Source organism: Penicillium bovifimosum (genome assembly GCF_028826915.1).
Source record: "Penicillium bovifimosum strain IBT 22155 chromosome Unknown utg000003l_segment0_segment0, whole genome shotgun sequence".
Lineage (NCBI taxonomy): Eukaryota > Fungi > Ascomycota > Eurotiomycetes > Eurotiales > Aspergillaceae > Penicillium > Penicillium bovifimosum.
Window position 1 is genome coordinate 2288898 of NW_026622712.1, and position 134690 is coordinate 2423587.

At 49.2% G+C, this 134690-nt stretch overlaps 49 protein-coding genes across 49 annotated transcripts; 24 read left to right on the forward strand and 25 right to left on the reverse strand.

The window, feature by feature from the left end:
* Positions 1-4965: 4965 nt before the first annotated feature.
* Positions 4966-5283, reverse strand: N7515_003912 (uncharacterized protein; the record flags this gene model as incomplete). Its single annotated transcript, XM_056664656.1, has 1 exon — positions 4966-5283. The coding sequence occupies one exon, from the start codon at positions 5281-5283 to the stop codon at positions 4966-4968; it is 318 nt and encodes a 105-aa protein (XP_056523713.1).
* A 4559-nt stretch (positions 5284-9842) lies between these two features.
* Positions 9843-11222, forward strand: N7515_003913 (phosphotransferase family protein; the record flags this gene model as incomplete). Its single annotated transcript, XM_056664657.1, has 1 exon — positions 9843-11222. One exon carries the CDS (start codon positions 9843-9845, stop codon positions 11220-11222), a length of 1380 nt encoding a protein of 459 aa, XP_056523714.1.
* A 2073-nt stretch (positions 11223-13295) lies between these two features.
* fdh (formate dehydrogenase (NAD+) FDH1) lies at positions 13296-14650 on the forward strand (the record flags this gene model as incomplete). The annotated part of the gene is made up of 3 exons (XM_056664658.1): positions 13296-13481; positions 13533-13708; positions 13765-14650. The coding sequence occupies 3 exons, from the start codon at positions 13296-13298 to the stop codon at positions 14648-14650; spliced, it is 1248 nt and encodes a 415-aa protein (XP_056523715.1).
* Positions 14651-15027: 377 nt separating this feature from the next.
* On the reverse strand, positions 15028-15581 carry N7515_003915 (uncharacterized protein; the record flags this gene model as incomplete). Its single annotated transcript, XM_056664659.1, has 2 exons — positions 15028-15465; positions 15555-15581. The coding sequence occupies 2 exons, from the start codon at positions 15579-15581 to the stop codon at positions 15028-15030; spliced, it is 465 nt and encodes a 154-aa protein (XP_056523716.1).
* Positions 15582-17243: 1662 nt separating this feature from the next.
* On the forward strand, positions 17244-22733 carry N7515_003916 (formin sepA; the record flags this gene model as incomplete). The annotated part of the gene is made up of 3 exons (XM_056664660.1): positions 17244-17667; positions 17727-18411; positions 18467-22733. 3 exons carry the CDS (start codon positions 17244-17246, stop codon positions 22731-22733), a joined length of 5376 nt encoding a protein of 1791 aa, XP_056523717.1.
* Positions 22734-23580: 847 nt separating this feature from the next.
* On the forward strand, positions 23581-25487 carry N7515_003917 (tRNA modification GTPase; the record flags this gene model as incomplete). Its single annotated transcript, XM_056664661.1, has 3 exons — positions 23581-23859; positions 23926-25421; positions 25469-25487. The coding sequence occupies 3 exons, from the start codon at positions 23581-23583 to the stop codon at positions 25485-25487; spliced, it is 1794 nt and encodes a 597-aa protein (XP_056523718.1).
* Positions 25488-27081: 1594 nt separating this feature from the next.
* N7515_003918 (uncharacterized protein) lies at positions 27082-27501 on the reverse strand (the record flags this gene model as incomplete). Its single annotated transcript, XM_056664662.1, has 1 exon — positions 27082-27501. One exon carries the CDS (start codon positions 27499-27501, stop codon positions 27082-27084), a length of 420 nt encoding a protein of 139 aa, XP_056523719.1.
* Positions 27502-28505: 1004 nt separating this feature from the next.
* Positions 28506-29909, forward strand: N7515_003919 (O-phospho-L-serine:2-oxoglutarate transaminase; the record flags this gene model as incomplete). Its single annotated transcript, XM_056664663.1, has 2 exons — positions 28506-29270; positions 29340-29909. The coding sequence occupies 2 exons, from the start codon at positions 28506-28508 to the stop codon at positions 29907-29909; spliced, it is 1335 nt and encodes a 444-aa protein (XP_056523720.1).
* Positions 29910-30080: 171 nt separating this feature from the next.
* On the reverse strand, positions 30081-31193 carry N7515_003920 (cytochrome b5 reductase family protein; the record flags this gene model as incomplete). The annotated part of the gene is made up of 1 exon (XM_056664664.1): positions 30081-31193. The coding sequence occupies one exon, from the start codon at positions 31191-31193 to the stop codon at positions 30081-30083; it is 1113 nt and encodes a 370-aa protein (XP_056523721.1).
* Positions 31194-31472: 279 nt separating this feature from the next.
* Positions 31473-33355, forward strand: N7515_003921 (putative amino acid transporter; the record flags this gene model as incomplete). Its single annotated transcript, XM_056664665.1, has 2 exons — positions 31473-32495; positions 32546-33355. The coding sequence occupies 2 exons, from the start codon at positions 31473-31475 to the stop codon at positions 33353-33355; spliced, it is 1833 nt and encodes a 610-aa protein (XP_056523722.1).
* A 271-nt stretch (positions 33356-33626) lies between these two features.
* N7515_003922 (glycoside hydrolase family 32 protein) lies at positions 33627-35518 on the reverse strand (the record flags this gene model as incomplete). The annotated part of the gene is made up of 2 exons (XM_056664666.1): positions 33627-33985; positions 34066-35518. The coding sequence occupies 2 exons, from the start codon at positions 35516-35518 to the stop codon at positions 33627-33629; spliced, it is 1812 nt and encodes a 603-aa protein (XP_056523723.1).
* A 486-nt stretch (positions 35519-36004) lies between these two features.
* N7515_003923 (uncharacterized protein) lies at positions 36005-37626 on the forward strand (the record flags this gene model as incomplete). The annotated part of the gene is made up of 3 exons (XM_056664667.1): positions 36005-36181; positions 36230-36526; positions 36574-37626. The coding sequence occupies 3 exons, from the start codon at positions 36005-36007 to the stop codon at positions 37624-37626; spliced, it is 1527 nt and encodes a 508-aa protein (XP_056523724.1).
* A 254-nt stretch (positions 37627-37880) lies between these two features.
* On the reverse strand, positions 37881-40114 carry N7515_003924 (CeGAL family transcription factor; the record flags this gene model as incomplete). Its single annotated transcript, XM_056664668.1, has 5 exons — positions 37881-38111; positions 38183-38780; positions 38829-39809; positions 39858-39944; positions 39969-40114. 5 exons carry the CDS (start codon positions 40112-40114, stop codon positions 37881-37883), a joined length of 2043 nt encoding a protein of 680 aa, XP_056523725.1.
* A 258-nt stretch (positions 40115-40372) lies between these two features.
* Positions 40373-41640, reverse strand: N7515_003925 (replication factor C subunit 4; the record flags this gene model as incomplete). Its single annotated transcript, XM_056664669.1, has 5 exons — positions 40373-40598; positions 40656-41078; positions 41132-41231; positions 41285-41505; positions 41555-41640. The coding sequence occupies 5 exons, from the start codon at positions 41638-41640 to the stop codon at positions 40373-40375; spliced, it is 1056 nt and encodes a 351-aa protein (XP_056523726.1).
* A 469-nt stretch (positions 41641-42109) lies between these two features.
* On the forward strand, positions 42110-42721 carry N7515_003926 (uncharacterized protein; the record flags this gene model as incomplete). The annotated part of the gene is made up of 3 exons (XM_056664670.1): positions 42110-42443; positions 42504-42569; positions 42621-42721. The coding sequence occupies 3 exons, from the start codon at positions 42110-42112 to the stop codon at positions 42719-42721; spliced, it is 501 nt and encodes a 166-aa protein (XP_056523727.1).
* A 68-nt stretch (positions 42722-42789) lies between these two features.
* Positions 42790-44025, reverse strand: N7515_003927 (protein GET4; the record flags this gene model as incomplete). Its single annotated transcript, XM_056664671.1, has 4 exons — positions 42790-43352; positions 43406-43558; positions 43677-43930; positions 43982-44025. 4 exons carry the CDS (start codon positions 44023-44025, stop codon positions 42790-42792), a joined length of 1014 nt encoding a protein of 337 aa, XP_056523728.1.
* A 396-nt stretch (positions 44026-44421) lies between these two features.
* On the forward strand, positions 44422-45956 carry N7515_003928 (DXO/RAI1 family decapping nuclease; the record flags this gene model as incomplete). The annotated part of the gene is made up of 9 exons (XM_056664672.1): positions 44422-44496; positions 44554-44796; positions 44854-44885; positions 44939-44966; positions 45018-45025; positions 45079-45182; positions 45230-45400; positions 45448-45747; positions 45796-45956. 9 exons carry the CDS (start codon positions 44422-44424, stop codon positions 45954-45956), a joined length of 1122 nt encoding a protein of 373 aa, XP_056523729.1.
* Positions 45957-46089: 133 nt separating this feature from the next.
* Positions 46090-47642, reverse strand: N7515_003929 (tRNA dimethylallyltransferase; the record flags this gene model as incomplete). Its single annotated transcript, XM_056664673.1, has 2 exons — positions 46090-47496; positions 47550-47642. 2 exons carry the CDS (start codon positions 47640-47642, stop codon positions 46090-46092), a joined length of 1500 nt encoding a protein of 499 aa, XP_056523730.1.
* A 233-nt stretch (positions 47643-47875) lies between these two features.
* N7515_003930 (putative ABC transporter) lies at positions 47876-48763 on the forward strand (the record flags this gene model as incomplete). Its single annotated transcript, XM_056664674.1, has 2 exons — positions 47876-48002; positions 48054-48763. The coding sequence occupies 2 exons, from the start codon at positions 47876-47878 to the stop codon at positions 48761-48763; spliced, it is 837 nt and encodes a 278-aa protein (XP_056523731.1).
* Positions 48764-49004: 241 nt separating this feature from the next.
* N7515_003931 (Elongator subunit ELP2) lies at positions 49005-51472 on the reverse strand (the record flags this gene model as incomplete). Its single annotated transcript, XM_056664675.1, has 2 exons — positions 49005-51290; positions 51344-51472. 2 exons carry the CDS (start codon positions 51470-51472, stop codon positions 49005-49007), a joined length of 2415 nt encoding a protein of 804 aa, XP_056523732.1.
* Positions 51473-51684: 212 nt separating this feature from the next.
* N7515_003932 (ubiquitin-related modifier 1) lies at positions 51685-52140 on the forward strand (the record flags this gene model as incomplete). Its single annotated transcript, XM_056664676.1, has 3 exons — positions 51685-51746; positions 51804-51968; positions 52023-52140. The coding sequence occupies 3 exons, from the start codon at positions 51685-51687 to the stop codon at positions 52138-52140; spliced, it is 345 nt and encodes a 114-aa protein (XP_056523733.1).
* A 157-nt stretch (positions 52141-52297) lies between these two features.
* N7515_003933 (bifunctional fructose-2,6-bisphosphate 2-phosphatase/6-phosphofructo-2-kinase) lies at positions 52298-54597 on the reverse strand (the record flags this gene model as incomplete). Its single annotated transcript, XM_056664677.1, has 11 exons — positions 52298-52549; positions 52604-52780; positions 52835-53209; positions 53273-53392; positions 53441-53548; positions 53622-53702; positions 53755-53924; positions 53977-54074; positions 54131-54166; positions 54233-54421; positions 54584-54597. 11 exons carry the CDS (start codon positions 54595-54597, stop codon positions 52298-52300), a joined length of 1620 nt encoding a protein of 539 aa, XP_056523734.1.
* A 712-nt stretch (positions 54598-55309) lies between these two features.
* tom40 (TOM complex pore protein TOM40) lies at positions 55310-56520 on the forward strand (the record flags this gene model as incomplete). Its single annotated transcript, XM_056664678.1, has 3 exons — positions 55310-55621; positions 55696-56343; positions 56413-56520. 3 exons carry the CDS (start codon positions 55310-55312, stop codon positions 56518-56520), a joined length of 1068 nt encoding a protein of 355 aa, XP_056523735.1.
* Positions 56521-58263: 1743 nt separating this feature from the next.
* On the reverse strand, positions 58264-58527 carry N7515_003935 (uncharacterized protein; the record flags this gene model as incomplete). The annotated part of the gene is made up of 1 exon (XM_056664679.1): positions 58264-58527. The coding sequence occupies one exon, from the start codon at positions 58525-58527 to the stop codon at positions 58264-58266; it is 264 nt and encodes an 87-aa protein (XP_056523736.1).
* Positions 58528-61354: 2827 nt separating this feature from the next.
* On the forward strand, positions 61355-62903 carry N7515_003936 (GSK family serine/threonine-protein kinase; the record flags this gene model as incomplete). The annotated part of the gene is made up of 7 exons (XM_056664680.1): positions 61355-61400; positions 61451-61623; positions 61690-61773; positions 61866-62214; positions 62283-62476; positions 62527-62731; positions 62788-62903. The coding sequence occupies 7 exons, from the start codon at positions 61355-61357 to the stop codon at positions 62901-62903; spliced, it is 1167 nt and encodes a 388-aa protein (XP_056523737.1).
* Positions 62904-64112: 1209 nt separating this feature from the next.
* N7515_003937 (NCBP1 family protein) lies at positions 64113-66962 on the forward strand (the record flags this gene model as incomplete). Its single annotated transcript, XM_056664681.1, has 7 exons — positions 64113-64173; positions 64235-64329; positions 64423-64529; positions 64585-64852; positions 64907-65802; positions 65861-66042; positions 66097-66962. 7 exons carry the CDS (start codon positions 64113-64115, stop codon positions 66960-66962), a joined length of 2475 nt encoding a protein of 824 aa, XP_056523738.1.
* A 709-nt stretch (positions 66963-67671) lies between these two features.
* N7515_003938 (C2H2-type zinc finger protein) lies at positions 67672-69348 on the reverse strand (the record flags this gene model as incomplete). Its single annotated transcript, XM_056664682.1, has 4 exons — positions 67672-68127; positions 68214-68387; positions 68474-68527; positions 68605-69348. 4 exons carry the CDS (start codon positions 69346-69348, stop codon positions 67672-67674), a joined length of 1428 nt encoding a protein of 475 aa, XP_056523739.1.
* Positions 69349-71582: 2234 nt separating this feature from the next.
* On the reverse strand, positions 71583-73930 carry rcoA (uncharacterized protein; the record flags this gene model as incomplete). The annotated part of the gene is made up of 8 exons (XM_056664683.1): positions 71583-71607; positions 71666-71741; positions 71811-71943; positions 72006-72476; positions 72541-73076; positions 73143-73468; positions 73536-73617; positions 73810-73930. 8 exons carry the CDS (start codon positions 73928-73930, stop codon positions 71583-71585), a joined length of 1770 nt encoding a protein of 589 aa, XP_056523740.1.
* Positions 73931-75214: 1284 nt separating this feature from the next.
* On the forward strand, positions 75215-76338 carry N7515_003940 (sterol desaturase family protein; the record flags this gene model as incomplete). The annotated part of the gene is made up of 2 exons (XM_056664684.1): positions 75215-75486; positions 75555-76338. The coding sequence occupies 2 exons, from the start codon at positions 75215-75217 to the stop codon at positions 76336-76338; spliced, it is 1056 nt and encodes a 351-aa protein (XP_056523741.1).
* Positions 76339-76822: 484 nt separating this feature from the next.
* On the reverse strand, positions 76823-77563 carry N7515_003941 (uncharacterized protein; the record flags this gene model as incomplete). Its single annotated transcript, XM_056664685.1, has 1 exon — positions 76823-77563. The coding sequence occupies one exon, from the start codon at positions 77561-77563 to the stop codon at positions 76823-76825; it is 741 nt and encodes a 246-aa protein (XP_056523742.1).
* Positions 77564-78248: 685 nt separating this feature from the next.
* On the reverse strand, positions 78249-81478 carry N7515_003942 (Ribosomal protein S10; the record flags this gene model as incomplete). The annotated part of the gene is made up of 8 exons (XM_056664686.1): positions 78249-79186; positions 79249-79567; positions 79650-79813; positions 80523-80528; positions 80582-81022; positions 81080-81198; positions 81251-81366; positions 81419-81478. 8 exons carry the CDS (start codon positions 81476-81478, stop codon positions 78249-78251), a joined length of 2163 nt encoding a protein of 720 aa, XP_056523743.1.
* Positions 81479-82399: 921 nt separating this feature from the next.
* N7515_003943 (mitochondrial 37S ribosomal protein uS10m) lies at positions 82400-83491 on the reverse strand (the record flags this gene model as incomplete). The annotated part of the gene is made up of 4 exons (XM_056664687.1): positions 82400-83048; positions 83118-83162; positions 83221-83393; positions 83444-83491. 4 exons carry the CDS (start codon positions 83489-83491, stop codon positions 82400-82402), a joined length of 915 nt encoding a protein of 304 aa, XP_056523744.1.
* Positions 83492-84077: 586 nt separating this feature from the next.
* On the forward strand, positions 84078-85350 carry N7515_003944 (purine-nucleoside phosphorylase; the record flags this gene model as incomplete). The annotated part of the gene is made up of 6 exons (XM_056664688.1): positions 84078-84279; positions 84332-84410; positions 84463-84542; positions 84603-84924; positions 84974-85253; positions 85306-85350. 6 exons carry the CDS (start codon positions 84078-84080, stop codon positions 85348-85350), a joined length of 1008 nt encoding a protein of 335 aa, XP_056523745.1.
* Positions 85351-85526: 176 nt separating this feature from the next.
* N7515_003945 (Fcf2 domain-containing protein) lies at positions 85527-86461 on the reverse strand (the record flags this gene model as incomplete). Its single annotated transcript, XM_056664689.1, has 3 exons — positions 85527-85901; positions 86128-86278; positions 86328-86461. The coding sequence occupies 3 exons, from the start codon at positions 86459-86461 to the stop codon at positions 85527-85529; spliced, it is 660 nt and encodes a 219-aa protein (XP_056523746.1).
* Positions 86462-87244: 783 nt separating this feature from the next.
* hapE (CCAAT-binding factor complex subunit HapE) lies at positions 87245-88335 on the forward strand (the record flags this gene model as incomplete). Its single annotated transcript, XM_056664690.1, has 4 exons — positions 87245-87329; positions 87464-87477; positions 87572-87628; positions 87685-88335. The coding sequence occupies 4 exons, from the start codon at positions 87245-87247 to the stop codon at positions 88333-88335; spliced, it is 807 nt and encodes a 268-aa protein (XP_056523747.1).
* Positions 88336-88877: 542 nt separating this feature from the next.
* On the reverse strand, positions 88878-91682 carry N7515_003947 (Rab GTPase-binding exocyst subunit SEC15; the record flags this gene model as incomplete). The annotated part of the gene is made up of 8 exons (XM_056664691.1): positions 88878-88956; positions 89019-89269; positions 89326-89775; positions 89844-89979; positions 90045-90154; positions 90204-90305; positions 90362-91567; positions 91635-91682. The coding sequence occupies 8 exons, from the start codon at positions 91680-91682 to the stop codon at positions 88878-88880; spliced, it is 2382 nt and encodes a 793-aa protein (XP_056523748.1).
* Positions 91683-93650: 1968 nt separating this feature from the next.
* Positions 93651-93942, reverse strand: N7515_003948 (uncharacterized protein; the record flags this gene model as incomplete). The annotated part of the gene is made up of 2 exons (XM_056664692.1): positions 93651-93743; positions 93790-93942. The coding sequence occupies 2 exons, from the start codon at positions 93940-93942 to the stop codon at positions 93651-93653; spliced, it is 246 nt and encodes an 81-aa protein (XP_056523749.1).
* Positions 93943-94092: 150 nt separating this feature from the next.
* N7515_003949 (putative meiosis protein MEI2) lies at positions 94093-97111 on the forward strand (the record flags this gene model as incomplete). The annotated part of the gene is made up of 13 exons (XM_056664693.1): positions 94093-94241; positions 94302-94728; positions 94783-95103; positions 95258-95461; positions 95520-95555; positions 95615-95645; positions 95736-95754; positions 95803-95833; positions 95971-95988; positions 96049-96077; positions 96130-96176; positions 96231-96310; positions 96368-97111. 13 exons carry the CDS (start codon positions 94093-94095, stop codon positions 97109-97111), a joined length of 2136 nt encoding a protein of 711 aa, XP_056523750.1.
* Positions 97112-97506: 395 nt separating this feature from the next.
* On the forward strand, positions 97507-98050 carry N7515_003950 (uncharacterized protein; the record flags this gene model as incomplete). Its single annotated transcript, XM_056664694.1, has 2 exons — positions 97507-97688; positions 97738-98050. The coding sequence occupies 2 exons, from the start codon at positions 97507-97509 to the stop codon at positions 98048-98050; spliced, it is 495 nt and encodes a 164-aa protein (XP_056523751.1).
* A 120-nt stretch (positions 98051-98170) lies between these two features.
* On the reverse strand, positions 98171-101031 carry las21 (mannose-ethanolamine phosphotransferase LAS21; the record flags this gene model as incomplete). The annotated part of the gene is made up of 7 exons (XM_056664695.1): positions 98171-98703; positions 98755-99717; positions 99779-100146; positions 100197-100324; positions 100393-100681; positions 100736-100780; positions 100838-101031. 7 exons carry the CDS (start codon positions 101029-101031, stop codon positions 98171-98173), a joined length of 2520 nt encoding a protein of 839 aa, XP_056523752.1.
* Positions 101032-101583: 552 nt separating this feature from the next.
* N7515_003952 (DUF2423 domain-containing protein) lies at positions 101584-102064 on the reverse strand (the record flags this gene model as incomplete). Its single annotated transcript, XM_056664696.1, has 3 exons — positions 101584-101717; positions 101786-101818; positions 101881-102064. 3 exons carry the CDS (start codon positions 102062-102064, stop codon positions 101584-101586), a joined length of 351 nt encoding a protein of 116 aa, XP_056523753.1.
* Positions 102065-102404: 340 nt separating this feature from the next.
* On the forward strand, positions 102405-104344 carry N7515_003953 (transcriptional regulator family: Zinc finger MIZ-type; the record flags this gene model as incomplete). Its single annotated transcript, XM_056664697.1, has 6 exons — positions 102405-102552; positions 102667-102987; positions 103046-103362; positions 103440-103545; positions 103602-103827; positions 103888-104344. The coding sequence occupies 6 exons, from the start codon at positions 102405-102407 to the stop codon at positions 104342-104344; spliced, it is 1575 nt and encodes a 524-aa protein (XP_056523754.1).
* Positions 104345-104805: 461 nt separating this feature from the next.
* Positions 104806-105580, forward strand: N7515_003954 (trafficking protein particle complex subunit; the record flags this gene model as incomplete). The annotated part of the gene is made up of 3 exons (XM_056664698.1): positions 104806-105035; positions 105104-105221; positions 105302-105580. 3 exons carry the CDS (start codon positions 104806-104808, stop codon positions 105578-105580), a joined length of 627 nt encoding a protein of 208 aa, XP_056523755.1.
* A 425-nt stretch (positions 105581-106005) lies between these two features.
* N7515_003955 (malate dehydrogenase) lies at positions 106006-107386 on the reverse strand (the record flags this gene model as incomplete). The annotated part of the gene is made up of 8 exons (XM_056664699.1): positions 106006-106146; positions 106208-106352; positions 106405-106489; positions 106545-106922; positions 106985-107072; positions 107128-107238; positions 107295-107326; positions 107374-107386. The coding sequence occupies 8 exons, from the start codon at positions 107384-107386 to the stop codon at positions 106006-106008; spliced, it is 993 nt and encodes a 330-aa protein (XP_056523756.1).
* Positions 107387-108173: 787 nt separating this feature from the next.
* N7515_003956 (uncharacterized protein) lies at positions 108174-109021 on the reverse strand (the record flags this gene model as incomplete). Its single annotated transcript, XM_056664700.1, has 5 exons — positions 108174-108348; positions 108430-108551; positions 108668-108691; positions 108778-108914; positions 108979-109021. The coding sequence occupies 5 exons, from the start codon at positions 109019-109021 to the stop codon at positions 108174-108176; spliced, it is 501 nt and encodes a 166-aa protein (XP_056523757.1).
* Positions 109022-109530: 509 nt separating this feature from the next.
* Positions 109531-109982, forward strand: N7515_003957 (DUF2015 domain-containing protein; the record flags this gene model as incomplete). Its single annotated transcript, XM_056664701.1, has 2 exons — positions 109531-109585; positions 109663-109982. 2 exons carry the CDS (start codon positions 109531-109533, stop codon positions 109980-109982), a joined length of 375 nt encoding a protein of 124 aa, XP_056523758.1.
* Positions 109983-110476: 494 nt separating this feature from the next.
* On the reverse strand, positions 110477-111650 carry N7515_003958 (U2 snRNP complex subunit HSH49; the record flags this gene model as incomplete). Its single annotated transcript, XM_056664702.1, has 3 exons — positions 110477-111136; positions 111205-111580; positions 111631-111650. 3 exons carry the CDS (start codon positions 111648-111650, stop codon positions 110477-110479), a joined length of 1056 nt encoding a protein of 351 aa, XP_056523759.1.
* Positions 111651-111988: 338 nt separating this feature from the next.
* On the forward strand, positions 111989-113884 carry N7515_003959 (uncharacterized protein; the record flags this gene model as incomplete). Its single annotated transcript, XM_056664703.1, has 6 exons — positions 111989-112015; positions 112080-112126; positions 112179-112207; positions 112263-112319; positions 113006-113245; positions 113310-113884. 6 exons carry the CDS (start codon positions 111989-111991, stop codon positions 113882-113884), a joined length of 975 nt encoding a protein of 324 aa, XP_056523760.1.
* Positions 113885-117141: 3257 nt separating this feature from the next.
* N7515_003960 (uncharacterized protein) lies at positions 117142-117657 on the forward strand (the record flags this gene model as incomplete). Its single annotated transcript, XM_056664704.1, has 1 exon — positions 117142-117657. The coding sequence occupies one exon, from the start codon at positions 117142-117144 to the stop codon at positions 117655-117657; it is 516 nt and encodes a 171-aa protein (XP_056523761.1).
* Positions 117658-134690: the final 17033 nt, after the last annotated feature.

Sequence of the window (134690 nt, forward strand, 5' to 3'; positions counted from 1 at the left end):
TTGACAGATAGATAGCCATTATCGATGATCTCATCGACTTCGGTGCTTTTGCATACGCATACTCAATTCCTGCTACCGATGCAAGAATTTCGGAGATAGCGACCAAGATATATGCAGGAGCCTGGAAGAAAACAGATACCTTGTTAGGCAGCTTTCCATCCATACAATCTAGTGCTCGCGGATGATCATAGCAAGGAGGGGCTGCGTAGATCATTTCTTGGATCAAGGCAGCATATAGCATGGAAAGACCACAGATAATGAACCCCCCTGTAATCCTATGGATATGGGAAACGGGAAATCCAAGCCTTCGTAGGAGGGGGAAGACAATGCGATCCAGAATCGGTAGCAGTATGAGGGTTGTGACAGGATCTATGTATGTCATTATATCGTTCGGGATCCCATGAGTCTCCATTGTACCCCCTTGGGAAACGAAGTTTGTGAGGAATTGTGAAAACGCAGCCCAGTAAAACGGATATAGTAAAAATACCCTGCACGCAGACAATGCCATTTTGAGATCATCAATGAATGCATCATCCCACGGAAGTCTTTGAGGTGAGTCTTGTTCCGCTTGAAAGGCCGGTCGTGCATAGTTGATATTGCCTTTCTTCTTGATAATAATCCACAGAGCTCGGCAAACGTTCAATATTATCGATCCATCGGGCGGGTTGCTGAGGTAATGGTCTTGAGTTGCCCAAATTATTGCGAAACCAACGAGAAAAATCGCCGTTGGTAGAGCAAATGCCGCTGAAAATCCATAATTTTGTTCGAGCGCGCTTGAGGCCAAAGCAGCAAAAGAGCCTATATTGATAAACAAAAAGAAAGTGGTGAATATTCTTATACCCATGTCAGTTCTTGCATACTCTTTTTTATTGGAAGCGTCGAACCTTTGGATTGTCAGGTCTTTATCGATGACAACTTTCTCCCCATTCTTAAGCACACGTATGACTCCATTGGGCCCCTTGTATTGCTCTGCGATCAACGAGCTAACGTTTGCCTTGATTCCACCGGTACCAATACCTATCATGAACAAAGATGACAGCAAAGCTAGCAGTGAGAAACCCCTGTCTTGAGCAAAAGGCAGGGAGGATATGAACAACGTCACCAATCCGCAGCTGTAAATGAAGGATGAATATATTATGGTTTTCACGCGTCCAATATATTGTTCAGCAACAATCGCACCCATTATCGGGGTAATGAAACACCAAAGCATGAAGCTCTGGTTGAACAATGTAGCATAAGCTTGCCCAAGCCCTACTTGCGTCAGAATATATAGCAAATGGAAACCTTCGCTTACGTACCAATTCCACCGGGGCGCAAGGGATCACTCCTGGGGATCTGAATGTAATTTTGCATCGGCCCGACAATTCCAAAGTAGGCAAATCTTTCGCAAAGCTCGATTGTAGCGATGTACCAGATAGAGATTGGGAAAGAGTCTGAGACTTTTCTCAGATTATCATGATCACTTGTGATCAGTGGCGATGCAGAGGTCCCATCTGACCTGGCAGACAGGAGTGGAGTGCTAGCGGTCGCAACTCTTGCATCTGTAGGGACCCTACTGGACATCATGCGCAAGTAAACCCTTGAAAGAAATCGATTCTCAGCGGTAAAGCTCTGATGAACCCGGCTGTATGGAGTAGTGCAAGAATGATTGTAGAGAATGTGTCTAGCTCTACCGAAAGAAAAGTCGCTCCCAAAATCATGTGATTTTGCCGCTAGACTAAAAGGATGCACACAACCTTCTTAGAAATAACTATTTCTGTCTGATTAGTTAACTAACTAGAAAGTTTCCGGTCTTATATAAGCGGACCTACAAGGGATCACAGGTGGGGCAATGGGACGAGCCGAGGGGACGAGCCGAGTGAAGGTTTTCCACGAGTCAGTGGGCCTGTGAATTGTACGGTAGTAACACTCGTATACGAGTTCCGAGCAAATTTAAAGAAGCTAGGTTGGGGGCCTTCCTACTGTGACCACTCGTGATTTGATTGTTAAGGTCTGTTCATGCTACGGGACACATATATATATATATATATGTATATATCCATATATACCAATGTGCGTATACGTACTGTTACCGCTTCCACCATCTTGGCACGCGAGTAATGAACAAGTCCAACTCTCCCGCCATCGAGCGTGTCGCCCACCTTCTCCCGGGGCTCTCGTCACGGTTCCCTTTTCTCATGATTCCTCTCTCTCATCAACTTACTCAAACAAAGTTCCGCCAGTTCGTTGTGCTTTAAAACTCGCCCGCGTGTTTATAAGCTGGTGCCGAAGGTGTGTATTTGGAGACAAGATTCCAAGGGAAATGCCAATTTCGAGTAAAGAAATAGATTTCTCAATGAGGTGCTCCCCTTGGCTGCACAGCTGTATTCTTTGGCCTTGAATGATTGCGTGTGATTGTTGGAGTCCCTCGACATCCAGCTTGAAAGATACGATTAGCTCATAATATAGAAGAGTATAGGGGGTATTTCCGTACATGTTCGAAGGTCTTTGAGCAACTATCGGAGTTGTTTCTGCCTGTAGATGCAAAATGCTCGTCGTGTTCTTTTTCTCCACTGAATGACGCATCCTGGTTGGAAACCATTTCACCTTCAACTTGAATCGGAGAAAATGTATTGTCATTTGCCAAAGCACTCAAGTCCTTCGAAAGACAACTTCAATTTTTCTCCTCCTTGTAATTTGGATTGACAACTAACCGGAAACCCAATGATTTCTGCTGTTCTATTCCTCTGCAGCTGCGAACGGCGCGTTTCTGGTACCAATACTTCATTGGGCGGCGTGTCGTGTTCACACTGCAGAAGCCCGGCTTCAGATAATTGATGCAGCTGAATTTGGGGCGCTTGTACTGTCGGCATATAAGAGGGCAATTCGAGCCGTGACTCATCAGATCCGCACCACGCCGTGGGTGGACATTCCCCATTCTGTGATATGTGGGTGAACGATACTGATGCCGAACGAGATCGGTACTCTCTGTCGTCCCCGTTTGTTGCCATTGGGCTTTCCTGTTGCGAGCTGCTGGTCACTTGTTTCCGCCTTTTCGCCCTCTCACCTAATTCGAGTCAAACGGAAGTTATCAAGGCGTGTATTTGCACTTACGAAATTTTCGTTGCGCAACCCGGTTTTGGGACTTCCTTCGCTGAGCATATTCTAGCTCGCTTTCAAGGCTGTTGCATTTCGAACTCGCAAATTCTTCCATGAGGTAAGGTAAACTTGAATCATGCTTCTGTCAAGGACAGGATTGCAGTTGTGTTGCGTTGCTATGACTGGTCGAAGTATGGCTATTCAAGATGTAGGGCGGGTGGATTTCAGTTTGTTCAAGTAAGTGCACAAAATCCCAATTTCCGGCTCCCCAAACAAAGCAAGTCAGGGATCTACTGATGTACTAGTGACGACAGGGCGCAAAACGCAGAGAAATGTTATCAAGCGCCCAGGGTGTGATGCAGGAAATTGCGGCGGAGACATGACCCTTTCCCAACATGGTGTCTACGTGGGTCGGGCTGACGTTGACATGAAATTATCCATGTCCTACGTTACACTATTTTAGCCGAAAGTGTTCTTACTACTTCACCTACCGTATGTAGAGCGCGATGTGTGCTGATTGGGGCCAGTTGAGCCTTTTCGTGTGCACTTTTGATATGGATAATAGTTCTCGTGCCTCGGCTGCCTATGATTTTTCGAACTGGTTGGTTTGTATATTGTCTGCCTCTGTGACTAAAAGACGCATGAAACCAATGGATTATGATTGGCTCGTGTGTCTAGTCTGTTTCCCATGTTCATGGGTTGTAGGGGCTGAAAGTGATTCCTGAATCCCAACGGGTGCGCCTCATGGACAATACGCTAAGATCCCTGCAGCCGCCAACGAGTCATGAGTCGCGACATCACATCCCAAAACTTACCCCACACCCAACTAAAAGTTGGGAGAAGAGGGAGTATTTGTCTTAGGTACGGCGGAGAGTCAGTGCACATGCTACTATACGTGCCGAATTCAGGCAAGTTCATTTACCCTTTGACCGTCGGCGACATCATTTCTCAAATGTGAAAGTTACTTTACGCTTGTCCTCATCTTATACAGCGTATGCGGCATACAAGAGTCTAGAGCATCTCGGGGGACTAGCCCTAGCTGACGACTTAACGCTCGCGATAGCTCGGTTCAACATCGGAGTTCACTGCGCCACGACTGAGCTCTCCAATGAGCAGTGGGGCAAATAGACCAATCCGTAAATCATTGCGTTTCCTGCTCGCTCCATTATATGACGTGCCACTGTCGGTTATTAGGTGGGCAATGTAACGTGAGACAGGGATATTTTTGTCGATCGGGCCACGGATAAAGCCACTTGACCGTTAGAAAGGATGTTTCATAAGGCGAGTTACAGGTGTCCACCGGGTTCCTGAGCTGCGATTTTCGCGTGTTGATTCACAATTTCATTTCCGATTACTCCTTGATGGGCAGGGACCCACCTGAATTATGTTGGGATGCCTCTGTCTGCCGGCCGCCGAATCAGGTCGATACAGCCTACCAGGTAGAGCTGCCCGACGGCATCCGCGGCCGACTGAGTGCTTTAAGTGCCGCTTGACTGCATATGAAGACAATCACTCCGTTCTTCGCTTGCCCAGCCCATGGCCAGTGCCATATCAAAGGCTCGAAGCTCGGCTGCATACATGGTAGCCGTACTATTGTCACCCATCCGTCTATGACCGCGCGTTGGTCCTCTAGGTTCGGTGTTGGTGAGCACAAATCTGGCGCACTTTCGTGTTGGCACGCATAGAAATTCACCTGAGAGAGACCTGCTTGTATTGTTCCTGAAAGAAAAGGTTCTGCGAATGCCGGTAGTCAGAACGCCTTTTCAATGAAGATGCTGACGTAATAACTTTGATCGGCTGCGTTTATGCTGCTTTGTCCCTCCCAATCACTAGTTCGCAAAGACGACATTGTGCCAAATCGCAAGAATTGGGACGAAAAATAGGATATTACTTTACTAGGCTATAGTCGTCTAGGACCACCTTTTCCAACTCGATCAACACGGAACCGCGACTCCGCCCAAAAGCCCACCTTGTTCGCGCTGAGTTTGGCGAGCGCGCAATCATACGCCTGGGGGAGGCGTTAGATGCGTATATCCCGACGCCAGTCGATGTGAAGTCTCGCCCATTCTTTATGCCGGTGGAAGATGGGTTCTCGATCGCAGGTCGTGGCACAGTAGCCACGGGCCGTGTGGAGCGTGGCACGATCCGGGTCGGCGACACAGTCGAGGTCGTGGGTATGGGCTCAACGGCCCAGACGATATGCATTGGCGTGGAGATGTTCAAGAAGCAGCTAGACCTGGCCTGGGCAGGCGAAAACGTAGGTATCCTGCTGCGTGGGCTCAAGCGTGGGGACGTGGGGCGCGGTCATGTGCTGGCGATGCCAGGCACTACCTATTGGCATACGGATTTCAGAGCAGAGGTGTACGTCCTCTGTACTTGATCTCAGTTTATGAAGTCCCGCATCAATTCAAATTGTTTGAAGAGATACCAAGTTACAAAGTCTTTCGCGCCGTCCAGAGGTTCCTTTCGATTCTGAACTGGCGTTGGAAAGTAGGGACCCTATTCAAAATCTAGAATCAGCACGCTTTCGGTGCATACAAGTTGAGGACGAAGAAAGGACCAAAAATTTCCCATCTCTACTTTGTTTGCCGCGGGGGAGATCATTGTGGCGGAAGTCTCGCGACACCCTTTTGGTTTTCGCTGTTGCGATTGAGGGTCCCTTTAGTCATCTTCCTGGAAGCCAATCAACAACCTAATGTAACGAGCCTCACCTAACTAGTTAGTCTGACTATTCAGGAAGCTGACTAAATACACAGGTACCTCCAGATTCGGGAATTGATCTGAGAATTATGTTTAGCCCAATTGCCATCCTATCATTCCTTAAACGTTTTCGCTTGACCACCATAGGTCATTACTTATTTTGTGACCTGCTAAGGGAGAGATAATAGGTGAAGGCTAAATTCATTGCATAACTGGGAAGCGATGTACGATCTATTGAGACGTCCTGGATTGCACTCGAATATACAGACATAAATAGACCGAGTCCACGAATCACAGGGCTCGTAATCGCTTTGACCGACGTAGTGTAGGTTTGATCATGGAAGATTTCAATTCGCCCGACAGCCCCTTTCCCCTCAGTTCTCCCCAAGGCAGCTCTTCTGGGGGGCGCCCGCGTTTTCGAGGTGAGCGCGTCCCATGCAGTGATGAAGACCCCAGCTTAGGATCAGGTTCTCGATTTGCCGCTTTTGCTGCTCCCCTCGTCACTCGCCCGCTAAGAATCTCCGCCAAGTTTGAACCGGTGCTCGTCATTGGACATCCAGCAGAGGCGAGAAATTCATTGCTAGGAGGGCAGGTTGATGGCTTCATGGCGGTGATAGGACCCGGTTCCATCAATCGAGGGTCTATATTTGCCATATCAAAATCAAGAGAGGAGGCGGGAGTTTCGGTGCCCTGCCGAGTCTCCGGCTCCGTAGACGCGTCTCTGGAGGAACCGTCGCTAGGGTTAAACTGTGGCATTCTGGGGAGGTGACACAATTTGATCTTGATATCGTACATGTGCTCAATGTTGGCGTGGGCCAAAAATTCGGTGATTTTGGCAAACGTCGGAAGATTGCGACAGGCCTCCCAGGTGCAGCTGATTCCGTCGTGAGCATCAACACGGTTGCCTCGCCTGCTGGGCTCGCAAAGCCTCAGGAGCGCGACCATGTCCTTGGTTACCTGGATGCGACGCGCGAGCAGCTTGTCCTCGTCATAATTCTCCGCTTCAGGTCCGTAAAAGTTCTCCACGAGGCGAGCCCATTCAAGGAAAACGTACGTCGGGGTAGGCAACTCCCAGTCCTCATCGTCAGAACTGCCCGCATCGCATGATTCAGTATCAGGATCGCCAAGAAGCTGTTTGATCTGTCGGTCGACTTCGAGTACAGGTGCGTTACGGAAATAATCCTTTCTGGCGGTCTCTCGAGTATCGGTTGCCAAAGTCTTGCGAAGCTTGGTCATTTCTCTGTCGACAGCTTTGTGATGTTGATAAAGGTGTGGAAAGGGCTTTTCGGCATTCTTCACAGTGCCAGCCAGAGATCGCATCTCCGCCATAAGCTGTCTCTTTTCTCGTTTCAACTCAAGCATTTCCGGATGTCGGCGAATAGCACGTTTATGTGTGTCGGTAAGCTCGGACGGCGCTCACGGGTCCCTCTTCCTAAGCATACTGCCAGCGACGCGCAATAAACCCTCCTGAGGCGGCCGGAGGAGAACAACATGTTGGAGATCACGTGCAATGAACTGTGACTGGTAGTGTCTTTCGAAGACCGCGTCACCCGACTGGCCAAGCACTCTCTGCCGCTCCTGGCTAGCGAAATTCCCTGTCCGCGACTAGTCAGACCTATTACGAACTCTGTAGAATGATGGTAAAGTTCCGGAGATTTGGCACGGGAGTGACTCACGATTGACTTCATTTGCGACCCAACGGCGAAAATTGTAATGTCCAATATCGTTTTCGAATCGAGCATATCGACCTAACTCTTGAAGCGCCCGTCGACTAGACTCATAAGTCATCGGCAACGACGGGTGAAGCCCATAGCCACACGTCGTGCGATTAAACCGCCGAAGGAGAGGCATGTTAAGAACCTCTGGCTTCCAATGGAGCGGGAGGGAGGAACTACGTTTTGGGACTCGGAGCCGCCAAATGAGCTCCGGTGTGAGTTCGGCATTAACAAATGCTCCATCTCGAAAAGCGAAAGAAATGATTTGAGTGATCGGACAATATGCCAGTTGTTAATCGCCATGTATGAAAAATTTGGTTCTGGCGGTGACTGTCAGTAGTGAATCCGATGCTCCAGCATTTGAGACTATAACCACGCTTACTCATCAGCACCTTCCGGCCGACCTTTCAGGTTACGAAACTCTATGACCGCACAGAGAACGTCACGTTTGCTCTGGGGGTCGCGTAGATAAAAGAGCTCAATGTCGCGATAGCAGACCGAGTCTGGAAGGTCTGTCACGGGGATATGTTTCGGAAGATCACTCTGAAAAGTGGGATATTGTTTGCGCTTGCTCAGGGAGGAGTCGCCGGGTAGAGAGGTGTTCTGTGGAAGCAAGACGCCAGGTCGGGCCCCGGTAATGGCGGACCAGAGTTGGATGGTAGCGAATTGGACGATCATACTTCCGTGACGAAAAAACCGCGAATTGACCAGTGATGCCGATAGATCACACAAAAGACATCCACATCTAGAGTATTCTTGCCCTTTGTTCGTCTGGAAATTTTGCGCTCAGCCGGAAATACGCCATTAAGAAACTATACTCTAGTTAGCCCAATCCCCTTCAGAACAGAAGAAGCAACCGTACGCGTCGCATCTGCGTATGAACATCATCATTAACACTACGACGGGCGAATAGTTGGAAGTATTGACAAAGGCGGCGCCAGTATTCGTCGTACGATTGAAGTGCTTTCTCTCGTGATGTTTTGAACATCCAGTCGAAAAAGTTCATGTAAATAGCTTGATCTTCCAGCAGAAGGTAGTTCATGTAGTCCTGGTTCGATTGAATGCAAAATCTATTTCAGTGTTATTCCCCAGCCGCAAGGTTTATTTCATCAGGGTCAACTCACTTCGGCCAGTACCGTTCGACCGTGGCGATTCCTATCAGCGTTCTTGGCTTGAAGTTTGGAGGAAGCCATCCAAGGCTCCGGAAATGTTTCAGTCTGGCTCGAGTTTCCTCGCAAAAGATGGGGTCGGTCCAGTACTGGTGCTCATCAACTTGAGCTGGAGGTATGGACACAGGCGCCATGAGGAGAAGTGGGATAAATGGCCAGGGATCGGGTTGTGCGATAGGAGTTTTGGGAGTCAAATATGTCAAGGTCGATCAAGGCAACGGAGTTGAGACGAGAGGAGGGCGTTGAAAGACCCCCCAGAAGAGAGGGCGGACGAAGCATCTTATGAGCGCTCGACCAGGCTGGGCAAAATGGAGGGGGCATTTGGTTTGGAGGCAGAAGGGAGCCATTTTCGGCATCGTTTGGTCGCCAGTGGAAACGAGGGGAACAATCGTTGAAGTCAAGCGCCAACAACAGGACGAGAGGAGGATGACTAACAGTCCTGGTTGGGTGCAGAATAGGGAGCTGTACAGGGCAGCGGGCGGTCAAGCGGCAGCTGGCCGTCCAAAGTTACGGATGGAAAGGCGGCCGTTTCTGGCGCCAGAGGCTGTCATTGTAGGCGTCGATTTCACAGGTCCCTATATTCTAGGTGTAATTTGTAGGCTTAGGTACTGTGGGCCGTGGGGAGTAGGTTGGGCCCCATGACAATAGAGATGGAAATACCCCGCACGAACTGAGGCTGAGAATGACCGTCTTTCATTTACTTGCAAAACAAACGGTTGACAAGATAATAGAATGAGGGAAATACGATATTTCTGGGGGCCGAACTGGTGTTCGGGTCGGCCTTTGCGGTGATTTCCACCAGAGTGTGAGACTGATGGGACATGGTCGAGATAGTATGTAGACCTGTCGCGTCTATTTAAAGCTCTTGCATTCATTTTTTCATTGACAGTTGCGAATCTCCAATCTCCACCTAGCCCCACTGATCAGCGACGTCATTGGCTCGTTGCATGCCTCATTGATGACCTGCTGAACAGGTGCAGAGCCCCTGTACTGTGATACTGTGGTATCTATCCATGGCAATGAGATTATTGGAAGGAGCTCACGATGCAAGAAGGAACGACTGGGCTTAACAGGTGTAGACCTCGAAACCAATAAATGGCGGTGGCATGCGGCTCCCCCTGGCCATCCTCTCAAACCAGCCTGTTTTCCCCTTATCCCCCATCACCTCTCAATTGCTCAGATGCCTCAGCAGAAGATATCCCCGCTCAAGACCTATTTTGACGAGTTAGAAGAGACCAACGGCGATGACGAATGCAGGGCCTGGTTAGATAAACTTTTTGACTCCAAAGCTGAACTGGCGGTTTTTGTCGCTGGACGAAAAGGAGGGGGAACTGGGGCATACGTTGGTTTTCTCAAGGGTTCCTTCAACATCAGCTTCCGCTTCAGCTTCGACGATGGACGCCCGGATGTCATTATCCGGTTTCCGAAGCCCGGACATACCGCTACGGCTTATAGGGACGAAAAAGTTGTGAATGAGGTCCGGATCATGGAATACCTCCAGCAGAGCACTGATATCCCGATTCCTCGTGTTCACAGCTGGGGCTTAACTTCCGAGAGTCCATTACACCTTGGTCCATTCATCATCATGGATTATGTCAACGGTACACTTCTATCGACTATCTTGAAACAACCCGATCAAGTAATGGTTCTGAACCCGAACATCGACAACACAGCGTTAGACAAGATCTATCATCAAATCGCCTATTATATGTTCCAGCTTTCTCAACTTAAGTTTGCTCGTATTGGGGCCATCTCGAGGGACCATGCTTCAGGTGCATGGCACGTTACCGGGAGACCCCTGACGTACAATATGAACGAGTTAGCCACTGTCGCCGGCTACCCAGATGATCAATTTCCAACCGCGCCGTTTGACCGTGCAAGCGATTATCTGAGGTCGGTCGCGAACGAGCACTTGACTCACCTTTGGACCCAGCGCAACCTTGCCGACGATGCGGAAATCGCCCGGGAGCGCTTCATTGCCCGTCATCGGTTCGCACAGCTGGTTTCAAAGTACTATCCTGAGGACACCGGGCTATCTATACCCTTCTGCGACGACATGCGTCCCTCGAATATGCTTATAGACCCAGAAACACTCCAGATCACTGCCATTCTCGACCTCGAGTTCACGAATGCCATGCCAGCTGAGTTCACGTATGACCCGCCCTGGTGGCTCTTGCTATCTGGACCGGAAATGTGGCTTGAACGCTGCGCGATGGATGAATTTCTGACTCTCTATGAGCCTAGAATGGAGCAATTTTTGCGAGCTTTAGGGCGAGTGGAAACTGAAATGGCATTGGAGGGCAAACGATCCGATGGGCCGTCTCTCTCCACCCGAATGCGCGATTCATGGAGGACTGGGCGATTTTGGTTCGACTATGCGGCAAGAAAGAGCTTTGATGTAGACACCGTCTATTGGGCTGCATTACATAACGACGGTCCGGGTGTTGAGTTGCTTGATGAGAAGGCACGCGCAGAGATGGAGCCATTCACGCAGGTTAAGATGGAGCAGTTGAAGGCATATAAAGAGGAGTGTACTACTCGGTTTTCTTCAGAGGTATAGATGGAAGATACGGAGCGTCTTGTCTAATTTTCCATCCATCGATGCCCATTTTTCTCCTACATCCATCAAAAATCATGTATGGTGATGTGGTCCCAGGGCTAGGATCACAACTTCCAGGGCGACTGCCAGATCCAGACCACTAGGGATATTTTCATCGTCGAGCACCGCTCCCCATAAGTAACCCATTCTGCGGTTTCATTGACAATGTTGGAGCAGTGACGAATCGCATCGATCGGCTATACAGTTGGTCATACGACATCACTAATATGCACCGAAGCCCCAAATCTCATGTTTATGGCCAGCGCATCATAAATGTAACTTCTGGCGGAGCTTCAGAGGACTGTTCTGGTGGCTGGTCCATTGGATGTCTCGAGATCCGGGTAGGGAGATCTGGGATCGACGGATCGACGGTGGTCAGGAAAGAGAAAGCGGCGAAAAATGAATCAGGTCCAAAAACCGGCCTATTTCCCAGTTTCAGTGCAGTGTCAGATCAGGGTTCAGTCAGTGCTGAGGTCGATAGATCTCTTCCCTTCGTCATTGTTCATGTCGTTTGTCGATATTTCAGTTGGAGTTATTAATTGTGCGCGACCCCGCCTGATCAAATATGCACTGGCAATGATGTCAACCATAAACATGCATGATGGTTATCCCAATTGATGTGCAGCAAACGATTGCGCAGTTAGAAAAAAACAAACATGCTGAAAGTAGAAAATCCGTGTACACCAAGGTCAGTCCAAAGAAAAGAAAAATTCAGCCGAGGGCAATCTGGACATGCTCTGGATAACCTGTCTGATTCTGTCAATAGAACCTGCATCGGGTCAGTGGACCCGATCCGGACCGTTCTCCAAGCTCTCCTCATCAGTGAGGGCAATGTCCGGTATGGGCAGCGGTAGCAGGGAGTTGGAGAAGGTAGCACAAGGGCCGACTTCGGCAGAATAGACGGAGATTGTTCGGCCTGGTCTCGGAGGAGGGTGATGGGATGGGGGGAGGGATTGGGGACCCTGGAGTGTTTTAGTACTTTGGGAGATATGTTCCCGATGATTCAGCTATTTGGAGATGACGATCTAGATAGCTCCAGGTGGATTTGATGGTATAGTTGTAGGATTTCCAATTGTCGCGAACGGGCATTACCCCTCATTATGTCAGCGGATGAGACTACCCCGCTGCGGAGAAGACCCCTGCTTCTGTCCTGGTGGGCTGATGTGATGCTACGCTTTTTTGCAGGGGTGATTCGAGGGTGAATATATTATTAGAATTCATGAGGTGTTGCATTACGAATACAAATCTGGGGAGATATTCAGGTAATATGTCATGTTAAGTTGAATTTAGCTATCTTTTATGACTTACTAGCATTGAAAAGTATCCCCGCACGTTCCTCCGATTGATCCGTCAACCTAATTTCTAAGCTTCAGCTTTACTCCATACTTTGGAGCGAACCCATTTCTTATGCCAAACAATATATCCATGTAGGTACAAGTGGGTACATTGCAAGGTTTATGCTTTATGCAAGAAATCCAAAATGATAGGCCACCAAACCTACGTCGAAACAATGCGTACTTTCCCCCTCCCCCTCTGTCCCTCGTGCGGAGAGAGCATGATCCCCGAGTGGATGCGCCGATCCATCCGGCTTTGCTCTCGCCGGCTCTATGCGTCCCACATCCCAGTCACTCTGAGGGGTGCACAATGTCCTGTTCCCAGTGTTTGTTAAAGATATTGAGAGGGGCTGGTTCAGGTTGGTCGTCTATATAATGAGCTCCATTTGCTGCTGAAATCTCATTATTTTTCTACTTCCATCCCATCGCCTTCATCACTCTACCACCACACTTCACTGTAAGTAAATGACTTCACCTATTATCTCCTTCTTATACTTGCCCTCTATACCCTGTCAGGTATCAAGCCTGGCCCTTGGCCTGCAAGAGTCTCCACTCTCTCCGCTTCTCATCCGGTTTTTCTCCAACGCCGTTTTGGGACATTGACTTCATCACCTTCGTATAAAATGAAGCTAATCCCTCCTCTCTAGTTTGAAATATTTCCTTCAAGACATCTTGAATAATATTCTAAAAATCATTCACAATGGTATTTATTCGCTCCCTATCCCGTCAACTGAGACGGCCTTTTCTCTCAACTGGCTGCCTTAAGCCCTCTGTGGCCCCTGGTTCTTTCGCTTGGGCTTCACCTTTGGCTGGCTCCATTTCCGGTGCACGCATGCTAACCACATCTGCCAATCTACAGGGCAAAGTTCTTTTGGTTCTCTACGATGTAAGTCAATTCCAGCTGTCTTGCATGTTTCAATCGCTAATATAGCAATAGGGTGGTGAGCACTCCAAGCAGCAGCCTAAGCTGCTCGGTACCACTGAGAACGAGCTCGGCATTCGCAAGTGGCTCGAGGAGCAAGGTCACACCCTGGTGACCACCTCCGACAAGGAGGGCGAGAACTCCACTTTCGACAAGGAGCTCGTTGATGCCGAAGTTATCATCACCACTCCGTTCGTTCTATCTAGTACCACCAGTGTTGCTAGAACCCCAGCTAATCGCAATACAGCTTCCACCCCGGTTACCTCACCGCTGAGCGCCTGGCCAAGGCCAAGAAGCTCAAGCTCGCCGTCACTGCCGGTATCGGTTCTGACCACGTTGACCTGAACGCCGCCAACACCACCAACGGCGGTATCACCGTCGCCGAGGTCACTGGCTCCAACGTCGTCTCCGTCGCTGAGCACGTCGTCATGACCATCCTCCTTCTCGTCCGCAACTTCGTCCCTGCCCACGAGCAGATCAAGAACGGTGACTGGAACGTCGCCGCCGTTGCCAAGAACGAGTACGACCTCGAGGGCAAGGTCGTCGGTACCGTCGCCGTCGGCCGTATCGGTGAGCGTGTCCTCCGCCGCCTCAAGCCCTTCGACTGCAAGGAGCTCCTCTACTACGATTACCAGCCCCTCTCCCCCGAGACCGAGAAGGAGATCGGTTGCCGTCGTGTCGATGACCTTGAGGAGATGCTCGCCCAGTGTGACGTTGTCACCATCAACTGCCCCTTGCACGAGAAGACCCGCGGTCTCTTCAACAAGGACCTCATCTCCAAGATGAAGCCCGGTGCTTGGCTCGTCAACACTGCCCGTGGCGCCATCGTCGTCAAGGAGGATGTCGCCGAGGCCCTCAAGTCTGGCCACCTCCGTGGCTACGGTGGTGATGTCTGGTTCCCCCAGCCCGCTCCTAAGGACCACCCTCTCCGCTACGCCGAGCACCCCTGGGGTGGCGGTAACGGTATGGTTCCCCACATGTCCGGTACCTCCATCGATGCTCAGGTCCGCTATGCCAATGGCACCAAGAACATCCTTGAGAGCTACTTCTCTGGCCGTGAGGACTACCGCCCTGAGGACTTGATTGTCCACAAGGGTAAGTATGCTACCAAGGCCTACGGTCAGCGCAAGTAGATTGTCCTGATGTGACGGTGAAAAAGTCTCTTGGCTGTGACTCGTCTTTTTCTTGATTTTCCATGTTTATAGTCTGAGTAGCATCTCTTACGATACCAATGAATAATTTCTCTATTTCGATTTTTCCCACCTTGACTATTTCCCACATTGACTACAATGTAGAAGCAGTTCTGCAACATAGAGTGGCTTCTCCAAGTCGATGGGCGGAGCAAATATGATTTTGTACCTTTATTCAACATCCTCATGGACATATAACAATGAAAGCAAAACGCAACGCTATGTTGTATTGACAGTAATCAAGTCTGCAATCCAGAGACAGACCTTCTATCCCAAACACCAAACCCCAAGAAATGCAGATGTAGACAAAATGCCCTAGCTCAATGCAATACCCTCTCATCACCCCCACGCCCTCCATCCCTACGCCCCCCGCTCTCCTCGTCACTATCATCCATAAATCCCTCTTCCAACTCCCGACTCAATCGAATCTCCGCTTCAGCCAGGGAATCCCGTCTCCGCTCTAGCGCACCTCGCCTCGCTGAATCCGCGTTCATCCCGGTCAGGACCTCCCCTTCTTCGTCGTCAATGCTGACGTTGTCGTGGTCATTAATCCGTGCACCCCATCGCCACCGTGATGGAAGGAAGAAATACATCACTTGGTCAGCTATGCGATCGCGTAAAGACCGTGTGTGTGCGGAGATAGAGTGTAGTGGGAGGTACTGCGAGTAGCGCTGGTGGTAGCGGCGGAAGATGGGAATTAAGATGCATGAGAGGAGGATGTAGATTGATAGGGCGATCGCAGCGGGGATGAGGATTGTCTGTGAGGTTTGATCAGATTGGTTTCACTTTGGTCGGATCTAAGGAATGAGGGTTGCATGTCAGACAGAATAGGGGGTTATGCGCGCACCTTGGCAAAGACACCCGATGACCCCATTCTGGATATATTTTTGAAGCCCAAGATAGAAATGGGTAGAGAGTATGTGTTGAGTGTTGACTCTTGAGAGTCTAGGTTAAGGAAGATTGCGGAGGACGGAGGTCGGAGGCCGATCGGCAAATGTCTGGGGGAAACAACACGCGGTAGGATCGGCAGATCGACAACGAACTGATTGCTTTATCGCACGTGTTATCACTTTGTCTTGGATTTTATTCTACAGGTATGATTTAAACATTGCGTAGAGAGGTTTTATCAAAATATTCTACCGGCTATTCTACTGGCTATTCTACCGGCTAGGTGCAGGTGGTTTACAGCCTGGCAACTTTAAGATATATAGCCCCGCCATCGACAGAGCCTTACACAGTATTGATGTGAGACTTGTCACCGGTAGAGTGCAGCTCTGAAAACAACAGTCACCAGGGCCGTAAACTGTTCGATACTTTGATCTGCACCTAGGCGCTGGCATCTAATATGTCAGGATATAATCTACTGAGTATGCCAACCCAGACATGCATCAGTTCAGGACGGCAGGGTACATAGACTCAGTATTGTCTTCTTGATTATGTCTGACTGGACCCTGACATTGCCCGGGCACTACAACCTAAGCCCATGGAAGAATACCTACTCCGTAAAGAATCGGACTATTCATAGAGCTTTCTGGTTCTTTCATTTTGCGTATCCGGTCCATAACCGTATGACCAAAGACAGCGGACAGCCACGCTATCACTGGCACTTGAGCCCCCCGTAATAGTCTTTGTCTCTGCATTGTAGGGTAGGTAGGTCTGAGGTTCTTCTTCCCGAATCAGCTTCGGTGTAAACTCATTCTGATCATCTATAGGAGACCAAGCCGTGACGGATATATTTCCTCACTCACCTGAGTCACCTCCATCGGATGTCATTCCCGACTTGCCAATACAGCTCACCATAAACCTTGGAATCATGCCATTCATATCGTGTTATGGATTCCCTTTCATCATAATTCCGTGACCTGAATGTCCAAGAAAGTCCACGTAGTACGAATATGGGCCATGTTGTACTCAGTTTCTCCTTATGACCTCTTCATGGACCACACGATGAGTGAGGCAGATATGTAGTCATTCATTGATTCAATGCATGTAGCAGTCTAGACTGATCTGACTGGACCACGAGATCAAGCCAGTTCATATCGATTCATTGTTGTCATAAAGACCGCTCATTCGAAGTGCATGGGTCGTCTTAAAATACAGACACGTGATCACCATCACGTGCACGGTCGGGGAGTTTCTCCGGACCCAAAGCCCCCTAATAATATCAATAGACCCGATTAGAAGACGCTCGGGCTTTGATCCTGGCGTCAAACTGGACTTGACATCTGCAAACAGGTTGCAGGTTAATTTCCTGTTCTCTCATTTAATCTCTGTGGGGTGAGTGTCCTGACCCCTTACCCCTCGTCCCCTCGTCCCCTCGTGTCGCGACACTCCGCTGGAGCGGGTATACTAACTAGCCAGGGAGGGACAACAGATGCCACTTTCGCCCATTTTGAATGTTAATTGTTTTCGCCCACACCTTTGCGATCCACGGCGCTTTACCGCGAAACAAACGCTTCCATATTTAAATACCGTCTGAGAGTGCTGAACGGGCCCATATGCTGCGCCCTGCCTCATCTCAGTGACGCTCGCCAAAATGCCAGCCAGTTCACAAAACGACAAGTCTAGACAAGCATCGACTGGGAAATCCTTCTTCGGACGCAAGTTGTACAAAGAGAAGCCGGCAGAAGATCGACACGATAACTATGCTGGTTCCTACGACAGCTTGGCACCTCCGGGGAGCGCTGCCGGTTCACGCTCGTCCCGCTATTCGAAGCGCTCTTCGATCCAGTCTGTGGACCTGACCCATGATTTGGACCCAAGCAGTATCGCATCTACTGCGGGAGTTATCACATCTATCCCATTCGAAAGCCTTCCTTCCGATACCAGAACCCCGATTCCGATCGATAGCATGTCCCGCCCAAGTTCGTCGCGCCACGAGGCTTCGCCCAACCACCTCGGCAAGACAGGGGGGACTATCATCAGTATCCGACGTGGACCTCTACATCTGCGCCGAATGGGTCCCCCTCACATCCCTCTGGTCCTCGACCGCCTCCGCATACCTCACACAACAACATAGCTAATAGCAATTCCGTTGATCGAGGAGCCAGACAACAATGGGCACGCCCAGGCAGCTCCGCAGCGAACAATGGACCCAACTACAATGGCTCCTCTATCGATTCATCCTCCAACTCCCGCATCTCCCTCGACCAAACCAGCATCTACTCTTCCGTTTCTTCTAACACGCGCGGTTCGAGCTACTTCTCCTCGGACAACTCCTCTCGCACTCTTACAACCTCACATTCTGGTGATCGCAATACCATGTTTCCCAGCTCCAGTTCAGGCCGCTTGTCAAATTCAGGGTCTAATCACCAAATCTCCGCACCGGCCGCTGTCCCCCGGCCGCAAGATACCTATCTCACTCGACCGAGAGATGACCGCATAGTCGACCAGCTCTTTCTGGAACTGATGCAAAAGCGAGGGTGGCAAAATCTGCCCGAACAGGCCAAGCGGCAGATGCTGTCCTATCCGGCGTCAAAGAAGTGGACCTTGGTACACCAGGATCGTCTGACAGAGCTACAAGGAGAGCATAAGAGACGGCAAAATGCGCGACAAACGCATGGCCACGATGGCCTGTCCGGGCTGCTTGAACGTGCCGATGAAGAGGGTAGCCCTGAGTGGTATGTGAAGAAGGTGATGGATGACACCATCACATCCAAGCAGCTCGCGAGTTTGAGTGTCAGTTTGCGGACACAGCCCATCAGGTATGATTCTCTATTTCAGATTGGTATATTTCATTTCACTAATCACGGCACACAGCTGGGTGAAAGCCTTTGTTGAAGCGCAGGGTCAAATAGCTTTGACCAATGTCCTCTTGAAGATCAACCGAAGAAAAGCCTCTGGTCCTGTTCCGGCTCCGCCAACGGGGGATAGGGATCTAGACCGGGAATATGACATTGCCAAATGTCTGAAAGGCCTGATCAATAACAAGTACGGTGCAGACGATGCCCTCGAGCATCAAAACGTGCTAGTTGCGCTTGTCAGCTCGTTGTCATCCCCACGTCTGAATACCCGGAAACTAGTCAGCGAGATTCTCACTTTCCTCTGTCACTGGGGCGATGGCCAGGGTCACCAAAAGGTGCTGCAAGCCATGGATAAGGTCAAGCATGATCACAACGAAACTGGTCGCTTCGATGCTTGGATGCGCATTGTTGAGGTTACCATCGATGGCCGCGGAAAGATGGGAAGTCTGGTCGGTGCCAGCGACGAGTACCGCAGCGGAGGCATCGGCATGGAGAACACACTCATGGAGTACGCGGTTTCTACCATGATCCTCGTGAACATGTTGGTGGATGGCGCGGAAACAGATCTGCAGCTGCGTTGCCACATTCGCGCGCAATTCACATCATGTGGCATCAAGCGGTTGTTAACGAAGATGGAGGGATTCCAGTATGATGTTATCGACAAGCAAATCGAGCGATTCCGAGAAAATGAGGCCATTGATTATGAGGATCTTCTCCAGCGGGAGAGTAGCAGCATGAAGGACAGCGTCGAGGGCGATGTCAAGGACATGAACGATCCCATGCAAATTGTGGATGCAATCTCGTCCAAGATTGATGGAAGCCGGTCCCACGATTACTTCCTCTCGGCTATGCAGCATATGCTGCTAATCCGGGAGAACTCTGGCGAGGAAAGCCTGCGTATGTTCCAGCTGGTCGATGCCATGCTGAGTTACGTCGCCATGGATCGGAGGCTACCCGATCTGGATCTCCGTCAAGGTCTGACCTTCACTGTGCAGAGCTTGCTAGACCGACTGCACACTGATGCTGAGGCAAGGCGGGTTTACGATGAGTCTCTCGAGGCCCGACAGATTGCCGAGGCAGCCATTGCGGAGCGCGATGAGATGAAAGCGCAGATCGAGCTTGGCGCAGAGGGCTTAGTCTTGAAGCTGCAAAAGCAAATTGACGAGCAGGCTGGTATCATTGAGTTACAGCAACGGCAGAATGAATCTTTCAAGGCTGAAATTGCCGAAGTACAACGACTGCGAGCTCAGGAGTTACAGCGCAATGAGCTGGAAACTCGCGAACTATACCTCATGCTCCGAGATGCCCAGGATATTGCTGCGGCCAATGCTCGCAAGGCCAATAATCCTGAGACCGCGGAGGGCGCAGATCCAGCTCAGATGCCTGGGATTATGGACAGGGAACGACTTATGGAACGTTTGGAGCGTCAGCTCGAGCGAACCAAGACCCAGTTCAAGCTGGAAGGTAAGGTCTGGGGCCAGCATGGACCCTCTGATCGCCTCCGCGAGCTCCGCGAGAAGATGGATGGTGAAGCAGATGACAGCGAAGAGTTTGCCGAGAAGACCCGTCGAACCCTGGATCCTAGTTCTTTGGGATCTGTCTACCGGAAGCGCAGCCATCACCCTGGAATGGACTCGTCCTTGGAAGAGGAAGTCCAAACATCAGTGGATGAGAATGGCGAGCCAATCTATGAGCAGCCTCGCTTGGTGGAGATGCATCGTCCTCGTTTGGATCCTGCCCAGGCTTCTGGTTTACTAGGGGAGCTTGCTTCTAAGGTTCCTAAGTTTGATGCTGAAGATCTGGATGCAATTGAAGAAGACCCGGTGCTCGATCCAGTAGATGCAGACGCCGATGCAAAGGCCATGCCTCCTCCTCCCCCTCCACCCCCCCCAGGGGGCGCCATCACTCCTCCCCCTCCACCCCCACCCGGCGGTATGGCTGTTCCCCCACCACCACCCCCTCCAGGAGGGAAGATCCTTCCACCTCCTCCTCCCCCGGGTGGAAAGGTTGGTTTGCCCCCTCCACCGCCGCCTGGAGGAATGGCTTTACCGCCGCCTCCTCCGCCCGGTGGTGCCAAGGGCATTCCTGGGCTGCCGCCCCCACCTCCGCCTCCCGGTGGGAGAGTTGGACTGCCTCCGCCGCCACCTCCAGGTGGTGGTGGAATTGCTCCTCCGCCCCCTCCCCCTATGGCTGGCGCCAGGGGACTAATGATTCCGCCGCCGCCGCCGCCCAGCGCTCCTTTGGGCGCAGGGTGGAGACCGGCATACATGGTTGGGGATGTTTCACCGTCTACAATTCACATGCCGTCCATCCGACCTAAGAAGAAGCTCAAGGCCCTGCACTGGGACAAGGTCGACACTCCTCAAGTGACTGTTTGGGCTGGTCATGCACCGACCGCTGAACAGAAGGAAGAGAAATACACCGAGCTTGCTAAGAAGGGTGTATTAGATGAAGTTGAGCGACTGTTCCTGGCCAAGGAAACGAAGATCTTCGGAGCTAGTACTGCTGCAAAGCAGCGCACAGCGAAGAAACAGATCATCTCGAACGATTTGTCCAAGAATTTCCAAATTGCTCTGTCTAAATTCTCCCAATACCCGGCCGAGGAAGTGACCCGAATGATCATTCAGTGCGACAAGGACATCCTGGACAACGTCGTTGTCATGGACTTTTTGCAAAGAGAAGAAATGTGCAATATACCAGAGAATGTCGTCAAACTTATGGCGCCTTATAGCAAGGATTGGACGGGGCCTGGCGCTGCCAATTCCGAGCGTGAACAGGATCCATCTGAGCTCACTCGCGAAGATCAGATCTATCTCTACACTGCCTTCGAGCTCAATCACTACTGGAAAGCAAGGAACAGAGCTCTTGCACTGACGCGCTCCTACGAACCGGAGTACGAGCACATATCCGCGAAGCTGAAAGAAGTTGCGAAAGTCAGCGACTCCTTGCGGGACTCTGTTTCATTGATGAACGTGCTGGGTCTAATTCTTGACATTGGAAATTTCATGAACGATGCCAACAAGCAAGCTCAAGGCTTCAAGCTGAGCTCCTTGGCCCGTCTAGGCATGGTCAAAGACGACAAGAATGAGACTACCTTTGCCGATCTGGTCGAGCGTATCGTGCGCAACCAGTACCCGGAGTGGGAGGGCTTCCTCGATGAGATCAGCGGTGTCATCGGCCTGCAGAAGGTCAATGTCGATCAGCTTCGCACTGACGCCATGAAGTACATCAGCAACATTAAGAATGTGCAGTCGAGCTTGGACGCTGGTAACCTGAGTGATCCCAAGAGGTTCCACCCTCAGGATCGTGTCAGCCAGATCGTCCAGCGGTCCATGAAGGACGCCAGACGGAAGGCTGAGCAATTGCAGCTCTACCTTGAGGAGATGGTCAAAGCTTATGATGATATCATGGTCTTCTACGGCGAAGATAACGCAGACGAGAATGCCAGACGCGACTTCTTCGCTAAGTTGAGCTCATTCCTGGTCGAATGGAAGAAATCCAGAGAGAAGAACATAGCTCTCGAAGAGTCAAGGAAGCGCACAGAAGCATCTCTCGCCCGCAAGCGACTCAACGTCAATCCCGCAAACCCCGCCCAGGCCACAGACGCCGCCCAATCGCCCGCCACGAGTGGTGCCATGGACTCGCTGCTCGAGAAATTGCGTGCTGCAGCTCCCCAAGCCAAGGACCAACGGGACCGCCGCCGCCGTGCTCGCTTGAAGGAGCGACACAACGTCCGCGTGGCTTCAGGCTCGAAGCCGCCTGAGGATGCGGCTGAAGAAGGCGAGGCTGGAGCCGACAAGCCGTCCAATGGCGTAGCCGATGACGAGCACGGCCTTCTCAGCCCTCCGGACGCTGATGATGAGGGTAAGGAGGGTAACAAAGAGGAAGGCCGAGTGTCCGAAGGCGAAGACGTCGCCGAGCGTGCTGCGAATCTGCTCCTCGGTCTGAGGAGTAATTCCGATGCAGGGGGCGGCGAGCGCCAAAGACGCAGAAGAGAGAGTGCGGATGAAGAGCGTCGAAGTCGCCGCATGAGACGCCGCAATCCCGCGACAAACGGAAGCAAGGATAGTGCCGATGGCTCTGGTGGTCTTGCTACCGTTCAAGAGCCTGGTTCTCCTTCGCAAAGAGACTCCTCCCTCACCGATGAGCACCAACTTCCCAGTCCACCCGATGATAGTCAACCTCCGCCTTCTATAGTTGTGTCAGAGCAAGACGACTCATTCTCACAGGACCACTCAATTGAGGGATCACCTCCACCCAAAGCGACCGACCCGTCGGATTGAGTCCGTCCCAAACATCGATTCTCACGATGACGCTATGGTTTCAGACCTGATATCCATCGCCATCACCACTACTCCTTACTTTTACAACCTTGATTGTATAATACCCATTTCCTACTTACACTACCTTTTCCGCTGCCTTGATTTGACGAGCCGAGCATGGTGTGACGATACCATTTCTATATTTCTCTGTTTCTTTGGACTGTATCGATTCATGTGCAATCTTTCTCATTTCCTTTTTCGTCCCATCTCGCATACCCTGACAACAACACCCTGTCCCTGTCTCTCCTTGTACATAATCTCTTTTTACCCTCTTCATCTCACGCTATCTGCCATGGAAATGCTGCCATGACTGGAGGGCGTGTCGAATTGCATCTTGAGCCCTGTTCCCTGTTGCCTCTACAGTGTGTTTATATGCTGCTTCGCAGCGCAGGCGTGGTGAAGTCATATGTATGCTGTGTATCCCCAAATAGAGATGCATTAGATGCTCTGATTTGTTTCTTGGATGAGGATCCAATCCCTGTAGGACATCCCATATTGTCGGTTTGTAGTTGTAGAAGTCTCGAATATGGCGTCGCAAAGACGTACACTTGAAAAGTTGGAAGTTGGGGATGTTCTGATGCATCTTCTAATAGTCTACGCCACGTCACTCTGAGCTTAGCTTGTCTTCCTTTACCACTTGAGCTTGACGTATTTCCTCCACTCTCATACAAATGGTCTGATCTCAAGGTCTTATCGGTATAGTTCTTATCAGTCACGTGTCGACCTTATCGCCCGATCTCCGTAAATAAGGTTGAGCCCCGATTCAGACATTCTCGACAACCAATTTACCTTTGGTCAACTGTTGCGCATGCGAGCTTCTCGCCGAGTATTGCGCTGGGTTCCTCCCTCCAGCCTCGCAGCTAGTCGGACATGGCAAGCGATACCGAATAGATTCTGCACAGGCCGTCATGACCTTCCCTCTAAATCGCCAGTCCTGCAAAGGACGGCCGGACAAGCTAGACCGTTCTCCTCGACTAGCCCGGTCAAATTCATGCTATATGGAGACTCCACGATATACGCGCTCTCGACTGCAACGGGACGAGCAGCCATTGCAGTTGTGCGCATATCCGGTCCAGCCTGTACTTCAGTACGTTATTGAAGCCAACCACTTTACTCCGTACAAGCCAGACTAATAAACTAATAATGAATACAGATATACAAAAAGCTTTGTCCAAATACTCCCCTCCCAAAACCCCGCTACGCAGCCCTCCGCACCCTCTACGACCCAACCCACCCACCAACCAAAAACACAATCCTCGACGCCGGCGCCTTAGTCCTCTACTTCCCCGCACCACGAACAGCAACAGGCGAAGACATCCTCGAACTACACATCCACGGCGGGCCAGCAATAACAAAAGCCGTTCTGTCCGCAATCTCCCAAACAAACACCCAGACGCATACAGTTCGCTACGCCGAACCAGGCGAATTCACCCGTCGCGCCTTCATGAACGACCGTCTCAGCCTCCCGCAAATCGAAGCTCTAGGTGACACCCTCTCCGCGGACACAGAACAGCAGCGTCGACTAGCGGTGCGCGGCTCAAGCGACGCGCTGATAAAGCGGTATGAAAGCTGGCGACAGGATCTACTGTATGCGCGCGGCGAGCTGGAAGCGCTGATTGATTTTGCCGAGGACCAGCATTTCGACGAGTCGACGACGGAGCTGGTTGAGTCTGTTGCCGGGCAGGTGAGGGCGCTGTGTGTGCAGATTGGGTTTCATGTTGCTAATGCGTCGCGTGGGGAGTTGTTGAGGAATGGGATAAGGGTTGCGCTGCTGGGTGCTCCGAATGCGGGGAAGAGCTCGTTGCTTAATCGGGTTGTTGGGAAGGAGGCGGCGATTGTTAGTACTGAGCGGGGGACGACGAGGGATATTGTTGATGTTGGGGTGGATTTGGGGGGTTGGTTTTGTAAGCTGGGGGATATGGCGGGGATAAGGGCGGAGGGGGTTATTGGGGCTGTTGAGATGGAGGGGATTAGGAGGGCTAGGGCTAGGGCTTTGGAGTCGGATGTTGTTATTGTGGTTGTTTCGTTGGAGGATACTGCGGATGGAGTGAGGTTGGCTGTTGAGCCGGAGGTTCTGGATGCAGTTAATGACTGTGTGGAGGCGGGGAATTGTCTCGTTGTTGCGATTAACAAGTGCGACAAGCTGCCTGCTGGTTTGGGAAGTGGTGTGCCGAAGTCATTGTCTGATACGATTCAGGATATCTTCCCAGCGGTTCCTGCAGACCGTGTATTTGCCATTTCCTGTGAAGAAGCTCAGGGAGCGTTGTCGGAGACCACTGCAGACCCGGGGCATTTGCAGGCCTTTCTACGTGGTCTGATATCGACCTTTGAACAGATTGCCTCGCCTTTAGGGGACGGAGTGGAGGGTCAATATGATCTTTCATATTGGGAAGATTCTCTAGGTGTCACGCACCGCCAAAGCTCTAATTTACAAAAATGTCTCGATCATCTCGGTGATTTCCTGTCCCAGGCTGCGCCTGCATCCCCCGAGTCCACGCAGGAAGAGCGCGGTTCTCTTGCCGATGAGTGTGAAGTCGACATCGTCACTGCTGCAGAACACCTGCGCTTTGCGGCAGATATGTTGGCCAAGATCACAGGAAAGGGCGAGAGCGGTGATGTTGAGGATGTGTTGGGTGTTGTCTTTGAGAAGTGAGTATTGGTCTTTTCTGATTTGGATGGTAGACTGACTGTCGCAGGTTCTGTGTTGGCAAGTAGCACATGTGGATGAGACTATCTGCTCTCCCCTTGATCGGTGGGAGTCGTGTTCCAGCCATGCAATTGCTTGCTGAGAGTGTATTGCTTGTCATGCGCAATGCTGGACATCCTAATCCCGGCCGCGCAATAGACGATTCGGGCGATTAGCAGGGGCATTGTATCCCCCTCGACCCATTACAGGATGCGTCTTGAATAGATATGAGCGAAAAATTGGTGTGAAGTGTATGAAGTGTCGGTAATAAACGATGCAATTGTATGAATAGCAGCTCGATAGACCATAGACTAATAATGTACTGATCAACCCTCCTTGTCGGTCCATACTTATAAGGAACCCTCCAACCCTAAGTCAAAAGTCTGCCTCGCCCCCATTCAACCTCACCAAAATCTGACGAACCACCTCCGAAACAAAGTATAGTCTGAAATTAGCCCTCTCATTGTCCATGTCCAACCTGTCAAACATGAACAATAAATCTGAGTCAGGGTACGCTCTTCAAAGTACCCTCAACTGAGTCCACTCCTAGGCTTTCCGCGTGTTTCAGGCGGATGTACCGATTACCGAGACCCTGGCTCTGAGCTACAATGCAGAAGGAGGGTATTTCTGTTCTCATGGACGAATGGATGTTACGGTGGTATAGATGGGGATATCAGCAGCTGAGCCCCAGTTTGTGCAAAGATGAGTTTGAGGTTGAAACATGCTGGGGGAACTGGGATGGACTGGGACTGGGACTGGGATTTGAAGGTGATAGTACTACATTTAGATAGGATTATTCTTCTGACTTCTTCTATTGAATTGTGTATTTATTAATGGACTAAGATATTGTCGGCTTTGTATGCTAAACCTCATGTCAGATCTAAGAATAGCGGATAGATGCATGGAATGTCTGTTTCCTTCTAGAAGCATTGAAAGAGAGAAGAAAGTATTAGAAAAAGAAAATAAGAAACTCACGTTTACAACCTGTAGAACTCATTCTATCGGGGCTGACAAGTACCTTGCAGGCTTGCAGGCTTGGATGGAATTAAAACTGGACCCTGGTGACCCTGATGGAGGAAATAGAAGCGAAAGGTCACTATTGTCCGATATATTACAGAAGATAGTAGGGCATACTGCGTGAAGAATACCTAACCACCGATATTGGTAGCGCAGGCTGTGCTATGAATAGCTTCGTCCCTGTCCCATGACTCCCATCCCTGTTTCTCCATGTGGCTGCGTCCTGTATCTATTCGACTTCATTCTTCCAATCACCCGTGAGGCTTTGAACTTGTTTTGTCTTTTGCCATATTTCTTTGAGCTTCACCTCGATGCATTACATCTCCTGAGAATACAGGGAGTAATAGACTACAGAAAGAAGTCCAATAGAATGTCTCATTTGGGGCTAAGTAGACCTATCCTACCCAGATTGCAGATCAAAACAAGCCACAATGCCTCCCCTCACCACATCGTAGCCCAATTCCTCTCCACAAGCACGAATAATGAATAGTGTTACCTTCGGATAGTCATTCTCCATCCTCTGATAACCATAATCCCCGAATCTCCCTCACTGCACCAAGCCACCCACAATCATGTTGGCAAGCGGGTAAGGTCATATCAAAGACTCTAAGACTGAGTAAAGTCCATGCCAGGACAATCGTAGTAATTGATGTAGAAAGCACGCAGCCTACCCAGACATTCATCCGCGTTGAGCAGGTGCGAGCAGGCCGGGACTTTCTCGGCATGTTGGAAGAGCCAAGAGACCTCTGGGAAGTGATTCCCACAGTTAAAGCAGAAGAATGCATTTGTGTGTCTGGGCTTGGTGCCGTAGAGGCCGCGTTGCGGACCCTCGAAGGCGAGCGTGCGGATGCGGTAGCGCTTCACGCAGAAGCCTTGCTCTAGGTGGTAGAGAAGAGCTGAGAAGCCGAGACATTTCAATGGGCAGAACCAGCATTCGTAGGTTTGGAGGCCCACGGGATTCTCTGCTGTTACGAGCTCGTCGGATCGCCAGGTGGTAGGCTGCGTCGAGGCTGCCGAGGAAGGCATGATGGGTTGAGGGGGGTTTGATGGAACCTTGATGGATGATGAGGGGAGAGTAGGATAAAGAGAAGGGTTTAGAATAAGGAGAAGTGAGAGTGTTTGCTTTCTTATATCTCAACATACGAGGGAGGTTCCTTCTCTGTTTGGGAGTAGGGTTATGGCCTATGGGCACCTTCCAAGTTGGGTATTTCAAACTGTATACTATACACATGTGACATGAGCTCTTACCTTGGTAATATTAGGTACCTGGACCCTGGTACCACTTACCAGGCATGTTATGATGTTCATGCCCAGTGTCTATTTGTTGTCCCTTATCATTTATGAAGGTCTTCTCTACATCTCATCGATCTATATACTTCACAAACATTGCAAACACAGGCCGATCACGTCATTAGCACGTGACTTATTTCAATCTGGCCGATGTCGGCTCATTCTTCTCACCTTTGCTTTTTTGCTTCTTCTCTGCATACCATACGGCGTACAGACTGCAGTATCAGACAGAGCAGTTGGATCACCAGCCATAGAGAAGAAAGACGACTTCTAGCTTGAACTGGCTATGTCAATCGAGGTTATCAAGATTGCATCTACACCAACTCGTTGACCCCACCAGATAAGATGATCACTAGTTACGGAGTTGTCATGACCATAGATATTCTATGTACGACCACAGAAGTATGTGGTAGATCTCCATTACATCGGGTTATCAATCATTATATAAGAAGTACAGTCTTTCCAAGTACTGTAGTCAATGGACGTCAGTGACTCACTCAAGATAGCCATATGAATTGACTCTTACCCCGCCATTGCTACAAGTACAATCGATTGTCAATGGGATATACGTAGACCCAATTGAACACGGGCAGTCAGAAAAATATTCCAAATTCATAATCGACTCTAAACCCTCTTCACAAACGTGGTATAGATCCACTGCGGTCCACACTTGACTCGGAGCTTTTTCTCTCCCGCTTCACTTTTTCTTCCCTACTCCATACATCACCCACCTCACCAAAATGCCCTCCCGTCAAGAAGTCTCCTACTTCGGAGCCGGCCCAGCTCCCCTCCCGACCCCCGTCGTCGAAGCCGGCGCAAAAGCCTTCGTCAACTTCAACGAGGCTGGACTCGGCCTCGGCGAGATTTCGCACCGCTCCCCGACAGCCAACAAGATCCTCGACGACGCCAAAGCCAACCTCTCCGCTCTCCTCGATATCCCCGATAACTATGAAATCCTCTTCATGCAGGCCGGTGGCAGTGGCGAGTTCAGCGCCGTCGTGCAGAACCTTGTCCCCGTTTGGATCGAGCGTCGGCGTCGCAGGGCTGAGGCCGATATTAAGAAATCCCAGCCTGATGCTGAACAGGCCCAGGTGGATGAATTGGTCTTTCAGAGACTTCAGAAGGAGGTTGACGAAGAGCTGAAGCTGGATTACCTCGTGACTGGATCTTGGTCGCTCAAGGCTTCCCAGGAAGCGAGTAGACTGATTGGTTCGAAATATGTGAATGTGGCTGTCGATGCTCGCAAGGCAAATGGTGGGAAGTTTGGGAAGATTCCTGCTGAGGAGACCTGGTCGTTGACTCCTACTAAGAAGGAGGGCGGAAAGGGCTCTGCTTTCGTCTATTTCTGTGATAATGAGACTGTTGATGGTGTGGAGTTCCCGCAGTTCCCCAAGTCTTTGGAGGCTCAGGGTCAGGATGCTGAGGATGAGCGCCTGGTTGTGGCTGATATGAGTTCCAACTTCATCAGCCGGAAGGTCGATGTTAGCAAATACGCTGTTATCTTCGTGAGTAGCTCATATCTGCGTGGTAGCTTCATATCTGCGGTGAGAGCAATGCGCTAACGTTATATACAGGGTGGCGCACAGAAGAATATCGGTGTTACCGGTATCACCATTGCCATCGTTCGCAAGGACCTCCTCCCTCCCCAGACCGCCACTCCTCCCCCTGCTCTCCTCCACCGATTGAACATCGGCGGTCTTCCGGGCCCTATCGTCCTCGACTACGCAACCATCGCAAAGAACAACTCCCTCTATAACACTCTCCCCATCTTCAACCTCTGGATCGCCGGTCAGGTCATGGCCGATCTGATGGCCGAGTTCAGCACGCAGAAGGTCAGCGGGCAAGAGGAAGTCGCCAACAAGAAGGCGCAGCTCATCTACGGGGCTCTGGACAAGTACCCGGCAGTGTACCAGGTTGTTCCCGACGTCAGCGTCCGCAGCCGCATGAACATCTGCTTCCGCGTTTGCGGCGGTGATGATGCAAAGGAGAAGGCGTTCATCGCCGGCGCTGAGAAGCGTCTTCTCCAGGGTCTTAAGGGCCACCGCAGTGTAGGCGGCATGCGTGCCAGTAACTACAATGCGGTTCCGCTGGAGAATGTGCAGAAGCTGGTGAAGTACCTCGAGGACTTTGCTGTTGGGTTGTAGATTGCATTTCATGTTTGAGCGAATTCAAGGAGCTTTGGGCCAGGAACGTGTGATGGGTCACGAAAAAGGACCAGGACAGCGATTTTATTCAACATAACTCCCAGTATATCCATGCTATATGCTATAATGACAAAAGGTTTTGGTACAAAGTACAAGTTGTTAGGAGAAAGCTCATAGCTTCCATACACCCCATCCCTTGAGATCGAGTTGCTTGATAACTCCATTCAAAGGGCCTTGGAGCTCCTGTCCTTGTGCCCACAGTTTAGGCCCGGCCATGTAACTGATGAATCCCTCCGGACCGGAAACCAGAATCAACTTGTTGGCTTCTTCTGAGGCTGGCTCAATAGCCTTTCGAATAGCCTCCTTGGTAATGAACGTGTTCTCCTCGTCCACGTAGTAATCCACAGTGACTTGTCCCGGATACTGAGACTTTAGCGCCTCCAGCTCGCGCACAATGACAGAAGAGGGTTCTTGCTCCACGGCCGGCGCATCCCAGACAGTATCCCGACTCGGAGACGAGCCAAACCACCCAGAGAACCAGCCCCGACGTGGTTGCGGCTTCAACGAGTCACTGTGACCACCCGCGCAGTCATCCTTCAATCGGTTCGCCCACAGGATATGGATCTTCGGCCGATGATCCGCGCTCGTGCGGGACAGAAGAGAATACCCAGCCTGCAGAGCAGGCGCAATACCAGTCCCACCGGCAATAAAGAGAATATCCTTCGTGTCTTTCGGTATCGTGCACTCGATCTTGGGTCCGCGCATCTCGACTTCAGCGCCTACGGCGATGGTATGCAGGTAGCGCGAGACTTCCCCGAAAGGGTCCTTTCGAATGAAGAATCGCAAGCAGCCTTCGTTCTCGTCGTCGACGCTTAGGGTTGTTGCCGCCGTTGTCGGCAAGGGGGTGTAGTCTCGTCCGATCTGGAGTTGTGGCTGCTTGAACATTACACTCCAGACGCCGGTCTGCCATGCTTCCTCGTAGACATCGTAGTTGCTGTCGCTGGGCTGGCGGGGTCGCAGTGTGAATAGGCTGCTGGTTGCTGATACGGGTTCGCGGGATACGAGGCTGTATTTGGTGAATGTGTCTGGGTTCAGGGTTGCGGAGGAGGTGTTTTGGGATCGGATGTAGGCGCCTGCGCCGGCTGCTGTTGCGCCGACGAAGGCGATGCTTAGCCAGCGGCGGGAGTTGGATTTAGGTGACGGGGTGGAGGTTGAGGCATAGCGCACAGGCTGAGCTGCAGCTCTTAGGCTGCTTCTACAGCGTATAGAAGAAAAGGTGTTCATGAGGGCAGTTGGAGAAGAAATCGCGGGGGAAGATGGAAGGTTGAGCGAACCCACGAGAGCCGATTGGGTGTGATCGACACTCTAACAACCCCTTGGCGGTCACTTTCTTTTCCACTTCACAACGGACGTTCACCTGCAAATATCTAGGGGAAGATTCTTCCTACGATCTCGACATTCTCGTTCTTACGGAAAATGGAGAGTCTTGGCCACTGACGACATCTACGACATACCTCTCCCTCTAATAACCACACAGTCCGTACGGAGTAGACACAAAGAATCATGTCGCATTCATACTCCCAAACCAGAAATGACAGTCTCACCGCACCCCGAGACTCACTAGAACTCGCCTCCCTCGCCTCCTCCTCCCCCGTCTCCATAGCCGGGTCCACACGCTCCTCCTCCGACGGCATCTCCTCATCCCGCAAGCTCTCCCTCGAAGACGAAGACCCGCTCGGCGAGTCGCACGGAGACGGCGAGCTCGAGACCGGCCGTCGCCACAGAGCCCTCAGCACATATTCCATATCCTCCGCTTTCGATTTCGGGCGCACTCTTTTCCCGCTGTCGCAAACACAAGGTGGCTATGCGCCCCTAGGCACCCCGTCCGCAGAGACACCGGGCTTGGATGGATCGCTGGAGCGGAATAAGACATTGACGTACCTCAATGGGCTGTCGCTTATCGTTGGCTTGATTATTGGTTCTGGGATCTTCTCGTCGCCGAGTCAGGTCAATGCTAACGCGGGGTCACCGGGGGCTTCGCTCATTGTTTGGGCGGTGGCTGGTCTGCTTGCCTGGACGGGTGCGGCGAGCTATGCGGAGTTGGGAGGTGCGATTCCGTTGAATGGGGGCTCGCAGGTGTATCTGTCTAAGATCTTTGGAGAGTTGACGGGGTTTCTCTTTGCTTGGTGTGCTGTGTTGGTGTTGAAGCCTGGGTCTGCTGCGATTATCTCGCTCATCTTCGGCGAGTATCTCGTTCGGGCGTTTGTGGGTGCGGACGTGGGTGATCTAAGCCCGTGGATTAACAAGGGCGTTGCGCTTGGAGGGCTACTGGCCGTGACTCTGCTCAATTGCATATCGACCAAGTTCGCTACCCGCATTGGGGACTTTTTCTTGTTCTTCAAGTTCATTGCTCTGCTGGGAGTTACCGTTATAGGTATCATTGTTGCTGTGACTGGCTTTTCGTCGAAAGGAAGCGCAAATGAAGAATGGAAGAATACCGGCTGGTTCGAGGGAACCAACACCGAGATCTCGGATTTCGCAGTGGCATTGTATGCCGGTCTCTGGGCATTTGACGGCTGGGACAATGTGAGTTGAACCCTACTGCTTCTAAACATACCTCCTACTCACACATCCAGACCAACTACGTGACAGGCGAGTTCAAGAACCCGAATCGCGATCTGCCGCGGGTGATTCACACAGCAATGCCCCTGGTCATCTTGTCCTATCTGCTCGCCAATGTCTCATACTTCCTCGTCCTGCCTCACTCCGTCATTGAGGCCAGCAACACTGTCGCCGTGCAGTTCGGCGCAAAGGTATTCGGCCCCGTCGGAGCTCTAGTCCTAGCCCTAGTCGTTTCAGCCAGTTGCTTCGGCGCTCTCAACGCAACCACCTTTACAAGCGGCCGACTGGTCTACGCCGCCGGCAAGGAAGGATATCTCCCTTCTATCTTCGGCCGCATCGGCCTCCACGCCTCTGCCACAGGTCCTCCCCCAGGTAGCCGACTCCGCCACCGCTCCTGGGCGCGCAAATCCCTCTCTCGTCTGGTCGGCGATGAATCCAGACTCGGCTTCACGCCTATATATGCCATGGCCTTCCACAGCGCTCTGACAGTTATCTACATTGTTGTTGGCGAGTTCGGCACCCTCGTCACTTTCTACGGTGTCGCCGGTTACACCTTCTACTTCCTCACCGTTCTCGGTCTGATTGTTCTCCGGATCCGTGAACCACACTTGGAACGACCATATCGCACTTGGGTTACTACGCCGATTATCTTCTGCTGTGTTAGTCTGTTCCTCCTCAGTCGGGCTGTCATCTCTGAGCCTTTGCAGACTCTCATTGTCGTCGCTTTCATCATTACTGGTGTGCCGGTCTACTACTGGCGTATTCACCAGCGAGATGGACACATTGATCTTCCTAATTGGAAGTTCTGGAAGCGTAACCCATAAGACTGGTGCTCTTTCTTTTGGTCTGTTTTGCTTATGATTTTTATACCCGTGCATATATAGCTGGTATGGTTACAGTGAGATCTGGGTGTGGATGCCTTTGGGCGACGATGTGATGATATAGGTGCATTTTAATAGTTGCTGGATTCTCCAGGTCTGATTCTACCTTGTTTTATTACTGAAATCTAGTGATATAAAGCAGATTACACATAATCTTCATAATTGCTCTGCAGTCTCTGTTTCTATATGCCTAGTAGTTTATTCCACAGGGACCTTATGTAGACATATTCACACCCAATCCATCCCAAATATCAGCCCTCACAAGAACAGCCGCTGGCCCATCGTCCGTCTTTACATCCTCAGCAAAGAACAACGGTCCAAAACAACGGTCTGTGTCGTAAATCCGGGTCGAGATCACCGTCCTCTCATTAACGAATACCTCCAACACACTCGAATCAAAGAAAGCGTGTACTCGGAGCATCTCTTCTTCCTCGCCGCCCTCGTTCAAGGATGTAAACAGCGTATGCGGAGCACTTTCATAGCCGTGATTGATTTCGTCGTCGACTGCTGGTCGATGGATGGTGAAGGTCTCGCTTTGTGGATTCCAGGCGAGAATTGTGCAGCTTTGGCCATCTACAAGATTCAAGAATGACTATTAGTATATTGTTTTCATAGGGGTATAATTGGAATTGGTATAATGGACTTGGTCTTACCAGCTGTGTGTGGTATCTTAATACCCACGCTTGTGCAAGTCTGGCTGACAGAGAATTCGGCATATAGCTCCCATCTTGTCGTCAACGGCACAGCAGTCTCCAGCGGTGAAGACAGTGGTATATTTGCGAGACGGGTCTCTCGGGCGTTGCATCGTAACCGTGTGAGTCGGCTATCCGGTGTGATTCTCATCGTGTGGATAGTGAAGGTTCCGCCAGAGGGAATGATCTCGATTGAAGTGATCGAGTTCAATGGCGAGTGACGAGCCTTCTTCACGTTCTCAATGGTCAATAGTCCCACCACACGAGGCAGCGAGATCACACCGCTGAACCCTTGACGATGGCGCAGAGAATCAGATAGGTCCTCGTCCGTGATCCAGCCGTATACGATGTTCTGCGAGGTTTGAGGATCGTAGAAGGAATTGGCTGCATAGAAGCAGCCGTGGTCGAAGATACCAGAGAAGGAATATGAAGCCAGAGGGCTATCTGTGGAAGTGGTGTCTGTTCTTTTGGATTTGATACACATCCAGAGTTGGCCTCGGGGTACTCGTCTCTGGCGTGCGTGAGCTTCGTCTTGCTTTGGGCTTGCACAGCCCTCAGCTCCCATGATGATGAAATCTCGAGTTGTGCTTCCATTGCTCAGAGTCAGAAGACTAGCCACTTCCCAGTTGACGCCGTGGTCTCCAGACCAGCGAGATGGTTGGAGGTTCAGGCCTACATCAACCAATGGGCCGATGAATTCCCACTTCCGAAGGTCCGTTGCTTGGACAGTGTATACAAAGACCGTTGGAGTTTGTTTGGGGATTCCTCCGGAGATAAAGCCATATAATGTTGACGCATCTTTGGAAAGAGGACCCTCAGCCCAGGTTGTGACGAAAGGATCTCGCCAGCCCGTCACATTGAGATGTGAAGGGGGACCGGGGAGGATTGGATTGCAGTCCTGGCGTGTCCAGTTCTTGCCGCCGTCTTTGGAAACAGCTAGACTGAGAGTCTCGCTTCCGTACGTGTAGGGTAGTGTATGATGAATGGGAAGATGGCTGACAGACGTGTACAGGATTGTAAGAGCACCTGGATGTCCCTGAACGTCGGTTGGTCGTAGACATCCTGTGAATATACCGTGACGGTCGTACTCAGCTGAAGGTGTCAGGATCGGAGTGTTGGATGTCGTCCATGATACTAGATCGGGGGATGTTGCATGGCCCCAGGACATATTGCCCCAGTCATTCCCGTGGGGATTCCATTGGAAGCAGAGATGATATAGCCCTGTTGTAGGGTCGTAGCCCAGGCCACATGGGTCATTCAACCATCCTGGAGCAGTGATATGGAATGAAGGTCTCCATGATTTCTTCTCTTCGCGAGACGAGTCTATCACTCGGGATTCGACGGAATGTCCGGACTTGTGTAGTGTCTGGAAGGCTGGGATGTCCAGACCAGGTGCAGGGGTGATTATAGACATTGTGTTGAAGAAGGGTGAAAGCACTCGGGACGAGCAGGTTGAGATATACTCTTGGGCCACTTTCTCATTTTCCCCGAACCAAGTCCAGTCCAGTCCAATAACTAATCAGAGGTTGAATTATCCTGATCTAGGTTCTTCATTGATTTCCCCGAATCTCCGAAGTTGATCGGAATTCCACTGCAGTTCAGTTCTAACGTCTGACGGAGGATCCTCGGCGAATCTTCTCTCAACGGTGGAGATCACCAAAAGTCTATGTTTAAACGCGAATCCTCCTCCTTTCTCCAAGATCGGCATCCGAACCGACAAACTGGGAAATCTCGGAGAAATTCACAGTCCGGGGATAGCAGGATCCAAGGACCAAGGTTGGAGAGATCTGGGGAAACGGGGGCTCAGTCTCCTTTTACAACATGTCTGACTCTGCGTCTATATAATATCCCCATGGAATGCTGTCGGGTGGACTCACTTCTCCACTGGAAGATCCGCACCATGTCTTCCGAGAAGTGTGACCCGACTGAGATTCACCATGTCGACTACTCGAACACGCCTCGAAAGGCTGTTATCAATGCCCAATTGATATTCGCCTGTACAGTCTTCGGAGCCGCCTCATTCTTATTTGGGTTCGATGACAAGATCATCTCCCCTGTCGCTGCTTTGGTGCCCTTTGTAAGTGCTACCACATTGTTTAAACAACGGCAAGCTGACTTCAAATAGGTCAAGAAGTTCCAGGGACCAAACCCGGTCACTGGCAAGTTCGTCCTGACAGCTCGCAACCAGAATCTGGTCTTCTCCCTTCCATTAGTAGGCTCCGTGATCGGTGGTCTGGTTGCTTCACCGATGAATTATCACCTCGGACGTAAATGGCCGCTCATGGCTGCATATGTTATCTCCGTGGGTGGCGGATTGCTGCAGGTCTTTGCGCCCAATCTGGGGGCGTTTGTGGGAGGGCGTTCGATCAATGGAATTGCATTGGGAATTGCGAACGCAACTGCACCCTTGTATATCTCCGAGGTAAGTAAGGATTCAACTCATTATTTGACCTAAGCTGAGACAAATAGGTCGTTCCCGCCTCTATTCGCGGCCGATGTGTGGCTTCCATGAACATCTTGAACCTGATAGCCGGAGTGGTATCCACTGTGGTGGTTTTCAGAACTGAAAAGATGGACGGGATCCAGTCGTATCAGATTCCGTTAGCTGTTCAGTGTGCCTTGCCCGTTCTTCTTCTCTTCCTCACAATACCCATTCCAGAGAGTCCGCAATGGCTAGCTGGGAAAGGCAAGCTGAAGAAAGCCCGAGACAACCTGCGGAAACTACGTGGTTTTAGCGACGCAGAAGTCGAAGATGAACTTCGTCTGGTGGTACTGTCCGAGCAGAATTCATGTGAGCTACGGGCTCAGACGAAGTTCTGGGATATATTCCAACGTCACCATCTCAAGCGAACCCTAACTGCAGCCTCCTTCTTCTCCTTGAATCAGATCTCAGGCGTCATCCTGTCAACCACCTACACGACTGTCTTCCTAACAGAACTGGGCATTGCAGATCCATTCTCGCTGACAATTATCGCATCCTGTTGTACACTGGCCGGTACAATTGCCGCCCCCTTCGTCGTCGACCGTGCTGGTCGACGTCCCACGGCATTCGTCGGGATGTCCATTCTATTCGTGATTGACGCCGTGGCCGGTGGTCTAGCCTTCAGCAGAGACAAGCAGTCCACTTTGGCCATCGCCATCTTATCCTTTGTGTTCAACTTCTTCTGGGCTTCTTCCTTCTACTCGTTGTCGAGTCTCATGCCATCCGAGATGGCGACTCCCAAACTCCGCCACCACACCATGTCCTATACAATTGCTTGTGCCCAAACCACGGCCGTTATTACCACACTTGTCGTTCCGCAGTTGACCTCGGCGGATGCGGCCAATCTTGGCGCAAAGACCTATCTCATCTTCGCTGGCTGCATGGCTGTCATTCTTGTATGCTTCTACTTCTTGCTGCCGGAGACTCGTGGCCGAACTTTTGCGGAGATTGATGAGATGTATGCGGCCAAGGTCCCTATGTGGAAGTGGAGGTCTTATGAGACCTCATTGGAGGTAAGGCCGAGTGAGGCAAAGGGGTGACCTGGCATTGACCAGCATTGCAGCCGGAGGTATCGATATATGGCAGAGTGCTCAGGTCTTCACATTTAGTGCAAATAACAAATCTCTTTCCTCCATGACTTGAGAACAAGCGATTCGTACTCAAACACGTTCCTGTACAGACAGCCTTCATCATAGTAAACAATAGTAGAAGTCGTACACAAAATTGCTCTTTGGTCCCTCGCCAACACGAAGTCTGTGCCCATCTGCCTCAATTGCTGCGGCCACTGCCTCGGCTACATGATCTGGAGCGAGCGCAGGTGATCTCGATACTTTTCCAAGTAAGGATGATTGCCCCCACGGAAACTGGTCATCAGTAACAAGAAATCTTCTGCAAGACTTTGAGGCGTGGAGGTTGAACTTCCGCGTATCACCTCGTGGTCGAGCCAACAAGCATCCCCATAGGGTGGTCTCATGTTGCATAGTATGTTTGTTGCACAAGTTGCGATATCGTACAATTTCTCGGCCTATATAAGTTGTTAGCATATAGAACCAAATGAGTGCACTGATCTGCAGATAGCTGTGCCGAGGTACATACCAGGCCGATGCCATGAGCTTCCATAGAGCTAAGCCGTAAGGACTTGCACAGCTGTAGAGTAGATTCGGCGATGGTCACAGCATATCGAAAGTTCAGCTCAGCGGGTTCCGCATCGGTCTTTATAATCTCGTGAGATGAACAGAGGAGCCAGACACGGTTCTGCAGCCATTTCTGAGTGATGAAGACGTCCGCTGCCTGGGTTTCTCGCAGACCCATGGCGGGTGTTACATGGCTGGTTTCACTGCCTCCTTTGGCACGTTCAAACCAGTCGTAGCCCCGGTAGCGTTCGGCCTGATCAACTCGACTGAGATTTTGGTGGATGGATAGGGCCTTTTCTTTCGTAAGCCTCTTGCAGCTATCGTCGCTATTGAGAGGGCATCGAAGGTTCCAGCAGTCGATGACTTCCTCGTCGATGGCGTCGAATAACTCCATCATCCGTGCGAGACCCATCATGCCCTCGGCATCTTTCTCATTATGGACTATAATCCCAGAGATGACGCTGTGCGTGGCACTGTGGATGAAGTCATGCACAGAACGTATGCTGAATCCCGGCTTGCCCCAAAAGGTAATTGGGTGACGCCGTTGCAGAGCATAGGCTCTGTATTTCTGTCAGTGACTCGTCCTTGACTCAGTCAAGTTGACTTACCTTTCTGTGATAGAAAGCACCAGATACGTTCGTAGTCGTTGACCTTTTTCTTCCCCAGACAGATGGCGATATGATTCGGGATCATTCAATCGCAGCGTGGCGGCAAGGTCCAGCGCCTCCCGTAGTCGGAGCCATGCCGCATTATGCTGGTTAGTTCCAAACAAACAGCCAAAGAGAAAGAAACTGGTCAGCACCGCTTCAATGGTTGGGTTCTCGCCAAAGTCCGAACAGCTGCGCATTTTGGTGGCTTCCTGCATCATAGCCCGCGCCTGGCTAGCTCGAGATGAGGTTGTCGGTCGTTCATCGATCTCAATTGGCTGTGTGAGCGAGAATGCACATAAGGACAAGAGCATCGCCCCGAACTGGGGGTTCCTGCGATGTTCTTGGGTGAGCATTGAAGTGTACAGGGCCGACCGGTTGAGGACGGGGATAGTTGGATGTAAGCGATCAAAGTAGACGTCAATCCAAGGGATCATATTTGCTTCGTTAATCGCGACTGGCCAAACTATTGGAGTCCCTTGGGTCTCTGAGTGGGAGCCCACGGGTGAAAATGGCATATTTTGAGCATGTTGGGGCATTCCCATCGATATATCAGGAACTGGTTGAATGATAGAGGGAAGAGACGGCTTGAGATAGAAATTGCTGCCTGGGAATCCAAAGACCGGGACTTGCGAGTCCAGATTATCTGGAAGCCAGTACTCGACCTCATGTCGGTCATCCAGACCCATGGGGAAATTGGGCGGAACGTAAATAGATTCGGTGTATGCACCCCAGGCTGCTGGCATTGCAGGTGGTGGACCTGTATTTGGTAGTTCTTCAGGTTCATGAGACATTGTAGAGTCACGAGTTGGTGTCCAAGGGGCTCCAGGCAGAGAAGCTACTTGGCCGGACTCCATCGTTGGAGGCTGGAATTGGAAGGCATCTGGACTGGATGCCTGGGGAGTTGCCAGAGTTTGCTGCTGTCGAATCTGTGACACGCGACTTGGCGCTGGTCAGGGATATCGTTGGTATGCATATTCGAGTACTCACTGTCCAGTTGGTCCGCGCTTCTTTTGCGGTTGGATAAAAGTACATTCAAAGCCCATCGACTGACAAGATTTGCATGGTTGTGACAGACTACACTATTAGCTAGTCAGTGACCAATATCTCTTGGTGTGGGGGGAGTATCTTACCTTGATCTTGCGGAATTTGCATTGATCACAGGCGCGCTTAGCAATGGAGATTCTATCCCGCGTATCTCTGCGAATTACACTGGAGCTACCAGTTGATGTATTTTCGGGATCCATTATGTACAGGAGTTGATGGTTGAGCTCAAGATGAAGAGCAAAGCGCATAAATTATGGGGAAGGTTTGACCCACATGATCTTCCCCTCCCTTCCTGCCCCAGTGCCCCTGGGATGCGCTCAAATTTGATCTATCGTGAAATACTCTAACTAGTTACTGGTGAACATGATTGAACTAGCTTCGTATGCAGCCTGGCATCTGCTTCCAGAGTCACTTGACAAAACGCCGTGAAATATGCAACAAAATCAATCCTTTTTTCCTCAAGCCTTGGGAGGCTCGAACAGCTCCGGCTTCATGTTAATCTTGCACAGCTTCGCCACACAGCCACTGAGTTGTAGCAATGACTGCACACCATCCAGGATACGCATATGCGTGAATCCAATCTCTCGAATGAACTCCAGCTTAGAATGTTCGGACAAAGTGGGTATCGTTTTGGTGACTCGGAACATAGTACTGATGATATCGTGAGAGGAGTATCCCAGGGTCCTGTATAGACTGGTTAGAAAACACCGAAGAGCCCAATACCAACACATGTCAACATACCATAGTTCGTTCAAACCTTCCAACGCCACATCAACCTTGCCTTCCCAGCAAGCCTTGATCATGGCCTGGACTTTGACTGGGTGTGGACTGTCGACTACTCGGAAGACATTGTCTCCGTTGACGAAACCGAAGCCGGACCAGGTACTCTGCAAGTTGTTGATGGCTTGACGCATATCACCCTCTGCACTGAAAACCAGTGCAGCGATTCCATCCTCTGAGTGCTTGACCTTCTCTGCCTCGATAATCTGCATCAACCGCTTCACAACTTGGGCATCGGTCAACCGGGCATAACGAAGAATAGCACAGCGGGATTGAAGAGGTTCGATGATCTTGTTCGACTGGTTGCAAGCAAAGGCGAAGCGGGTGGTGGACGAATAGATTTCCATGGTACGTCGCAGGGCTTGTTGGGCACCGGCGGTCATGCTGCAGGAAGATATGAGTCCAATGGCCGAATCAAGACATGGAAGAGTACGGACCTGTCTGCTTCATCGAGGATGACCAGCTTATGGCGTCCTGGAGGCAAAGTAACCTTCTTTTGGGCAAAGCCCTTGATGCGATTGCGCACCACATCGATACCTATATCAGTTAGCTTTTGACGGCGCCAGCCATAAGATCCGTTCAGAACTAACCTCTCTCGTCACTAGCATTCAGCTCCAAAACTGCCTCCTTGTATGCATCTCCTAGCATTTGACGCGCCAAACATAGAACTGAGGTGGTCTTTCCAATACCCGGCATGCCGGAGATGATAACGTGGGGCATATTGCCATCTTTGGCAATGATCTTTAATCGTTCCACTGTTTCTGTGTTGCCGACAACATCATCGAGGAAGACTGGGCGATATTTCTCGACCCTATGGCAAGGTTAGCTCCGCCTGATATTGTTCGAGAAGCAAAACCCACCAAGGAAGCTCATAGTCAGCAGGGGCACCGGCGGTGTTCACCTTGGCATGGCGAGAAGCACTTGAGGAGGATTCACCTTGAACCATTGTGAGCTTGAGTTTACGTAGATGAAGAGAGTTGAAGGAAGACGCGAAAGAACGCGTGGGAGACGATAACGGGCTTATCAGCTGGCCTGTGCACTTAAGTGGAAGTCTTCAATTGGACTATCGAAGTAGAAGATACTACTATTCCAAAACAATTAGGGGAATTACATGCTGATGATGCTGTAACCTGTTGGCTATAGATTTGTTGATTCCTACATTCGTGGTAGTCAAGCTCATCCCACCTACCACCCACTCCATTCCGCGCCCATTCTTTGTTTTTACCGCCAACACTTATTCTTACTATTCTTAATACCTAAGATCTTTCTGGAATGACTTCGCTTTTCCCACTGTACAGACCCTGACATACTCAGCTGGATAATCCATTCCTCGATACACCTGCGCTTGCGAATCGCACAGCTCCAACATCTCAACCTCAGACCAACCGCTTGTGCGCGCGCGCAAAAGATCCAAAATGAATCAGAACTCCGTTCGCCGCAACCTCTTCCACGGAAATCTCAGTCGCCGACCTGCCTCCGCTGGACCTCCCAATGGCAACGTCCCTCAGAACACCAACGGCCTGTCCAACCGTCCCTCGCACCGATTGAAAACTACGGCCTCGGATTCAGCGGCACCTCGAGCATTCAAGAGTCTGGAGAATAGAGATATTGTGGTCCGGGACAAAAGTGGCAGCTACAAGCTTGAAATTCCAACCTTACCAAGTGCTCTGATTGGGGAGGATGGGGAGGAGTTGGAACAGGCTGAGGATGGGGGGTTCCATGCTGAACTCACTGGGACTGACAAGGAGAGTATGTGACATGTCTTTGATATCGCTTGGGTTTGTGGATTGTATGTTGATATGGGTACAGAGTTCGAGGCGGCTGTTGTTGAGATGATGATTCGACACCGGAACAGACAAACAAATGGTGAAGATGGTGAGTCTTTTACTTGGTTAGATCGCTGTGAGCATCGCTGACTGGACGCAGAGATTCTGGGAATGGTGCATGAGAGTCTACGCAGAAAAGCCGCGTCATTGGATGATGACAATTGGATGTTTGAGCCTGAGAAGGACACGTTCACTGACTAATTGTACTCGCTGCATGCTTCTTGACTTCATTACACTATGAGTTGATTATTCACTGCCAAAAGCCTCCCTTAATCGAGCTCCATGCTTGACGGAGGTGCCTCGACCTTCTTAGCAGGTTTTTGTGCCTTGTTCTGACCTCCAAACAACATACCGCTCATCATATCCATCAAAGGGTTTCCTTGCCGCGGGATCTTGATGGCGAAGTACTGCTCGCCAATTTGGGCCAGAGCATCATCCCAAATACCAACTTCTTTGATTTGTGCTGCATAGTGTGCCGTGAGCTGCCGGAACAGATCCGCACTCCCGCGCTGGATCGTCAACAGCAGCAAGCTGATGAAATTCAGCAGAGGCAGAGCGGGGAATACTCGGGCGTCCGCACTGGCGCTGCTGATATCCTGCACACCGAGCTGGGGATTGGCGGCCGAAAGGCGCGAAGTGAAGATGAGCAGAGCTTTGTTGGCGCTGCGGAGATTTCCGGTGAGGAGGTAGGGGAAGACTGCGCGCGACGCATAGATCGCTGCAGTGTGCGGCTCGTCGCTAGTGTACCACTCATACTCGAGCTTTGCGAGGGTCTCGGCCGATTCAGATGTTCCAAGAATGAGATGTTTCTCGGCCTCGTATGGCTCGTTATCTGAGACGTTAGATTAGAATGCGATTGTGAAATTGCGCGCCGGCATCACCAACCTTCAGCGTATACTGAGCCCACGGCATGGTGTAGTTCCGCATCTCCTCTTTCCAGTGGTCCGAACTTCGCACTCCACCCGATAATTTCTTGAATGTAACGCTTTCTCGTAGGTTCGTCCGATGGGAATTCCCGCAGCAGCTCGATCAAACGCTCTAATTGAAAGTACGCGTTAGCCTGTAACTCTGTGGCAATGCGAGCTCTTTTCGCATCTGGAGTTGACCACTGCAGCAGCTATGATCGACTCCAGGAGAGAACACTTTATAGACTCACTTTTCCGAGCCCGACCCTCAGCATCATCACCACCCGAGATCTCCCACTCAGCTTTGTTGTACACCTCCATAACCAACATGATGGCCAAATCTCCACCACTTGCCGACGCACCCTGCTGAGATCCAGCCTTCAATAGCTCCTTCGCGCCACCAGCCAGAATCTCCGCCGCAGCATCATAGTTGGATTGCTTGATATACCGGGCAGCAATGACTCGTAGTTGTTGGTGAGCCTCGTAGTAGGCACCATCGGCGATCCTATTTGTGACAGTCAGAATCGAGTCGTATGTGTCGGCCTGGGATTCTCACTTTTCTCGCTGGCGAGCGATGACCTTATCAATACGGGATGACATTGCTGGATAAAAGCAGCCCGCTGGTAATAGAAGAAAGAAATAGATTCAAGGTATAGCAGTGAAGTGGTAGCAGTGCAAGACTGTCGCGGGGAGTTGGTTGAGGTTTGGTGGGGACGCGGGAGTTCGTCCGAGAACATCTTCTCCGTCATCTCCCCAGTACCTTGCTTCGTACTTAGTTCTTGCGACTTATTCTCTCGCCTTCACAGTTCCTGTTGATGCCATTCATTATTTCACGTCCGTCTCTGGCGATAATACAATAATACGACAGCCATTGCGCGCGCCCTAGCGACTAGTATACAGCTTAAAACTAAGTCGCGGCGATCTATATCGGGTGCATTGAGCTCTATATCTCTCCCTCGATCATGCGCATACACATAATAGCGTGACAAACCCATCATGAACCGATCTACTTTCAATATCCAGCCCTTGAACCGCTTCGGCGGCGCGAATACCTCCATCCGGAGGCCAAGGGTATGCTGAACTCCTGGCGCAATGTCAAGAACTGAAGAATCGCTCACCTCTTATTAGGAAATTGCTTGCTTTTCCTATGATGAGCAGCGTCGCTTCTCCCTTGGAGATTCATCCATGGCTTACTATTACACGCCAGCTCTGCCTGCGGACCTGAACAAGGGTTACGACACATTCCAGAAGCTGGATGATGTCCCAGATGAGCACTTGGATGCTTTACTTGATACCCTTATTGCACATGAGAGAGAAACAGAGAAGAAGTGTGAAGTAGACATCGTCACATGGAGAGGAATGATGACCAAGGTGTGTGTATTGGCATCTGGGGCTACCTGCCACTAACTAATCTGCGCGTCTTGGTAGATTCTAACAGCTCCTTTTGATAATATGAATGGGTTCGTCGCTCTTACTCTGGTCCAAGTATGGTATCTCTAACTCCTATATCTAGCTTCGAGATGAATGCAACGTTTTACCAGGTACGATATGAGTGGAAAACTTCCCGGATATGATCTAACACTTTCTACTAGGGCACAATGTGTGTAGACTCAGGTTATAAAGCTCGTCAACTCAAAGGCTGACGTGTTCCAGATTCATCGAGGAAAACAATGACTACAAGAACCAACAGAAAGAGATCCAACGGAAGCGAGGATCACCACCTGGGATGGCTCCACAGGAGCTCATGATGTATTGGGGTATGACAAAAGACCCATGCGCCATAGGTCCCAGCTAACAATCATAGGCTACAAATTCGAGAAGCTCGCTGTACTCTCGAAGACATGGGACGAATCAACCCGTGAGGAGATCGAAGGCCGCGAGAATGAAGTGGTCAATAATGCAGCACAGTACTGTTCGGTTGTCCGTACCGGAATCGGCAACGTGCGTATGATTCTGGGCGGAGAGGTCGATGCTAGTAGGTTCATTCCATCTCAAGACTTTAACCAATGCTAACTTCACTAGTCTGGGATAGCAAGCCATCACGGAAAGAAAGCCCCATAAACTGGGTTGAGTTGAAGACATCGGCTCAGATTCGCAACGAGCGTGATATGCTCAAGTATGAGCGGAAGTTGCTCAAGTTCTGGGCGCAGTCATTCCTCCTCGGTGTGCCGAAGATCATCGTGGGATTCCGCGATGAAAATGGGATTTGTCATAGTCTGGAAGAGCTGGAGACAGCCAGTATTCCTGGGAAAGTGATGACCGTTGGCCGCCGTTCGTGGGATGGAAACGTTTGCATCAACTTTACTGGTGCATTCTTGGGGTGTAAGTGTACTTCTCGGTGCTTGAAGTCAGCTCTGACACTTCTTCTAGGGCTCAAAGAGACTATCAATCGGGAGGGAGTATGGAGAATCCGGAGGAAGGACAAGTCTCCGGTCATTGAGGTGTACCAGGTCGAGGAACAAGGCCATGGCGATATAATTTCCCCGGCTTTTAAAGCCTGGCGATCGTCCACAGCCTGTGCGGAGCCATGAATGGAAAGGGTATAATCGACACTCTTGAGATGGTCTTTCTTGTCTCTTCCTATTATTCCGTGGAGCCGGAATTTCCACGTGATAGATTCTCTCTCATGCAACACGGTCTTGGGTATCCTCTATCTAATGTAATCTAATTTGATGCTGTACCAATGGATGAGTCTGGTTCTGACCTAGGAGTTGGTTCAGGCCCAGGAGTTGCTTCAATCTCAGGAGCTGGTTCAGTAGTCTGGCTTTTCTGCGCTTCCAGTTCCTTCTTCCGGAAATATTCATCGCGCTGTGTCCTCTTGAGCGCAGACTTGAGTCCCCTTTTATGCTGATGACTGTTCAGATGAATATGCCACTGGTCCTCGGTTGCCATAGTTTTCTGGCAAACGTCACAGGTATAACACTTCCCAATGGGATCTGTCTGTAGACGCTTTTTGGCCTGGGCCTCCTTCGCGCCAAACTCCGTCTCCGCCAATTTAGAAAGCGACTTGGGGTCCGGAGTCGGCTCGTTCTTCAGCATCTGCTGTACAATGCTTTCAGACGGCTCGGTGACGCACTTGTTCCAGTCGCTGACATTGGAGCTATCCAGAAGGTAGAGACGACGTGTCTCCCCGGCTTCTGAGAGTGCGCGCCACAGTTTATTGCGAATCCATTTGACCTGTGATGTTCCGTACTGCCGTGTTGCAATTCGGATCAATTCAAGAGAATGTACTTTGAGATCTTCGATCTCTTTCTCGCTTGCTGTCCCTTCCCGGAGAGCCTGGAAGTATGGTGCTAGTTCCTTGAATCCGATTGACACCCAGACGCCCCGTGTTTGGTCCACTTCAACCCCTTGCGCAGCTTTTTCCTGCAAATAATCGGACATCTTGTGCGCCTCGGCCAACAGGCCCTGTTTGACCATGTCGTCCACGCGTGCATCCAGGCGCGCGTTGAGAACCTCCTTATCGGCATGTACCCAAAATACCAACGTATTTTCGAACCGCAGTAATCCTTCCTCCTCGTCCATTGCCTTTCTCTTTTGGGAGAATTGCTCTTTATAGATTTCTGACGCCGGCCGCCCGGTCTGAAAGTAGATTTCCAAAGACCGCCGAATTTTCCGCCCATCCCTTGGATGCCATCGTGCAGCCATGAGAGGATCTACCTCGCGCAGTTTCTCCAAAAGTACTTCTGGCGATGAGTCCAGGATCGGCCATTTCTTAGAACTTGAGCTGAACTCTGTGAGTTGTTCACGCTCTGCTTCATCGTCCACTCCCTCGCCCACAAGCTGGTCTTTGAACAGCACCGCTTGAGTATAGTAGTGTGTACCTCCGACCATAATTGGGGTCTTCCCACGCGAGCGAATCTCATCGATGATGCGCAGGGCTTCTCGCTTGAACAACCCTATGCGCCATGCTTCGGTGTCGAGGTCGATACAACTGAGAAGGTGGTGGGGGATGCCGTTTCGTTCTTCGATTGGGATTTGGTTTGTTATAATTGGCAGGCCGCGATACATTTGCATTGCATCGCCATTGATGATTTCACCATTGAATCGAGAGGCTAAATCCACTGCAAGCTGTCTACAGCTATCAGTCATTGCGATCGAGGGCAGTGAGGGGGGTTCATTACCTTTGATTTGCCTGTGCCTGTGGCACCCACGACGGCGATGAGAGGGTTCATAATACTTTGTCGATGCCAGATAGAACGAAGAGCAGAGAGCATAGCCTCAGCATGCAAAGTTCATCGTCACGGAGGAAGAAAAAGATGTTATCGTTATCGCGGGGAACGGGAATCGGGTCCGATAACGCCGATTTACCTCAAGTGGCACTTTGTGTTGTCTTCAACGTCATCTAGATGAATCTCGACTTGATTGTTCTGATTCTTTAACTTGTACTTCTATTTCCTCAAGGCTCAATCCTCTTTAACCAGTTGTTGTCGGTCTACTTCCCACCGTCATGGAACCGGTCACAACCCCATCCATTGAGGTGCAAAACCTCACGTACAAGTTCCAAGATGGCACCAATGGTCTGGAAGACGTAAATATAAAACTGCCCTCTGGCAGCCGGACCCTGCTAATTGGCGGTAAGTCACTATCATATTCCAAAGCCCTGATGTCCCACTAATTGCAAACAGCAAATGGAGCGGGGAAAACCACTCTCCTCCGCCTGCTCTCAGGCAAACGTCTTGCCCCCAATAACACCATTTCAGTGGGTGGCAAGGACCCCTTCAAGGACAGCTTAGATGGCGTGACCTACCTAGGAGTTGAGTGGGTGCTGAACAGCATCGTCCGCACAGACATCGATGTACCCACCCTGCTCGCTTCCGTAGGCGGAAACGCCTACCCAGAACGTCGGGATGAGCTGATCGACATCCTCGATATCGATCTCCGCTGGCGCATGCATGCTGTCTCTGACGGTGAACGTCGCCGCGTGCAGCTGGCAATGGGCTTGGTACGGCCTTGGCAGGTTCTGCTTCTCGACGAAATCACTGTCGACTTGGATCTTCTGTCCAGGAGTAATTTCCTGGCTTTCCTCAAGCGGGAGACAGAGACTCGGGCGTGCACTATCGTTTATGCTACGCATATCCTGGATAATCTTGCTCAGTGGCCTACTCATCTGGTTCACATGCACTTGGGTCAGGTTAAGGCGCTGGGGTCGACCGAGTCGTTCCATGCACAGGTCCCGGAGTGGACTTCGGAGAACAGCCGTTTGGGAGAGCTGGTTCTCAAGTGGCTCAAGGAGGATATGCAGGCCAGAGGTCCTCGAAATGGTCGTGGTAATGAGGCGAAGACTTACCAGTCGCTTGAAGGCATTGGGGGTTATGGACTGGAAAAGCACGACTAGAATCTTGCACGTCTGATATCGCTCGTTTATCTGTTTTTATTCTTGTATTTTCTGCATGTGCGCATCGATGCCAGGGGCATTTCAATGTGCCATTCAACATTTTATTCAACCAAAGGCATTGATGGGGCGGGTTCGGAATCTGCATTTAGGGGGGCCATATTCAACACTTGGGAGTTTTCAACCATCATGACTCATAAAGGCGGGAGCCCTGAAACTAGCTACTTTATCGTTTAAGTACAAATCAGAACATGTTTGAGATAGCATATATACGTGTGGACGTATCTTCGCTTGCCACGGCCAATTCAAACCGATCCCGGACACCTGCCTCAGCAGCCGACACTGGTCGCCACGCCAATCGAGTAATTGTCTTGGAGGGCGAGACCGCTTTGTCGACGGTCACAATGTGCTGTGCTTCGAGGGTGCTCACAGATACTCGGTGAATAGAAATGACACCGTTGTCCTCGCCAACAGCGAGAATGTAGGAGTCTTTGTATGTGGTGGGTAAAAAGCCAATGGCTGAGACCGCAGAGGTTAGCGCCACGGTCGTTTTGCAGACGAACGTGTCTTCGGATTTCTGCCAGATCTTCACAGATTTGTCACGACCTGCCGTGGCAAAGATATAGTCTGCTGTGGCTGGGGCCCAGGCTGCGCCAAGGATCATCCGAGAGTGACCCTTGGGGTTCGAGGCGAAGTTGGTGAATGTAGTTGAGTCCGCCTCACTGCGCTGGAAGACAGCCCACTGGCGATCTCGTCCAACGCTGAGAATATAGCGATCATCACTCGAGAATGAAAGGTCCGTAATTGTCAAAGAATGAGCAGTCAATGAAGGTTTGATCTCATGCCAATCCGATGTATCATAGAGCCGAATGACCGCATGGTCAATCGAGCTGGCTTTACAGGCAGTGGCAATGAGCTTGCGATCATGGCTCACTGCCGCTGCTGAGATCTCATAGCCATGACCATAGAGCTTCTCATGCTCTGGCCACAATGTGTAACGCGACAACTGGTCCTCCAATGGCGGGTGATCGGCAGCCAGTGAGATCGAAGGGTTTACGGTTTCAGTTGGGGCTTTCTCCTCCCCCTCTTCCACTGGTGCCTCGTCACCAAGTGCCTTATTTGATAGACCCAGCACCGGAATTTCAGCTGTATCTGGAAGTTCTTGCTCATTCGATTGCTTGAACCCAGTCAGTCTCTCGAGCAACTGAGCAATCTGTTTGGGCTCGTTAAACACACGCAAGAGCTTTTCCTCTGCGCCAGTCACAAATTGTAGAGGACCCAGAGTATCGACACAGTTCAGATCGTAACCATGAATCTGAGGGCGAGAGAATTCATGCCATGAGCTTGTGTTGTCCCGCAACCAATTTGCATGAAGCCGGGTGGTCTGGTCTGAACTGGTAGATAGCAGGTAGCCTCCAGTAGGCTCCCATTGCACGCCATTCGCCGAGCGTACATGACCAGATACACCGAACTTCTGTACCCAAAGATCCATGTCTGAATTGTGTTGCCAGACTCTCCAGCTACCGGTCCGGCCGAGGCACACCACCTGCTTCCCATCTGGTGACCAGAGTCCGATCCAGAAGCCACCTGCACTGCCGGTTGCAGTGGTAGATCCTTTCTGCACACTGATCTCTCCCATTCTCTCTACAGACATCCAGACACCTGATGCCTGGTCTTGTTCCCAAATCGTGATGGTATTATCGGCAGATGCCGATAGGAGCTGCTGCCGCTTGGGATCGGGATTCCACACCGTCGTATAAATCCAGTCTTCATGTCCAAATAGAAGTGCTTCAAACGTAATGGAGTACTTCGAACCCGCAGCCTCCAACTCGTGGGCTTTATTCGATAGTGTAGGTTCCATGCCTCCAAGCAGAGGATCTGAGTCATCTATCGGAGCGGGCACACTTGCTTCGCCCCGACTCAATCGCCAAAGACGGATGTACTTGTCTTGACTTGCAGATGCTAACAAGATATCACCTCCCTTGCTCTGCTTGTCCTGGGTGAACGAGAGTGCCCTGATCCAGGCTTCATGACCCGAGAGCACAGCGCAGCGCTTGAATTCCGGTTTGGCGATTGATGTCTCTGAGACGTATATGTGAACCTTGGTCGTCGTACCCGCAACGGCCAATACCAGCGGCTTATCCGAGTCCGCTTCGAGTCCCTGCAACGACAAACACAGAGGGAAGAACCGAGGCGTCATGGTTATCGTTTCGAGCAGCTCACACTTAGACTCGTTTTGTGCATTCATTCTCCAAATCCGAACCGTGCCATCAGCTGCTCCAGATGCGATAATGTCTGTTCCATTGGCGACAGCAATTGCGTTCACTGATCCCCTATGGCCCTCGAGTGTAGATGCAAGGACATAGCTGCGAGGATCGGTACCATCTTGGCGCCAAACTTTTAGTGTGCGGTCGACGGAACCGGTGACGATGAATCTCGTTCCTGACGTGGGGCATGTATAGAATCGGACCGCGCTGACTTTGTCCGTGTGGCCAACAAGCAAAGCATATATACCCTTATCGGTCTTGTCCTTGAATATGTGTCAGCACTCCTTGTCATGTAGATTCCTCTCAATGGACGTACTAGAGCATCCCATAGGGCGACATTGTTGTCCGCACCGAAGGCGAGCACGCCTGTCTGCACATCCCAATCCGCAGCACCGGGATGTCGGTTACCCCCCACACTTATGTAGTCTGTTGTAACGGCAACCATGGAGTACTTTGAAGGTCTAAGAGCCTTTTGATCGGTCTTGCTGTGTCAAGAACCAATTGGAGAGGCGCAAAGAAATTGCGAGACTGGGGCTTATCGATAAGAAATTCTGCCTCCGCCCTAGCCCCTCCATCTTCACTTGATTGTGATCGCTCTGCATCAATCTCTTGGGAGTCGAGATTAGTGCTACAGCCTTGGTCTCTTTACTGTGCGCTATGACTGAATCTTCAAATGCGAGCCAGGGGGAATTCCCCATCCCCATAACCGTTGAGTTTACGTGCGTCAAAGACTTACCTCGATTGCTGAAACTATTGCTAACAATCGGTCTGAATAGTGGCGGGTTAGAATTGCTATTCGGGAATGAGCGCAAACACAAGGTTGTTCTGCCTGCTCGCTTAGAAGATGGCAACAGACCAAACATCTCATACCTGCTCAAATACCTTGTTGAGAACCTCATGAAGGATCAGAGGAAGGACATGTTCATCATGGAGGATAATGTGTATGGGAATATACCCTCTTCTCTTCACTAGATACGGACTAACAAATTTCACAGACGACCAGGCATTCTTGTCCTCATCAATGATGCCGATTGGGAACTCGAAGGCGAAGAAACATATGAGCTCCAACAGGGAGATACCATTGTGTTTGTCTCAACTCTACACGGAGGTTAAACTTGATGGAAGTGGTTGATGTGATCACAAGACACAGAATAACTTGATTCGAGATGTGGTTGTAGGTTTCCGAGAACAAAAAGTACCGGGTGAAATGTTGCCAGGCGAAGCGAGTTTGTATGGAATCTCGCCTAGACATCTCGCCTAGACATCTCGCCTAGACCACGTCTTCAACATGCTGCTGTGAGATCCTTTCAGGCTCACGCGGTGTTCGGATTCCACTCGGGGTTCGATGACCACTCTGCGGAGTAGCTTGGCCTTCGGGGCTACCGAGTCCTTGCATTGGTGATACCACTCCGCTTGGGGGCACCGGGATCTTCAAGTCCTGTGGCGAGCCCGGGATAATCTCTTCAGGAAGGTCCGGGATATGGATCCGCTGTGCCTCGTTCTGGTAGCTTTCGGGGACAATCTGAGGCAGTGTTAATAATGTATAAGGATCAGTCAGATTCAAGGTTCGAGTTACCTCAATAATTTCGTCACGAGGGAATTCGAGGAATGGAATATCCGCAGCATTGCAGGCCATGAGATAGCCGTACAACACCCTCAAAACACTTTCATGGGCAATAATGAGCAAGTCGGTTTGTTCCCTCTCCAGTTCCAGAATGATCGGCTCGAGTCGAACAGCCAAGTCATGATATGACTAGTTGAAAGCATCAGTTGCTGCTCGCTGTACGTCAAGTAGGCCAGCACTTACCTCTGCGCGGGGATAACGGTGGTGGTAGGGATCTAACTCGTGCTTGGCAACCTCGTCCCCAAACTCTGCTCGGATGCGACTCTCGGACATTTGCTCACAAACACCAGGATGCAGCTGACTCAACTGAGGCCTTTGTCGGATCTTGTAGCCGTATTCATGGAGATATTTGGCGGTCTCCACTGTTCTGCGTCGGGTAGAAGTCCAAACTTTCAGAGGCCTTGACTCATAGCCAGTCTCTCCCCGTTCAATCATGGCTTGCTTTTCTTCTTCTCTGTGAGCTAGTAGACGCGCTGTCATCTTTTTGGCATAGTCTTCTCCCTGCTCCGAGAGCGAAGCATCTGCTTTATAGGAGTCTGCTTCCAACGAAACGCCAGCCTAGATGATATGTTAGTTCTTTGCATTGTGGCAGCATGGACACGAAGCTGGAAAATGACCTACCCTAACAAAGTAGGTTCGTCTCGATTTGATGTGGAGGTTGAGAAGATAGAAGACTATACGGTTAGAGAGGTAGCCGAAGCTTCGGTTGTTGACAATAAGCCTCTCGCCGGCATTGATCATCTATACCCTGTAAGTGATTGCCATGCAAAAAAACCGCATCATGCCTACCTTGATGTAGTTCAAGTCCTTTTCCTCCATAGTCTGGAATTGAGGAATGCGAGAAGAGATCCGGTTCAAGTAATGCTTCACAGCATCTTCTGATTTCCACGAGACGTACTAACCACATTGTTAGTTTCTTGGTTATGCGAAAGGGGAAGAAACAGCGGAATAGAGCAGACTCGAAACATACATCAGGGGAGGAGATCTTCACTCTGCGAACATTTTCCTCAATGATGCGTTCATCGTCACACCAAGACTCGATAAATAGTGTCTTATGAACAGATCAGTGAATGTCAGAGGTCAAAAGATCCGATCCGGCTTACCTCAATATCGTGCTTCGCAAATTCCTTGGCAAGTGAACGTCGTCCTGATGCTAGGGGGTTCACTGCATCGTAGATTGCAATTTGGCCATTCTCGTGGTTCAAAAAGTGATATATGTCTTCTCGACATTTCCTCACAATTTTTTGGCGCAGAAGAACGGACTTTGCGGTTGCTGGAGAGATTGATTAGTATTGCATTCGGGTAGATCAGGACGCCATATTTACCGTTGACATAGAAATAATCATCTGGCATGTCCTCGCCGAACGGGATCGTGGCACGGCGGTAATCGCCCAGATGAAAGATTCTAGTTTTGACACCAAGCCTATCGAGTGTCAGTATGACCTTGGTGATGTGCAAATCAATAGGAACAATGCATACCATCGCAGGTATCGTGCCAAAGCTACAGAGATGTGCCTGTCATAAGTTTGAAATCAGCAATAGGTCATCTCGACATGAACACCTGAAATTTCTTGAGCATACGTTTTGCCTCTCGCAGGCAAGCCAACCGTGATGATCACGATACGGCCCGAATGAAACAGTCGGCCGGACTCGGTGCTGTACAGCTGGGCCGGAGCTAGATCGGCCTTTTCCGGCAAGTCGTGAATTGCATCGACGAAGATCGATGATTTGCGTCGAAATCGTGGAGAGTTAGCCACGATCTCGGCAGTGCTATATGATGTCAGTTCAACCCTCGGTCTTTCCGTAAATGCCAGACAGGCTTGTGGTTTATGTACTGAATTCCCAGTGTGGTGGAGATGTGAAGGTCACATTAAATGCCTCTCACCTGAGACGACATGGGGACTATAGACGTCAAGAGCGCGGCAAACTTACAGTAGAGTGTCCATGGTGGGATGTCGAGGTGGCGTAACCTTGAACTTTGAGACAATCCACACCTAAGCTTGTGAGTATAATAGCTACCCAGAATAACTCTTATGCAGATATTCTGATATGTAATCTGAACGTCTTGAAGGTGGCCACAGGGCAAGTGAAGCATGGAAGGAAGGAAGGATAGGAGGCGGTATAGGTAATCGATCAAGGCCCAGATAGTTATCAGGTGGATCCCGGTGAGTGTACACTATGTTTAGATGCCTTGTTTTGGAGGCTGCAAACAACGTAGTCCTAATTGAAAGCCGACGCACAAGCACTAGAGAAGAACTAAGAAAGATATCATATGATTCATATGATCATATCAAAATCGATCTATTCACAATCTTCTATTCGATCTTTCTCAACGTTCTCTTTTATCACCGGGAAAGTCCGGCTTATGTAACACCCCGGCGAACGGCAGCAACCAAAGACGCCGAGGCAGGTGACTAGCATTTTTCACAGCTTGGAAAGTCTTGAACTGCTTCCCCTACACTCCTGAGCGCATCATATACAGCCTTTTTTTCACTATTTCATCAAGGTCATCTGAGACGTTTATTCGTTGCAGATCCTCGGGCTGGTCTCAATTCCTTTTCTTCCCAATTATTTGTATTTTCACCCGAGTCTCAACGGAGGCCGATTCACACGCGTGACGACACCTAATTATTCGTCGATTATCAGATTACAACAAAAATGGCCGAGATCCTATCATCCTTGTCCTTTCTCACAGAGAACCCTGCCGCGGCAGCTATCAACGATGCATACAACCAGTTCGCTGTCCGAAGGGCATTGCTGAACCTTCCTAACCCCGGCACTGTCGATAACCTCGCCAGGGAAGTGCAGAAGGATGTCCTCTTAACCAACTTCATGTTCTCCGGCCTCCGGGCGGACCTCACCAAGGTTTTCAGCATGGCTCCTCTCTTCCGTGTGTCGCATGCCTTCTCCATGGGTTCCACCGGCAACCTGCCTCCGTACGCTTTCTCCGCCATGTACGGAAGCCCCAAGGTAAGGAAAACCATCAAACAATCTCTCTGCCGGAAAACGCGACCTTCTGTGTCTAACGTCTTATTCTATAATAGTGGTTTTTGCAAGGCAACTACGGCAGCGATGGTGCCCTTGCCGCCGTCGCCAACTACCGCTGGAACCAGTCCCTCGTCACTAAGACCAATGCTCAGATCATGAACGGCGGTACCCAGGGATTGGTCCAAATCGATAACGACTACACTGGCCGCGATTTCTCCGCCTCCATCAAGGCCTTCAACCCCTCTTGCCTCGAAGGTGGTCTCACCGGAATCTTTGTCGGTAGCTACCTTCAATCTATCACCCCCGGCTTGGCTCTTGGTTTCGAGGCCATTTGGCAACGACAGGGCATCACCGCCCGCCCCGAGACTGCTCTCTCTTACTCCGCCAAGTACAAGGGTGAAGATTGGATTGGTACCGCTCAGCTGCAAGCCCAGGGCACTTTCAATGCCACCTACTGGCGCAAGCTGTCCGAGCGTGTAGAGGCCGGCATTGATATGAACCTTCAGCTCACTCCCTCCCCTGCTACTCTCATGATGGGTGGTCCCGCTCGTGATGGTACCACTGCCATTGGTGCCAAGTACGACTTCCGTGCTTCTTCCTTCCGAGCCCAGGTTGACAGCACCGGTAAGGTCAGCTGTCTCCTCGAGAAGCGCATTGCTATGCCCATTTCTCTCTCCTTCGCTGGTGAGATTGACCAGGCCAAGGTAAGCCACATCCTATTTGCGCCGTTCTATTGGTTGCAGGCAGAATACTGATCATTGTCTTCTTCGTAGCAAACGGCCAAGCTCGGTCTTGCCGTTTCCCTCGAGCTTGCCGGCGAGGATGTGATGGAGCAGCAGGAGAAGATCGACCCCGCTGCCATGACTCCTCCTCCTTTCTAAGCTCTCCCTCTCGCATCCTCTTCCGAGATAATAACCCATCTTTCGCCCCCCCTGTTTTAGTAGTTCTTCCCTCTCCGTGTCTGGAATGACATATCTTGTCTCTCCCTCAGTATAACCTCTCGATTTTGGGTTGCTGGTACAGATGGCAGTTGTTTGGCGCCATGGAGATTCCACCTTTTTTTCTTGTATAGATCCACTCCGTTTCTTTGATTTCCCTCTCATGACAACCTGAAGCTGTATCTCTGACTGTTTGGCCTGTGGTCTGATCTTCTCTTCTCTTTGCTATCTTGTCCCACCCATTTCTTTGCGTGGCCATGTTTTGGGTCTACAGGATTACGAGATCCGGGATGCATGGCTGCGCCTGCAGATAGCTCTGGTTATGTTTCGCATCATAGACGGGCCAATGTAAAACATGTTTTGATTGTTTGATTACCATTGTCTGATGTAGACTGGATAGGTTCCCGAGAATCCCGACACTAAGACAGGTACGTGGTACATACCAATTACCCTTTCATTCTAGAAATTGGTTCGGAGACAAGGATATGGGCAATCCATGGATCTATCAAGATCTGTTTCAAGTTTATCCAGGCACCCAGAGCGGAGACGGTATAATGCCAGCATTATATGTAGAGCGGTGACCGGGATAAATGATCGGTGTCCGCACCCAGCGAACAAATCAAAGCCTCTCAAGCCATCTACTACTCCACTTTAGTGGGTTAGTGGGAACTGGAGAAACTCCTCCAAGTAGGAAACTCCGAATCATAGCCTTATGCACCTAACCTGCGAAAATCTGCACAAGTTTCTCGGTAAAGTGGATTAGTCGTTTATTTGGGAATTGAGCATTCCACGTTTCACTCTCGAAAACATGAAACGGAGTGCTATGAAAGTGGAAAATTGAAGTCGAGTTGTATTTTCTATTGCTATGTCACATCTACCTCCGCAATAGGCATGACTCTCAGCCACTTACTCCATATACTCCGTACTTCGTACATCGTAGTCAGAGCCTGACGGCTACCTAAGTCCTTTTAAGAAGGTTCCCTGTATCGACACAACTCAGTGACATCATATTCACACCAATTGTCCATAAATTAGCCCTAGAGATGCAACTTATGGGGAATAATGTCGATGGACACTGGACAGAAATGGCTGTGAATGAGGGAAATTACACTTTGGGGGTCCGAGTGGCCTCGGTCCAATCAGCTTGACCTCGTTCTTGGCTATGAATTTGGCTCCACCGGCGTACTCTGTTTTTGTATCGGTATCTTTCTCATGGTGTACCGTGTATTTGTATGTGATATAGACTATCGTTCTAGAGTACAATGCACATATGCATCATTCCCCTTACTGTCAACAATCTTATATCAGCCCCAGAAGTCAGATGTGAATGGAACTCCAGGTCGCTTATGCGACTCCATACTCCATATGCATATCTCGCATAAACGCGATGCTTTTGTATAAGATCCGTCAACGGTACATTTGGATCGTCATGAACAGGGCAGATCAGTCGTCGCGTGGAGAACCAATTTTGAACTAACGGAATCTCGGACCCAGTCTCGAGGACCAATACTAACCCCGAAGATGATTTGCATATTTGCTTGGTGCATTCCCGGATTCCTCAGGTACGAGACATCAATGCATAGCTTATGTGGAGCGTAATTCCAATCTAGGAAGAACGTCAACAACAGCTATCCTAGCCCGATAACGACCGCTTGGGTGCGTATCTCTTTGATTTGCTCACAATCTTCAAACCTCAACAGCTTGCTGGCCCACGTGTCTGACAGAGACCGCAGGACGGAATGCCGTTCCTTGCTTCCATGCTTTGCGATCCGTACATGCCGATGGTGTGCTATTGGGCTGGACATTCCGCCGAGGTTTTGCCCAACGTGCATATATCGACCTGTTGAACATCATGTCAGAGCCAGCTGCGACAGCGTTGCTTGCTTTTGCCAGGAACACATCCGGCACCTCATCCCGGGTTCGTGGAACTATAGTGCTACCGGTAGACATTGTAGACATTGTAGAGGCCGGCAGACGGATGCATTCTCATTTCAGATGGGGTTCAAAAACACCGACGTTGTATGTTGTCTGTTGAGGGACCTAAAGTTGACATCTGGTAGTAAATAACTAGGGATCCGCACTCCGATTCATGTCTCCCAGGAATTCAGATTAGTATCGAGTCAACCGACTGGTTAGACAGATTGCACCAGATTGCCGAGACCCGAGTCATGGACGCTTCGGAATCCCGATCGTACATGCGTAGTCATGGTTGTACCGGTGCATGGTTCTGGAGATGACATTGATAATCTCTTCATTTGCTGGAAGTTGACGGCGTCATACCCCTGTTAAAGGAGCGACATAATACATTTTTGATTTTATTAAAATCTTGTTCTCGTGAGTGATTTCTGGAGTAGAGGGGAAATTATACGCAGTATATTGTACGTCGTATGTCGCATGACAAGGTTAAAGCGAAGTGTGGCGATTTCGATGCCACAGCCCCTCTCAGCCATGGTCACCTGCTCGTGATCTGTCAGACGTTGATCTGGTGACGTCGGTCAGATCATAAGGGGTAGCTGAGCTCGATCTGGATTGCTTCTAGTTGAATCCAGAAGACAGAGTGAATGCTCCCCTAGTTTCCAATTGTCTAGGTACACGGTTCAACTTGAGAGACCCATCTGTCTAATCTTGTTATGTACTCCGTACACAGAGTGCATTTATTTCCATATGCCTTTACAGATACCGTAATGGTTATGTAAATACAATACACAATACATACGTCAAATGCACGGCCTCAAGTGCAATGCAGCGTGTCCACGCCCAGTGAGGTAGCTCGGTAGCTCCTCAACGTTAACCTTTTGAGCCAGGTGCATCCCTACTGCGCAGGGGCCAAGTTCAGAAGGAACGGCCGGGCCGCAGTGCTAAGTTCATCTTTTCGTTCAAGGTACCTGAGTCGTCAGGAACCGAAACATTCCTGAGGATAAAGAGGCAAAAATCGGGTTCCTTTTCCACTCGATTGCTCATTTGAATCAGGCCTTCCTCTCTTTTTCCATTGGACCGCGTTCCTGATGCATCTGGATGTTCTGTAGTGGATGCCGAGTCGGGGCTCGTCTGCCGGTCCAGTTCTCTGGTACGAGACTGCATGAGCGGGACTACGGCTGGAATCCTAATGATTGTCCCGAGCTGGGTATCGGCGCAGATAGCTTCGACTTACATGCCAAGGAACTCCCTGCGAAGCTGCAATGGTCTCGACCTTTGGTTTGAAGATGCTCGAAAGAATGGAAGAACAGGTGGAACGAGAAACCCCTTTCAATTCCGAAAGATGAGTCTCCCCTGAACCCGTCTCTGACATCTCTGACATGCTTGGACATCCGTATGTTAGATCTCAATCTTTGAAGAGCTCGGCCTGGTTCTTAATTACCGGTGTGTCATTCCCCTTTTTACTTTTGACTTTTAGTTTTTCGGAATGCCGCTTGACCTGAGAACACCGACTATTAAGATTAGATAAAGTCAGCAGACCAGATTTCGACAGACGACATGAATAGCATCACCGTGGATCTAGAATAACATATCTAATAATGGTCGAGATACTGGATAATAACAGTCAAATAATCAATATTAACTTGGACCCAGTCCAGGTCCAGTTGCAGCATTGACCATTTCCCGGCCCAAGCTTCTTTTTTTCCTCTTCACTTTTTTTTCGAGTCAGCTGAACGTCTCGTGACAGATGTCATGGAAGATTACAGTACATACCGGTTCAACCAATGATAGCGGTTCCAGAAAAAATCACCGTTGGTCACCCGACGTCTATTTCGTTAACTCGCCTATTTTTGGGAGAGAGGAAGGTATAGACATGAGTTTAGGGAAAGAGCTATCGACAGCTATCTCGATATGGATGCTATGTATAGCTCTATCTAGTCTATAATTTCCCCTACCCCGGAGACTCCGCTTTCTCCAAAGTCTTTTTTTGGTTTCTTGACGCGGATTCCAAGGGTACACACAGTACTGGGGATTACTGAAATAACGCCCGCACTTATGATATCATCTCCCAAGTGATGGTAAATGACGGTTAGTGACAGTACCTCTTTGGTATTGTAAATATGGCCATTCTTGAGACGGAACTTAATGAGATGTTATTCTCTAAGTCTATACAGATATTGAAAGATAGATAGATGCATATATAGTAACTAGATCGTAGCCAGTAAGTGTAAAAAGGAAAAAAAAGAAGAAGAAAAGAAGACAAAAAAGAAGGTAAAAAGAAAGCAATACCTTAAACAGCAAGTGCCTGAGAGAAGTTGGATATTGAACTTGAACGTGTAGCTCCCGCCCCTCACTTTTTCCTCTTTCCCCCTCCCCTTCCCGAATTGCCCACCCGTAAGACATTGGCTCTCATCTTCATTATTTCCATCTATTTCCTTACTATCCTTTTTTTTTGTTCCTTGGACTCTTCCAAAAAAACAACAAAAAAACCACAAAAAAACAGAAACTAGAAATCACTTCTTCATCTGTTTTTTTATTATTTTTTTTCTTTTTTTCCAAAGAAGAAAGAAGATAGAGTGGGGGAATACCATTCCATCAACGTCACGCCCCAATTTTACCTAAACCTCTAACCTTCCCAGTCTAACCCGTCTTATTCCTCCATCCCAGATTCGACTTTATTGGTTGAACATTCTCCTGCCATTTGCCCACCTTCTCCTTCTCATTCTTCTTCTTCTTCCCTACCTTACCAACATACATTCTTGGCTGTCTTCGTCCTTTCCCGCCCCTCCCTACTCCACCCCGGTTCAAACAGCCCTGACTTGACACTTCGAATTCTCCCTATACCTCCAGTGCCTTCGTGATGTCACAAAATCGACCCGGGTTGTTTCCGAGTTTGCGCATGGGTGGTAAGATATATTTCTCGAATTACAATTGCGGTGATGCTGATCTGTCTCAGAGGTCATTCGGGAGAAGGTCCAGGATGGACTGACCGGCGAGTCCAAGGAGATCTCCTACACCCAGTGTAAGATCGTGGGCAATGGTTCATTCGGCGTCGTGTTTCAAACCAAGATGGCTCCCAGTGGCGAAGACGCTGCTATCAAACGAGTCCTTCAGGATAAGCGGTTCAAGGTAAGAGGGATCGCCTTGATGGAATATGTGTGTGCGTGCGGTGTCACTGACCCTTGGCATCTTCAGAATCGTGAGCTGCAGATTATGCGGATTGTGCGCCATCCGAATATTGTCGAACTTAAAGCCTTTTACTACTCCAACGGCGACAGGGTATGTGTTTCCTGGGTGTCCCGCCCGCTTGTCTTTCCGTCTCCCCGTTCCCGTGGGCTGACCGGGCGCGCCTCCGCTGTGCCCCTCAATAGAAAGATGAAGTCTACCTCAACCTTGTGCTCGAGTATGTCCCAGAAACGGTGTACCGCGCATCGCGTTACTTCAACAAACTCAAGACCACGATGCCTATGCTAGAGGTCAAGCTCTACATCTACCAGCTCTTCCGGTCGCTCGCCTACATCCACTCACAGGGCATATGCCACCGTGATATCAAGCCCCAAAATCTTCTTCTAGATCCCGCTACTGGTATCTTGAAGCTGTGCGATTTCGGTTCCGCCAAGATCCTCATCGAAAATGAGCCCAATGTGTCGTACATCTGCTCTCGCTACTACCGGGCGCCTGAATTGATTTTCGGCGCAACCAACTACACAACAAAGATTGGTACGTAACCCTTTCCCTGTTGAAGAGAATCACAATCAGTCCTAACCTAGTTTCTTTTCTATCTTTAGACATTTGGTCAACAGGTTGTGTGATGGCCGAATTGATGCTCGGGCAACCCCTCTTCCCCGGTGAATCAGGCATTGACCAGCTAGTCGAGATCATCAAGGTGTTGGGCACCCCGACTCGGGAACAAATTCGCACCATGAATCCGAACTACATGGAACACAAGTTCCCTCAGATCAAGCCTCATCCCTTCAACAAGGTAATTTTCCATCCGTTTCCTGGTTTGTGCGATCGTACTAACCGACCTAGGTCTTCCGTAAGGCACCACCGGAGGCTATTGACCTCATCTCCGCCCTTCTGGAATACACTCCGACACAACGATTGTCCGCTGTCGAGGCAATGTGCCACCCTTTCTTCGATGAGCTCCGCGACCCGAACACCCGGCTACCGGATTCGCGCCATCACAACAGCCCCTCCAAGGATCTCCCCACCCTTTTCGATTTCTCACGACATGGTAAATCTTGCATAGTGACCTTGATCAAGAAGTCTGGCTAACCACATGGTCTATAGAACTTTCGATTGCCCCTGAACTCAACGACCAGCTGATTCCCCCCATGCTCGCCCTGCCCTCGAAGCTCGCGGCCTCGGCCTTGACACCTTCAAACCTCTTGCCAAGGAGGAGATGATTGCACACCTCGACTGAGTCGACCAGCGTGTGTCCTCCACGAGGGATACTTCTATTTGTTGTGCCGCCGTATGCACTGTTTGGAGAGGATTCAATGACCTGCCAACTAAGTTCCGTCATGGTCTCGAGCAAGGACTGATTTGAGAGCGTACTACCCTGCCATTCCTCTTTTCTCTTTTTTTTCTTTTTGGCTCGGTCTGTGCGTTCCAAACCCGGACGTGGTGGAATTTTTGAAACTGGCGAATGAGCAGGGAATGTTATGAAGTGTGAAAAGTGCATTCTTAACGGCTGAGTGGCGGAACCCATGTTTCTTCGGGGTGGTAGGGGGATGATGGTTTCCGTGCAATGGGAGGTCATGGCTTGGAGTTTATTTTGAGTTGTCTGGGACAACTCCTGAGAGGAAAAAGTGATACCCTTTCTGTGCACGTCTGCCTTTGAGGGTCGGAGACTGCATAGTTTCATCGGTCGAGGGGAAGAACCCTCCAGGCGCAGCAAGCCGATTTCGACCCCCCGGATGAAGGAGTGAAATTCCCATCAATGGAGCGGAGATCTTGAAGATTTCTTTGAATACACGTTGAGGGAGGACCCTTCTTCTGTTATGGTCTTATCTCTCGTCTTGCGGCGCTAGACCCCGTTCGTTCTTCCCTTTGCGTCCTTGCTTTCTTTTGCTTTCTGTTCGCAATATCCTTGTATGAGATCCATCGGGCTCGGCTGGTTATCCGGTCCCTCCGACTTACCGGCCATGAGCTACATGTCATTCCCCAGTTCTCAAGCAGACGAATTTCTTTTATTTTCATTATACCTGGAGGTAATGCGTAAATGAGAATGAGAATCGGTCATTAGAACTGCGTAAAACACAGGTCTAGAGATCCTTATATTTATTGATAGGTAAGCGAACTATGTTACTCCCCTTCACCAAGTTCCCGGGTTGTCATTAGAGTACAGTCAGCTCAAGATGCCTCAGTAACCTCGGACTAAATGGTTTTTCCCTCGTATGCAGACTGAAGCCAGTAGAACACCAGTAGTTAGAACATTGGTAGGTACCTACAAGTCTGGGCGTCCGCAAGGACACCGGGTCCGGAACTTCAATTTCCCACTTCCGAGCTCCCATCTACCTCAAGCTCCCCAAGTCATCCTTCTACATCCCCAGAATCCCAGTCTTTACGATATCTGATATCATATTGGCTTATCGGATTCAATTCAAAACAAAATGACCGAACACGATCGCCGAAATCAAGGCTACAGGGGTGGGCGCAAACGCCGCTACAGAGGTAAGAGACGCGCATTTGACAAGCTCCCCCGACAACCCGCTAACTCTCTTTCCGATTATAGATGACGATGACTTCGATCGCCGCCCTCAGCGGCGCAGATATGAGGAGCCGTTGTTCGTCCAGGTTCGACGCCAGTTGTTGACTATCGCGGAATCGGTACGGGTCTTGTTTTTTTCTACACTTTCTCCGCCGCGCGCATTGCGCATGGCAATGAAGAGATGGAACTAACGTTCATGTCTTAATCGTTAGGCTGCTCGTAGAGCAGAGGATGACGTTCAGAGTATTGCGAAGACCGTCTCCGAGAACTACGAGGATGAAGAAATCCGTCGCGACTTTGTCAACATCGCCCTGGATCTGTACGTGCCGGTATACTCAATTCGACTTGGAACTGTGCTAATTGAAGCTATGCAGTGTGCTCGAACAACCCTTGAAAATCCCCTTTATTGCCGGCACGGTCCTGGTCGCGCATAATCTCAAGCCCGAGCTTGGTTCGGAGGTTCTGGGCAAGGCTGCTGAGGCCTTGCAGAAGTACATTAATATTGGTGCATGGCGTGAAGTGAAGCTACTTATTCGCTTTTTGGGTATTCTTCAGCCGGTCTATGAGGGTGATGGCATCTTCCCTCTCTTGGAAGAGCTGTTCGCTCGTGCCGTCGATCTCCAGACTGCGTCTTCGGAAGATGTAAGTCCGAGCATTGCTCTCTGATTGTGAATCTCATCTAACCGCTGTGTTCAGCTTCTTGGTCTCGAATTAGTGAAGATCATCCAATTCACCATTCCATATGTGATGCTGTCCCCCGCTTCAGGCCTTGAGGCCCAGGCCTCCGCCCTGATGGAAAAGACCGACATTATTGCATCTACACCGCATGCTCTCGTCGACCTGGTGAACACATTCAGCCCCGAGGAGAACGCGGAGGCAGCTGGTCAAAGTGTCATCAGTCTGATGCAGACTCAGCTCCAAGATGAGGCCAACCACGGCTGGGAGCTCAAATGTCTGCCTCGTCCCTGGAAAGACGTCCGGGACGCTGAAACGGAAGATCCCACGTCCTTCGAATCGCTTACCAAGGTTCCCTTCCCTCAGGTCACAGTGCCTAATCCCGTGCCGAACGGCGCCCGTCCTCTTTTCCCAGAGGTCTATCTGTCGGTGTACGCCAACCAAGAATTCGACACAGTCCCTTCAACTAAAGATATTGCCTCGTCGCTGATTCGGGACGCACTGGTTGATACCATCAACCTCCTTGATTTCAACCGTGTTGCTACAGCCAAGTTCCTGATCGATATCGACTGCTATTTCACCCCTCACACTTTCGTAAAGCGCGCTACTCCATTTGACCGCATGCGCGACTTCGAACTGGGCGTTCAGGCCTGGAAACCCGAGGACGTGGCAGTGGATGCAGTGTTCTCGCAACTATTCCAACTACCGGCGCCCGAGCACAAGCTCGTTTACTATCACTCCGTTCTCACCGAGTGCTGCAAGATTGCCCCGGCGGCCATTGCGCCAAGCTTGGGCCGTGCAATCCGATTCCTGTACAACAGCTTGGAGACAATGGATCTGGAGCTCAGCAACCGTTTCTTGGATTGGTTCGCTCACCACTTGAGCAACTTCGGGTTCACATGGAAATGGAGCGAGTGGTAAGTTCAAAATGCCAGCTTCGATTCGTCTTTGTCGGTTATCTAACTAGAATACCAGGACCCATGATCTTGATCTGCCCGCCATTGACCCGAGAATGGCGTTTATCACCGGTGCTTTGGACAAGGAGATTCGGTTGAGCTTCGCTCAGCGCATTAAGGGAACTCTTCCGGATCCTTACCCCAAATTGATCACAGCAGACAAAGAGAAAGATACACCCGACTTCAAGTACTCGTCCGAGCGTAAGTTCACCCGTGAATTCCTGGCAGAGAATAGCTACTGACTTCGAATTCCAGTGGCCCCTTACGCTAAAGAAGGGCAAGAACTCATGCAACTTATTCGGAAGAAAGCCAGCGACGAAGAAATCCAGCTCGTGATCACAGCAATTGAGGACCAGGCCAAGAGCCAGGGCGTCGACGATCCCAAGATCCCCTCGACAGATGCATTCGTAACCTCGCTTTGCTACGTCGGCTCCAAATCACTCTCTCATGTCCTGTCCTGCATCGAACGGAGCAAAGATCGACTCCTGGCCATTGGCGCGGAATCTCAACGTGCCCGCTGCCAAATTATCACATCCGTCATGGAGTACTGGGTCGACCAGCCCGGCGTTGCCATCAACATCATCGACAAGCTGCTCAACTACACCATTCTCAGCCCCCTCTCCGTCCTCGAGTGGGCTCTCTCTGAACAAGTCGCAGCAGGAACCATTCTTTCCAAGCCTCACGTGTTTGAGATGATCTCCGCCACTGTTGGCAAGGTCACCAATCGCATGCGTCAGATCGTTACCGCCCGCACGCAGCCTGGTCTCTACGAGCCCCAGCTTAGCGTCATCGACGAGACCCTCGCTCGTGAGCGCGCCGACATGCAGGTTCTCTTCAAGTTCATCGAGGACTCCATCGTCTCCGTCGCTGCAGGAAGCAACGACGAGCTGATGGAGCGCGGTGATGGTAGCGGCAATCTCCCCGAAGACGCCATCATCCGCCAATGGGGCCGTCGCTGGCTCCGCGTGTTCCGGCGCAAGGCAGCCGTCGAGGAATCGTACATCTCTGATGCCCTGGCTAATGCCACTCCTCTCGGCACACAGGCGCCGCCTGTTTCTCAAGGCCCGGCGGAAGGGGATTTGGATATTGCGGATGCGGACGCGGACGCGGACGCGCAATAGAAATGCCGCATACGTGGAGAAACGTATCGGACCTGTGTTCTTGCTCTGATATCCTTGAAGTGTTTTTATTGTTGAACGATTTATGTCCTGGAGAGACGTTTTCTTTCTTTCTGCTCAATTTTTCTCTCTGTATTGTATACTTATCTCCGGGTCTTTGAATAATAAGCGGTAAGCCCACTGACAGAAATTTCAAGATGCTCTCTCATTGTGCTACCAAGTAGTTTAACGAGTAATATCATTGTCGATCATACACGTACCTAGTGTATTGGCTGAACCCAATGGCACACTCTCTAAAACTATGGATCTTACATGCGATCCGACCTAGGAAATCGACCTACGTTACTATATGAACGAGACCTATATGCTTTCCGAGATCCTATTGCTTCGGAATTGGTTCAATTCATGCATGGGAATATCTCGAGAGGAGCTAAGGCAAATGTAGGAATGACATTGTTAATCATAGCTCTTGAATAATTCTAAAAGCAAAGAGCAGGCAGAGAGGAATAGAAGCGAAATACAACAAGAACGACTGGGAAGTGACCAGTGTGCGGTATGTGTCTTCTGCGTGCGCCAGAGGAAATAGAGGTATATCAGGAAGGGAAAGGCATGAGAAGTCACAATGGGAATCACAAAACAGGAGAAAATCAATGGGGGATATCAAAGGGGTGTGCAGAGGAATACAGAGTCGAGCAAAATAGAGAACATCGGATCAAGGCCCATGGCTGTGGTCATGGCCGTGGGCGTGAGTCGCGTGACCGTGTCCATGAACATGGCCGTGGCCATGACCATGAGCCCTGCGGTCAATATAATACGGCTCTCCATCATCGCCATCACTGCTAGAGGCATTGTACACGGAGAAACCATCTTCGTAGCTGCCGCGGCGTATCTGCATCTGCATCTTTGAAGCGCCCTCCTCGGACTCCACAGACTGTGTTCGATCCATGGAGTTGCAGCTACTGTGCCCATCGGGTCGTTTCGTCGTTGAGATCCGCCGATCCTTGCCCCGGCCTTTGATGCCCTTGTTGCTATTCTTGTATAATCCCGCGAAGTATAGCCACAGCTCGCGATCTGCTGCGTTCATATTCATCAGTCCGCTTTCGCCGATCTGCGAGAAGCGGACTGTCAGGTCGTGTAGTGTTGCCGCGTGAAATTTATTTTGGTGGGACTGTCATGGAAGGAGAGAGGTCAGCTTCTGATTTGATCTTGTTTATGCAGGTGAATGTAAATAGGCGGAGAGGGTGCTTTTCTTACCTTCAAGTTGCCCAGTTGAGTGAACTGCTTGCCACATTCATCTAGGCGGCAATCAAAGCGCTTAGATTGGTCATGGGTGAGCTTGTGAGCGCGGACGTTGCCTCGCTGGGCAAATCGCTTGTGGCAGATATCACACTGGAAGGGCTTCTCGCCCGTGTGACGTCGCTGATGGGTCTAGGTTGGAGAACGCATGTTAGTTTCCTGCCTTGTGAGTCGCCATCCAATGACGCGGCTTTTAGAGCAATGGTAGTGGTGCTTACCTTGAGGTTGCCTTGCTGCGAGAAGCGTTGCCCGCACGAGGGCTCCTTGCAGATCTGCCGAATCAATGATTAGTGTCGCTGATCACACCACCTGATTTGGCTGCGCAGCTACCCCTCTGGGTTTCACTTACAAATGGCTTGTCGCCTGTGTGTGCCCTAATGTGGATATCCAGGTGTGTTTTCTGAGCAAAGCTCTTGCCACAGTCGGGGAGACTGCAGTTGTACTTGCGCTTCTTGCCCGAGCGCGAGAGTTGACCTTCATTCGAGGAATAGTAACGCGGGGGCGGGGGCGATGCAGCTGCATAGGATGAGACTGGGTACGTCTGCGGTGCCGGTGGCGCCAGATGCTGAAGTGGTGGTAGCGACTGCTGCTGGGTTGATGCAGCGTGCTTGGCCTGAATTGTCTTCATCAGGACATCCACGTTGGTGGAAAAGGCAATGTCAGCAGGATTTTGCTTCGTCTCGCTTGCAGCCCCGTCTGGGGGTCTGCGGTCAGTCGACATCTGTACCCGCGGACCATAGTCAGGAGTAGCCTTTGCTGTTTGGCCGATGGCATTCTTTGCCGGGCGAATCTCTGGAAGAGGCTGCAACGGCTGTTCCGTTGTGAAGCGCTGTGGTTGCGGCTGTATCGGATGCTGACTGGGCACAAAGTACTGCTGATAGGGATTTGAGTGCACATGTGTGTGACCCACAGAGTGACCGAAGTTGTAAGGTAAGCTACTTGGGGCCTGGTAAGACAGCGAGTATGGCGCCCCCGTTTGATGCGAATAGAAGGGGAAGTTTTGACTCAGGGTTGAGTCCATCGGGCGCCTGTGTGTAAACCCACCCATGGCATGGCCTGGGAAGTCGTAAGACGCAGGCTCCGCAGTCTCCATCTTGCACAGTTGGCGGTCTTCTCTCTCTCGGTTTCTGTCGAAAAAAGCAAGGATGTCTTCTCCCTCCGGATCTCCCACGAGACACCAATGTATCTCAATGTATATCTGTGCTCGGAACGTCCTGGCTTCTCTCAGTGGTCTTTGACCCTTGAGTCCCGAATCCCAATACCCAGTATGATTTGGGTTCTGGCTGACAGCGAGTTGCTTTTCGAGAAGAAGCAAGATCAGGAAAATAGACAAACAGGCCGGCCAAAGCGCAATCAGTCTCTAGATCTGGATCTATATATACAGATTGACTGGAAAGAAAATAGCAAACAATATGCGGGTCATGCCATGAAGAGTGAGGATATAAGGATTGACAACTAGCGATGATCATCCGCATCGACCGTGGCGTCTCCCGATCTAGATATACCAGGACCCAATGCAATGGCGGGGGGAGGACAGGGGCTTGAGGGGAGTCAGCCGGTGAGAAGAGTCAAAATGCCCCATTTTGATTGCCTGTATGACGTTTGGAATTGACAAAACACCAATAATAATAAAAAAAGGGGGGAGGGTGAGGTGAGCAGTTCAAGGCCAGAGATACCATGCAATGTACTGTACACCAGGTGTTTGATTCGACGATTTCCGTGGGCCGGGGATCCTGGGTGATGGAGACGACCTGACTCCACCAAGAAAAATAGCGTCAAAAGGAGTATCAGATCAATTGGGACGAACTGGAGTTCCTCGAGGCGCTGAGGGCCTTGGGAGACAGAGCCCTAGAGCATACAGGTGCATTGCATATTCCATGAGCTGCCCTTGTTTTGGACGCATCAATTCCCGTACCACGAGGAAAATTGTAGTCATTAGTGGTAATGTATTTCGACACATTCGGTGTGAAAAGTGTGCCAGTCACACAGGAAATACTCGCAGCCGCGACTGGCGACGAGGGCGTTCAGCTCCAATTTTTCTCCCCTGACCCTCTCGATACATACGTTCACCGTCTACTTCTGTAAATGCTGAAGAGACTGACATCTGTCAGACTTGAGATCTCCAGAAAAGGGGAAAAAGAAAAGAAAAGTAACACGCACCCAAACCCATCGTGCTGTGCATCTTCCCTCGAGGAGACGGGCCGGGCCTTCAAATCGCAGAATTGCAAAGTGGGCCGTGATTGACCTGCAGTCGACATGTAGATTATTCAGTCGATCTCGGAGTCACCAATCTCCCAATGGCCAGCTGGGCCGTAATTACGAGTATCAGGATGCGCCATCCCGATAGTCGCCAATAGTGTCCGATCTCAGCCCATCGAATATCCCAGTTAGCCGCCCAAGACTTTGGGGAATCTATGGTGACCGGGTGATCGGGTGATCTCAGTCTCCTCTTCGGGGGAGAGACCAATCAAATGGTCATCCTTCTCTTGCAATGCGATCTGTCTTGTCTCTATTGCGAGAAACTGGGGGGAAATGGGAATTGGGCAAATTCGGCCCCCCTCAGGAAGGAGCCAGTCAGCACGGACTTTTTCTTTGATCTGGCCTCGTTCCCTCAAACAGCACCAATGACTTGTCTGATGGGGGGCAATGGACGTCGATCATCGCCCGGAGTAGCCTTAGCTGCATACTGGGACGATCCGAGAAGTGACAGCCATGGAAGAACGCTGACACGAGTGGCAACCCTGCACGTCCTGCGTCGAGATGAGGTATCGGGGGCCTCGAGAATGGTTCCTGCAGGGATGCGACTAGTCTTCATGAACTACTTCCTGAACGGGTGAAGACACCTCAACTATGCATATACACAGTACGCCTCGTCAAAGCCCCAGAGTCCAGATCGGTGAGCTGTGACAAGATGGTTAGCATAGAGTTGGAAATTGTTTCTCTTCTCCCTAAACATATTCTCCAGGTATATAGGTTTGAATTTGATGTAGTAGAAAGCCTTGATCATGCGGAGGCTCTGTAGTGATTCAGACGGACAGGGATGGAGTTGTTGGGATTGATTCTCTTGGAACTTCAGCTCGTTCCAGATTGGCGGTCCCCAGGCCTGTGTAACTTACACTTACTAATGAACTACAAATTACCTACATGGTATGGGTATGGACACATCAATTGCAATTTTGGAAGGGGGATGTTTAAATATACACCGAAGTGTACTAATAAAAGTTGAAAAAAAACGACTTCGAGACAAGATATAAAAAGATCAAAGCCCAAAAAAACGAATCCAAGCAAAAACATCATATTGCGCCAAAGGCATCGGTATCAAACCTTTCATCGTCCATTGTACTGCGAGTATCTGGTAGGAAGTCAGCTAACAATTCTGAAACACAAAGAAAAAGAAAAAAACCACTCACCTCCAGATTCGTGCACGCATGTCTCCACTGCCGGTCGCGAACAAGTTGCCAGTGGGACTGGGCGCAACCGAGATAACTATTCAAGGTGGAAAGCACGGGTTAGTAAACGAGAGCTGGAGAAAGGGTGATATGATTGGGAACTCACCAGAGTTCTTGTGGCCTTGAAGCATCATCTGGGCATTTCCAGTGATCGGATCCCAGAACTGAACACCGCGGTCCTTGGAACCGCTCATCACCCAGGCACCATCCGGTGTCAGACACACGCTGAGAACAAAGTCCTATCGGGTCAAAGTTAGCTTCCGTGCATATAGAATGAAGTCTAGTCTGGGCTGGTCCCTACCTTGTGGCCCTCGAATGTACGAATGCACTTGCCGCCCTTGACAGCAGAGTGAGGGTGCAAGCCTCGGGGGACAGTAAGCTCCCAAAGCTTGATAGTCTTATCCAAACTGCCACTGACGAGGTCACGACCATTGGGTGCGAATGCGACTGAGTACACGCTGTCCTTGTGGCCATCGGGGTTCTCTAGACGCTCCACCAGGTATCCAGTTGTAGTATCCCAGACGCGCACACTCTTATCCAATGAGCCAGCAGCCACGTAGCGGCCATCTGGAGACATGGCCACAGTGGTGACGCCATCCTCGATACTAAGGGTGTAGACAAGCTTGCCGTCGAGAATGTCCCAAAGACGAACGGTCTTATCTCCACTGCCAGAGGCGATGAATCGGCCATTGCCGGCGAAATCCAAAGAGTAAATATCCTGTTCATGTCCACTGAAGATATGCTTGATGGTGCGCTGGTTGATGTCCCAAACCTGATATCAATCGCATTCAGTCAGTCATATATTCGCGCATACTGCTGGTTCCTTGAGGACTCACTCGAATCTGCTTATCCTCAGCGCCAGTCGCGAGGTACTTGCCGTCGGGACTGAAGCAGACACTGCGGATGTAGAGGTCGCCGTCCTTGTCAACGTTCTCATCCTGAAGGGTGGCCACATTCTGACCGGTGGTCACATCGAAAATTTGAGCGGAGCGGTTGCAACCGGTAGCCAGGTACTTGCCATCGCGGCTGAAACGCACACAGCAAACCACGCTGTCGTGATTCAGGTGATGCACCAGCTCCACATCCAGGACACGCTGAACTTCGGGGTTGAACACAGCGTACCAATCAGAGCCCTCACGCTTTTGGGAAGGGGGCAAATCATCTGGGTTCCAATTTGCCAGCATGTTGCCCGGGCGCTCGGCTGTACGACCGCCGATAGGCGGATTCGGAGGGGTAGGGCGAGGGATCTGAGGAGATGCGCGAGGATCCGGGTAGGCAATGTGAGTTTGCTGGGGGGTGGCCGGTCCCGGGGGAGCACGGCCTCGGCCTTTGCCCGGCCCTGGGGATGCGGTAGGAGGCGGCGGCCCGTAACCTATAGAAATCAAAGTTCCAACGCATCAGCGACTGGGATTTGGAGGTCATAAATACAACGACATACCGTTCACAGCAGCGCCAGCCTGATATCCTCCAAAAGAGCTCTGCTGTGGTTGCGGCGCGCCGGGCTGGGCGACCGAGGCAGACTGTTGAAGGGCATGCTGGGGAGGCTGCTGATCCTGGGGAGGGGGAGGGGCAAGACCGGGGCCACTACCTGGTGCGTTGGTCATGATACCACCAAACAGATTGCTGGGACCGTGGCCCAATGCAGGTGGGGGAGCCTGGGAAGGAGCCGTGTGAGCCGCAGGGGGTCCACCGATGTGGGAGGGAATAGTTTGCACGCCGCGCGACTCGAGTTCGTGTCGCAGCATTCGGATTTCGTTTTCGTAACTTAATACCCGAAGAAATGCGAGGTCAGCTATGGGGGTTGGAGCTTCCCAAGGAGGTGAGGACGAACTCTTGCTTGATCTTGATCTGAGCCTGCTCCAATTGATAGACTTTCTGACGAATCATCTCCATCTCTTGGAGCTGACCAGTCACTGCATGATCTGTCAGTTAGATAACATTTCAGCGAATGTCGGGACCTCTATAGCTAGTATCGTCGGGAGAGATGGACGCTGACAGCCGTTTGTATGGACCGATGGGGCAGGGGGAGGACCACGGCGCAACGATCCCAGGCATGAATCGAGGAAGTCGGAAAGGGTAAAAAGTAGAAGGAACAGGGTACATACACTGATGCTCAAATTCACCGGTGTTTCGCGACTGGCTCTCAAACTCCTGGCGCAGTTGATCCAGCAACTCCGTTAGGCGGGAGTTGGGGGCGGGCACCATGCCGCGATGAGCGTTATACATGGCTATATGTTACTCGTGATCGTTCACGGTTCAGGGACAGAAAAAAGGAGGAGGTCCAGATGGCAGCTCTGGATGGAGATCTGCGACTGGGGTTTCGCAACCAAGTTTCAACCTGGACTTAATGATCTCGATCACAGGCTTCAATGCTTGGTGGATAGCACCACGCAGCTAGCCACAGCGATTAGTGGGCGATACAAGATAAGCTAGAAGATGAGTATGGGAGGTGTAGCGGTAAGAGGGGAAGAGGCTGGCAGATGACACTTTGAAGCGGGAAGGTTTGAGTTTGGGGGGAAGGCGGCAGCGGTTGACGCGAGAAGCGAGGTCATAGGCGAGAAGCGCCCGCTACCGTAGACTATGGAAGTCTAAACGTCTCCGTACTCCGTACCAGAAAAAAAGAGTTCCACTTTATGAAAGGAACGATCAGACCATGAAAAAGGATTACATGTATGCAGTACCATGAACAATGAGACGAGTATGTACCGGTTGCAGACATTAGTGAGAGAGCAAGCCCTCAGTAATTTTCATAGTCAGCTTTTTTTTTAAACTACACAGTATAACTACACGTGTTCTTTACTGGTACATGGTCGAGATTGAGGTTCTAAGGTTCCCAAAGGTCCTAATCGACGGGCTTTCCCTTTCCACTTAATTCCGTGAAGATACCCAAATTTCCACGGAATACTTGGATCTACGCCAGTGCGGGCAGTGGAGGTACCTGTGAGCACGGGTAGCCAAAGTGGAACTGGTCAATGCAGTACCACAATTTTACTGTACAGGCCTACAGGGTAACTTGTGGAATGTTGGAACCCACTTGATGTGATGCCATATTTATTAGGCTACAGTGTGGCAAAGCTAGTAATCAGCCATCCAGGCATCAAGGCATGAACTGTGGCAACCAGGGGTCAAGATTCCTGCATCTCGCCCTTTTAGTAATTTATTTTTCTTTTTTTAATACGACGATGGAGGATTAAGGTCAAGATAAATAAGCAAATTAAGCATCAAGAGACGACTGTATCTATATAGATAAATAAATGAGAACTCCTGCTTCAAATCATATACCTAGTCTACCTAGATTCCCTTCAATACGTACATCAGACCATTTTCTACCCCTGGATCAATTGGCTTATTAAGAAAAAAAAAAGGTGGCATCGCAACGGCTGTGGTGGTTCCGCGCTGGTGTGACTGTTTTTATTCGCCGCAATCTCCTTTTTCCTTTGCTCCTACACAGTACAACTCTCACCTCCCCTTTCTCCCTAACTATAGGTTATTCTGTGAACCTCATTGATCATGGATATCGTTCTCGAACTATGGGACACCTTTATTGGTGATCGCCTTTATTCGACCCTTCTCCCCGCGTCACTATCCTCCTCCGTCTCATTGCCGTCCTTCGTCAATGCGGCTGCCAACACTTCAATGGCCCTGTTTGGGCCTGCGGAACCATTTGTCTATGAACAGGCCACACAGATGATCTACCTGGAGCCCTCGAAATATGCATACCTGAGTGCCTGGCCCAGAAACAACATCTACCGTCAATTCACGAGCTTTTTCCTGATCACCTGGTAATGCGCCAATCCCTCCGAGATTTTTACGGCAATTTACTGCAATATGAGAACTAACTTCCAGTCAGGCTGTTTGGTTTGCTGGTCTACTTTTTGGTCGCAACGCTCTCGTACATCTTCATCTGGGATAAAACAACCTACAAACACCCCAAGTTCCTCAAGAACCAGATTGGCCTTGAAATCCGACAGGCCATGTCCGCAATGCCTCCGATGTCTCTGTTGACAGCTCCTTTCTTCGTTCTCGAGGTTCGTGGCTTCGCCAAACTCTACGATACCACCGCCGAGGAGCCCTTTCCGTACTACAGCTTGCTCCAAATTCCCTTCTTCATCTGCTTTACCGATTTCTTCATCTACTGGATCCATCGTGGCCTGCACCACCCCAGCGTCTATAAGACTCTACACAAGCCTCACCACAAGTGGATCATGCCTAGCCCTTACGCCTCGCATGCTTTCCACCCCCTCGACGGCTGGTCCCAGAGTGTCCCGTACCACGTCTTCCCCTTCCTTTTTCCTCTTCAGAAGGTCGCCTACGTGTTCCTGTTCGGCTTCATCAACCTCTGGACCGTCTTCATTCATGACGGCGAGTACGTCGCCAATAGTCCTGTCGTGAATGGCGCTGCTTGCCACACCATGCACCACCTGTACTTCAACTACAACTACGGACAGTTCACCACTTTGTGGGATCGTCTGGGTGGCAGCTACCGCAAGCCCAATGAGGAACTGTTCCGTCGGGAGACCAAGATGGGCGACCAAGAGTGGAAACGACAGGCCAAGGAGATGGAGTCCATCCTTAAGGACGTCGAGGGCGAAGACGACCGCAGTTACTCTTCCGACAAGAAGAAGAATCTTTGAAACGACCGCTGCATTATCACGTTCACGACTTCGCGCAATGCTTACTGGTTCAAGGCTGTAATTGAGCCAATTAACCCCCGTTGCTCTCTCGGCCGGGGGTTCTGGGTTTGGAGTTCTTCGCATTGCTTTTGTTCCCCGAGCCATTCTTCTCTTTCTAATTCAAGTACATTAATTCGCCCTGGGCTCTTCTTACCTGTTCTAATATTTTGAGATTGACTGCCCCGTGGCGCCTGGCAGTCGTCCCCATTCTGTACATAATGCTATTACCCTGTCATAGACGGTCAGACTGCATTTGCCAGGCTTTTTCGACGCCGTTCTCTCTATGATTCTTCTATTTATCTTTCGATATATTGACAAATCCATGTGGCTATGTGAAAAGGGCCAGAAATGCATGCTTCTGTTAACAATGCCTTCGTATCCATGAATAAGCACTACCACTTACAAGGCCCTCGCCATGCAAAAGACGAAAAGCAAAGGTCACCCCTCAGGGTAATCGATGTATGATGACACCACGCGATCCATCAGTCGCATGAAACCCATTCATAGCCAGATCCCTTTCTTGACTTGGCCAGACCTCTGCTCTGAACTGAACTGATTGTCCAGAGACGAGTCGCCTATGGAGAGCAACGACTCGATTGGCTTGGAGAATGTCCCCACATTCCAGCACCGTAATCTTGGCCTTGAACTTCAAGGCCACAGCGAGGATCCGGTGATAGAATACATCCTCGGGCCTGCAATCTTCCTCCCGAGAACCCGATGGCGGAGGAACAAGTGCCAGTTTGGGCTCGAAGCGCCGCACACTGCGCGAAGTGGTGCCGTTGCGAAACTCCGTTTGGGATATGTAGGGCGGGTTGGAAATCAAAAGATCACACACGGTATCTTGGTCTGGCGAGGTGGTGCTCAGCTTTGCTTGCAGTAAAGAGTCAACGGATGGGATCGACTTGTCGCTCCCATGCCCGAGGACATCGGCGCGGTGAAGGCCTATATCTGTGGTTGCGCTGGGCGCCAAGTGACCCAGTTGTAGATTATGTATGAGGTTCCTCTGAGCTAGGGCTAAGGCTATGGGGCTGATGTCAATCGCTGTGATTTCCAATTGGTGGAAATGGGGAGCAAGTAAAGCGTGCAGAAGAAGTGATATGCAGCCTGTGCCAGTGCAAAGGTCAATGACGCGCACGGGTCTCGCCTGATCAGAAGACTTGAACTTCTCTGCACGATCAAGAGCCATTTGACGCACTAATCTTGCTGCTTCATATGTATATGATTCAGTCTCTGGTCTGGGACGAGTTGTCAGTGGGGGATCTTGTTAAGAGACCCAAGGGGGCAGACCTAGGTATCAAAACGCCTCTTCGGCAGAGAATTTCCAAATCGCCGAATGGTTGATCTCCAAGGATATATTGAAGGGGATAGCCTTTCGAACGCAAACGGCACATAGATACCAGTCGACTCTTCCACTCTATCCTTGATGTTGAGAGTGGGCTATCGCGGACAGCCCGCTCGCGTAGCCAACGAAGCTCGTTGCGGGCAGATTCGATTGTACGACATTCTTTAAGAAGTATAGGGAGCAGAGTATCTTCTCGTTGAGCTTGTCGGATCACAGAAAACGGGATTCGAGGCATTATGTGGAAATTGGAGGGAGTCAACATGGCAAGGAGTCGCAACCCAATTTCGCCAAGAGATCCATCCGGCAATGACCAAGCCGATGTATGAACGCTCTACACATTGACTGCCATACATCTCGATATAGAATTGTATAGAATGAAATGTTCAATTACTTAAATATGTGCAAAAATGTCCAACAGGATAGAGGAAACTCCCGGCATAGCCTTCCCAGACTCCAAATACACCACAGCATGCAGGATCTGATGTATAAACATAAGAATGAAAAGGTATGCAACCATCTGCAGATATACTTATAGAGCAAGAAGGGCTCCCGCTCCAAAACTGAGGGCCAGGTGCTTTGACATAGCGGTTGCCCTGGGCATGGCCATGTTCCCAGTGCTGGAGGCAGGGCCAAAGATGCCAGATCCTCCATGCGGTCCTCCAATACGAGCAGCAGCCCCACCAATCGGTGCAGTAGTCACCGGGTTTGAGACTGCAGTGGCGCCGGGGACAGAATCGGTCCCTGTCCCGATCTCTAAGATATCGTTCTCGGTGGAATTGAAATTGGTGTTGGCGAGAGATATCTCGTTGTTGTCAAGATCGTACACCACGTAGGCACTGCGAAGGAATGTATCGCCCAGGACAGCCGTGCTGCTTCCTGCTGGGGCAATTCCAAAAATGCAGGCTCGCTTGCCCTTGCTGAAGAACAGGCCGCCTACGTCAATGGTCAACTCTCTGATGTCCACATTAATTTTCGCGGATGAAAATGTGAAGCTGATAGCGATGCCCTTTCCTGCCAGGCTACATTCAATATAGCCAGTTCCAGTTTCTGGATCAAACACAACCCCGAGTTCATCATAGATTTCCTGGACAAGAGTGTTCGGGAGGTAGGTGAGAGAACTTCCCGAATCCAGCAATACACCCGCCGGGATCGAACTCGGGGAAAGGGTTTTTGTTTGTGAGGAAGTGGTTATGGCGACTTCTGTGAGGGCGATGATAAACTCCGAAAAGATTCCGCCAACCTTCTGGATGGGGATTGTCTGCAGGGTGCCATGAAATTTCTTGGTGTTGACTCCACCGAATAGAATGGAGCCCGTGTTTGCATCCAAATCGTTCAGCCAGAGACTATAGGCATTGGACTTAATAATGCCTTTTTCAACCATTGCCTTGGGCAGATTGGCATACGGCGAGCCACCATTCCTGCCAGCTTGAACCTCATTCACAGCATACCCTATGCCCAACACACCCTCTAACACACAGCCACGTCTATTAGCTCTGCAGCAATGGTCCGATTTAGCACAGATCCCTCACCTGCGGATGTAGACGAGAATCCGACACCAAATTGGAAGTCTTGGAGGGTTGTGCCTCCTATAGTCAGAGTGTCGGTAACATAGTCTCCGACGGCGTTGGACCCATCAGCGTAGGTGATATTGAAGTCAGAATTCACAAAAGATAATGAAGAGGAGAGACTCGGGTCGAAAGTGCCGGACACACTACAGGGATCTTGGGTAGATTCACAGATAGAGGAGTTCGGCGTGTTGCACCATAAATCACTACTTCCAGTGTCAAGCACCAGACGCACGCTCTGTTTTGGGGTACCCAAGGTGACATTGCAGAGGTAGAGAGTTTCCTAGGCAGAGTAATTCTTAAGATCAATCTCGGAGTTTCTAACGACTCGTATGTATATAGTGTAGAGACATCATCATACGTACTTCATTGTCCAATGCCTGATTGACCGTCGAAGTGCGTTTCCTCCTCACTCTATCTCTCGCGACAGGATCGAGGATATCTCTGCGTTGAATGTCCATTACCACCACTGCGGGAGCCTCTCTTCGATGAAGTGTCAACCCCCAGCCAGGCAACACCAGGCCGGTGGCTAATAGGATCAATGCATTTCTCATGATAGCTTCAATCGTCCTCCCGGAGTTCAGATCCGGGAAGTGAGAGGAATATCGTCTTGACAGCTACGTGTCCCGGGTAATTCAACCGAAACTCGAACTGGTGAGTTAGCAAACTAAAGGCTGAAGCTAGTCAATGCGATGGTTGAATTGAAGCAAAAGAGCAAATCGGGGGCAGAGAAGAGGATAAATATATAAATAGTAAGGAGGATTACTGAAGCTCTGTCTCCATCAATGTACAAATGCAGTAAATGCGGCCTAAGGTCAACGGGTAATCTCTTAAGTGCTGTCGTCACCAAGCATACGCAATACAATGGAGGTACGTATCGAACTCCGTAGTCTCCGGGTACTACCTGTCTTCTATTAATTATTGTGTAGGAAGCATAGCACAAGCTATCTGTTGAGAGCCTGAGAAATGATAATCATAACTTCAGTTCATAGTCTCCTTTTATACATAGATGAGGTTCAATATTCACGATCGATGGCACTCCACTGTGGCTTTCTTTGGGTTTACATTACTTCCGTACGTCACCTGCATTTCGTAATTACATATGTACTGTGGATGTATTTGAATTAAAATTACAGAATATATTACGCAAAAGTCTGTAGGCAACCACATTTCTTTTTATAACTGCCGTAGTTAGAGAACTGCGCCACCTAACTACTCCGTATTGCGTATTTTCTTACCCTTCACTATGTATACATCGTAGCTTTAGTGACATCTGTACAGTTGGCTCCTTATAGACCCATTGCATCCCGAATTTGCTGCATAGTCACCCGAGCGTTGGCGCGGGCTGCCTCGGCTCCCTCTTCAGCCACCGAATCCAAATACCCTGTCTGATCCTGCATTATCTCGATATACCGATCTCGCGTTGGTTCCAAATGATGGGCGATTCGGTCTGCAACGTGCTCCTTGAGTGATCGGAGACTTGCGCTGTGGAATTCAGATGCAATCGTCTCGCATGAAACACCTTCCAGATGGCTGAGAATCTCAATCAGATTTGACACACCCGGTCGACGAGTCGGGTCGTAGGTGATGCTCGGTTCTGAGTCCGTCAGGGCCACCTTAACTTTCTGACGAATCTCAGTCGGCGAATCCGTGAGGATGATCCTGGATTTCGCATCGGCATGCGACTTGGACATCTTTGAGCGGGGCTCCTTCAAAGACATCACTCGTTTGGCAGGGGCTGGTCAATTGAGAGTTAGAGTCGGTCCCGTCTGGCATGGGCGGAGAAACGTCTTACATATCAGTGCCTCTGGAATGGGGAAGATGGGCCCGTAGAGGTGATTGAAACTGTTTGCCGTGTATCTGGAGAACTCCAGATGCTGTCTCTGGTCTTCGCCAACTGGGACATGAGTAGCTCTGATGATCATCAGTAAGGAACTGTCCCCGGTACGCTGGGTTAGCAACAAACCTATGCACAAGGATATCGGCAGCTTGAAGTACTGGATAAGAGAAAAGACCCAGTCGCAGCTGTGCTCGTGCTGCCGAATCATCAAGTGTGGCATCGTCCGGCAGCTGGAGTTTACTCTGGGGAATGTCAGCTAATTTCCAGCATATGTACAACTGTAGGGGTGCTCACCTTCCACTGGGTCATGCGCGACAGATAACCCATAGAAGCCACCGTACTGAGAATCCACATCAGCTCAGTGTGAGCTGCGACCTGATATTTGTTTTTATGTCAATATTCAGTTCTCAGCGGATTTGCTCGCAGTCGGGTACATAATGAAACATACACTGGACTGGTAAAATATGGTAGAGCGCTTGGGATCCAGACCCACAGCAAGCAAAGTTGCAAATGCTTCCCTTCTCCATCTCCTCAACTGCCCTGGATCTTGTGGCACTGTTAAGGCGTGAAGATCGACAATGGAGAAAAACAGCTTGGTTCCTTCGGTTGCATCTTGTTGAAGCTTCACCCATTGATGCAGAGCTCCCAGATAGTTACCCAGATGTGGCACGCCGGTTGGCTGTATTCCTGAGAATATGACAGGATCTTGTGCTGGTCCTTCGGTGTTCGAGCTATTCCATCGACGGCAGCTCTTTGGAAGGAAGAGCCGGCTTGAACGGTTATGCAGGAGTCTCCCACCCAATGACCTCAGTGAGGTCAATTCATACCTAATTCGGTTGACAGACATCTCTCGCCCTCGATCGGCGTGATAACGAATAGATGTCAAGTGCAATCACGTCGTCCGTATAGTGTGCGATAAACCCGAGGAATCTTGAACGCGATGTCTATCACGTGACCTATCTTGCGTTGCCGATGCCACCGGCCCGATGGTTTTTTACACAGTACGGAGTAACAATGTGGCTTTCTCTACCCAAGTCCTAACTTGCAGGGGCTACTGTCCTAGCATACCTAGGCATCTACCTGGAACCCGGCTAAGATGAAGAACCTCTATGAACATTTCGACACCCATCCTTTTGAACTTAAATGAGGATAATAAAACAGTAGAATACATATGACCTAGATCAAGGCCTTTGGACACAAAATACATAGCACAGCAATGACACCAAGCCCAGATATTCACGGGTATACAAGTTCAGCAGTAGTCCACCATTCCATCTATAGACTCTTGCGCTCTGTGAATCGCTCATTGTTCAAAGTATCGAATATTGTGCCAGGGGCTGTGTTGTCTTTCCGCTGACCGAATTGAGCAAGCTCTGGACGAAGGGATTCTTCCACTTCGGCAACAGATGCGTCCATGGCCTTGCCAGCATCTGTTATACAATCGATGGTCAGTGACTCGATCATTGAAGACGCCATCCGGATGGAGATCGTAACCATACCTAGACTATCATGCTCCCAGACATTTGCCTTCATACCAACTCCATAGAACGCGTGCTTCCGGAGGAACGCAAGCCAAGCCTGCACCGCTTGTGGGTTTCCATCTTTGATCTGAATTAGCCGGCGAAGTGTGATTCGTTCGAAATTTTCCTGGCTCTTCTTGTGCACGAAATTACTCCGGGGTACAGTCCAGCGTTCGACAATGCGAGGGAGAGGCACGGGTCCGGACACAGGGAGGTTGAGATAATAAGCGGCACGGATGGCGAAGTCCGCGAAGAACTCCACATTACGGACGCTGTAAGATCGCAACTGAAGATCACAAACGGGAAGGCCATATTCCGCCTTCCTCCGCAAGGGCCGTAGGTATATGGCTTGCACACTTCGCGGCAATCGGTTCTTGTCGCCGAATGCTCCTAACCGTTCGGACCTAGCCAAATCGTAAGCAGTGGTCTAGGGACCGTTTTGTGGTATTGATCCAATTGCCTCGTATACGCACCATTCTTTCACGGCAAGGTCGGATGGTTGTTCCGCTTCCGTCGACCTGAATTCTCTCAATCAGCCATGGATCAGAATCACACTCAACTTCGAGGGCATCTTACCCCACGGGAACGGTCGACGCAGGGGTGGTGGCAGCTGGGGTCGGGGTCACAGAGGCAGCTTCTGTGGAAACGATTGGTGTAGGTTCCGGTGTTGGATCTTGAATGGGTGTCTTCTCTTGCTCCGGCGGAGTTGGCTGGGATGGGGTTGATAGAGAGCGGAATGGCACAGGCACCTGAATGGAACATTTAGCATGAGAATTCGCGAGTTCTCAAGATAACATACCCCAAGGCGCTTGCTCGCTCCAATCAAGGAGCGTGTGTATGAAAACATGGTTAATTGTGAGTTAGGGAAAGATCCGTTGTTGTTGGATGGGTTTTTTCGGGGTGTGCCCAGGGCGGTGAGGGAAGATCAATATATCTCGGAAATGAACAGTACAATTGGGGTCATGTAATACCCTAGCTTGTGCCCTATAGTTAGTTAGAACTTAGGATTCAAGTCAGATTTTGATTAATTTCGTTATCCGAGGAGTATCACGTGTAAGATTGACCCAGTCATAACACCTTCATGTCTAGATACATGTAGAAGTTAGAACCCCGTGGTGTTACTCATGAACTGTTTCTATATATATCTCCTCGTCTATCGATGTTATACTTACTTTCAAGCGTGGACTATCCTAACCAAATGCCAGACAACAAGTATCTAGAGTATACCTACATATCATCAGATATCTGATTCTGTCATTACTGTGTTAAACTGTTAATCGGGTCTTTCGAGCCCCGCCAAACTAGCCAATGGCATGTGACTCCGCACTTACAAAAGGTCGCCTTTTATTCCTTTCTACTGCTCTCCACTTGCTTTCAATCCTTTCCAATTGAATATAGAGAATCAGTACCCAAATTGATATATCAAAGCAAAGATGACAAAGACAGAGCTGACGGCGTTTCAGCGAGCCAACGAAGCCGTTTCTTATCTCAGAGCTAGCTTGCCAGAAAGCCTGCAAAAACCCCAGGTCGCAATCGTATGTGGCTCAGGACTAGGAGGGCTTGCAGATACGATTCAATCCGACTCACGAATTGAATTCGACTATGCATCTATCCCCCATTTTCCTCGTTCAACGGGTTGGTCGTCTTCTTCAGATCAGCGGAAGAGGTGCTAACATTCATTCCATAGTCGCTGGGCATGCTGGAAAGCTGGTCTTTGGCTTCCTCGGCCAGAATATCCCTGCAGTATTGATGGTTGGCCGTGCTCAGTGAGCCTAGCCCTTGTTCGGCTTCCTAATATCGCAGCTGACCCTGGCTTAGTTACTACGAGGGACACTCAATCGACCAAGTGGCATTCCCAATCCGAGTCTTCAAACAGTTGGCTGTGAACACGGTTGTCTGTACGTACTACGCTACTACGCTACTATCACTGGAACGGCAAGTATTAATGATGGCTTTAGTGACCAATGCGGCCGGAGGATTGAATTCTGAATACGCTGTAGGGGATCTCGTCCTATTGAACGACGCAAGTAGAACCCCAGCGGAACTATCGAGTGCGATTGCTAACACTGACCCGCAGCACCTCTTCTTGGCCGGGCTAGCAGGAACTCATCCATTGCGGGGGGCCAATGAAGAAGAGTTTGGAGTGCGATTCCCGCCCCTGTCTGATGCATACGACCTTGAGCTCCGTCGCCACGTGCATCAAGCATGGAAGACTGTCATGTCACCGGAAAGCGACAGAAAGTTGCACGAAGGTGTATATGCATTTGTCGCAGGTCCTACGTGAGTAGGCGGAATCCTCTCTTCGAAATGCAGTGCTAACGATACCAAGATACGAGACAAGAGCTGAAAGCCGAATGCTTCGAATGCTCGGTGCCGATGTGGTTGGCATGTCCACAGTGCCGGAGATAGTCACTGCCAGACATTGTGGGCTCCGAGTGCTTGCCTTCAGTTTGGTCACCAACCAGGCCGTGTTGTCCCCTGTCCCACGGGGCGACGAGGACTTGCTCCAAAACAAAGCCGCAGGTGAATTGAGCGCCATCCTGGAGGAGGGCAAGGCGACACACGAAGAGGTTCTCGAAGCTGGCCGCGCGGCAGCCATTGACATGCAGGTAAGATCCGTGCTCCAATTCCCGGAGAACCAAACGCTGACATCAACACCAGAAATTGGTTATCCAAACCCTCGTGAATGTCTTCGATCGCGCCTAAGACTGTGCTTAGTACGCATGAGTGTGTGTGATGATCTTGGCTGGTGAAGATCTGGGCGAGGCTCATTGGGATCCTAGCAGGGGCGATCGGGTTGACATCGTCCCGAAGTTGGACATGACCTGCATGGGGTCGCCGCCACTCCTGGCATACTTTTAACGAGAATAACTGCCAATTCTTCACTTGTTCTTCCGGCTTCTCTTTGCCTGCAGGTCCTTGTAGAAAGACTTCTTTCCACTTGACTTCTTGGCTTGTATGTCCCTGTACTTGGACTGGAAACGCTTGGTGTCACGCTCAAGAGCCAACGTTTCTTCAACGAAGTTCTTCTTGCGATCCTTCTTAGTGATGCGGTTGCTGAAGAACTCGGTGGGACCCTGAATGATGGTTCCGACCTGGGAGTATTCGGGAGGTTTGGCCTTCCCATTCTCTTTCTTGTAGTGACGCTTAGGATCCAGTACGGAGCGCATCCGGATGAGCTGTAGATCTCTTTTAAGTTCTGGCGTCATGACTGTCTTCGGCAGGTTGAACCACTCAGGTCCAGCGGTAGGCTTTTCCTATCAAAGGTGATAATTGTCAGCAATTAGCTACACATCGCATGTCGAGAAGATGTAGTGATAGAGATAAATGCTCAGAGTAACTATGAATAAAAGAACTCTCATTGGTGCAGCACAGCCCAAAACGGACTGGTGACGCTGCATCAAGCGCTTCGCGTTGGGAATATTTTCCTCATAGCATTGTGGAAAAGGGGCAAGAAATAGAAGACGATAAATAAGAACTTACTGTATCCTCTTTCTTATTACCAACCGACCGAAGAGAGTTGGACAACTCCTTCTGTTTTTGGTCAGTGATCTTCGCAGCATCGACAATAGCAACACCATCTTCCTGATGGACGTAAGGTTCCAGCGAAGACCCAGGAGTCAATTTTGGAATCCTGGTAGTGGTTAGCTTGACCTCCTATGAATAATTCTGAATTCTCATACCTAAGTGATGCATCTTCAGTTGTGGTGCTCAGCGCGTTAGAATCTCGCAGTCGAGTCTCTGCTTCAAGGAGGAGCTGCTGGATCTGATCATCAGTCAGATCCTCCTGAGCATCCACACATGTTGAGTCAGCCATCCCTGCTGAATAGGGAAAATAGCAAAAGCTCAAGAGATTTTGGGTGGGTGGAGAGAATTTATATTTTTCGAGCTTCTCTTGTTGCTTCCCGGAGCCGGACAAACATTTATGAGAAATTTCTGCCGAATGAGACGGTGTCATGTGACCACGCTACTTGACCTGCCAGCCCGTGATACCGCAATAGCCTGTCCATGGAGTCGCAAGAGGTGGTACAATTCAATGGCGCAGTGCATGTATTGAGGGTCAAAAGGCCTTTCACTGCTTATGTACAATGTACATCTATGTCAAACTATAGGGTTAGATATCCCCAGGCTGCTCTGTACGATGTAACTATGTCTTCGCGAAGTTATTGATATAGAACAGATGTAAATGCACATTTCTTCTATATAAAATATGACCAGATTCTATATATAAGAGACAATATAGTGGTGACGATTTCTACATAACGTCCATAGATATATTGTACGGAGTACTGTGTACGGAGTACATTACTGCGTACAATAGGAGCTCGGAGGGGCGGCCCCGGGAACGTCAGACAGCTGAGCACCTCCGAGCTTGGCACCCAACGCGTCTTAACCTGGATCACAACAGCTCCAAGTAGTCTTGGTCGTGTTGAAGTCTGCTATTCCTCTGATTCTTACTTTTGGGTAGTGTCAATTCATCTTTCGTTTCCAGTCTGCTCAACGCAGTCCCACCTTCGCACGTCTCCGGTCGCGTCGCATCCTCTGACCACTACCTGCCCGACACAATTCAAGAAACCGAAAGAGCTTTATCGCAAGCAGGATGGAGCAATCTCCCCAAGGAACTGCGCAGCAGGGTAGACAGCAGCCGCAGCCTGTCTATGATGTCAGGAATGGAGGTCATTACGGTAATAGCGCCCTAGTTTCACTTTGCGCCAAAGCTGTCGATGTTCATGAAAGAACAACTCTGATGAGCTTGGTCGCTATTCCTTGGTTATGAAATCAGATCGAATAGGGACTAACAGCATTCCATGGTTTATAGGTGCTAGTGCAGCGGTATGTCTTTTATGAGGAACGGCGCAAGTCTTGGACTTGCTTGACAGTGATGATGCCACACAAATGGGGACTAATCGAAAGTGGACCAATCTAGCTCTCAGCACAAGGCTACGCACCAGTTGCCGAACTGTACACAGGTACTTGGGCCAATGTAAGCCCCTTGACATGACTAGATACATCTGCAACCCCGCGACTTACCCGGAATAGGTGAACCAAGGCCTCCAAGGAACCGCCCGCGATATCTTGACGACTTATTGGCAGCATGTTATCAACCACTTAGAATCAGATAATCATGACTACAAGATCCATCAGTTGCCATTGGCTCGGATCAAGAAGGTGATGAAGGCCGATCCGGAGGTCAAGATGATCTCCGCAGAGGCGCCCATCTTGTTTGCTAAGGGTTGTGATATATTCATCACCGAGTTGACTATGCGTGCATGGATTCATGCCGAAGACAACAAGCGCCGTACCCTGCAGAGATCTGACATTGCCGCCGCTCTGTCTAAATCAGACATGTTTGACTTCCTGATCGATATAGTCCCCCGGGAAGAGGCAACTTCCCATGCCAAGCGGTCAAGTCAGGCCGCAGGTGCTGCCCCGGGTCCATCTGCTGCGCCCAGTCAGATGCCCCCTGCTCCGCATGGAGTTCAGCCACATCAGCACATGGGCCCTGCTGATTATGGATCTCTTGGCCAGCATGGCATGCCCCAAGACCAGGAGTACCGTCCGCAGCCCGCCATGTACTCCGGAGCCGTTCAACCAGATCCGAATGCAGCATATGGCCAGCCACAGCCTCAAATGTTTGAGGGGATGTATGCCTACCCGCATCTTCCCCCGCAGCAGGTATGTGACCGTTGACTCATTTCCTTAATCAAGCTAATCCGAGTCACAAAGTGAACGCATTGCCATTGATTCCAGTCCATTGACCTTTTCTTATGCGTGTTTCAAGGCGAATTTTGGTCTTTAACGATATTATTGCGTGTTGCTGTATTTATCTTCGCGCACAGGGCAAATGCAGTGCCGAGGTGGTAGTTGAACGATCCCCGATTCTTCGAACCCTTCAATATGCGGAATTGGTGTATATATTTGTATGCTTTCCGTATTCGACCTTTTCATGATCATTTTCTTTTGGAGCAGCGCCACGTATACATATCCCTACATTGATTGTATTGAGAAGCCCGACATCACATGCGGTATTTAGAGCGAGGGCTCAACTTTGTCTATTGTCGAAGCAAGCCTCCTGTACGGATTCGCGAGAGTGTGATACTTGTGAGATATCGTGTGATACGACAAGGGACGTCCACAAACATTTCTAGGGGCTCTCAGGGGATATTCATTCACTTTCGAGCATGTTACTTAAACACTGCATACGGGACATATTAATGATAGATTTAGTGGATTCATCCAGTTTTCTTGAAGCGCGAAGAGAGAGTTGTAAACTTGTCCACCTTGGTGGGAGCTTGAACAGTGCGTGTAAGCCTAGGGAGTCACAACCAGTCAGTAAGTATTCGACAACAATCAAGGGGAGGTATGAACCATACTTTTCAAGCAAAATGGGCCCTTGCAGAGCGTCGACTCGTCCATATTTCTTATTCCTCGTGGAAATGTCGTAAAATTCATCTGCGCTATCCGCTTGCATCAACTGCACTGTTTGCTGTAACTCATCAAGGTTCTCTCGAAGAATCGGTACGTTCAAACTGTCCACAAATTGGGCAAGATATTCGACATCCTTTGCCAACGCCATCACACCATTGGGGTTGATCTTCTTCACATCCGGAGAGAGCGGTTGCGCCTAATCGTCCTTTAGTAAGCCTTCATTCAATAAGGGAGCACCAGAAGAAAACTCACCAGAATCATGTTAGCAGCATGGCTGAGGGCATCGAAGTAAATGAGCTCTTTGATTTCTGTAGGTAAACCCAGCAATGTGGAGTTCATGATATTGGACAAGAATCGAGTTAAAGTTTGCATGTAATTGCTGGGCTCTGTAGGAGGTGTGGGAGACATCCACTCGTACTCCGCTGTCTCAATAAGGTCATCGATCTTCGAGTTGACCACCTCGAAAATACGCTTCTCGGCTGCCTTTTTATTGCTCCTGAATTTCTCAGTAGCCCTCAACGCGATCGACGTGCCGATAGAATTTTGTGAACGGGCTGCTGCCAGCAAGAGTTCCAGCTCGCGGCAAGCCAGCTCGAAGTGTTCCAGATTGATAAGGATCTGGACAATCTGACCCAAGTATTGGGAGGAAAGACGCTCCACTAAGGTGTCACAGACCTCTTGTGAGAGAAGGTCATCCAGATCCTGCAAAATTAGTACCTCGTATACACAGGACATTTGGCCATTGGAAGCGTGGTGTTCTTCAGACTCACATTTTTCAGTGTCTCATCAATCACATTTGTATTGGCAAAACCGTCATTTGCAAAAAAGTAGAATTGGTTCAGGAAATTCCTGATATCAATGCAACACAAAGGATACATTCGGGAGAATGGTAATATGCATGGAAACCTGAGCCAACGATCAGTCATGCGTGAATACATAGTCTACATGGCATAGGGTTGGTCGATACTTACATCTGCTCCTCGCGAGGCTTTTCGGGGTTGTACCAGCTCACGTTGAGTACTTTGTCATGCTCCTCTCGGGTTTGTATGGGCATGGGCATATAATCATCCGTTGTTACAATCTGGCAATGTCAGAATTTCGGATAACCGGTAGAAGGGGTAGACCCTTACCTCATGGAAATCGTCACTGAATCTCTTCTTGAGAAGTTCCGCGTATTTCCCAAAGAGTGTCAACAAGAAGTCATCAAAAATCCGCACGGGGAAGTTCCAAGTCTATTGTACAGATGTCAGCCACTTGAGCCCAGATTGAGAGAAGTAAGCCCACCCACGTTCATCGTTTGCATGAAAAGAGCGATCAGGTTCTTGATGTTGAGAATACTTTCCGCGTTATCGACTTCATGGAGGGCTTTCGATATCAATACCACGGCCGATTGGCACATTGAATCCCACAGCTCATCAATCTGTTTGCAAGCACTGGTCAGATTACTCCTAGAAGCCTCCTCGTTGACAAGAGACCAGAGTTGCGGGGGCAGGGTTCTTACGTCGACAGATGACCTAAGGTCAGGAGCCCTTTTCATAGTGGCTCGTTCAACAATAGCAAATCCGGCCATCTCTTCCAAGAGATTGTGCAAGCTGGAACCATCTTCATCAATCAAGGTGATGGAAGACGGGAGCAAGAGCTCTTTTTGTCTTCGGCGGGTGGTGGCGTACTCGATCCTAAATTTATCCATATGTCCCAGGGATTGATGAATGTGCAAGCACTCGAACAGCGGCGTGAAATCAACTTGAAGGTCGTCATTATGAAGCAGATCATACTCTTCATCTTCATCCGACACCAATTCAATCGCAGAGTTCAAGTTAAAATGCTCGAGATATGGGGTTTTCTCTGCCCTTTGCTTTTGTCGTGATTTCCGTTGATCTGTGTGGAAGAGTGCGATCTCGCCGAGGTATTGAGACATTTCTCGGATACGATAGAGCCAGGTGTTGAGATCCGACATAACTGCTTCTGCGATAGCCCTCTGCGTCGCGGGAACCGAGCGTTGAATCATGATCGCAATCTTGTATTGCGTCACACCCTTCAAGTGGACATTTTGTAGTTCTTCCAAGGCGCGCAGCGCTGCGTAGTGGTTCTTCTTTGCCAACAGGTCATGGACTTGATTGGCTAAGCGCAACACCTCCAAGCAATCCTGAATAGCGCGACTGGTCTCGTCGATGTTCTGCCGGTGGCCACGCGATTCCACCAGTGCCTTCTTCTGCTCGGCTAGGCGCTCTGTGCTGGTCTGAATAGATTGGTTCAAATCCAGAATCTCCGCTGTCAGTTGCACTGTCCCTTCTCGAATCCGAAGCAGTGAGTTCACAGATGAGACAAATTCCTGATGATTTGTGTTGCATATGCTTTCGATCTCGGACTCCTTGTCGCTCGCGAACCGGGACAGTGACTGTAGGAGTTGGGGAGTCCGGTTCCCAATGCTGTAATCTCGAATTGAAGGAATTAGTTGGTCAAGGTAGTCTGTATCTGAGGGTGAGATGATAATCTAGGCCAAGGAAGTCAGTTTCTGGCACCTGTACATTGTTTGACATGTACGATAACTGTTTACTCACTTGGTTCAAAACATGTGGCTCATTAAGCGTTGGAGCCATGAGCGGCATGATGTCTCGGCTTCATAGCCACTTGGAACAGTAAGCGATACTCAAAGCTCGCACTTGTCTGATCTGAGAAACTGATTCCGAAATGGGTGGTCCTTCCAACAATCCATACATGTATGTAGCTCTCATTGACGTCGCCTCAGGGCGGTCAGACGTTGCCCGTCAACGTTGGATCTGCCACAAATCTATTGACCGCTTTTAACCCGCTCAGTGCAATGGGGGTCATTCGTGGAATCGTGATTGTCAAAGGACTCGATGCGTGCTTTCTGGTTATCCTATAAACCCATGGATATTAGTTAATTGCTCTACTTATGCTTATGTGAAACGTATAAATCTGTCAGGCCTGTGGCCTGCCGACAGCTGGAAAGAGTGGTCGCCAGTCCACTGGACTGTTGGAAACTCGCTTTGCCAATTTCCGATCGACCTCGAATGGAATTTCCAGATGTAAACTGATCAAAGATCAAAAGAAATGATAAACACAAAGCCAAAATGAACGTCATTCTACTCTCATTCTACTCCTGATCGGGGGGATCAGAGTCCCGCCTCAACACACACCATTCCAACACCCTCTTCGCTCCAGCCGCCCAATCTTGTCGGCTACCGCTTGTGTGTTTGCGTGAATCAAGCGAGTACAATGGACCTGGCACTGCACTCCTAATGGGTGCCATCCTTCTTCTTCCGTCACACTGTTCAAGGGATCGTTATCTCCGCTCTTTTATCATCCCCTTCTTCCTCGTCTAGAGCCGTAGGATCGACTTGTCTGGAATTGACCCCGAAGACCAGTCTTGACCATGAATTCGGCCACAATCGTGCGGGCCTCCAGCCGTGTCAGGGGTTCGTCTCAATGGAGAGCGATTCCTTTGTCGGAGAGAGCGCGTCTCATCCAGTCTCATTCGTTCCGGTGCAGGGGACTCTCCAGCAGGACGTGTGCTACTGTTTGGCTGCCAAGATCGTAATCACACCGCGCGTCGGATGATACGATGCAGGTAAGCCCCTAGGCCGATTCGCCTAGCTCTGAGCTGCATCAGAATCGATGCCGTCGCTTTGCGCACGCCCGACCGGTATTCCAGCGTCTTCTTTGTCGGTATCTCAGTTAGGTATTTCGTCGGTCGACTGGTCATCTCCTTCGCCCACATCATATCCCACTCCAGCTTCGCTTCGCTGCGAATTCGCACGACTTACAGTACCCCTGGGCCCTAACTAACTACCATAATCAGAAAGGGGAACAAATTCAATAGCACACTCAATACGTATTCCCCACCGATACGTACCTATCGAGAAAATCAACGGTAGTAGCACATGTAGGATGTCTTAAATATAATTTTCACCGCCCATATCCGTGTACTGTACGGCTACCATTTTCTGATTTTTGTGTACATTCCCCCAAGGACCCCCATATGGCTGTAGGGGCGGTGCGGCGGGTAAGTGAAAGTCCAAGGGCGGTGTTAAAACTTATGTCTAGTCAATGTGACTGTAAGATACCGGGCCTACAGGATGTACGCAGGCCTTAGGGCTTAGGAGCCATGTACATTGGGTGAATGAGGACATCATCATCATGTCCTAACCACGTGCAAATAGACATTCACGCTAGTCCATGAACAGAATAGCATCCACTGCTAGCGTTATAGAGACCCATCGGATTAGAGGCTTATAATCACTTCCAAAATTCCTTGTACATGCATACCTCCGACATTAGCAAAAGATGTTGCATTATATCTACCCTCCAGGCCTGCTTGAGTTGACTATCCCTATTACCTGTAACACCAAAGACCAATGCTGACAATGAATAGGTTTACAGACAGTCATCCCCAGCTTGTCTTAGCACTGCGCATTATCCATGCCTATGGCCGCCTAGGGCTGCATATGGACGATTGGGATGGCTATCGCCGCAATGGAAAGGACTGAGGAATGAAATGAAAAGGAAGATACATGAGGATGAAGCTGAAAGAAGATCTTACAGAGGCACGATCGTCAATCAGTCTCCAGGAGCCACTGGTATGCATTGCCGATGCCAGTGGAGCCCTTGTTAGTAGCGGACAGCCTCCGCAAGTCGTCGACGGCATCCTGGGTGCTATATTTGCAATGTATCTCTGCAACAGCATATACTCACATCCAACATCGCCGACAGTGTCGACTTGACATCCGACAATGTCGAATCGATTATGTCGCTCGTTGCGGCGTCGTCGCCGTCGTCGCCGTCGGCCACAAGCCGTTTGTTTATTGTTGTCAACGTCTCTGTGCTTCTGCAAGATCTTCTTTCCATCTGATACTTTTCTTCCTCGTGTATCTTCCTTTTAGCTTAATTTCTCTGTCCCCTTATCTCTGTCCTTTTTCTCTGTCCCTTTCCCTTTTCATCAATTTTCCTGCTTCATACCCATCATATGCACCGAGTGATCCTGTCTAACTAGACACCATGACTCAACAGCCTCCTGCGCCTTCGCAGGATGGCTCCTCAACCCAAAGCTCGCTCCCTGGGCAGCTTGCCGCGTTTATCCAAATGAGGGCTTCACAGCGTTCGCATGCGGATGCTTCTATTCAACAGGAACTAGTTCCTGCTGCGAGGTAAGTCACTCGTCAACATTGGTGAATATATATAAAGCATGGTTGTTAATGTGTCTGCAGCAGCGATTCCTTCGCCGGTTGGCTGAGTAGGTACCACTCGCGGATGCTGGAGGAGGCAAGCCCGACTCCTGGTGTCTACTCACCCGACTACTCCTGTTCGCCTTTGCGAAGCCGGAACCAATGGCAGCCATCGCCATTCTCCCCCCTTGGTGATAATGGCCGTCTCCAGACCAACCTCGCCCCAACCCAGGGAGCGACTGGCAATATCCAACACACTCCTCCGGAAGCTCTCGACCATGGAGCCTATGAATCCAGCCTGGTCCCAGTTTTTGTTTCTAGTCTGCTTCCTAGCTACCCTACCCCCCAAGGCGCCGAGGGTTTGACGGATGGACCGCAAGAGGCAAGCGAGGATGTGCCGACTCGAGGCTTTATCGTGTCATTGGTCGATGCCGAAACACCCCACCGTTACATCCTTGATGTACTCTGTGTAAGTTGCATTATGAACACGGTCATGCAAGGCGTTTAAGCTGACTATGTCAAGATCAAGGAGTATCGCTCTCTTGAGCTTATTTGCCTAAAGTATATCAAGGATAACCAAAAGTTTGCTCTCGCCTTTGCGGACGTTCGGGAGGCCATCAATGCGAGAAAGGTGTTTAAGGACAGTCATCCTGAATGGCGCATTGCATCAGCGACTGCCCAAGAGATCGCAGGTATCACTGGAGTTGTGGAATTCATCAAAGAGTCCCCGCAAGGCGTGTTTCTTCTGACCGTCCATGTGCCTCTTCAACGATTGCGCGACCCAAACAACGAGGATTTCATCAAGGGCCTAACCCTTAACTTCGGCCAGGTGGAGCAATTCGTGGTGATTCAGAGGAGCGCCAGGCTGCTAAGGTGCCAGGTGCAATACTATAACGTCCGTCGTGGGGCCTGTGCCTTCACCTGTCTCGATGGATTATTGTATCATGTATTGATTCCTGATCTTTTTGATATAAGGAGACGTTAACATTTCCATATAGGATTTCCGTTTTGAGGTCTCCCCTGAAGGGAGTTCGTCTCTACCCTTGCCCCCCTACGTTGGCCAACAAAGTCCTGTGACGCCTCACCAGGGCAACAGTGGTGGGTTTGGGTCTTCGTCGAATATGGGTTTGGGCAAGGTTGATTGCAATGAGCGGATAACCAGCCTCGCTCGAATTCGAGATGGACAGGATGTTCGCACCACGGTCAGTTAACCCCCTTCATCTATTATATGACAACATCTCACATAACGCATCGTCACAGATTATAATTCGACATATTCCGAAATTTCTTGATTGCGTAAGTCAGATCTCATCTCTGTTAGACCTTGTGGATGCTAATTCAAACCTCCCCCATAGGATCAAGTGATGGAGGCCTTGAATCGAATTAGTCATGGAGCATACGACTTCTTGTATTTGCCTATAGGCAAGTGAACCCTCCTTGAACGATTCATTTGAATTGGAAACTAATCTTTAGCAGAATGGCGATCAGGCACCAAGTAAGTTTCGTGCTCTCAACGATCTCTTGCGAATACTCACCCTTCTAGTTTCGGTTACGCATTTGTCAACTTCGGCGATGTAAGTATTCATTCGATTCGATCCCATTCGATCCCTTTTGATCCCATCTTTTCGCCCCATCTCTTCCGCTCCTCCGATTTTGTGTCCTTTCAGTTCCAATATTGCTTTTCTCGAGTTTTCACTAACGCGATTCATAGCGATTGGACATTATTACCGTGAGTCATCCTCTGTCTAGGTTGTGATACCTTGACATCTCGCTGACCGGCTCCCCTTAGCTCTACCTTGCGCTAGAGGGCAAAAAATGGTATCTTTCTCTTGCATTTAGCAGTTACATACCCGCTTGCTAATCATTATAGGCCCGACTGCCAAACTGCGGAGGACCCAGTGAGAATCAGCTATGCCAGTACGTGCCCCCAATCATGATAACCAGGAATGGGTATCTGACAGGATTCAACAGTGGTTCAGGGAAAGGACAATTTGGTGAACAGGTTCCGCAACAGTAACGTTATGACCCGACCTCGTGAGGAGCGACCCAAAGTACGTTTAACAGATGCTTTTCTAGTCCCCTCAAGCGGCAATACTGACTGACTGCAGTTGTTCTTCACGAGCGGTCCTTTTGCAGGATTGGAGGCACCCTTCCCTCTGCCAAATGACGCCGGGAGGCTGCACCCTCATCTATCGAACCGTGTTAACCGTTATCCTGCGGGAGGGTCATTGCCCCATGACATCCCTTTGAGTTCTCCATCAGCCCGAACGGAGCGTGATCCGCGCCACTCTAGGGGGCAATCATTGCAGCAGAACTTCCCTTCGGGTGCCTCTTCCACTCGGCAGGGCAATCAAACCATGCGAGAGCTTGAGTGGCGTCGTGCGCCTCAGAATCTCCCCTTGAATTCTCTATGGGCTCCAACGGAGCGTGATCCGGGCCACTCTAGGGGACAATCATTGCAGCAGAACTTCCCTTCCGGTTCCTCCTTCACCCGGCAGGGCAATCAAAACATGCGCCAACTCGAATGGCGAACTCAGCCTACACCTCAGGATAACCCTGAAAACACTTCCTTGGCATTGCATGGCAATCAAACCATGCGCCCCTCTGTGAGACAATGCCTGCCTCAGAACAGCCCTTTGGCTTCTTCATTGGCTCGAACGGAGCGCGGTCTGCGTCACTCTAGGGGACAATCAGTGTTCCAGAACGTTGCTCCGGCCTCCCCCTCAGCGGCGTTCGAGGCACAGTCAGTCCACCGCTCCTGGGGACCACAGAGTCGCTCTTGGGGACAACAGTATCGTGCCCAACAACCTTCAGCCGAAAAAGCTTTTCCGTTTACGCGGGAGAGCAAGTAAGCGTTTCCAGTTTTTCAGTTTTTCAGTTTTGTCACATTTTTAGTACAGACAAACGAACACTTGAGGGCAATGCTCATTATGCTCTGAATAGGGCTCGCTGCCTTCCATTTGTTCAAAGGGAATCTACCGAGGGAGATTTGATCTCGTTGAGGATCACTCAGCCTCTTGTCCCTTGTTTGTTATGTTTCGGAAAAATTAGAAAAAATAATAAAAAGGAGAAAGATTCTATCAATAGTACATGGTAAATACTAGTAGTACATAGTAGTTTGTAGGTGGTTGTCGTATATACACAAGGCCAGTACCTTACCACGAGGTGAGTAGTCAGCGAAAGTCAAAATATCCGGAATCAAACTCTTTTGCATCTTTTGCTTCTTTTGCTTCTCCAACCTCCAACCATGGATTCCAAAGAAATCCTGGCAGTTCACTCAGTGCTCCATTTGATCTATCATCGAAATAAGAACCAACATCACCGAGCAAAATGGTGGAAATGGTTATCTATCTTGAAGCGCGCCACATTGAATCTCATCCGATCGGAGGAATCCCAGCATCTGGCTCAGATCATCCCCAGATGTTACATGTAGTATGCCCTTCCTCGGATATGTTTCGAAAAGCTGATCGGTATCCAGAGCATTTTCAACTGTCGTCGCTGATAATCAATTTTCCACTCTTGGGGTGGTGCTTCTATCTGCATTGGCGCGACTGTCCAGGCTCACTGGCATCAGCCACCAGATGAAAATGAAGAGCAACTCCAAGAAAGTTACCCCTGTCACTGCAAAAGTGGACATAGGAGAACGCGTTCGCCGGGTCGATGTGCCGGTCGGTGTGAAGGTTCCCGAGAAGGCCGAGAAGTCGGAAAAAGATGCCTCAAAAGCTACGAAAAAGAAGAAAAAGAAGAAAAAGAAGAACGCCATCGACGATTTGTTTAGCGGTTTATTTTGACTGGTCTTATACCCCCTCCAGTGGTTTTTGGTCCTTTTTCAAGTGTTACAAAAAGAAAATTGAAAAGGTATCTCTAAATTACAAGTGAACTATCGATACGACATGGAAATGTAGACGAGATCAAGTAAACACGGCCTCCATCAGTAAATTCACAGCGTGCATGGCAGTAGCCCACGCCATGCTGTAAAGATATTTGGGGGAGAACACGGTCCAGATGAACAGATGGGTCCGAAGCGCAGTACAGGCAGCCATGACAGAGACCAGGGACATGGCGACTTGGAAGGTCAGCAATGACGAGACATCCTCTTTCGCGAAGTTCTTGGGTCGAAGGCGATGACTTTGTGAAGCCCACCAAATAGGCCCTGTCCAGTTGCTCGCGAAGGTGAGAATCCCCACTAGCAGTGCGTTGTAGCTGTCGACGCCGTTATATCCACTGGCGAGGTCTACAGAGGAGATTGAGTTGGAGCCGCCAAATGCAAAGAAGGTCATATACTGGAAGATTAAGGTGGTGATCGTCACTTCAATCCCTGCGAGGTCCATGGAGGAGAGAATGTCGACCTGGACTCGAAATATCAGAAACAAGGGGACATTGGTGGCACGCGACTGTGTCATCAAGAAGATATGTAAAGCTTGGTGGATAGTCTCACTCGGTGCTAGAGATGCGGATCAGTATCAGCTCAAAGACATGGAGGGTGTGAGCTCACCTCGAGCAACTCTCGACCGTTTTCCGACAAAGAGTGCTAGTAGGACAATGACAGCAAGCCCATAAAATACTAGTCTAGCATGCAAAACCAGTGATAGACTATAGGGCCATTTCTTCACAATTGGGGCGATAAACGTCTCCTCGAACAATTCAGGAGACTCCGATGCCACAAAGTGCAATTTGAATGTAAAAGCCAACACAACAGGGACCAAGACTCCCAGCCTCATTATTCCAGATATACTTCTGACCAGATAGCGCCCAGCATCCAAGTATGTGAGAATAAGAAGAACCCAGAAGATATCCGGATGGCGTGCAAAAAAGGTGCGAGCAATATCGGGCTCAGCTGCAAACTTCTGACCTGTTTGGTTCCACCGTCGCAAGAGTCGTTGGGATATGGCAAGCACGACAGACCAAGAAGCCAACGATCCAAAGCGTTTATTGGGAATCATCTTAGCAGATGAGACCGATTTGATATGCAAGAAGAAGATCCACCCCGAACAGATCCAATACCAGAACTGCTGTTCCTCTTCCACGTAGCTGCTGGCAAACGTCATTATCCCATAGATGATCACCACAAGCATCAAAAACAACCCAGAAGGTCTGTGGCGGGCGCATTCCTTGTACGTGGCCGGGGAGACAAGGAGCCCTGCAATGCCCGTGATCAACAAGCCCAAAACAAGTCTGGAAACATCGTAGTTACTAGCAGTACGACTCATTGCTTCCTGTGCGATTCTCAAAAACTGCAACATAGCGGGACCGGCGGTAGAGTAGAGTTCCTCAGGTTCGGCCCTGATGGAGAGAAGCCGCTGGACTCGAGCCCAGGCACATTGTGCACCTTCGATTCCAGATGTAGCTTCAGAGGCACACGATGTAGTGCTGTCGAACGTCGAGCCAGGGAATGTTGTTTTTAACGAGTTTAGCAGCTGTTCTGCATTCTGAGACAACATCCGAAGTTTATGGGAACCTGCTTTGGGATCAGTTTTTAGATTCTCCCGGGCTCTTTTGCAAGTAGATGGCGCACTTACCATGAGTCCACATCCCTAAGAAGTCGGGGATGAATACACCAAGACTGTTCAGAGGGATAGGGACGCCAAGCAGTCCCGCTAGTGTCGGCGCGATGTCCGCTTGGTTAACTGTCTGGTAGTACTGCATATCACCCAATGATTCCACGGGGCTTTCTCTCCCACCCAAGTCTTCAAACTTAGGTGAAATGAAAAGCAAAGCAGGTGATGTTTCACCAGCAGAAGATCCACCATGATTTCCAGCCTCGTTCATGCCATGGTCTCCGCACAGAACGAAAAGTGTCGATTGGAGATGGTCTTTCTGTCGCATTGCCGTATAGATGTCCGCCACCACAGAGTCCATCTCGCGCTGTTTTGGTATCATGAAGGGACTAGAAAGGTTAGAGGCCGACCAAGAACGGGGCAAAAGAGTCATAAATACCTCTTAGGACCAGCCTTATGTCCTATGTGGTCCAGTCCCAGATAATGCATGATCAACGCAGACCAGTCATCCTGGGCAAGCTCTTTGGGAACGTGTCGAGTCACATTATGATCTACTTCCGTGAAGTCCTGCGAAAACACAAACTCAGTTCCAATGCTAGCTCTGCGGACACACAGGCTCCTAGAGTATAACTAACCGACACGAAGAAGCTTGTAGTTCCCTCGGCTCGGTCGAACATCCCCGGAAAGAGCTTAAGCCAGGTATCATCCCCATACATTGCAAGCCGTCCTCCTGTAGCCTTTATTTGTGCCAACCACGTGTCTTGATAAGCCAGTGTTGAGGTAGTATCTGATTCCGCAATGTTTAGAATAACATCCAAGAACGATGGAACCGAACCGGTCGTGATAGCCTTTAATCGAGGCATCGTAACTGTTGGAGAGCTCGCATAGGCAGTGAATGGTAACGCGGCACCAGATCGGATCAAGCTAGTATTGTCTTAATACAGGCTAACTGTATCTGCTGCTGAGAGCGGTGCTTACCTCTGCGTGAATATGAAGCCCGAGTCATTCGAATATACAAAGTCACTGCGCAATGACTCGTTAGTGCACCATCTAGCACGGGGCAGACCGCTCCAATCATACCTTCGTAGCGCATCAACCACCATGAAGATGACTTTATCAAAGGCCGCAGGTACGGCATTCTCCCTTGTGTCATCGAAAGTTGCTAGTCCAGGGATTAACGGTTTATAAGGAAAGAAGCCTGAAGAGAACGTGAGTATGCCTAGGATAACCAACAGATTGGCGATAACCATCACCCAGCCGTGGAAGCCCGCCATTCTGTTCGTGTTGGCAGCTGCACGACTTGTAAAGAGTCCTCAGATCAGCACATCTCGAGCTGTCGAACTATTGCGGAGTCCGGAGATCGAAAGGGAGGCAGAATCGTGTTGACGATCGACCCGCTTCTCCACACACCGCCCTCCTACTTTACTCCGGAGACTGTCAGAGACTCAGAGCTGACGAGTCACGGGCGAAACTTTCCTTAACCCAGTGGTCAGGTAGCTAATTGCTGTATGAGGAAAGGATAATGGCTTCGTCTGCATCTGACAACCTAGGTATCCATAGAAATGTTGATCTGGAGTAATCTATATCAGCTCTTTCATAACACCAGACAAGCTATTTCTCCTAGACTTGGTTCCAGGTTAACGAATCAAAGTGTTTCAACAATTCAACAATAGGTGTGGTATATCAGCCTCAATATCAGGCACAGACTATGAAACATATGTACGTGAATCGCAGGTGTAACTGTGGACTCCTAAACGCCTTTTTTTTCATCTCCCCCGCCTCGTCACCATCTCCGTGGCCTATTCTCTGCTTCCTCATAACACGCCTCACTTCTTCTTGGACCCCTTCTTGGTGGAGGAAGGGCGCTTCTGGAAAACAATTGAGTTGCGGGGCTTCTGGTTGCGCTTTTGCACACGTGCGGGCTTCTTCTTGGAACTCTTGATTGTGTCGATATCCATTTCTGTGGTGCACTTAGTATTCTGCGCTTCTCAAGATCGGACTATTCCAAGGACTGGGTCGTAGACTAACCTTCCTCGCCGGTTTGGGATTTGGTTTTTTGGTCTGATAGAGAAAGTGAGATAAGCCAGGATCCCCGAAGAAGACGAAGAAGCAAGTGTACATACCAGCCTCATCCTCAACTATATCCATCTTGGATTTCTGAGGAGCCTCAGGTCGTGGCTGTGATGCAATCTCTTGTAGTTTGGCTGCTAATCTCTCGGTTCTGGCATCGACGATTGGGCCAAACACATTCTTGCGCAGGTTGGCTCTGTTGCGCTTGGAAACGCTGGCTCGGACACTTTTTGCCATTGTGAATAAAGAAATATGAAATACCGGAAAGTGAGGTCGATGAGGTAAAGTTGATGTTGCAGGGAAGGACTCGAAACTGATAACACAATCAACATTTTTTTTTTCCCATGTTGATAGCGTATTATGTCATCCGGAGACTGCGCCTGGAACACTCCCCGTCTCCGAAGTATCAGTCTGACTCAACCTCATCCTTTTATGACTCGGGATTGTGGCCTTTTTCATACATTTCGTGGTCAAGAGATGTATCGATGCAAATCCCTTACAATTGGCCTGGCTGAATCGGACCCTTGTCGAGGAACCTTGGACCGCTTTCTCACTCTTATCTGAAATTCAATCGAATATGGCGACCTCAAGCCTGTCGTCAGAGGTTACAACGCTCATATCCTTCATCAAGACCCTCACAAATCCACAGCTCAAAGTTTTGTTGAGGTATGAGGGCCTCCCGGTGTCTGGGTTGAAAGCAACCCTTCAGTTTCGTATCATTCAACGTTTGTCAACCCCCTCCGCCAGGTTTTGTGGACCATGCTTCCACTCAACTTTTATATGCATACTTCACTTTCAGGTTCATCTATCCTCACGGATCATACTGACTAATGGAATAGGACTCCAATACCTCTCTGAATCTGACAGTGTCGGTTTCGATACCCTAGCCAGGCGTATTCGCGCTACTACATTTCCAAACACTGTATCATATCAATCACCCACTGGGCTGTATCAGCCAGCGCCTGTCTCTCAATCTCCTGCGCAGGGACGATCTACGGCCCATGGAATCTCCATGTCACCCCTCTCATACACTTCTGGTCCGAGTGCTCCTCTCATGAACCCTCCTGCGGCCGCTCATAAGTCTCCAGGTCCTTTGGTCTTCAAGGATAGCCCATTTTACACAATTCTGGAGCCTTTGACTCCGGTAGTGGAATGCAAAGGTATGTCGCCATGGACACTCCGAGGCTTGCTGGACATCCAAGGTCTAATCTTGTCCAGTTCGTGAACAAACAAGGGACAGCGTGGAACTGAAGGTCATGCTATCACAGCAGGTTGCCTATAGGCTGCAAACAGACCCTAATATCCGAATCATGGTCTATTGCGCCGGTGATTCCGGCCTTACACAATACACCAAGTCGGACATTGCGTTTCCCCATCAAGTGGAGCTCAAAGTGAATCTTGATGAAGTGAAGGCCAATCTCAGGGGCTTGAAAAATAGGCCAGGAACTACGCAACCTGCCGACATCACTGACTGGATCCGCAAGAAGCCCAATTACCCGAATAATATCGTTATGACTTATGCATTGACGCAAAAGGTGGGACTCGCTCCATCTCTACCAATCCGCCAAAGGATTGATACACGCGCATGGTCGGCTAACCTGCATGGACACAGAAATTCTTCACAATTGCCAATCTCGTGAAGCGGCATCCGATTGATGATCTCGTGTCGCAATTGAAATTGCGGAAACTCATATCGAAGGAGCAGGTTATCCGCGAAAGTAAGAGAAATGCCTGTCTTCCAGATCGCTCTTCTAATCTAGTTTCTTTTTCACAGTGCAAAACCGCGCGAACGACTCCGAAATCGTTGCGACATCAAGTGTCATGTCCCTGAAGTGCCCCTTATCTACCCTCCGCATCCAGGTGCCTTGCCGCTCCATCATTTGCACTCACAACCAGTGCTTTGATGCATCTTCGTTCCTTGAGCTCCAGAAACAAGCACCGACTTGGACGTGTCCTGTCTGTTCCAAGTCAACTAGCTTTGAGTCCCTACAGGTGGACCAGTAAGTCCACCTCCCAATCGATCAATATATTAGCATGGTATGATCTGACTAATTGCGTAGGTACGTTGATGATATTCTTCAATCAACCTCTTCAGATATCGATCAAGTCACTGTTGAACCAGACGGTGTATGGTCAACCCCCATTGATTCCGACGCTGGGAAGTTGGGCGGAATGACCCCCACGTCAGAAGATGAGGACGACTTGATCGAGATCAGCGAACCAGGAAATCTCGCTGTAAAACAGGAACCAAGTGCCCCGAATGGCACGTTAGAACGTACACCGGCGCAGTCACAGTCACGCGAGGCATCCACTCCGTCTTCTGTGATGCGTATGTCCAGCAAAAAACGACCCATCTCTCAAGTTATTGATCTTACTGAGAGCGGAGACGAAGAAGATGAGTCCCCTGCGCCACCTACCAAACGAACAGCCCTAAATCTACCACCACGGCCATTTCCCCGGCAGGAGTATCATATCCCACCTGCCCGCAGCCCTCTGAATGGTTCATACCCGCCATAAAGTGCGCTTTTTCTTTTTTGTTCCAGCCTAAGTACAAGGTCTTGAACTATTTTATGCATATTTCCACGGAGTTTTTGGCGTGGGGGGAGTGCTGGAAAGTCTTCAAGATATCTCACGAGTGGCTATCATAGGTATTAAGGGGGGATTCTTATCCTTCGAGATTTGACAGGTTAGTTAGAACATAATAACTGGGGAATCATGATAATATATGTATGCTCTTCAAGATATTGATCATACTGAGCGTAAACCGTATGTATAACTACACAGTACGTAGTTATAGTACAGTACAGGTGATAATCTTCTACGCAGTATGGAAAGTGGGTTCAGATTGCGGACTAGCTTTAAACCACCTCCCCGGAAAACGGGCCTCCTTCTTCCACCCACGTCCCTGTTCTCTACATCACGTCGTTTTTCTTTGTGAACCTCTACCACTTTAGTACGGCGACCTTTCTCTTCGAAGAATGTCTTTCGATTCGACCTCTTTACCACTCAGTACCGCAGATCCAAATGCCCGCGTCTTCAGCTCCTCATGTTTCGACTTCCTTCTTATAGAATTGGTGCCTATGGCCGAACGTATGGCCAAGGAATTTGTGGCCGAAGGGAAAGAGATCGAAGACGAGGAAGTCAGAGAGACGACGTTTTTTCGTCTAGAGTCTCTGGGTTATCGCGTCGGACAAGGCCTTGCGGAGCGGTCAGCAACGATTGTCCCTTCTCACCCCGGTCTCTAGTCACTTGCTAACCTGTATGTAATCTCTACAGCTTCGCCCGAGACCGCCCTCGCTTTACCGACAACCTGGACGTGATCAAGTTTCTCTGCAAGGATCTGTGGACGGTCTTGTTCAAAAAACAGGTGGATAATTTGAAAACAAACCACCGGGTATGTCACAGAAGACAGTGTCAGGAAGGGTTGACATCCACTTACTCGTGTTTATGAAACTCATGCTGGCGATAAAATAGGGTGTATATGTTTTGACCGATAGCGCGTTTCGGCCATTCGGCAGGATGAGCATGGCAGTTCGGAGCGAAGCAATATCCATGGCACAAGCAGTAAGCAACGGGTTATCGACCATTGAATGGGACATTCGGGCTTACGGATTGACACAGTACCTCTGGTTTCCCTGCGGTATCATCCGGGGTGCGTTAGCAAATTTGGGCATCAACACGACGGTGCAGGCCGAGACCTCGGATTTACCAGGGGCAACTTTCCAGATCAAAACGCTTCAACCTCGGCCTTGAGGAAATGGTTGTACCCGGGTTCTGGGCTGGTCCTATACTCAACATTCTTTTACGATCTTATGACTCGAGTCCTCGGTACCTTTTTGTGGCTCTTTTTTTCATTTGCTACATGACGATACTGAAGACGTAAAGCAAATTTGAATAAGAAATTTTGGTATTTCTTTCCATTGAAGGTCGGTTGCTAATTATGTTCCGAACCCTATGCCTATCTGATCAAGGTCCGTACACAGCTCGTGTCTGCTTGTTTCATAATCTCGTGGTCCACATTTAAAGCCTATCTTTCCGCGAGAAGATTGATTAGCAACGTTCTGCCAATTCCCATTGTCATCACAGCCGTGGGGAAGAAGCAAATGGCGAGGTATGAATGCACAAAAGAGTCACCGGGATATATACACCGGTAGAATTACCAACGAGGGCAGGAGTCCTTACTTTGGTGCGGAAGTCTTGGCAAACTCGATGCCTTTTTCGATGTTGCCCTTGAGGCCGCTGATGCAAGTCTCCAGGAGCTTCTTCTCCTGCTCGGTTACACCGTCAAGGATGTTAATGGCCTTCTCGGCACCGTTAGGCTATATTGAGTCATGTCAGTTAATCGTCCTATCGAAGACTGAAAATTCTGGAGAGACTTACGCCGAGTTCCACGGGAATCGAGAAGAACTCAAGACCGGTGGCCTTGGCAATCTCATCACCTCCAGTGACACCGGGCAGGTAGACGAAAGTAGGCTCAACAACACCCTTCTCGCCCTTCGAAGCCTTGATGACAGCCTCGGCGAATCTTTGTATTTGTCAGTCCCGGTGGTAGCTCCGGATAAGCGGGTGAAACTTACCTGAAACCAGCAAAGGCCATGGAGAGGGTAGCAGAGCCAGCGCCGTCCTTGGCCTTGACAACCTCATCACCACCGAACTGGACACCTGTAAACTGTTAGCAAGGGGAACACTCCCACTGGAATAGACGTCAACGACATACGGTTGACAAGAGCATCATAACGGTCAGCAGGGATCTGGAAGCTGGGGGAAACCTTGCTGAACAGAGGAACAATAGTCTCGCCGGAGTGGCCACCAATGACAGGGACGGTGACATCGGAGGCGTTCTTCGCGCCGGAGAACTCCTGCGTGAAAGTCTCAGCACGAACGACGTCCAGGGTGGTGACACCGAAGAGACGCTTGGGGTCGAAGACACCGGCAGCCTTGAGGACCTCGGCAGCGATGGGGACGGTGGAGTTCACGGGGTTGGAGATGATGAGAGTGAAGGCCTTGGGGGCGAACTCGGCGATGCCCTCGACGAGACCCTTCACAATACCGGCATTGACCTTGAAAAGATCGTCACGGGTCATACCAGGCTTGCCTGCAGGCCATGAAACTCATTAGCAAAAGGATCAATGCGATATTCGTGTCGAATTCACTCACGGGGGATACCAGCGGGGATGACAACAACATCGGCACCGGTCAAGGCAAGCTTCAATCCATCATCCTTGGGCAGGTAGCCAGTAATTTTCTGGTCAATTGTTAGCGTGCTGAGTGATGCCCTCACACTAAAGGATGAAACATACGGCGACTGAGGAGATGTGAGAGAGATCTGCAGCCACACCGGGGGTGTTGACAACATCGTAGAGGGCAAGCTCATCAATGAGAGGAGAAGCCTTCAACAAAAGGGAGAGAGGCTATCAATAGTTTAGCTGATAATTGAAGACCAAGGAGCTGGGGGAAGGGAACTGACCTGGCCAATGCCACCAGAAGCTCCGAGAACAACTACCAATGGATTAGTGGATAAATAGAAAAATAAGCTATAAACATACCAGCTTTAACCATGATGTGAAATTGTTTGGTGATGGGGAAATGAGATGGAGAATGAGGGCTTCAAGAAAGGAGGGGGGGGTGCAATTTATAAGAGGGGCAGGTGGGAGGGGCAACCCCGGAAAACGCCAGAGTTGCTTTTGAGTCTGATGACATGTGAATGGGTATGACGATTGTATAGATTCTCTTACTATTATCTTAACCATACACATCTATATATCTCTATGTCAATTGTATATATTCCCTAAGATTCATGTATAATTGCTAAGAGCTATACTTTATGATCGATGAATTCAAAAACTACCCTAGCGCCATACATTCATACTTCCAAATCAACTACAACCCTTACAACATAACATAGATTCTTCTTCCCTTACCCTGTTCTGCTAGGTTATTCAGGTTTCCGGCAATTTTCGTGCTTTCTATATCTTTGTCCCAAAGTTTCCCGGGCCACCGGGTCATTTCGATCGGGAAAAGGCGGATCATTCTCACAGCGTTATAGCTCGGGCCGACCAGTCGGTTATGGATGAAATCATATCATTCCAAGGTTACATTTCAGACTGTATATAAGTGCTGGGCTGATATATCTCTTCGGTTGAAAATGGGGAGATTGTCTCTCTCTCTTGAATAGGTCGGACAGGACAATGTTTCTTTTCTTGTTTTCTGCCCTGAGACCAAGATTGCTAGATTACATGGTTTTTCCAAGTCCAGCACGGCATTTCACATACGCCTATCAGGTCTCCTCTCCTCAATCCCGACCCATCATGGCCCACAAATCAGACTCATATTTCAGAGACCTGATTTACTCTGACTCCTCAGCAGCCTTGCGGGCCTGGACACCACGGAGCTTCTTGGCAGGGGCATCCTTCTTGGGGAGCTGCGAGCGACGAACGGCGCTAACGCGGGCGACAGCCTCCTCACGAAGGTCAGCACGGTAGCCGTTCTTGGCGGTCTTGTCGGCGACACCCTTGAAGATCCTATGCAAGAAGTAATAATCAGCACTGCTTACAAAAACAACGTACACCAAGTAATCTGCATAGAACTTAGGGTTCACTTACTTGCGGTTGGAGGAGCTAGGGCCGTAGGTGACAGTGACCAAGTTCTGAGCGGGCTGCTGGGGGTTGCTGGGCTTCTTGGTGATCACGACGACACCGTTCTCAGTACCCTGGACACCGATGGCCTGGAGGTAAAAAAAAAGATGTTAGCACCATGAATTGATTTCCCCTTCTTCTGTACGGAAGACAAGGGGAATTTATTGTAAGACCAAAAGAGGCAGGCAGTGTGATGCTTATTTACCTTGTTGTTAGAGTAACCGGCATACTGTCACGCGTCAAAAGAAACCGCTGTCAGCTATTCATTTCCCTGAAACCTGACCAACTCAACTGGTCACCATACGAGGCCCATACCTTGAAAGAGTGCTTGTTCAGCAGGTTCAAGGGATCCCGGGAGAACTGGGAGCCACCGCCGGAGTTGCGGTTGACCAGGAAGGCATTCTGGCGGCCTGTTCCAAAGAATGAGCTAGAGTCCGAGTGCTTCCAGAAAGCTTCGATATGTATAGGGAATTCATAGAATCCCCAAAAGCATAAGTGCGGAGGGTCGGAACGTACGGGTGATCTGCCAGACCAGGTCGTTGGAGATGTTTGTGGACATTGTGATAGGAGGGGATATTGAGTTGGGGAATTGAAAGATCGAAATCGCTATCAAAACCGTCTTCACCTCAATCAAGTTGTGTGTGTCAAATGCCAAGACCTCAGACTGGACGGGGTCTCGCTAAGGCGGCTACTTTAGGAATAGGCTTAATGCCTTGGAGCCTTAAGGCCTCGTTGCCTTGTTGCCAGTCCACTAAGGCTACCAATTGGACAGCTTCCGGCGACCTCGGGACCTTCCAGGCAACCAACTGGGAATCTTCCAAGGGAGGAGCTGACGCTATATATATGCCTTTCCAACCTTAACAACTCCCAAGAAGACTTGTTCTTGATGCTCAACTGATTCTCCCATGCCTTTTATATTGATGGCCTCCTGCCTCACGGGACAGAACATCTCTTGAGTACTCCCTTCAACCTTGATTGAGAGCGCCAACTTCAGCATACTCCGTACACAATATCGCAAAGATCTATCATCTGACACCACCTGAAATACTTCGAAACCCACTCACCATCATGACATACACTCTCTTTTATTTCCTATTGTTCTCAGTTATCTGTGGTGGGACAGGTAGGTCGATAATTCTTATCACCCCGAAGGTGAAGCGAGAATAATGAATGAGTCTCAACGTTCTAACCGCTCTATAGCACTGTACCTCACTCGGTCACGATGGGCACCACTAGTCCAAGTGCCTGATTACCTCTATCACCGTCTTCCCTCCAGTTTCACTGCCGATTTAGAGGCTGGCCTGAACTCATCACAATTCGACATCTCTGCCAATATCGCAGATGGGGATTCACGAGCTGGCTTGGACCCACAAGCAAAGACCGAAGTGAGAAAAATTATGAAGAGTCGAAAGGTCAATTTTGACGAAGCACGTCGGATTTACACGGAGCAACGATTCGCAAAGAACAACATCGGACCTGACGGCCGGCCGAGAGACCCTAAGTTTGTCTCATTTTCTTGATTAACCAACAGTCGTATCCAGCGCAGCATGTCCATTCTTTTGTCCTTTTCCCTTGCCCTATTGTCTCACATTCTTCCCTCTTCTTTGCTGTTATTAGTGTCAGAGCCGACAATTCGCTAGCAGAATCCTTACAATCAGGGTTCAGGGCATTTACCTTGTATTCCTGAGCCCTCGATCCTCGATCCCAATTGACTCTGATCAAACTGACATGTCATCAGAGTATCGCCGGGCAACCCGTTTGCCGCTCTTGAATAGACAACTAAGATTCGCATAACTATGACAATCATATCTAAGAGCCAACAGGCACTAGTTCCCGATTTGGGGCAACACCTCCATATCAGCTTGTTCTCAGGGTAATTAAGCAAAAGGCCATAAAGAACTTGTCGAAGCAGTTTGATTATCGAGTCATCATTTCATATCAAAGGAACCATCTCCCCTGGGTTACAGTGGCAGAGTTTTATGGAAAATGGCTCTTAGTATAAAGCCGCTGGACATCACCGAGTGCCTCCATATCCGGGCTGTTGAAAGCCTGGTGGCAATGCAGGGGGAATACCGGCTGGGGGTCCATATCCAGGCGGGCCAAAACCAGGTGGAGGTGCAGCCTGTGGGGCGAAGGGCGGTTGCCCAGCGCCGTTGAATCCAGTTGGTAAAAACGACTGTGGGCCTCCGTAGCCAGCTTGGGAAGGCGGGGGTCGTGCAGGGAGTCCAGGAGGTGGGGTATTAAGTGGTGAAGAGACTGGGGGTGGAACAGGTCGACTCGGAGGGGGAACATTCTGGTAGGTCATAGCTGGTGGCATACCCCGGCCAATGGCTAGATCGGGCGTTTGCAATGGTATTGTCCCCAAGGCCCGAGAACTGTCCGTGTTCGACATGACAGGCGGTGTTGCTGCTACCGGGCCAGCGCCGGGGAACTGCGTAGATTGCTGGGTTGGTGGCTGCACATTATGTTTGCGCGCCTGGGCTGCCAGCATTCGCTCCGCTTCGTCGCCATGTCTTTCGCCTTTGCCATCCTTCTTGTATGCGTATTGTACCGAAACCTGCTTGTTCATCAGGTACTGACCATTCATGTTGGCAATGGCCGCGTCTGAGGATTCGAAATCGGCGAAGGAAACAAATCCATATCCCTTGGAGAGATTGTTGTCGTCACGAGCAATCTGTGTTTGGTAGAAAAAGAGGATCTTGTCAATGGTGCACATCAGGTTGTTGTCTGAGAGGATCTTACTTTGGGTAAATTGACTAGATTGCCAAAGCGGCTGAATGTATCATAGAGCACCTGTTCGGTAACCATAGGATCAAGGTTGCCGACGAAAAGCTCTGCGCCAATTTCAACCGTCTTTTGTTTATCGGCCGAAGCCTTGTTCACACGAATGGGTTTTCCGTAGATGCGGATCCCATTCATGATCTTCGCTGCATATTCGGCATCTTCCTCACTGATGAATTCGACAAATCCATATCCTTGATGTAATTGGGTGACTCGATCTTTAGGAAGATGGACGTTAACAATGCGCCCGGCCTGCAGCATCAGTTCCCATACTAGGCTGTCTGATGCCCGCTCATCAAGGTTCCCGATGTAGACTGTTGCCTCTTTATCTTGTTCCCTGGGTTTAATTAGCATTATGACTCCTGTAGCAAGGATTGAGGGCCTCACCAATGCCTTGCGCCGGACATGACGGCGGTGTACTAATTGCGAAGACCAACTAAAACAAGCAACGGAAGTGACCTTGGACTAAAATTCGATGAAACGAATACAGCGACACGGTCCCAGAAGGTAGGAGAAAAATGGAAGGGAATGAGTTGACGGGGGTGGAGAAGTGTGAGGTGAAGAAAGCTGGAGCTCTGCGGTCAGTGACTTTTCCGAAAACCTTTTGATTCCGCGTCCTCCCTGTTTCCACTCCCTCTACTAGCCACATCTCCCAATATCTTCTCGAATCGCTGAACCCATCTGATCTGTTTCTTCTTTCTTTTTGATCTCTTCAATTTCACAACTTTGCTTCTCAACACTCACGATGGTTCAATTTTCCGAGGAAACCAAGGTAAGTCGCAACCCTGGCAATCCTTTGACCTCGGGTTTCTAAGTCTTTCTTTTAATCTGTCCAGGAGCGTGCCTCAAAGGTCATTGATATTTCTCGAGTTGCTATTCACTAGTAAGTCCCCTGTGAGGCAGCCGGCCTTTCCAAACTGACGATAATCATCTAGTGGATACTTGCCTCTGATTATCTATCTGGGTATGTCTTTATGCCTCCCGGGTATGCTCAAGACAACCAATTAACATACCTACAGGCTACACCTATAGCACCCCTAAGCCGTCTCTGTTCAGGTACATTGCTGCAATTCCGGGTTGGACTCCTGCTCTCATGACTAACGCGATAACTAGATTGTTCTCCCCTCTTGCCTAAACGTCGACACATGGAGAAATGAATGCCGGGCGTATGATGGAGATCTTCCGATAGTCAAATGAGCCCTCGGCCATTCCCTACACTGGATGGCGAGTTCAAAATATCTGGATATCCTCATCAAAGCTTGTCAGAGCTCTGGGGCATTTTGTATTTTTAAGGCTTTTTTTCTCTCTCTCTCGCCGAATACGGGTTTACTTTGGATACAAGCTCATGTAATTTGAAGTACAAGCAACTGGATCTAGTAGGAATTACTTTTGCTTCAGAAATAATCACGAAATCTCCATCTCGAGATGTACTCGGGTCTCGGAGCGCGCTGATATCTTCTCCCGGGCTATCTTTATCTCTTATCTAAGAATCTAAGATTCCTCTGCCTTGCGTCTGATCTTTTCTCCTCCCAACCCAAAGCCCCTCCCCCCACACAGACTTCATCTTCTTGTCTCCATTTAAAGCGGGTTCATGACTATTCAAGATGGCCTCTCGCCGTCCTTTGTGGAGACCCTAGCGGGATTCACAGCAGGAATTGTGTCGACTCTGTCGTTGCATCCTCTTGACATGATCAAGACTAGGTTACAGGGCAAGCCTCGCTATTCCCTTGGAAGATATATTGACTAATTCCTTTATATATAGTTGATCGATCAGTCTCCCGGCTCGGTGGTTCTCTTCGGATCATCCGCAAAATCTTCTATCAAGAGGGCGGCTACGCCGCTTTTTACCGAGGACTTACTCCCAATCTGATCGGAAATTCCACGAGCTGGGGTCTGTATTTCCTATGCTACAGCAGTTTGAAGGATACAATTCGATTTCATCGCGAGGAGAGAAGGCAGATTCTCACATCGTTCGATTATCTTCTCGCATCTGGGAGTGCAGGTATGCGCTAATCACCATCTGGGCACCGATTCTCTCTTTTCAACTGACCTGTGGAGCTGCGTAGGCGCTATTACGTCGGTGCTCACAAATCCAATCTGGGTGATCAAAACTCGCATGTTATCAACAGGACCCCATGCTCCGGGGGCATATTCGTCGTTCGTGTCTGGGGCAAGACAAATATACCACGCGGAGGGGATACCTGGCTTCTACCGAGGTCTCATACCGGCGCTCTTTGGTGTCAGCCATGGGGCGCTCCAGTTTATGGCGTATGAGCAGTTGAAGATTTTCAGATCCCATTCCGTGAACCCCAATGGCTCTCTGGAGAAAACCCCTTCGGGTGCTGAAAAGGTGCTGGGTAATCTTGATTTTTTCGCCATCTCCAGCCTATCAAAAGTATTTGCTGGCAGCGTAACCTATCCTTACCAAGTGATCCGGTCACGCTTGCAGACTTATGATGCCCATCTGCTATATCGGGGGCCCATTGATGTCTTCTCTCGGATCTGGGCTCAAGAGGGGATTGCAGGCTTCTACAAGGGACTTGGCCCAAATATCTTCCGGGTACTTCCAAGCACATGGGTCACTTTTCTGGCCTACGAGAATACCAAGGTGTATCTGTCTTCTTTGGCGCAAATATCATGAGATAATGCGAACTGATACCACTGCTAGTTTATATATACATACTATGATGCATAGAGCTGTAGAGGTTTACGGTTTCAGGTGTAATACCTGTAAATCAGGAAAGATACGAGGTCTCCCGGCGCCCGATGGTCTTGGGAATTAACTGCGACGCTCAGCTTCGCCTAGCCCTATGCCGTGAAAGGCAGGCGGAAAGTCACCGGAGAGGCAAAATCCGTGAGTCGAAGGACAACCAATCAGAGGGAAAGAATTCTCAGCCGAACAACCAATCGGAGGGACAGACTTCCAGCCGAATTATCTCCGAGGTCGTTTTGGCCGTAAGTAAGGCGACGCAAGCGTTGCAACAAGCGTCGCAATGAGATAGATTCAGGCAAAGAAGGCAAAACGGGTTGTATTCTTTATTGTCCCAAGACTGACTGCCTGGACCAGGAGGGATCCCAGGGGGCCGGGAATAGGCAGAGTACCAGCATCCCGCCTAGGTATATGAGAAACTCCGTAGTCGATTCATGAATCATGCCGTGTTAGATATAAATGCCAACTAACGTAATTCACCACCGAGCTGGCCACCCGAAAACACATACTGTAACTAGTAAAAGAGATAAATTACAACTCAGTGTCTCAATATATCTGTACCAGGGGGCTCTAGCGCCCCGGACCCCCAGCTTCTGGCCCCAGATGATATCCCGGATAATGCCAATCGAGCCATTGACGAGTCCATTGGCGGTCCAGATATTCCCAAGCAGCATTACTCGAGCACCAACCACAACTTCATTCTGCGTAGCGAGGTTCCCAGCCTGGTCTTCCGAAGCTGTATGCTCCCGCAGGGTCCCAGTATGGCTTGCATGAACCTGAAGTACTGGGGCCGGTAGATCTTGCAGGCGGTCATGATTTAGATCCCACAGGCTGGCACAGCAGGCCTTGTGGGGTAGATACGGAAGGCCCCTCAGAAGCGGGGGAACTGGTCTGGGATAACAAGGCCTGCTCGAGAAGCGAGCAGTCTCCAGTCATCTACTGTGACCGTATCTTTCTGAAGGTTATCGAGCGCTAGACGAAGTCCCTTCTCCGAGTCCCGCTGCTGGCGGACAATGCCACCCAGCTCGACTGGCCGGTTAAAGAGAAACTAGAGCTGGCGGCCCTGCGCATTCCCATGCCTATGAACTTCCCCCGTAAAGACCAAAGGCTTTCCAAAGACCGGAGGGAGCTGATCAAAGTCCCCTGCCAGGTTGATGTTTAGCCCCCCAAACGATGAGTCTCGCTGATGGACAAAGATCTCGCGGCAGCGTTCATCCCCCCCAGTATAGCTGGTAAAAGCTGATCATAGACTTCTCATGCACCATTAGATAGCGGAGATCCGGAACTGTGTATGTGGACTCTGAAGTATACATAGCTATGAGCTGCTAATGAGCTGCTAGTAATCGGAAGCCGGAACATCGGGTCATGTAAGACGGTAAGGTCACGCCATTGATAAGAACGGCCGCAACCCTTCGAACCGGGTAAGGCCTCTGCCATGCAGGCGCAATGTCTTGCAAAGTTCTAGAGAGAAGCATGGCTGCATGATCTCAGCCCGTAGCTTTGAAACCATACAGTAACATCTTCTCCGTCACCTCTGTCCTCCGCTCCCCGGTAGACCGTAGAACTAGCCCTGCGCTGAAGGATGCCTACAGTCAACCGTCGCAAACCGAGCGCTAGTACTATCAAGTGGAAGACCTAGGAGAATATGGGAGGCCTCCTGGGCAGACCAGTCTCGCTCGCCAATCAACGAATTCAGGAGCTTCGTCGCAGCAGAAAGCAAGGGGTTGTGAGACGAGACATGCTCGAGAACCCAAGTCATGATATTTCGGTAAAGGCGCCATTTGAATCTCGGACCTTGAAGCATACTTTGATGAGATATACGTCAAATGAGCGGCAGAGCCGATGTTCCCCGTACATACCTTAATGTCGACATTTGCAAGCCAAGTTGGGACCATGGTCAGACTATACGCATTATCATGGGATTGTTATTAGTTACGGGCCAGGAAAAGAGTAAAGTACCTTGATCCTGGATGCTTGGCCAGGATCGAAGTCTCACGACACTCCATGGGAAAATGGAAGTGGCATACCGTCTCTCCTGTCACCTTGCTTTTCCGCATACAGTATGTGTTACTGCAGCTATGGGACTGGACCCGGCGGACGAGCGTGGCAAGGTGGTCGATATCATTCTGGACTCTGGAGCTCGGCGCAGGAAAATTAGATCACTGGACAATCCGATCGGCTTGTGTCAGACTCTGCGGTATCCTGTGACGTAGGATAGAGTCCTGCCGAGTTGCCTAAAACAAGTGATAAAACACACACTTAGCGCAGTCAGCATAGGAGAGAGAAGTATGAGGAGGCCGAAGTTTCGCTACACAAGAAGAAGAAGAAGAAGAAGAAGAGGAAGAAGAGGAAGAAGAAGACGTCAGGTGAAAGAGATCTGAAAAGCGAAGAAGCAGATCTCAGATGGATCTAGGTCTATATTGGTGTCATCGACAGTGATATGGGGTGCATGCTCCCGTAGGTGTCACGGGGTATACCAATCAGAGGGTGACAGGTCACTGATCCTTTGAAGTGTTGACCTTTGATGTTTCATGTGTTATATCAATCAAAGGGGACATGTCACTGATCCTTTGAAGTGCTGACGTGAGCTAACATGTGATGATTTGAAATCATGTGTTGATATCTTTGTTGGTTCATGTTCTCTTTATTTGTTCATCACCTTTGGTGTGACTGAGCATCATGGGGTTAGAGGTCATGTATCTATAAATCTACTGATCGAGCCGGCCTGGGAAAGGCAAGAATCAGTCTCTGTTCTACTGTCAAACCTATCAAGTCTTCTTCTTCTTTACATCCAATCTCTTCTTACCTAGTTGACAGGTTTTCTGTCCTGTAAACAGTTCCCCTTAACAATTCTGATTCTTCTTCAACTACCTAAGAAGAAAGGATGTCTATGCGACAAACTCGCCAAACCACCCGTCGCCTTGCGACAACTACCCGATCTCCTTCTCAAAGTCCCACGACCACAAGTTCTCCGGAAATGTCTTCGAACGCGCCGACTAGTACCCATACCGAAGAACACCATCGGTCTCCTCTCGAACTTGTCCTTGAGCGAGTTGCTATCCTTGAGAAGCAACTTGACGCCGAAAGAATCGCAAATCTCGAAAGACAACTCGAGCTCACGCGACAAGCGAACACCCATTCAACTACGAGAACGCCTCGTGCAACACTGGCAGGCTGCAAACGAAACAATGGCCAAATATCACAACGCCAAACGGAAGCCGATGCAGTTTAACTGGAACCAACTTGTTGCATTATCTACCCGCAATCTCCGGATCAAAACCTCCCGCAAGTTGTCTCCAAGATGGATTGGCCCCTTCAAGGTACTCAAACCCATTGGCAGTCAGGCTTACCAACTTGCATTACCTGAGAAGTACTCCCGTCTTCACAATGTCTTTCATGTTTCCTTGTTGGAACCCTGGCACGAAAGCCACAAACGAGACGGCGACAACTCACTGCCATTGCCTGACCTTGAGGATGAGGAAGATTATGAGGTCGAGGAAGTCAAGGACGAACACAAGTTCGACGGCCAAACGCACTTCCTCGTCAAATGGCAAGGTTGGCCCTCCGAGTACAACGAATGGGTCCCTGACTACAACATGGAATCCGCGAAAGACGCCATCGCGGACTATCGGCAAAAGGCCAAGGAGAAGAAGAAGAAGAAGAAGAAGACATCGACACGACGAGGCAACAAGAAAAAATCTTGATGTTGCCATTTCCCCAACTCTAACCTGGTCACTCTCTACATCGTCTTTCCTGACCGAGGACAGTCAGCTCGAAAGGGAGTGCAGTTTACAGGACAGAAAACCTGTCAACTAGGTAAGAAGAGATTGGATGTAAAGAAGAAGAAGACTTGATAGGTTTGACAGTAGAACAGAGACTGATTCTTGCCTTTCCCAGGCCGGCTCGATCAGTAGATTTATAGATACATGACCTCTAACCCCATGATGCTCAGTCACACCAAAGGTGATGAACAAATAAAGAGAACATGAACCAACAAAGATATCAACACATGATTTCAAATCATCACATGTTAGCTCACGTCAGCACTTCAAAGGATCAGTGACATGTCCCCTTTGATTGATATAACACATGAAACATCAAAGGTCAACACTTCAAAGGATCAGTGACCTGTCACCCTCTGATTGGTATAACACATGAAACATCAAAGGCCAACACTTCAAAGGATCAGTGACCTGTCACCCTCTGATTGGTATACCCCGTGACAGTAGGTGCTTGATGACTTCAGCTCCCACGTGCCCTAGGCGTCGGTGCCATAGATCAGATAAACCCTTTGATCTTTTCGGTTCGTAGGATGAGAGGGCAACTTTCCCGAAGTCGTGGATCAGAGATGAGATGATAGACACTTCGTATGCTGGGCACATGCCTGACACCTGATTTGCCATATGGATGCATGGACTTTCAGGCATACCATCAGGGGTTTGGTGATCCCACCTGCTGAGGTAAACTCCTGATTTCCGGTTCAGGTGGCAGATGTGAAGGGCTGGAGCAAAACTTGAATGCAATTTCACTAAGCCAGATACAATCCGAACCCCTTCCTGGACACATCCAGAACTATTTTGTTACGAACCCCACTAGCGTGGACTTGCCAGAAGACAGGAAGTCCAATCAACTTGGATACGTCATGCGGGAAAGATAACGTGACTGGCGAGGCACGCTCCAACAGCAGCTGAGGCAACCACCAGTCACATGACGCATCATAGCCCTGGCTATGATACAACAGAGCTCAGGATATGATCGGATCATACCCTCAGATATGACCCGATCAGAACTCAGGATATGAAGAACTTGATATATAAGGACGCTCATTCACCGACATGTATTTAGTTCTTCGCGATCAATCATACATTGTTACTTGGTTACTACCTATTGGACTTTGCACTCTACGGTTCACCCTTAAGACAACCCAACCTACAAGTAGGGGAGCTCATCTTGTGGTAACACTTGGTGACTGACTTACTTGGCGCGCACTACTGGCACATCCTGCAAGATACTCAACAGGACCCGAGTCCGTGTAAGGCTTAGCACAGCAACGGTACGGTTGCGAGATACTCTTGGGATTCGAAGTGGAACTAGGCGAGTACAACCCGGAAGCAGCTCTACTCACAGTGACCAGCAGGCACCGCGTAACATATTTCTCATTTCCGAATTTCCGAATTTCCGAACCTCTCTTCTCTTCCTAGAACGACCTTCAAGGTCATACCAAGTGTCTCTTTTCTCTTCTCTTACCGAAACACCACCACCGAAATGGAGCACCAGGAAGCCGCACCCCCTAGCTACGAGGCTGCGCAGCCTCCCGCGTGGCTGGCTCAACCAACTGATTGAACACATGGCCAACCAGAGCCAGCAGCAGGATGCGCTAGGGGGTGCGGCTTCGTGGTGCTCCATTTCGGTGGTGGTGTTTCGGTAAGAGAAGAGAGGTGTTACGGGGTCCTACCCTAGGACCCCTCACATCTCATGACAGCGTTATCTCTCATGGCTCGGTGTTACAGGTTTCCCATCTTGGGACCCTCACATCACTTAGCGCTCAGACCTTGTATGATCGTCCGGCCCCACACGTCATCGGTGGCGTGGACTTTGGATGATCTTGGACGGGACTCCGGATTATCATGGATCTGAGTCCTGATGATTATCGGGTTTCCGCCATCTTGGGACTCGGACCCCGCATTATCTTGTTTGATCTCGGAAGATCCTAAAGGATCCTGGATGGCCTTGCATGGCTTTGGATTACCTCAGGAGATCTCAGACGATCGTTGGATAAGTCTGTGAAAGACTGCGATGTTGTACGAGGGAGTTTTCCCCTCTTCTTCTCCACTTTGTTGTGCCAATGAGCATTGAGCATTTGTCATTACACTCATGTTAAATACTTCGACTTGGAGAGTGCCATGAGGGCTCTCCAAGATTCAGTCTCGTTACCGAATGGACTATGCTCATGTCTGAGCCTGCTCGTATCAGAGCCCTACATCTTGCTGTCTTCTTACCTAGTCAATAGTCTTCTGTTTCTATCTACCCCTTAACAAGAGGTCCGGAAAACCTGAAAATCGGAAATGAGAGATAGTTCTGGATGTGTCCAGGAAGGGGTTCGGTGTTCAGTACGTTCAGTAACGTAGCCTTCTTCACTTCATTGGGCCAGCCCATGGCTCCCGCATCGGCAAATTCTCGTTCCAGAGCCGGTAGGAATTGTGGAAAGGGGACATCCTCGCCTTGGCGGAGGTTCTGCAGGCGTTGGGCAGCACGGGCAGTCATATTGGTATCGCCGTAGATACGCTCGAGGTAAAGGATCAAGTCATGTGGGCCGCGTGAGTTGTGGCCCTCTCGTACATACGTGTTGACATTTTTCAATGCGTTCTTCCCCAGTCGAGTGAACACGTAACGGAACTGAGACTGAGCGTGTCCGATGGCAGCTCCGTCGTCTGTGAGCTTATTCTCAATCAATCATAACCCTCCACGAAGGCCAATCGGAGTGCTGGCCTCCGAAGAGCGGCGGGCCGGGCAAAATTGCACAAGTTTTGCTTCAGCCCTTCACAGCAGATCTGGGTTTCGTCAGATTCCAGGAGGTCCTACCATCAAGAAATATCCCCGCATCTGTTGCTCGATCCGCCGATAGTAAGTTCAGATGAAAACCAGGTGCAAAGGCCACATTTTTCAGAGGAAAAGGATGTGCCATCGATGCTATCAGTGGGCCCACACGTAGGGTTCCGAACCCAAGGATCGTAGTCTCAGTGTTCCCTACTTGAACTGAGGAAACTGCTGGTCGATAGGATGAAAAGTGTGAAGGGCTGGAGCGAAACTTGATGTAATTTCACTAAGCCAGATGCTAGGTATCTACAAAATCTTGGAGAAAACATGAAGGTGCACGTGCCCTGCGACCTACTTGTACCGCGTTCCTGTTCGCACCTTCATGTTTTCTCCAAGATGTTGATAGATTGCATCTGGCTTAGTGAAATATGGACGTGGAAAATGCAGTCCTATCCTTTCTTTCGGTCTGATCCGTGGATTTCTGGAATTCCTCTAAAGCTTTTGTGTAAGCTTTATTGAACTTAGGCGATTTTGATGCTCGTTTGAACCGCTCGTTTGCCTCCTTGTCCGCCTTCTACCCCGCTGGCTTGATAGCGGGGTTGATATAGGGGCATTCAGAGAAGGGATTATCCCCCTCATTCGGGCCGTTCTCGCATGGGCATTGGTTCTGCCTACTACCCTTACCCCCCGCATCGCGACCCTGTATTTGGAAGGTAGTGGCATGCGCAAGTCTGTGATGGTGCCGGGGTGCGATAATACAAATGTGCTCAGAGTAGCGATTGAGAAGCGAGGGGAAGTCAGGGTCTCAGGGATATCCGCCTCTTTTTTCCCACACTCGTATGTAACGGGTCAGACCCGCTTCTCACTATGGCCCCGCCATGTATCTATGCTTTCCCCGCACGCTTCCGTTCTGCCACCGCCTTCCCCGCTACTTCGTGACAAAAGGGTGGGCACTGGGCAGGTCCAATCATCTTCAGCATAGACTCGAGTGCGTTTCGACGCCGAGCCCAGTATGGACGCGTTCCTGGCACAAGATTCGCCAAGCGAGAGGCTTGGAGAGTAGGGTACGGCTCTCTAGCTGATCATTAATAAAGAGGTCCTGGAGCTCCTCAGTTGTGATATCCGGTCTGTCAGCCTGACATCGGACATAAAATCCCTGCACTCTTCGCCGCCTAATAATCAGGATAATGCTGTAAGGAGGGAGTCCCAAGATACTGGATGGAGTAGTGGACGACCCAATAGCAAAGGACTAAGGTCAGGTAGAAGATGGTGAATCGATGAGATAAGAGGATGAGTGGTAATACTGGGAGTTTGTAGCCGAAGGCAATAGAGTAGACGATACGAATCAAAATATCTTAGTGTGGGTAGAAACATCAATTGATTCTTGAGGATCTAACAAGAACCCGAAGTGTCTGGGTCTTTTATCCTCAAGCCTCTCTCACTATCTAACGTAGTACACCAGTCAAGCGGGGACGATCCAGATCGGCCCGCCCGGATAGTCCGGGGAGGCAAACCAAACACTAATACAGATAAGGTTCACATGACATAAGTCATGACACGCGTCATGACACGCTTGACAGTGGGTGGAAAGCAATGTCGGAGTACCGGAGACCTGTCAGGGTCTCCCGCACGCCCCAGCCAAGGCCAATGGGCCTGGTAACAAGGAGTCAAAATACTCAAAGACAATTTCCCATCACAGCATCCATCGTATTTCCATGATTAATACGTTCATTGGTATTATCTTCATCGTGGGATTTCAAATTTTTAGAACAATCATATGTGTTACGAAGAAGGTAAACAGAAGCAAATCGATTCCTTTGTCTAAAACAACAAGACTTGTGACGGTAGGCAATTCTTGAAAAAGAGTCCAATTCGACAAGATAACTAGTCTAAGGAAAGGAAGAAGAAAGAAAGAAAAGAAAGAAAACGAAAGAGGTGCGCAACAAAACAAGTCCCTCGTCTCTCCTCCTCCTGTCACATGACCTGAATCGACTCACCGCCTGGACAGGCCTGGCAGAACCCACCTGCAGTGTCACAACAGAGAGGGAAGGAAAGAAAAGAGAAAGAGACAGGAGGAAGAAGATATAACACTACAGCCAAACTACAGCCAGTTCCTCCCATCATGTGCCAGTCCTTCCCTCACAGTCCTAATTCTATGTGCTCTCGTCACAATATGCTTCGTCTCTTTTGCGAAGTAGGAAAATCCATATTAATCTAGACTTCTTGTCTGGAAATGTGATGTAATAGGCTTTGCTATCATAGATTTCTTGGCAATGGTTCTCCTAAATCACTGTGTTACGATGATGCCAAGAACGTCTCAAACAAGAAAAATATAACATTTAAACTAGATTATCAAAGGTGGAAGGGAAACAGAAGGATGTAAGACAAGTGGCAGGTGAGTTAGTTGGTTTGATGTAAGCCTTCCATGTGTGAAGGGCTAGAAAGAGAACTTGATTCAGTCGTGGTTCTGCCTACTTGCAGTCTACGACAAACTTGAAGAGAAAAGTATCTACATGGGTTGCTGGAGCCTTTAAGAGTGTTTGTCCAGCTCGGACAGAACTCTCTAGAACATGACGGTGGAATCCGCCAGAATCCTCCCGACTTCCTGCCAAGTCCGCCAAGGCGCACAGACCATGGCACATGGTCACACCGCCGGGCTCCAGCCCGTCACACCATGTCACGCACGTTACCCGAACACATCCCTGAGATCCGCCCTGTGGACTCTTCCCTTCCCATCTGACTTGCAAAACTATGTCACTAGCTCGTAACACTATGTTTTCTTTCAATTAATTTTCTTGGAAGATTCTAATGTGTTGGCTGACTTGGTTTATACGTCTGTTATTCTTTGCAAGCAGACATATTTTGCAGTCCATGATAGATTTCAAATATTTTTCTTTTATAGATCAATATTGATTGCGTCGCCTATCTACGGCCGAAATACATTCTTGGCAAAGTCTCTCGCCTCTGATTGGTTCTTCGAACACTGTGCCACGTAAAGTAACGTGACCTTCTACCGAGGCTGTGTCGTTGTGTGGCGCGACATCAAATAGGATAGGCGAAGCTGAGCGGCGCAGTGAATCCCAGGACCATTGAATTTGGGCGCCTGGATACCTCGTGTCACATGGTCACATCGCCGGGCTCTGGCCCGTCACACATGCCATATCTTGATGAAATTTATTCTACTCCTTTTGCCAATAACTAGTATATTAAGTTTTTGTCTTTCTTTAAATGTGTGGTACATATATAGAATATTTGACTTGAATGCTTTTGTTGATACAATAATATTTTCTTTGTATATGATGGCATTTCTTTCATTGAAGTTGCTTTTATACTATTTTTTAAGTAATTTGTTGATGCTTGTTACGATGATGCCAGTTCTTCAAAGATAGAAGAGTGCATTTGAGCTAGAATATTGAAGACAGAGGGAAGGAGAAGGAAGAAGGGAAGTGAGAGATGGGGCCTTGTCATAGATCCTCACGTCATGTATTCTCTGGCACATCCCTCCGGCTAGTTCAATGCAGCTTCAAAAGCAAACAACAAAAGTAATAATAAACAGCAAACCTGTCACACGTGACATTACCCCCTTGCAAGAAATGATCAAGTCCCTTTAGATCGTGGAATCAATCAATCCGAGTCACTAGCTTCAAGGGCCCCTAGCATAGGTGTAAGATCTAAGAATATCAACATGACCTAAAAATATGAAGACACGTTAACGGACAGACGCCTGCGGACTGACGTGACATAAAGATACAACACAAGTGAACCGTAACGTTCATTGACGCGGACGGACTGAGGATTGCGATTTATTGCTTCCGGACAGACGATTGCGGAATCTCACCAAACACAGCACATGAAGTGCAAAGATAAATAGGAGTCAAATCCCCCAGGGGAATTAGTTTTAGCATCACAACTATCATCAAGTTCTTGCAATACAATCAGACTTGCTTGACTCCACCATCTTTCTTCCACATTCTTCCTAAGAACCTTTCCTCCCAAACATCTTCACCGCCACCATTCCTTCCTCTGCCATAATCCTCCTTGAGGTTATGAGACATATGCCATCATGACGTCCCTCGAAATGATCTCAGTCGCCAAGCTCAAAGGCTCCGAGAACTATACCATCTGGGCTATCCGCGTCAAGGCCATCTTGACAAGGAGGACCTCATCCCTGCCCTCACCACCTCAACCTCGCAAAACAAGAACGAGAAGGCGCTGTCTATCATACAGCTCCTGTGTGAGGATGGACCCCTGCTCTACATCAAAGATTGTTCCGATGCCAAAACAGCCTGGACAACCCTCGAGTCGTGCTACCACCCAAAAGGGTTCACGACCGAGTACCTCATTTTCAAATAATTCTTTAACACGGCCCTTGAGGACTTCGACACCATGGAGGAGTACCTCATCAAGGTCAAGACACTCAATGACGATCTCAAGGGCAAGAACATTCCTCCTAAGCAACTGATAATTGCCTGAGTGCTGAATAGCCTGAGCGACGAATATGAGACATTGACCCAGTAAATCATCCAATCACTCCGAAAAGACCCTGAGTCTTATACTACCGAGTCACTGTTCGCCGATCTCATCGACGAATCTCGTGGTATCGAAAATCACAAACTTCTATTCACCAAGAGAGGAACAAAAACCCCTTGGAAAAAACAAGCGCAGAATGCTCCTTATTGTGAGCACTGCAAAATACCCACACATTATACCACAAAATGCTGGTACCTATTTCCGGACAAAGCTCCGGAAGGTTGGCAAGCTCGCCGAACGGCACCAGCACCAGCCCCAGCTACAACTGCAATTCCGAGCAAAAAATACAAGGCTGCAAAACCCCCAACAACAAAGAAGACTACCAAAGTCTCCCCAAACAAACAAACTGCCATGATCACCCTCTTGAAAGAGGATGACATTGAAATTGATACAACACCGATGGATGAGGATACTATCATCACTGATGCAGCTGAGTTGTCTGATGACGACCTGCTGAAAGACGTATGTCTTCCACTTTTCAATAAAAACAAAAACATTGATGAGCATCATACTTACAAACATAAATCAGATTTGAATACGTCGGAGCGTTCAAGAAATTTGAATTGGTCAATGTGTTCGAGAGATTTAATGTTTAATGAGTTTAATTTATACTTGATACTGCTGCTACAATTCATACAATTTGCGATTTGAAACTCTTACATTCGTATGAACCCACAAAAACAAATGTTAGTTGGGGCGAAGCAAAAGATCTAAAAACAAAATACAAAGGCAAAATCTATCTCAAAACAAATACAAACATGCAATTCTTCATCAATGATGTCTACTACATCCCGGAATTGGGACTCAACCTCTTGAGTGTTAGCAAACTACTGAAAAATGGTATAAAGGCAACTTTCAATGAAAAGGACGCCATCATACACAAAGAAAACACTATCATATCACATGCATTCAAGAAAGACAATCTATACAAAACAAGTCTGCTTATCCCAGACAAAGACAAGAACAAAAACATCCCAATTGACAAAAAGGGTGGAAAAGAACTTCATCAAGATGTGGCATGAACGATTAGGGCATATATCATATGAACCTTTGAAAGCTATACTAAAAACTATCAATATTGATCTATCAAAAGAAAAATACATGAACGCGATCATGCACTGCAAAGTATGCCTGCTTGCAAAGAACAACAGGCATATAAACAAAACCAGTCAACATACCAAAATATTCCAAAAGATTGAAAGAATACATAGTGATCTAGGAGGGTCATTGCCTAGAACCTATGATAACAATGCTTATTACATCACATTCCTGGACAAAAAGTCTACATTTGTATGGATATTCCTACTTCGCAGAAAGGAACAAGACTATGATTGCTTCGAGAAATTAAAAGCTCAAATTGAAAACAATACCAATGGACGTATCAAAGAGTTCTTTACCGACAATGGTAAAGAATACGTCAACAAAAAGTTCAAAATGGCTTTAACCAAATACGGGATTGAGCATAGACTTAGCCCAACATACACAAAAGAACCCAATGGTCTGATCGAAAGAATCAACTTGACTTTGATGAACAAAGTACGAGCCTTATTGATCAGCTCAAATGCCCCGGACGACCTGTGGGGAGAAGCTTTAAAAGCAGCTACATAACTATACAATATAACACCGCATAAAGCGCTAAGTTATAAGACACCATATGAAACATACAACAATACAAAACCATTCATCGAAAACATCAAAACATGGGGATCACTTGCATATCAGGATGACAACAAATTGTTACGGCATGTGGGCCTGACACCACCTACCGAACGTAAGTCCGGGCGTCAACCAAAAAGACCACTATGACAACTAAGTAGTTGTCATGTCAGGTTTCCAATTCATACCCACAGTACAGGATCTTAACACAAATACAAAACAAAACTTGAACCAAGAAAACAAGAAGCCATCCTAATTGGATACAATGACACCACAAACTACAAACTGTGGGATCTCAAAAGAAAGAAGACAGTATGGACCCGAGATGTCACTGTATGTGAAAACGAATTCTACCACTTTGACACGTCAAACGACGAGAAAGACGGTGTTAAGGGGTAAATAGAAACAGAAGACTATTGGCTAGGTAAGAAGACAGCAAGATGTAGGGCTCATTGATATGAGCAGGCTCAGACATGAGCATAGTCCATTCGATAACGAGACTGAATCTTGGAGAGCCCTCATGGCACTCTCCAAGCCGAAGTATTTAACATGAATGTAATGACAAATGCTCAATGCTCATTGGCACAACAAAGCGGGGCAAAAGAGGGGAAACTCCCTCGTACAACATCAGTCTTTCACAGACTTATCCGACGATCTCCTGAGACAATCCAAAGCCATGCAAGGCCATCCAGGATCGGTCAAGATCATCCGAGATCCAACAAGATAATGCGGGGTCCGAGTCCCAAGATGACGGAAGCCCGATGATCCAATCAAAGATCAATCCGGGATCCAAGTCAATGATGTGTGGAGCCCAATGATCGGGCGAGGTACAATGCTCATCCAGAGTCCGAGCCTTGAGATGATAACGCTATCATGAGATGTGAGGGGTCATAGGGTAGGACCCCGTAACAGACGGTGAAGCCAGCATAGAGCTATCAACCGGACTATCTACTCAAAGGCCATACAAAATCGAAGTGCGAATCCCATACAAAGAAATGAATATACTCTACACAGCTCAAGACACAGAGCTAAGAAACATGATGTCACGGATAGGTGAATACAATACAAAACCAGATCAAAATTATCCTAACAATCAAAACAAAAACTTCATTCTCACTGCTACCATATCCACTGAACCGAGTGGGTGGAAACAAGCCATGAAATCAACAGACAAAGAACTCTGGATAAGAGCATGCAAAGAAGAAGTCGAAGAACTTGAAAATCAAAACACCTATGACGTTATTGATATCTCCAAAACAAAAAACAACAAAAATACTATCACTCCCATAAAAGGGAGATGGGTATTCAAACTAAAACCTGTGACACAACAAGTCACATGGTCTGGAACTGAACTGGAACTAGAAGTGGAAGTGGACTTTGCCACGTGAGAGGAGGGGAAGCGTAGTATATCTTTTCTCTTCTCTTCTCCAGCCTTGTTGTTTTCTTAAGTGAATCGAACACTTCTGTTTTCGAACGATCTTCCTCGTAACAAAACCTATATCAAACAAGGCAACAATCAAAGAATCTGGATCATCAATGATGAGAAGACCTACAGATACAAAGCCCGATGGGTAATTCAAGGCTTCCATCAGAAACTAGGAATAGACTTCCTGGAAACATTATCTACTACATGTAGAACTGAGACATGGCGTATGCTATTGATAATAGCTATCAATAAAGGATGGGTCATCCTACAATACGATGTCAAAAATGCATTCGTGCACGCCGACATAGACGCCGAAATCTATACCATATTACCCGAAGGGATATATGATGACATTACCAAATGCTGCCACTTGAAAAAAGCAATCTATGGTCGAAAACAAAGTCCAAGGTTGTGGTACAAATACTTAACCAAGGCCCTATTGAAGTATGGCTTTAAGGTTTTACCATATGACGGAGTCTACATCAATACAGAAACAAACTGCATCTTGATATGCCACGTCGACGATATATTAGCCATCCATAAAGATAAGCAGTATATCCGAGACCTCATGACGAAGCTAAAGTCTTCTATCAAAATCAAGGAAATGTGACCAGTGTCCACACTCCTAGGAAATGACATTATCATCAAAGACAAAGAATTGTACATCAATCAGTCTTAAATACACTGAGATACTACTGAACAAATTTGATATCATCAACAACACTGAATACAAACCTGTCAAAATCCCTGGAGAACCAGGAGTCAGGCTACAGAAAAACACTGGCAATGCCTCAACAACAGCTATCAAAAGCAAGTTGGCTCACTACTATACCTGGTACTAAAAACTAGACCAGACATGACATATGAGGTCATATACTGCTCAAGATTCATGAGTAATCCTAACAAGGAACACTTCAACATCCTCAAGAAAATATGGAAGTACCTGAAAAGTACTCCGTCCCTAGGACTACACTACGATTGTTCAGGAAACAACTGACCCTCAAAGGCTACTGCGATGCAGATTGGGCCGGGGGAAAGGATGATTATAAATCAATCTCAGGCTATATCTTTAGTCTGCCAGGCAACGTATCACACAATAACTCCATATCGTGGAACTCTCAATTACAAAAGAGTGTGGCCTTAAGCACGTGCGAAGCTGAATACATTGCTTTAAAAGAAGCCACGAAAGAGGCTATCTACCTAAAGAGCATGTTCAATTACGTCAATGACAACCTATATCTAGGTTATACGCACTCAGTGCCAACTATACTAGTGGATTGTCTATCGGCCAAGCTACTAAGTGAAAATCCTGAATACCACAAAAAGACAAAACACATACCACTGATGTATCATTTCACAAGAAACGCTATATCAGAAGGAAAGATCAAACTGATCTATATTCCCACAAAATATCAAGTGGCTGACATCTTAACAAAGAATCTACCATTCCCTCAGTTCTCAGCTCTAACAAAGTTAGCTCAACTGCAGGACAAACCAATCAACTAATCTGTATAATCTTCACAGATTGTACAGATTAAGGGGAAGTGTCAGATCTAAAAATATCAATATGACCTAAAAATATCAAGACATGTTAACGGACAGACGTCTGCGGACTGACGCAACATCAAGATACAACACATGTGAACGGACAGACGCATTGCGGACTGACGTGACATAAAGATACAACACAAGTGAACCGTAACGTTCATAGATTGACGCGGACGGACTGAGGATTGTGATTTATTGCTTCCGGACAGACGATTGCGGAATCTCACCAAGCACAGCACATGAAGTGCAAAGATAAATAGGAGTCAAATTCCCCAGGGGAATTAGTTTTAATATCACTACTATCATCAAATTCTTGCAACACAATCAAACTTACTTGACTCCACCATCTTTCTTTCACATTCTTCCTAAGAACCTTTCCTCCCAAACATCTTCACCGCCACCATTCCTTCCCCTGCCATAACCATCATAGAAAGAGGAAAGAAAAGAGAAGAAAGGAACTAGTCAAGAAGCTTTTCAACTTCCTTTCGTCACAGACTCGGACTCAACAACAGTGACTCATCCATCCAAGCACATGGCTGGTCTAACCCCGTCGCTCAACTCTCCTCACACGTCGTGAATTATGTCTACTCGCAAAGAATACAAATGTAAGACATAGTTGTTCTCGCGTGAGAAAGTGCACGGTCAGGCAAAAGGATGATTATCAAATATACAGAGAGATAACTAGTTAACGTGGATCCTTGTTGTTCGGGCACCCCGGATATTCGGGCAGGCACCCTCAATTTTCCTCTCCTCACCAAACCTCCAATTTTCAAATGCCTACCATGTCACCAACCCGCGGTCAAAAATCTTAGAAATTAGTTGAGCAGGTAGACAGAATCCTGCTTGTAAATAAGGTTATTAAAAATGGCTGGGTTACCTCCATTGCTGCTGCTGCTCGCTCTTTCAAGGTCCCGCGGTCTACGCGGGATCCAGGTGGTTACTATTTGGTCTGTCATGAAGGCTACAAGCCATAAATTCACCCATAACTAAGAGGATCAATCCAGGATAGGTTAATCTCTATGGGTACTAGAGGTGCTGCTCTTACGATCGCCATGTCGAGAGATATAGCCAATATACAACTCGAAACCCGCAGAGGGGATACCCCCAGACCGTTGGCAATAATTGGCCAACACGATACATCAAACGACATCCCGAGCTTTCTAGTCAATTCTCTCGTGGTTATAGCTATAAATGCGACTTGCTGGAAGATCCAAATACCATTATTGAGAGGTTCAAGCCTGTTGAAAAAAACGATTGCTCAATATGGCATGACTTCGGATGATATCTACAACTTTGGCGAACCAGGGTTTGCAATGGGAGTCATTTCAATGACAAAGGATATTACACAGTCATTCTGTACCGGTCGGAAGGGTGTTTTGCAGGATGGCAGTCGCGAATGGGTGAATATTGTCGGTCAAGTTAGTTGATGAGCGTATCTTGATGCGGGATGAAATCGAGCATTTATGGGAATGGAATAGAAAGCAGACAAAAAAGATGGACAAACAATGAGGCAAGTACCCAATAGAGGCGGTTTAACTGAGCTTTAGGGTCCTACTACCAGCGTTGGTGGTGAGGAAGGTGCAAGTGTGAGATATATATCTCGTCCTACATCCGCTCTAGAACCCTACGTTGAACCTACACTCCATGTTTTACCCCTTATGCCGCGGCAAATCACCTGTTTTGGGTGTCATAAAAAAGGACATTCTTTCAACAAATGCCCCAAAACTTAGTTTAGTGAAATTTATGGTTTTCTGGTTGATTAATTGGCGTTTAAAAAAGGTAGGAAAGTTGAAGTTTTGAAGTTCCTGCCGGAATATCCGGGTTGCCGAAACAACCAGGATCCACGTTACTGATTAGGCGGTTGACCGCCTCGTCCCTCTGGGCAAGCAGTCCCTCGGTTTGAATGTTATAAATATTTTTTAAACCCTTGCGGAGTCTATCATCAAATGCAGCAAATGCAACCCAAAGAAAAAGATAAATTGAGACAAATCCCCCAGCAAAATTAGCTACCAACACGCTTACAATGTCATAATCAAATCAATTGGCTGGACATCTATTTATCTTCCGTAATACCTTGCCCGGCTGGAACCTCCAAAATAAACTCGCAAACGTACATTTGCCAATCCGGTTGGAATATCTAATGTTTATTCAATATTGCTGTTTCTATATTGCTACTGCTGCTACAATACATACAATCTGCGATTTAAAGTTATTTCACAGATATGAGCCCAGAAAAGCAATGGTTGATTATGCAGACGCAGTAGGACTAAGTGCGAAATACAATGGTAAACGCCATGTTCAACGGTTCAATCAATAATCAGTATAATTAATTCTATATTAGTTATACTCCTGAGTTAGGAGACAACCTACTAAGTATCAATCAATTACTCGAAATGTTGCGGAAGGGTATTACGATCATAAGAGTGCAATCACGCGGCATGGACATAAGAAGATGACCCACACGCCAAGGCTTTATGCAATCAACGGACACCATGATCGTGCCATGTTGTTACGGCATGTGGGCCTGACACCACCTGCCTAACGTAAGTCCAGGCGTTAACCAAAAGGACCACTATGACAACTAACTAGTTGTCATGTCAGGTTTCCAATTCATACCCACAATACAGGATCTTAACAGTTTGCAGCTGAGATAATCTCTACTGCCTTTTTATACTTTGGAGCGACTCATGATATATAAAGCCCCTGGTTCATGTATCAGTTCTTCGTGTTCAATAGCAGCCTGGGTGACTCTTCTTCACTTGATTGTAACTTGACAACACTCCGACCACATAATACTTCTGTATCTGTTCCTTTCAGGTTTCCCGCTTCTTCCCGGTGCGGCTGTGCTGGACCGGGTTGTCCATTTTGACATAATTGTCCAAATACCTTTACATGTCCATGCTATATTGGAGATCCACATGAGTTATCCGTTGTAGGGGTCTTGGACGTTTACAACAGAGGCGGAGGAAGGTATTGTTGAAGTTAATGGATTAGCTAGTGGAAGAAGATTGATGGAGAATGTGGAAAGAAGTTGGTGGGATCACTTAAGTATGTTTTACTTGGTTTGAATGATATGAGCGTGATCATAGTAGCTGATTTCCGTGGAGGATTTCACTCATTTTATCATTGCTCTTCATGTGCTTGCTGTATTTGATGATAGATTCCGCAAGCGTCTGTCTGTCGACGTGTAGTATTTGGTATTTGTAGATCACACGGGGGGCATAGCCCTTACAGCTTCTAGTTCGTCGTTATTAGCATACATAATCGTCTAGCATTTATTGCTATCTTTATTATTAAAAGGCAAAAACCCCGAGCTGTGAGACGAACAATCTCTTCTATTTCGACGTGAGAAAGAAAGACTTCGTCATGTTTTGAGAGCGGAATTTTACAAATTATTGGACTCTATAAAATTCTTGACCGGGACTCCTTAAAGGCGATGGTTATATGATATTCCATTTGAAAGTTCGATATTAGTATCTAAATTCAGTCGTCCCTACTCATCTTTAGAAGTAGGCCTAGTTAGGGAATATGTGTCTTTAGTATAGCATGGTGTCACGGGGTTCCCCTATTGGGACTCCCACATCACTTAGTCTGAGCGCCCAGCCCCACACATCGTCGGAGACGTGGACTCCGATCTCCGTTGCGACTCCGGAGGATCATGGATCTGAATCCTGCCGATCATCGGGCTCTCGTCAGCTTAGGGGTTGTACCCCGCATTGTCTTTGTTTATCACATCCGATCTTCGGTTGACCATCGTGTCATTTGGAAGATTGTCAGATTGTCTATGAGGGATTATCATGTTGTATGAGGGAATTCCCTCGTTGTCATTGTGTTTGACATGGAGTTATCGGTTTGTTTGTTGTTATTGTTGTCAAATACTTCGGCTTGGAGAGGACCATTTGAGCTCTCCAAGAATCAGTCTCTGTTCTACTGCTGAATCTATCAAGTCTTCTTCACATCTATTTTCTTCTTACCTAGTTGACAGGTCTTCTGTCCTGTAAACAGTCACCCCTAACACATGGCCATGTAAAAGGTACTTGGACAATTTGGTGCGGCGCACCCATACCGGGATGTCTGGGTCAGTTGAAAGGCACAGATAGATCTGCGCGGCATCCGATCTGGTGTAACTCCTCGATGCCACAAAAGGGACTTTAATGTTGAGGCCTGGGTGCAACTTGGAAGCTTAAATGAGAGGAAAGTATTGTGTGGAAGTTGGATGGATTCAAAGGACGAATGAATTACGTTAGCCTCTCCCTCAGGCCTTCTACATGGCTTTCCACATAGCCACCTCGCCTCGTCATCAGACGCGTGGCTTCGACCCTCATCATTCGGATTCTCGCCACTCGGACAAGATAGACGGCACTCGCGGCGGACAAAAGTTTAGCCAGGGACATGTTACGAGGAAGGTCTTTCGAAAATAGTAGTATTCGATTCACTTGCATAAAGAAAACAACAAGACTGAAGAAGAGAAGAGAGAAGGAAGAAAAACAAAAGGAGAGAAGAGAAAAGATATACTACGCTTCCCCTCCTCTCACGTGGCAAAGTCCACTTCCACTTCCAGTTCAGTTCCAGTCCATGTGACTTGCAGTTCCAGTCCAGTTCCAGTGCATGTGACTTGATGTGCCACAGGACAGACATAAAAGGAGCCAAACCTCCAGGGAATTATCTACCATCGATCGAACAATCATACAGTTACCAATCAACTATCCTGTCAAGGAGGATTATGGCAGAGGAAGGAATGGTGGCGGTGAAGATGTTTGGGAGGAAAGGTTCTTAGGAAGAATGTGGAAGAAATCTAGGTGGTGGAGTCAAGTAAGTTTTAATTGTGTTGCAAGAACTTGATAGTAGTGATGCTAAAACTAATTCCCCTGGGGGATTTGACTCCTATTTATCTTTGCACTTCATGTGCTGTGTTTGGTGAGATTCCGCAATCGTCTGTCCGGAAGCAATAAATCGCAATCCTCAGTCCGTCCGCGTCAATCTATGAACGTTACGGTTCACTTGTGTTGTATCTTTATGTCACGCCAGTCCGCAGGCGTC